This window comes from Lactuca serriola, chromosome 5, assembly GCF_051521515.1.
Source record: "Lactuca serriola cultivar US96UC23 chromosome 5, Lser_US96UC23_V15, whole genome shotgun sequence".
Lineage (NCBI taxonomy): Eukaryota > Viridiplantae > Streptophyta > Magnoliopsida > Asterales > Asteraceae > Lactuca > Lactuca serriola.
In genome coordinates, this window is record NC_136412.1 from 30,831,474 (window position 1) to 30,975,652 (window position 144,179).

At 38.5% G+C, this 144,179-nt stretch overlaps 1 protein-coding gene and 1 non-coding gene across 2 annotated transcripts; one reads left to right on the forward strand and one right to left on the reverse strand.

Moving 5' to 3' along the window:
- Nucleotides 1-121,698: 121,698 nt before the first annotated feature.
- LOC145049414 (uncharacterized) lies at nt 121,699-122,181 on the reverse strand. Its single transcript, XM_078997826.1, has one exon. The coding sequence runs from the start codon at nt 122,179-122,181 to the stop codon at nt 121,699-121,701; it is 483 nt and encodes a 160-aa protein (XP_078853952.1).
- Nucleotides 122,182-123,162: 981 nt separating this feature from the next.
- Nucleotides 123,163-123,269, forward strand: LOC145056121 (small nucleolar RNA R71). Its single transcript, XR_013685657.1, has one exon. It is a non-coding gene; the product is annotated as a small nucleolar RNA R71 (small nucleolar RNA).
- Nucleotides 123,270-144,179: the final 20,910 nt, after the last annotated feature.

Below are 144,179 nucleotides of genomic sequence, written 5' to 3' on the forward strand. Positions count from 1 at the left end.
CAATTGACGCCACCTAGGACGCCGCAGTTGAATGGTGTGGTAGAAAGGCATAATCGAACCTTGTGTGGACATGGTTCGTTCTATGATGAGTCGTGCTTCACTGCCTATCTCATTCTGGGGGTATGCCTTAGAGACTGCCGCCCATATCCTTAACCGAGTCCCTACAAAGAAGGTTGCCAAAACACCTCACGAGATGTGGACAGGAAAGCTCCCTCGTTGGCACATATCAATGTTTGGGGTTGCGAGGCTTTCGTAAGACAAGATACTCACGACAAGCTCGAACCTCGTAGTGAGCGATGTATTTTCATCGGCTACCCGCAGAAATCCTTTGCATATCTCTTCTATAGACTGAATGACAATGTTGTCTTCGTTGCGAGAAGAGGGGTTTTCTGAGAGCGAGAACTCATAAGCCAAGGAGACAGTGGGAGGCAGATCGAGCTTGAAGAGATTCCAGAATCGAGTGATGAAGGAACCTCCACTGCTGGTGCTCAACCCGAGGAGGAAACTCCGGTTGAACCGATTAACGAGTCCTTACCTCTTAGACGTTCCAAAAGAGTTAGAGTTCAACCCCAGTTTTATGATTTTCATATTACTACCGAAGGGGAAACGTACATTAGTGATGGTACACTAATAAATTTAGATGAACCTAATAGCTATAAGGAAGCCATGGCAGGCCCGGAGTCTGCAAAATGGAAAGAGGCAATGGACAACAAGATTCAATCCATGTATGACAACCAAGTTTGGAATTTGGTTGATAATGTGCCCGGACGTAAGACCGTTGGGTCCAAATGGATCTTCAAGAAGAAGACGGACGTGGATGGAAATGTACACACATATAAGGAGCGATTGGTTGCGAAGGGCTTTACTCAAACTCCTGGAGTTGACTATGATGAAACCTTCTCACCAGTTGCGAAAATAAATCCTATTAGGGTGATGTTAGCCATTGCTGCATTTCATAATTATGATATATGGCAGATGGATGTCAAGACCGCTTTCCTTAATGGGAAGTTGGCTGAGGATGTTTACATGGCTCAGCCAGACGGTTTTGTCGATATGTAGCATCCCAATAGTGTGCAAGCTTGAGAAGTCCATTTATGGGCTTAAGCAAGCATCTCACAGATGAAATCTCTGCTTCGATGAGAAAGTCAAAGAGTTTGGATTTGTACGAAGCGAAGATGAATCATGTGTATATGTCAAAGCCTGTGGGAGTATAGTTAGGTTCCTCGTTTTGTATGTCGATGACATACTACTCATAGGAAACGACGTCCCGACACTGTAGGAGGTTAAGTCCTGGCTCAGGAAGTGCTTCGCTATGAAGGACCTCGGAGAGGCTTCATATATTTTGGGAATAAGGATAGTGAGAGAACGAAGTAAGAGACTAATAGGACTTAGTCAGAATACTTACTTACATAAAGTACTGAAACGTTTTAGTATGGAGAATTCGAAGAAGGGAGAATTACCGATACAAAGTAATGCCAAATTGAGTAAGACTCAAAGTCTGAGTACCGAAGCCGAGATAGTAGAAATGAGCTGAGTACCGTACGCTTCCGCAGTTGGCTCAATCATGTATGCTATGACTTGTACTCGCCCCGATGTAGCCTTTGCTTTGAGCATGGTCAGTAGATATCAAGGGAACCCTAGCAGAGCCCATTGGATTGCGGTCAAGAATATACTTAAGTACCTTCGGAGGACTAAGGAATGGTTTTTAGTCTTCAGGGGGAGTGATGACTTAAAGGTGCGAGGGTATAGTGACGCAGCTTCCAGACCGACAGGGACAACTATCGTTCCCAGTCGGGCTGGGTCTTTACCCTTAATGGAGGAGCAGTAACTTGGAAAAGTTCCAAGCAGGAAACTGTAGCTAATTCAACGTGCGAATCAGAGTACATTGTAGCGAGCGAAGCATCGAAGGAGGAAATATGGTTGAAGAACTTCATCGGTGATCTTGGAGTTGTACCTGCCATAAAGGAGCCTATGGAAATTTTCTATGATGATGAAGGAGCGGTTGCCTTGACCAAGGAACCAAGGGATCATGGTAGATCTCGTCATATCGACATAAAATCTCACTTTATTAGACATCGAGTAGAAGAAGGACACCTCGTGGTTAAGAGGATATCATCAGAAGATAACCCAGCAGATCCGCTTACGAAGGGACTGAGTAGGGTTAAGCATTTGCAGCATGCTAGGAGTATTGGACTGAAGGATGATATTAGTTTAGATTAGATAGTTTTAGAAACTTTTAATAGATAAATGTAATTGACGATTGATGATTAAATAAAGGAGTATTACTTATGAGTAAAGTTACTGTTATATGTTAATTGTTTAACTATTGTTTCACTTTTCATGTTTTGACTTCCTGAATAATTGAGTTATGAAGAATAATCGAATTATTCGAATGGTCCACAATCGTTCATATGTTGGAAGTAGATATGAATGAAGATTAGCATGAATTGGTATGTAGATTTTCTAAATGGTCTTAGGCATAGCAAAGGTTTGCTGCAACGTTCATGAGTGCTTATGAACTAGTTTTGAGCATTGGAACAAACCCGCGCTTGTTGGAATCACCTTATGGAATGTGATAAAAAGGGTGATCTCAAGACGATAATATCATATGGTCTTAAAACCTAGATATATGGTTTGTTATTTGTTAATTGGTTGTACATTGATAATGCGAAACTGCATCAGTAAATTGATGTTATAAAACGCATTGATTGGTGAATAAGTAAATGCGTATAAGTCGAAGTTTATATGTTACTTTTATCCTAAGAGGGTAAAAGCGATATCTCGGCCGCTCGATGATTTGATTTGACTTATGTGCCGGGCCCGGTCAGAACTAAATTGATGTGTTCAATTAAGTTCTATGTCGAATAAATCTGAGATCGAGAAACCAACTGCTGGATAACTGGTTCCATAGAATTCTCCGCATAATATCTTAACAGAGGACTATACGATCCCTTATCTAAAGGACAGGACTGATAAGATAAGAGTTTGACAGCGTCTTTGAGAGCTACGATTGTGAATCGGATTGTGCTTGTATATATATTTACTAGACTTATCCAAGTGGGAGACTGTTGGAATAGTGTCTAAGGTTGTAACTATATTTGGCAAGTATTTGACCCGGTTGTGCATGGTCCTTTTAGGTTGCCTTCACCATAGCAACTTGACAGGATGATTTATAATGAGAGAAGAAATATTATTAGTATATTATGAGAATAATATAAGTAATAATAATATTGTTATTTGATTAATATAAGTCATAAATTAATTAGGAATTAATTTGGTGAGTTAAAGAGATTAATTGAATAAAGGGGCATAAACTGTGAAATGTGTGATAGTTATATTTTGGGCTATGAATCCTTAAGGATAAGAGGGGGGACGATTTTAGGGTTTGAAAGAACCTAGAAATCATCCAAGGCCTAGTCAATAGGGATCATTGGATTGCTTCGGGCCTAAGTTATCTAATTAGGGTTTTAAGGGTGAAACCCTAGGAGCTCACTAGTATAAATAGACCCATAGGGTTGAGGAAATCTACACCCTTGTTATTGGAGTAACCCTGGCCGATTTCTCACCCTCCTCTCTCTCTCTCTCTCTTATCATCCTCTTGCTAGTTGGTATTTGTAAGCCATTATAGGAGTGACAATTGTGACTCTAAGCTCTAAGGACAAGAAGATTCAAGCAAGCAACTCAAGGTATTCCTTTAGATCTGATTTCATATGTTATGATTTCAATGTTTACACTAGATCTATCAATCAAAGTGTTGGATACATTGCATGTTCAATTAGAGAAACCTAGATCCAAGCATTAGGGTTTGTATGTGTGACAACCCGAAATTTCCATTCTGAACAAACCATATCAAACCAATAGAAGTTAGAACAGTTACAGTGAAATTCCAGACTTTGGGCATAAGTTTGACAGCTTTTCTGGATTTACACTTAAGGAGATATCAGGAGAGTGGATGCACTAGGGTTTTGTGCAACACTGTTATTCCAATACTCTAGGATATTAGAGTTCATTCCGAGAATAAAAATATTTTCTGCCAAAAATCCTAGGACTATATATAGAAATCTGAACCATATTCATTCAGTAGTTACATTTCCAACTAGAGAAAAGTCAATTTCTCTCTCACGGATCTTCGGGTTTTTATCCCAAATTGTGAGTACTTATATCTAGTTGTATTGTATAGCTTAGATTGTGTTTTATAACATCAAAATCAGATCCAAACCCCATGATTCGGGAGTTTACCGCCCAAGAACACTTGGAGAGTAAACTCCTTTTTAAGGGCCAAAAGAGTGCACAATGTCCCTCAAAGCCTTGGAACTCAAACTAGAAGCCTCCATTACATGTTTTAGACCACAAAACAATTAAGAATCAAGGCCAGAAGTGAGTTCACGGCCAAGGAAGTTCTTGGGCTGTGAACTCCATTTTTAAGTGTCAAAATGCCTTAAAAACCTTCCTTAAGCCAAGAGACTAATTTAGACATGTACCCTAAAGTGTTTATAGCCTAGAAAACATAAGGAATCACAAGGATAAAGGAGTTTACGGCGAAGACAAGTTCTTGGGCCGTAAACCCCTATAAATGGGACCAATGACACCGTAACTCCTTCCTTATGACTAGAACCCAACATAGATCATATCCTTGATGTGTTAGGAACATCAAAACATCAAATGGTACTCCTTACCATGAGTTTACGGCCGTAAACTCATGGGGGAGTGGTCCCAGGGCCGTGAACTCCTCAAAGGAGTTAAAAAAAAGCCCAACCACTTGTTTAAGCCTTGAAGCACTTCACCACTTAAGTTGTAATAATGTTAAGCTTCATTTAGGGACCCCATAGAGAGTTTATGGCCAGGAGTTTACTCCCCTGGATCATAAACTCCAACACATATGGTCTTTTGACCATAAACTCCCATAAGAGGTCCTGCACTCCTTTGTTGCAACCCATTAGCCTCCTAGCACTTGACCAAAAGTGTTTTCCTCGCATTAGGATGTTTATACATGTTTAATTAGTGTTATAATCACTAATTGTTTATATACATATGTCTTCATATGTAATTAGGACCATTGTGTGTGCCTGAAGTCTTCACTTGACACCTAACAGTCCTACCTCTTCAGTTCATCCGTATCACCCACAACAGGTGAGTTCATACCGCTTAATCAATGTTTTAACTATTTTTAAATGTTTTATGGGGGGGATACAAGTAGAATTATGCTAATTATTATATCAATCACATGTGATTAATAAGCAGCATTCAAATGATTGGCTACTCATTAGCCGTTTTACCAAACAGTTTCCTTCAAATGTTTTTCATAAACACTTTATGTGTTTAAAACTCTTTGTTAAACTGTACATTTTACCCTGTATGATTCAATTCAAACTCATTTACATTTGTGTTTCAAACAAATGTTTCTTTATACTAAACTATTTTATCAAACCCATGCCTTCAAACCATTTTATAGATTGACATCAAGTCGATCTTTTCTTAGATGATAATTATGTTTAAAGGTTTTACAAAACTTATTTTATTACTTTTATATTATAAATTGCATGCCTCTATATGTATTGTTATATAAGAAATTTTTAAAAGACTTAGGAAGGCTATCCACCCTGTTTCCTTTTCCTCGATTTGGATGTGGTCTGGTGGGATATCGGGTACTCATCCGAAAGTCGTTTAAATATTTGTTATATATCATGTGTACATATATAGTCATAAAGGCCCTTCCAGTTCATCCAATGCCTTTGGGTAGCAAGGGTATACATCCAGGTTCATACGTACTAGTTAGATTACCAGTAAACTACAATATGGGTAGTTTAGGAAGATACTAGAACTATTACTAGAACACGATATCATACAATGAGTCAGTTCATTAATGAGTCAATACTTTGTAGAACATTACAATACATTACTATACATGCCAGATAGAGAGAGAACACACATTACAGCTAGCACACGTAGAACATTACAGTACATTACTATACAATTACATGATCACACTTACATGAGTACGCTTACACATACATAGGACAGACGTCACTAGGTGCTATAGAATGGAACAAGTTCAGGATCTAACTATACCGATGAATCACAACGCAATTGTGATAGTTATATTAGGTATACATGATCAAAGTAATGTGGATGCTCACGGCTTGCATACATGTAGGCTTCGTGGGTAGGTCCCAAAATCCCTTTGACAGGGGAGCGTATAGCCTAGGATCTAGACATCACATTATACCTTATCCCTCAAATAAGGCAGTTGAGTACCGATGTAGTTATTTATATCAAATACTACAGTACTTAGAAGAATTACCCCAGACTTAAGGTAATTGGTACGGTTGTAGTTCGACACTACACCATAGTACTATTTCATTTTCCCATTACATTCACTTCGTGAACATTCAAACGACACATGGTAATGTATAAACTATATTTTGGTTAATGATAGTTAGACATGGGAAAATACACACTCTTACAAGAGACACACACAGACACTAGATGCCTTGGTAGAAGGCTACATATAGATCAGTTATGTCTTGGTAGAAGACTCCCTGTTATAATAGGAATCATAGGGATTTCTAGGGTTTTTCTAACATTTATAGTTGTTTTACTAACATTTTCATACTTACAGTTCATATTCATTTTCATACTTACAGTTCATATACACTTTTAATACTTACAATTCATATACATAAAAATACTTACTTACAAATTAAGACACTAAAATACTTATGATCTCACTAGCTTTAAAGCTGATACTCTCTTTCAAAATAACTTGTATCCTCAGGTCAGCCATAGACAGGTACCGATGAAAGGTTCAGGGAAGATGGTGCTCGATCAAGACACATCTTTCGTTTTGATTTATATTTTAGTGTCTATTATAATTTGACAGAACACATGGATGATGTTGTTGCTTGTTTACTACGTTTCATTGTTGTGATACTGTACATGACGTCCTCCGCCCTAGAATGTTTCCTCCGTTCTTGGTTTTGGGGTGTGACAAATTGGTATCAGAGCATTGTTTATAGTGAATTAAGTATATCAACCCATAAAAGATATACTTACTATAAATACATAAGGGATTAAAAATACTCTGACCAAGAGTTTATACTATAAATAATAAAATATTTAATAAAGTATACGTGCCTGCATTCCTACTAAAATCAGTGTCACTAGGATAGTACAAAAGAATTACGATTGTTGGGCAACACAAATGGGCTTAGAGACATATGGTCAAAACTGGGAAGATATAGTCTGATCACCTATATTATCCGAGGGTTGACTAGCATGTGCCTAAGTTTAATTGTGTGGTTGCAACAAGTCTAAAATCTTACCAACCCTACCACAATGAGAACAGTAGAACATAACATTAAACTTAAAATACTATAGGAGTATTTGGTGTTACTATAAGTACGTTATACTTGAGAACTAAAACGGGATCTTCATTACCAAGTTGATAGTTGCTAAGTGGATACACTAAGGCTATATGTAATTATGATGTTATATACTTAGAATCTGTGAAAATTTTACTTTACCCCTATTCTGTGTGAATTTGGAGTTAAGGTCACTTATTCGAAGGCCTATCCTGTTTAGATTACATATAACTGGTATGCACTTCACGAATAGCGCTGTAACTAATGAAGATTTTCTAAATAATTATCTAGATAGTTCGTCTAATAATTATTTTTATTATTTTCTTACCCCAATTCTCGCGTAGATAACATGGCTGGACTCCATCCCCACGGCAACCCGTACCTCCCGAATGAGGTCATTGCCAGATGGTTTGAAGAAGAACCAGAGAATGATCATCCTATCCCTTTGAATGATCACCATGATGAAGAACTTTCGGATGATGCTAACTCCGAACCCGAGGTTGAGAACCTACCTCAAGCAGCTCCCTTTCCAATTCCTAACCCTCGTCCGATTTTTCATGGCCCGACGCCTGAGTGGGTGGAATGCTTGGAAACATGGAGCCATGGAAAAGACCAGCCCATGCCATTTAATGGTGACCGAAGCTTCTATGACCTGAGTAATGGGGGCTCAGAAGACAGAATCTTGCCAATCTTGGTCCGCAGAGTGGCCCGAAATTATATTCAAGGCAACACAACCCTACATCAGATTACCGAAGTTGTCGCCAATGCAAGAATGTATACCCTCCGCACCATTCTTCTAGAAGATGCTCGCGAGAGATCAGAGAGAAACCATGAAACCCTGCTTCAAGCACTAGCTGAATCATGAGCCGAAGTCATAGAGCTCCACGTACGCCAGATGGTGTACGAAAGACACCTACTTGATATGGAACGTCAACTGGATGAACTGGGAGTTTATCAGAGGGATGACCGATGCTAGTAGTAAATGTTTTTTTTATTGTCCTTGTTAGAAGGAATCGTTTTTCTGTCTTTGCACGATGTGGCATTTTCTATGAAATTATCTGGTACTATAAGTACTTTTGGTTAGGTCTTTATGCTGTCAAGAGCTATCTTCTCTAGATATGATGTAAGACCTTTTGCAAGGTCATTTTATTGAACTTTTAGGTCATGAATATCAAAGATATTGACAGTCGGCTAACTTCTGTGTCGTTACCTTTATTCAAGTACTCTCATCATACTTTCATTGGAGTCTATCTGAAACCTGCTTTAGTCAAGTCATTGGACTATTGTAATTTAACTCTAGAGACATTTCCAAGTCTCTTTTAGTGGTTGGATCCTGTTATTCACCAACCCACGATACCTCGGCTTGAACGACAAACGTCTTGAGACCATTCTACAAACTCACATCCATTCCATACTAGGACTGCATCATAGGGATGTATGTCAAACCTTCACGATCATACCTCCAATCCGTACTAGGACTGCATCGTAGGGATGTAGGTCAACCTTTCGAAATCATACTTCTATTCTTTACATAACAGTCGAACTATGTCTAGGTTCAAACATTCTCCCTCAAAAGTTCATTTTCTTTCCGTGGAATAGAATCATGTCGCCAAAGATAAACGATCAACCCATCGACCAAGCACCGAACCTTCAGATTGATGCGGCTACCTTTCAAGCTGTAGTCTCGGCTGCCGTGTCAAGTATTCTAACCCACCTTAATGCTAATAACGCAAATGTTAGCGGGATTGTTAACAACAATTCCAATCTGGGTAACAATCAGACACCTCAACGAGACGTAAACTACTATGACACCCCGAGTTCCAAAACGAAGAGTAACAAACGAAAGCTTTGGGCTAGAAAGAAGGAAAAATCCCTTCGAGGGATGAACAATAAACAACCACCGGTAATGACCTTCACAGCTACGACATCTGTACCTCCTACTACTATCCCTTCGGGTATACCAGTTGTCCCTAACCCAGCCAGACAATATGCTAGAAATCTCCCAAATTGCATCAAATGTAATTATCACCACCATGGACCTTGTCGGGAGATACAATGCTCAAACTGCAACAAAAAGGGTCACACCAAACGTTACTGCAAGAGCCTAACAAGACCGATCAACCAATTGCCCAACATCGGTGTGAACCAGACTTGCTACGGTTGTGGAAAGGTGGGTCACTACAAAAGGAACTACCCAGAGGCAGCAAATGATGGCACAGACGGAAGTAAGCTACCTACCACCGCAGCAGGAGAGAATACGCCAAACCCATGTTAATGTAATTTAGGTGTTTCGTTGTAACAGACTTATAAACTATCCAAAACTAGTGCAACTAGAGTCTCGTCTTTTGCGAGATCCCTTCCGTTTAGGGATGCTCGTGTTGCATATACTTGTGTTTTGTAGTATACCTCATTCGCATCAATAGTCTTGTAGTACGTCTAAAGTACTGTAACTCTTCTCATGGTTGCACGGTTGTGTTTTGTCAGTAAGCGTCTTATGTTCAAATCTAATGTCGTTAAGTTTCAGTATGATTCCGACATTATCATACGAATCGATTCAATTTGATCCACACCATACCAGCGTCTTCAGTACATCTCTTTACCAGTAAACGTCGTTTTAGCGAAGCCATCATACCAGAACACCGAAGTACTCTTGCATGGAGTACCTCATATTTCCTTTCTTTTCGAAGAAATCCCCGAAGTACCACTTGTGTAGTACGTCAAGTTCAGTCCTAGGATTCATACGGTTGATCTATCACTGAGGAATGTATACATAAGAGTGATATATAATCAAGGTTCTAGAGGTTTAGAATCGATGATTCCACTTTAACTTCTTTTTCCTCGATGGGATGTGAGCTTAAAGAAGAATCAGTTATTCGACTACCTTTTCAATCTTAATTATATACGACTCGTATACACGAGATTGTGAGCGTGAGACCATGTATGAATTATAATATGAACTTCAGGACGGAGAACTGCCCAAGCCTACGAGTAATCGCATCGTCATGTGAACAAACTTATAACCCAGTATGACTCCTGTAAACCGATCGCCCTACAGTCTAAACACCTTCGGAAATACAAGAACAGTACAGACAACTTAGAGAACTACACAGAAATAGAATTAGAAGACTAGGTTTCTCATCCTGGAGAACCCCGGTCATATTCTTCCAGAGAGCGGCGGATTGCATTGTTTGTACCTGGGCTATCGAGGACTCCGTCAAGATTTCCCAGTAGAAATCGTTATCTCTGCCACGCATAAATGATTTGGTTGAGCAAACGCAAGGAAAGAATTACTTTTAGAAATGGATCTGAGATCCGAATATCAACAGTTGAGTGTTAGGAAAGGATGTCTGAGAGACTACCTTTCGAACTCAATGGGACACTTCGAGTCCGTAGTGATACCCCTCAGATAGGACCAATACACCCGAAACATTCATGAGTTTAATGAATTGAGTCCATCTTTCTTAGTTGGATCAGTTCGTCATTCTCCATGTAACGACTTACTTATCTACCCTCGTGGTAAGAAGGAACCCTTGGAAACATTTCCTTCAGAGGAACTTTCGCGAAGTTCTCTAAGCCCAAGTTTTGAAATTGAATAGTCAGGTTCCTATGACACACTATTAGTGATGTGGGAATTTTTAAGTACTCTTTCAATTTGTCAAAACCGTTGAGAATTTGTCGACACCAGAGACACCGACAGACATTCGCCAAATTCTAGGTCCTACAGACCTACTGTCATAGTTCATCCAGAACCCCTCACAAATCACAGAAAGCCTTTCCGACTTTTACCCGGTAAGGGGTGGCCCTTCACTGGGAAGTTTAGCAAGAGAAGGAACCTTTGGAATTCCAAGTGAGAGACCAAATTCTTTAGGAAAAACTCACTCTGGGAATGGCTTAATACGCTTCGTATCGCGTGGAAAGCTAAATCCAATATAGTTAGGACCTCCGAGATTCTTACCAGAATCGGTCCTGTGCCTCGCACAAACTAGACCTACTCCGTGAACTCAGTAACGTACATTTACTGTTCGCGTCTCGATCGTTAAACCGTACCTTTCCGTTAGGACACTTGTATGTCCACTCGACGAGATCCTCGCCTTCATATTAGAACCGTAGTGGCCCTCGACCGAGAGGTCAAGTGAACGAAGAAACGCGTCGCCGATTATTGAAGGTTCGTTGGGATACCAACCGAGAACCCGTTTTCACTTAGGAGCGCTAGAACCAATCGATTAGGAAATTTCCTCCTCATGACTTGATCATTCATACCTACTTCCTTTCCTAAATTCTAATTTCGGGACGAAATTCCCTTCAACAGGGGGATGATGTGACAACCCGAAATTTCCATTCTGAACAAACCATATCAAACCAATAGAAGTTAGAACAGTTATAGTGAAATTCTAGACTTTGGGCATAAGTTTGACAGTTTTTCAGGATTTACACTTAAGGAGATATCAGGAGAGTGGATGCACTAGGGTTTTGTGCAACACCGTTATTCCAATACTCTAGGATATTAGAGTTCATTCTGGGAATAAAAATATTTTCTGCCAAAAATCTCAGGACTATATATAGAAATCTAAACCATATTCATTCATTAGTTACATTTCCAACTAGAGAAAAGTCAATTTCTCTCTCACGGATCTTCGGGTTTTTATCCCAAATCGTGAGTATTGTATAGCTTAGATTGTGTTTTATAACATCAAAATCGGATCAAAACCCCAAGATTCGGGATTTTACCGCCCATGAACACTTGGAGAGTAAACTCCTTTTTAAGGTCCAAAAGAGTGCCCAATGTCCCTCAAAGCCTTGGAACTCAAACTAGAAGCCTCCATTACAGGTATTAGACCACAAAAAAATTAATAATCAAGGCTAGAAGTGAGTTCACGGCCAAGGAAGTTCTTGGCCCGTGAACTGCATTTCTAAGTGTCAAAATGCCTTAAATACCTTCCTTAAGCCAAGAGACTAATTTAGACATGTACCCTAAAATGTTTATAGCCTAGAAAACATAAGGAATCACAAGGATAAAGGAGTTTACAGCCAAGACAAGTTCTTGGGCCGTAAACCCCTATAAATGAGACAAATGACACTCTAACTCTTTCCTTATGCCTATAACCCAACATAGATCATATCCTTGATGTGTTAGGAACCTCAAAACATAAAATGGTACTCCTTACCATGAGTATACACCTGTAAACTCATGGGGTAGTGGTCCCAGGGCCGTGAACTCCTCAAAGGAGTTAAAAGGAAGCCCAACCACTTGTTTAGGCCTTGAAGCACTTCACCACTTAAGTTGTAATAATGGTAAACTTCATTTAGGGACCCTATAAAGAGTTTACGGCCATGAGTTTATTCCCTGGGCCGTAAACTCCAACTCATATGGTCTTTTGATCATAAACTCCCAAAAGAGGTCTTGCACTCTTTTGTTGTAACCCATTAGCCTCCTAGCACTTGACCAAAAGTGTTTTGCTCGCATTAGGATGTTTATACATGTTTAATTAGTGTTATAATCACTAATTTTTTATATACATATGTCTTCATATGTAATTAGGACCATTGTGTGTGTCTAAAGTCTTCACTTGACACCTAACAGTCCTACCTCTTCAGTTCATCCGTATCACCCACAACATGTGAGTTTATACCCCTTAATCAATGTTTTAACTGTTTTTAAATGTTTTATGGGGGGATACAAGTAGAATTATGCTAATTATTATATCAATCACATGTGATTAATAAGCAGCATTCAAATGATTGGCTACTCTTTAGCCGTTTTACCAAACAGTTTCCTTCAAATGTTTTTCATAAACACTTTATGTGTTTAAAACTCTTTATTAAACTGTACATTTTACTCTGTATGTTTCTATTCAAACTCATTTACAATTGTGTTTCAAACAAATGTTTCTTTATACTAAACTATTTTATCAAACCCATGCCTTCAAACCGTTTTATAGATTGACATCAAGTCGATCTGTTCTTAGATGATAATTATGTCCAAAGGTTTTACAAAACTTATTTTATTGCTTTTATATTATAAATTGCATGCCTCTATATGTATTGTTATATAAGAAATGTTTAAAAGACTTAGGAAGGCTATCCACCCTGTTTCCTTTTCCTCAATTTGGATGTGGTCTGGTGGGATATCGGGTTCTCATCCGAAGGTCGTTTAAATATTTGTTATATATCATGTGTACATATATAGTCATAAAGGTCCTTCCAGTTCATCCAATGCCCTTGGGTAGCAAGGGTATACATCCAGGTCCATACGTACTAGTTAGATTATTAGTAAACTACAATATGGGTAGTTTAGGAAGATACTAGAACTATTACTAGAACACGATATCATACAATGAGTCAGTTCATTAATGAGTCAATACTTTCTAGAACATTACAGTACATTACTATACATGCTAGATAGAGAGATAACACACATTATGTCACACCCCGAAAACCAAAGGCGGAAACATTTCCGAGGTTGACTCCACGTTGAGTATCAAATCCAATGCACATAGTAATCAAAGTAAAAAACCATTACATTACATATATTTGAAAGTTTACATTTGTTTCAAAAGTAAATTGTACAAGTGTGATACATAATATAAATATGAACAAAATGAGACGAGTCTTCTGCGCACTCCGTCTTTACCAAAAGAGATCTTCGGGTACTTGTCTAATGCGGACCTGAGAATACAAGCGGTTTGAAAATCAGCATAAAGCTGGTGAGTTCATAAGATGTTTGTTTTCTGAAAATGTACCAGTTTCCTTTAGTTTTCCCAAAAGGTTTGTTATCCAAGAAAATCCCATATTTTCTTATGTAAAGCAGTTTAATTATCTTTCATTACCAGTTCAATTACGTGTTATATGTTACCCCAGGAAAATCCCATATTTTCCTAAATGCAAGACCGATTGAATATCACAGAGTATAGTTTAATACACAAAACTATATATTGAGAATCATGGGATTACCATCCCGAATTAGATATAAAATACTTTAATATACGTGAACTGTAGATGGAAAGTAGTTTGAAAACCTTGGGACTAACATCCCGTACTACATATAAGATAGCTTGATATACATGAAAATATAGATTGAAAACCATGGGACTACCATCCCGGACTAGACATAGATTCAAAACCATGGGATTATTATCCCGTACAAGATATAGTTTCAAAACCATGGGATTACTATCCCGAACTAGATATAAGATAGTTTGATAAAATCATGGGAGTACTAAACTATTCACAGGGTTCTCATACGATATCAAACATACAAAAGATTATGAAGCATAATACAGTGAATACAGATACATACAATGAAACTATCTGGCAATACATCCAAATGATACGGAGATAAACTGAATCAGACATAGTTTATCTAATAATTTTATATACATGTCAGTATGTGATTAAACAAGAACTAAAGAACCCCAAATTATTCCCATAATAATTTGATTTGTTTGGTTATTTCCTTAACTGAATTTCATATAGTTGTGGTTGATAAATCATCCCTTATGCTCAGCATAATACATAAAGGGTAAAGATATTTATAAGTTGCCAGATATTTATTGAAATTCATCAATGTTATGTTTTGAAAACATTTGTAATTTGCTTGTATTCCCCCCTGGAAACATTGAAAAACCATTTAAAAAGGGTAGGGGTATAAACTCACCAGACAAGGAACGTGTCTGCTTGAATCCTAAACGTCATTTCTGGGTTTGCAAACGCATGAGGTTCCTAAGTATAAAGAAAAGATACACATTTGTATCTAATTAGGACTTAGATTATTTATTTGATAGAGACAAACACTTCTAGTTGCGGAAACACTCCCTTACAACTGTTTGGAAGGACCCGGGTGGCGCTTGAAGTCACATAAGGATAGGATATGGAGTTTACTCTTCAAGAGTAAACTCTCACAAGAGATTTCAGCCCTAATTACCCCCTCCCCATGAGTTTACGGCTGTAAACTCAACTCTCACAAGAGATTTCAGCCCTAATGACCCCCTCCCCATGAGTTTACGGCCGTAAACTCATGGTGGGGTGTTTTATGATGCAAAATGGTCTTCTACTACTTGGGGAAATTTGCTAGGATCAATTCTAGGGCCTTGGAATGGATTAAACATAATTATGGACCATTTATTGGAGTTTACGGTAGTAAACATGGAGTTTACGGCCGTAAACTTCCCCTCACTCTAAGTCCTTGATGATTTGGGTCTTAATTCAGTCACATGTGATTCCAATTGATTTTTCCAAGCCTTGTATGGATTTTAGGGGACTTTTGGGCTTGATTTTTGGAGTTTACGGCCCATCAACCCCCTCATGGCCGTGAACTCCCTAAATGGGTGTTTTATTATGTTTTAAGGTCCAATACTTGTTTGTAAACACTTCTAGAATTTATCCCAAGGCTTTCGGTGTGTTAAAGTGGCATTTTAACACATTTAGAGGAGTTTACTCTCCAAGAACAATGAGTTTACGGCCCAAGAATGTTCTTGGGCAGTAAACTCAAGTTTACTCCTCTAGATTGATGTTCAAGGTGTTCCAAGGTCAAATCCATAATTCTACAAGTCGTATCTAAGCCTTATTGATGTTTTGGAAGGGTTTAAGGGCTTGAAAACCCACTTTCTATGTGTTTACGGCCCAAGCATGCTCCAGGGCCGTAAACACTTGAACAAGGCTCTAATTCATGTTTCAAGGCATTATAAGTCGATTCCATAAAGTCATCTAGCCATATCTAAGGTCAAATTGTGGTTTGGAAGGGTTTTGTTGCTCAAAAACCCCATTTATATGAGTTTACGGCCTAGGATTGTTCTAGGGCCGTAAACACATGATAATGGTCCTAATCCATAGTTTAAACTCGAATTTGAAGGCTAGAGAGGTTACATAACAAGCTAGGGAAGGTACCTTGGTGATTAGAAGCCTTAAACTTGAGATTTGGACTCTTAAACTTGGATTTAGGAGAGAGGTTAGAGAGAGAGTAGAGAGAGGAAGCAAAAGCTTCAAATGAATGTTTAAACACGTTTAAATAGGTCTCAAATATTGGACATGATGGAATTCTACCCGATACCGGCATTAAACGGGGCTTTTGGTCGCACCGATTAGTTTCCGTAACCCGGCAAGGATGTTTCTAAAATTTTTGAAATAAACATTTTGGGCTAATTTCATGAGTTCCTAAGGGGTTTGAACACTCATTAGATTATAATAAACATATAAGTTTAAATAATTTAACCCAAAAGGAAATCGGAACGAATTGATAAACGGCACATTTTTACGGGTTGAACGGGTTTTCGGCGATGGACAATTTCGGGTTGGTACACATTACAGCTAGCACACGTAGAACATTACAATACATTACTATACAATTACATGATCACACTTACATGATCACACTTACATGAGTACGCTTACATATACATAGGACAGACGTCACTAGGTGCTATAGAATGGAACAAGTTCAAGATCTAACTAAACTGATGAATCACAACGCAATTGTGATAGTTATATCAGGTATACATGATCAGAGTAATGTGGATGCTCATGGATTGCCTACATGCAGGCGTCGTGGGTAGGTCCCAAAATCCCTTTGACAGGGGAGCGTATAGCCTGGGATCTAGACATCACATTATACCTTATCCCTCAAATAAGCCAGTTGAGTACCGATGTAGTTATTTATATCAAATACTACAGTACTTAGAAGAATTACCCTAGACTTAAGGTAATTGGTATGGTTGTAGTTCGACACTACACCATAGTACTATTTCATTTTCCCATTACATTCACTTCGTGAACATTCAAACGATGCACGGTAATGTAGAAACTATATATTGGTTAATGATAGTCAGAATTGGGAAAATACACACTCTTACAAGAGACACACACAGACACTAGATGCCTTAGTAGAAGGCTACATATATATCAGTTATGTCTTGGTAGAAGACTCCCTGTTATAATAGGAATCATAGGGATTTCTTGGGTTTTTCTAACATTTATAGTTGTTTTACAAACATTTTCATACTTACAGTTCATATATATTTTCATACTTACAGTTCATATACACTTTTAATACTTACAATTCATATACATACAAATACTTACTTAGAAATTAAGACACTAAAATACTTATGATCTCACTAGCTTTAAAGCTGATACTCTCTTTCAAAATAACTTATATCCTCAGGTCAGCCATAGACAGGTACCGATGAAAGGTTCAGGGAAGATGGTGCTCGATCAAGACGCATCTTTCGTTTTGATTTATATTTTAGTGTCTATTATAATTTGACAGAACACACTTGTATTAAAATTATATTATTAATGCAATGGATGATGTTGTTGCTTGTTTACTACTTTTCATTGTTGTGATACTGTACATGACGTCCTCCGCCTCAGAACGTTTCCGCCGTTCTTGGTTTTGGGGTGTGATAGTATGTGCACATAGGAATGTTCTTATGGCTCAAACCCATCAAGTTTGAGTAAAGCCCTTCGCCACTAGTCGTGCCTTATATGTGTGCACATTCCCATCCACGTCGGTCTTCTTCTTGAAGATCCATTTGCACCCAACCGTCTTACATCCGGGCACATTGTCAACCAAATTCCAAACTTGGTTGTCATACATGGACTGAATCTCGATGCCCATCGCCTCTTTCCATTTTACGTACTCTGGGCCTGCCATGGCTTCCTTATAGCTATTAGGTTCATCTAGATTTATTAGTGTACCATCACTAATATACATATCCCCTTCGGTAGTAATATGAAAACCATAAAACTGGGGTTGAACTCTAACTCTTTTGGAACGTCTAAGAGGTAAGGACTCGTCAATCGGTTCAACCGGAGTTTCCTCCTTGGGTTGAGCGCCAGCGTTAGAGGTTCCTTCATCAATCGACTATCGAATCTCTTCAAGATCAATTTGCCTCCCACTGTCTCCTTGGCTTATGAGTTCTCACTCTCGGAAAACCCCTCTCCTTGCAACGAAGACAACATTGTCACTCGGTCTATAGAAGAGATAACCAAAGGATTTCTGCTGGTAGCCGATGAAAATACATCTCTCACTACCAGGTTCGAGCTTGTCGTGAGTCTCTTGTCTTACAAAAACTTCACTGCCCCAAACCTTGATATGTGCCAATGAGGGAGCTTTCCCTGTCCACATCTCGTGAGGTGTTTTGGCAACCTTCTTTGTAGGGACTCGGTTAAGGATATAGGCGGCAGTCTCTAAGGCATAACCCCAGAATGAGATAGGTAGTGAAGCACGAGTCATCATAGAACGAACCATGTCTAACATGGTTCGATTATGCCTTTCTGCCACACCATTCAAATGTGGTGTCCTAGGTGGCGTCAATTGCGAAACTATTCTGCATTCCTTGAGATAGTCGTGGAATTCAAGACTTAGGTACTCTCCTCCTCGATCGGATCGAAGCATCTTGATTTTCCTGCCCAATTGATTCTCCACTTCATGTTTGAATTCTTTGAATTTTTCAAACGTTTCTGACTTGTGCTTGATTAAGTAGATATACTCATATCTACTATAATCATCGGTGAAAGTCACGTAGAAGCGGTTCCCATCCTTTGTGGTGGATCTAATGGACCCACACACGTCAATGTGTATGAGATCCAATAAACCCTCACCCCTCTCACAAGTGCCAGTGAAGGGTGACTTGGTCATCTTTCCAAGTAAACAAGATCCGCACGTGTCATCTTCCCTACGGTCGAATGACTCCAACACTCCATCCTTTTGGAGTTGGGCTATGCGCTTCTTGTTCACATGTGCAAGATGACAATGCCACAAGGATGCTCTATCCATACTATTAGAAGAATCCGGACACAACACATCATTTCCAAGGTTATCTACAACCGTAACAGTTTCATAAATTCCATTAGAAGGCATTGCTTCAAAATATAAAACACCATTTAGATAAGCATAAATCGAACCATTCACATTATTAAACGAATATCTAAATCCTTGTTTAAACAAACCATGAAAAGAAACGACGTTTCTTGCCATATCTGGCGAGTAGCAACAATTATTTAAATCTAAATTCAATCCATTACTAAGCACTAAAGAATACACTCCAATCTTGGTAACATGCGATGATCTTCTGTTCCCCATGATTAGATTTATTCTTCTAAGCTCTACATCCCTATTTCTTCCTAGTCCCTGGAAATCAGAACAAATGTGGTAACCACACCCTGTATCAAGAACCCTAGATATAGCATGGGATGAATCATTAGATTTAATTGTGTATATACCTGCAAAAGATGGCTTGATATTTCCATCCTTGATGGCTTGCAGATATTCTGGTCAGCTTCTCTTCTAATGCTCTATTTTGTGGCAATGATGGCACTTTGCCTCTTTTGGGTTAGGGTTTGGCTTAGCGAGATCAACCTTGGTCCCACTAGAAGAGGAACCATCTTGGGACTTTCCCTTGCGGTGGTTCTTAGAAGAAGCCTTACTCTTCTTTCCCCTTCCCTGCCCAATAGTCAAAACAGGAGCAGCAGACGGATTGGGAGTTGGTGCAACAGACTTGTCCTTTAGGTTGCTCTCAGTAGTCCTTAGGAGACCTTGGTGTTTGCTTAGGGTGGCCTCTTCCTTGTTCATGTGGTAGGTCATCCTAAATTGATTGTAGCATGAGGGCAAGGAGTGAAGAACAATGTCGATAGCCAAATCTTCCCCAAAGTTGACATTCAACTTGCGAAGACGATCGACATACCTTTGCATCTTTTGCAAGTGCATGGTTAAAGATTCTCCACTTCCCATTTTAGCAGTGATCATAATCGTTATGATCTCATAGCGATCTTTCCTCGTGCTTTGGTGATATCTATCCATCAAGTCTAGATGCATCTCATAAGGATACATGTCCTCATAGGCCTTTTGGAATTGGAGTTCATTGTGGCTATCATGATGCAATGGACTTTCGTTGCATCACGCTCATGTGTCTCAAACACAGCCATTACATCGGGAGTAGTAGTTTCTGGATTGATCTTTTTGAGCTTCTCATCGAGAACATACTGCTTGTCCTCGTAACGAGCAATCGTGCAAATGTATCTTATCCATTCGCTAAAGTTCGATGCATCAAAAGTCACTTTTTGACAAAGGCTCATTAGCATGAATGAGCTAGCAATAGCGTTGTTTGTGTTAGACATCTACAAATAGAAAGGAATAAAGTTGATTAGAGTTAAGTCCCAAATTAACACCCAAAATGGACATTTAGGGATAGGACCCAACAACATTATTTACACATTAGAAAAGGGATACCGTGATCCAACTGATGGGTTTTGAGCATTTTAAAACTTCCTAAGTGTACATGCAACCCTAATAACCTTGGATCTATGTTTGTCTAATTATCATGCAAAGTTGAATTCCAAGGTTATATTCCTATCTATATACATGGGGAAAAATTTTAACTTGAATCATAGATAGAATAACTTACCTTGTTGTTGCTTGTGTTCCTTGAAACCTTGTGAGCCTAGCACCCCAAGTGTGATGCCTCAAATGCTTCACACAACACCAAATGCTCTTGGAAAGACTCTTGAGATAACACACACTTCTCAAAATCGGCCAAGCTCTCTAGTTTCTTAGTGTAACCGATTTTGGTGGAGAATATGCTTCTTATATAGTGTTGTCACATCTAGGGTTACACCATGTAAACCCTAATGTGTCATGACTCTTCATTTCCATGACCCATGGGTTTGTAACTCCCATGGAGCATCCTATGGGTAGAACCCAACTTGATAATCCATGGTGCCTCTTAGCCCACTATACAATATATGGATGATTTACATAATCAACCCATATATTTAATTAGTTATGCTTTGATCACTTAATTAATTCCAAATTAATTCTTTGATCAACTAATCAAATAATATTATTAATATATTAGAACTTATAATATATTAATAATCTCCAAGTGTTATTTCTCTCATTTAGTCTATCCAATTGCATGGTGCCATGCAACCCAAATAGACCATGCCGGGTCGGGTCAAGTACAAGCCCGAAATAGTTATGGACTTAGACACCTTATCCAACAGTCTCCCACTTGGATAAGTCTAATAACTATATCTCTAGTACTTCAGGAACCGACCGGCAATCGTAGCACTTTCAAGGTCTCTCGGAACTGAGAAGATGATGGTACGCCATTTAAGATAAGTGATCATATAATCCTCCGTTCTAGATATCAGCCGGACAAATACATGGAACATTGTCTTGCTTATTGTCCAGCATTTGTTTCCCGATTTCCGATTTGTTTGACATAGAACTTAATTGAACACATCAACTTAGTTCTGACCGGGCCCGGTACATGGGTCACAACAAAATCATCGAGGGGCCCAGATATAGGCTTCTAATCCAAGAAGGAACAGATAAACTTCGACTCATATGTTTGTTCTACCACTCATTGAATTACACACAAAAGTACGTTTTATAACATCGAGTTACCAATGCGGTTTCGTACAGTCAATACATAACCAACTTGTAAGTAACAAATCATATCTCTAGGTTTGAAGACTTATATGATATTACCGTCTCACGATCACTCAAGACAGAATTCCATGAAGTGATTCCAGTGAGCGTGGGTTGAGTCCAATGCTCAGAACTTATGAGCACTCATGATTGTTGTAGCCTTGTCCAAGACCTCTACAACCAATCATGACAGTCTTGATTCATATCTACTTCCAACATATGACCGACTGTGGAGGTTTGAATAATATGTTATACCAAACAAAATTATTCTAGAAGTCAAAACAAGCAAAAGAAATATAGTAAACGATCGACAAGAGATAGCAACACTTTACTCATAAATAAAACATCTTTTATTCATCATCTAATGTCAATTACACTTTACAAATTTCTAGGTTATCTAACTACTAAATCTAATGTCATCCTTCAGCCCTATGCTCCGAGCATGCTGAAGATGCTTAACCCGAGTCAGTCCCTTTGTGAGGGGATATGCCGGATTCTCATCTGATGATACCCTCTTTGCCACGAGGTGTCCTTCTTCGATCCGATGTCTAATGAAATGGTATTTTCTGTCGATGTGTCTGGATCTCCCGTGATCCCTTGGTTCCTTGGCTAAGGCAACAACACTTTCACTATCACAGAAAATTTCCATTGGCTCTTTAATAGCTGGTACAACTCCAAGGTCTCCAATGAAGTTCTTCAGCCATATCGCCTCTTTTGCTGCCTCGCTAGCTGCAATATACTCTGATTCACAAGTAGAATCTGCCACTGTCTCTTGCTTGGAACTCTTCCATGAAATTGCTCCTCCGTTTAGGGTAAAGACCCAGCCCGACTGAGAGCGGAAATTATCCCTATCAGTCTGGAAGCTAGCATCACTATACCCTACAACTCTCAAGTCATCACTCCCACCGAGGGAAAGAACCTAGTCCTTAGTCCTCCGTAGGTACTTGAGGATATTCTTTACCGCAGTCCAGTGTGCCTTGCCAGGGTTCGCCTGATACCTGCTAACCATGCTCAAGGCAAAAGCTACATCTGGTCGAGTACACGTCATAGCATACATGATCGATCCTACAGCCGAAGCATAAGGTGTTCGACTCATTTCTGCTATCTCAGCCTCAGTGATAGGGCTTTGTGTCTTACTCAATCTGGTGCTACTCTGGATGGGTAACTCTCCTTTCTTGGAATCCTGCATGCTGAATCTCTTCAGCACCTTATCCAAGTAGGTACTCTGACTAAGTCTAATTAGTCTTTTACTCCGATCTCTCAAGATCCTTATCCCTAAAATATAGGCAGCTTCACCAAGGTCCTTCATAGCGAAACACTTCCCAAGCCAGGACTTTACTTCCTGCAGGGTTGGAATGTCGTTTCCTATGAGTAGTATGTCATCCACATACAATACCAAAAAGCTAACTATACTCCCACTAGCCTTGACATACACACAAGATTCATCTTCACTTCTAGAAAAGCCAAATTCCTTGACCTTTTCATCAAAGCAAAGATTCCATCTACGAGGTGCTTGCTTCAATCCATAAATGGATTTCTCAAGCTTACACACTCTATTAGGGTACTCGTTGCTGACAAAACCCTCTGGCTGACTCATGTAAACATCTTCAGCCAACTTTCCATTAAGGAAAGCGGTTTTGACATCCATCTGCCATATTTCATAATGATGAAATGCAGCTATGGCTAACAGAACCCGAATAGACTTCATCTTGGCTACCGGAGAAAAGGTCTCATCATAATCCACTCCAGGAATTTGAGAGAAGCCCTTTGCAACCAGTCTAGCCTTATAAGTGTGTACTTTACCATCCATGTCGGTCTACTTCTTGAAGACCCATTTGCACCCTACTGTCTTACGACCTGGTACATTTTCAACCAAGTTCCAAACTTGATTGTCATACATGGATTGTATCTCGCTATCCATAGCCTCTTTCCATTTAGCAGACTCGGGGCCTGCCATGGCTTCCTCGTAGCTGTTAGGGTCATCTTGACTTACTAGTGTCCCATCACTAATAAGTGTCTCACCTTCTGCAGTAATATGGAATCCATAGTAATGCTCAGGTGCACTCCTAACTCTCGTGGAACGTCTCAGAGGTACAGATTTGTCAATTGGCTCAACAGGAGTTTCCTCCTCAAGTTGAGGGCTAGAGTTTGAAGTTCCTTCACCGCTTGATTCTTGAATTTCTTCAAGATCAATTTGCCTCCCACTGTCTCCTTGGCTTATAAACTCTCTTTCTCGAAAGACTCCTCTTCTTGCTACAAAGACCACATTGTCACTAGGTCTGTAGAAGAGGTAACCAAAGGATTGCTGTGGGTAACCGATGAAAATACACCTCTCGCTTCGAGGTTTGAGCTTATCATGAGTCTCGCGTCTCACGAAAGCCTCGCAACCCCAAATCTTGATGTGGTCTAGTTTAGGTACTTTACCAGTCCACATCTCGTGAGGAGTTTTGGCAACTTTCTTTGTAGGGACTAGATTAAGAATATGGGCGGCAGTCTCTAAGGCATACCCCCAGAATGAGATTGGTAGCGTAGCTCGACTCATCATGGAACAAACCATATCTAACAAGGTTCGATTATGCCTCTCAGCCACACCATTCAACTGTGGTGTCCTGGGAGGTGTCAATTGTGAGACTATCCCACATTCCCTTAGATAGTCGAGGAACTCTGAACTAAGATACTCACCACCACGATCGGATCGAAGCATCTTAATGTTCCTGCCCAATTGATTCTCGACTTCCTGTTTAAATTCCTTAAACCTCTCGAAAGTCTCTGACTTATGCTTGATCAAGTAGACATATCCATATCTACTATAATCATCAATAAAAGTCAAATAATAACGATTAGCATCCCTTGTGGCATGTTTGAATGGTCCACACACATCCATGTGTATAAGGTCCAACAAACCTTCACCCCTCTCACACGAACCTGTGAAGGGTGACTTTGTCATTTTTCCAAGTAAGCATGATTCGCAACTATCATCTGACTTTAGGTCAAACGACTCCAAGACTCCATCCTTTTGGAGTTGGCCTATGCGCTTCTTGCTTATATGTCCAAGACGACAATGCCATAATGATGCTTTATCCAAGTTATTATTAGTAGAATCAATACACAAAACATTATTTCCTAAGTTATCTACAACAGATACAACTTCATACACACCATCACAAGGTAATGCTTTAAAATAAAGAACATTATTAAAGAAAGCATCAATAGAACCAACTTCATTATTAAATGAAAAGGTAAACCCTTGTTTGTACAAAGCATGAAAGGAAATAATATTTCTTGCCATTCCTGGCGAGTAACAACATTTATTCAAATCTAAACTAAACCCACTACTTAGCGATAAAGTATAAACTCCAATCTTGGTAACAGGTATAGCTTTCCTATTCCCCATGATCAAGTTTATCCTTCCTTGCTCCACATCCCCACTTCTTCTTAGCCCCTGCAAGTCACAACAAATATGAATACCACACCCGGTATCAAGGACCCAAGAATTAGAATGGGGTGAGTTATTAGAAATGATAGTGTAAATACCTGCATGGTTGGGTTTAACTTTCCCATCCTTCACGTCTTGCTGGTATTTTGGGCAGTTCCGCTTCCAATGAGATTTTTCATGGCAATAGAAGCATTCAGCCTCTTTTGGGTCAGAAGAAGGAGTAATGAAACCTTTCTTGGTTCCACTTGAAGAAGAGCCATCAAGGGTCCGAGCCTTGGTACCCTTAGAAGAGCTCTTTCTCTTCCTCCCTCGACTTTTCCCGATTGCCAAAACCAGAGTAGAGTTTTGAGTAGGAGTGATAGTAACCGACTTCCCCTTAAGACCTGATTCTGCGGTCTTGAGAAGTCCCTGAAGTTTGCTGAGGGTGACTTCTTCCTTGTTCATGTGATATGTCATGCAGAATTGATCATAGCACGATGGTAAGGAATGCAAAATAATATCTATTGCAAGATCCTCCGGGAAGTTCACATTAAGCATCAGCAAACGATCCACATACCTTTGCATTTTCTGCATGTGGCTCGTGACGGATTCCCCGTCCTTCATCATGGTTGTTATCATGGAGCAGATGATTTCATACCTCTCTTGTCTTGCACTTTGATGGTATCTTTCCATCAAATCTTGGTGCATTTCATAAGGGTAGAAATCATCATAAGACTTTTGGAGTTCCGCTGTCATCGTGGCCATCATGATGCAAGCCACTTTCGTAGCATCCCTTTCATGTGCCTGAAATTCAGCGATCTCCTGAGGAGTTGCAGTGGACTCATCAATCTCCTTAAGCTCCTTGTCAGGGACATATTCTTTGTCCTCGTAGCGGGTAATCATCCTGATGTTTCTGATCCACTCATTGAAGTTGGATCCATCAAAGGTGACTTTCCGACACAAGTTCATAAGGGTAAAGGAGCCATTAGGATTAGAGCCAGAAGCATTGTTGAAAGACATCTGAAGAAAAGAGAACAAGATTAGTTTAGATATAAGAGAGTCCTTAATAAAACACCCAAATGTAATATTAAGGCTAGGATCCAATCACAATATAATATAACTTAGAAGAGGTATGCCGTAATCTAAGCTATATCATATTTGAAAGGTAGGTGAATGACGATTCACTAATTTCCACCACGAAAACCGCAATATTTTTAGTATTAGGTTTTTGAATGGTTCTTAGAAATTCCTAGATTCTTTGAGATTCAATGAACTTTTCAAAGGCATGTTTCAATCTCGAGTGTGCCCTCCAAGTTTTGTGACTGGGATACCGAGGATCACAAAACGAGGTGTAAAGTAACCATGCAAATCACTTGGTACCCTTAAAGTTTATCACTCAATCGATGTGCCGGTTAACCACACACGCTCCATCGATACTATAATAAACCCTAAGTCACCCTTTACCTACCTTGTTAAGTCCAAGTTAGCATGCCGGTTAACCACACACGCTCCACACACGCACCTTATTCACATTTTTCCTAAAGTAACTAAGATTGGGAATTTAATAAAACATTTAGTTACTTTATAATATTCATCATACTTTGAATGAGAATTAATAAGTCCTTGTCTTACCCGTTCGGCTAGCGACCCTCCACCGATCAAGCAAGCGGTGGGTGAGAGTGGACACCCATTAAGTCACCATTTTATAGGCAACAACATTATACCCACCTTATAGACCGGCTTCGTGAATGAGGCGTACTAGCGGTAAGACGACTTTGTTCTTATACATATATATATAATTATTAAATCATAATAATATAAGTATAAGGGTTGAATTTTAACTTTTAAAATTCTAGGGGTTGGAACTAAAGTTTTAACTTAACTTTACTTGTTCCAAAACTTGAGGGCAAGTTTTGTAAACTTTCAAAACTTTTCATTTCTTGTAACTTATGAGTTTAATAGAGTAATAAAATGAGGACTTTTCATTTTTCCTAACTCTTGTGTTCTTTTAATGGTTTTTAATCCAAGAGACTTTTGGTTTTCCATAACTTGAGGACAAGTTATGGACTCCATTAAAACACATTATGATCATGAATTAATCTACCACATAGGTTACAAATAATTCCTATGATCATCTAAACATCATAAGAACAAGAATATGAATATGAACACTTTCAAGAATCAAAATCACATTTAATCTTTGTAATTTTGATAACTAGTTGTTGTAAATGAGTTAGAAAAGACATTACACCTTCTAAAACAAGTTTTCAAGTACCAAAATATTTTAGGGTAATGATTCTAATCCATTTCCAGCAACTCAAGTCGAAATTCTGCACTCTGTCGACCCTACTCGCCGAGTGCATAAACCTACTCGCCGAGTAGGTTGAAGATACAAGTGAACTCGACGAGTCCTCCCCATGGACTCGCCGAGTCCATCAGTCTGACAACAAGATTTTCGACTTTCTTCAACTTTTAAGCACAAATAACAAACAAACAAGCCTAGGCTCTGATACCACTGATGGGTTTTGAGCATTCTAACACTTCCTAAGTGTACATGCAACCCTAATAACCTTGGATCTATGTTTGTCTAATTATCATGCAAAGTTGAATTCCAAGGTTATATTCCTATCTAGCATACATGGGGAACAATTTTAACTTGAATCATAGATAGAATAACTTACCTTGTTGCTGCTTGTGTTCCTTGAAACCTTGTGAGCCTAGCACCCCAAGTGTGATGCCTCAAATGCTTCACACAACACCAAATGCTCTTGGAAAGACTCTTGAGAAAACACACACTTCTCAAAATCGGCCAAGCCCTCTAGTTTCTTAGTGTAACCGATTTTGGTGGAGAATATGCTTCTTATATAGTGTTGTCACATCTAGGGTTACACCATGTAAACCCTAATGTGCATGACTCTTCATTTCCATGACCCATGGGTTTGTAACTCCCATGGAGCATCCATGGAGCATCCTATGGGTAGAACCCAACTTGATAATCCATGGAGCCTCTTAGCCCACTATACAAGATATGGATGATTTACATAATCAACCCATATATTTAATTAGTTATCCTTTGATCACTTAATTAATTCCAAATTAATTCTTTGATCAACTAATCAAATAATATTATTAATATATTAGAACTTATAATATATTAATAATCTCCAAGTGTTATTTCTCTCATTTAGTCTATCCAATTGCATGGTGCCATGCAACCCAAATGGACCATGTCGGGTCGGATCAAGTACAAGCCCGAAATAGTTATGGACTTAGACACCTTATCCAACACCAACATGCAAATAATTTGGAGGTAAGTGAATGACGATTCACTAATTCTTCACCACGAAAAACAAAAGCTTAAGTTTTAAATGTATTGAGAATTCCTAGATTCTTTGAGATTCATTGAAATTTTCAATGGCATGTTTAAATCTCGATATGCCCCTCTTGTTTGTGACTGGGATACCGAGGATCACAAAGCGGGTGTGAATAACCATGCAAATCTACATGGTACCTTCATTGTTACAATCACCTATTCGATGTGCCGGTAAACCACACACGCTCCATCGAACTATGACAAACAATGAATCACCCTTTGCCACCTTTGCTTAGAACCAATTAGTGTGCCGGTTAACCACACACGCTCCACTAACATCTAAACAAGGGTGCAAAGTGTAATTTCATGGGATTACATCAATTCACTTTTCCTAAAGTAACTAAGATTGGGAATTTTATAAAAATAGTTTAGTTACTTTAAATAGATTCATTATACTTATTAATGAGAAGAGGTTTGCCATATCCTACCCGTTCGGCTAACGACCCACCGCCAGTCAAGCAAGCGGTGGGTGTGAGTGTACACCCATTAAGCGCCATTTTATAGGCAGCAACCTTATACCCACCTTATAGACTGGCTTCGTGAATGAGGCCTACTAAAGGTAAGACTAGCATCTTTAATCATATATATATATATATATATATATATATATATATATATATATTAAGCTTGTAATAATATATAAGTATAGGGTTGAATTTTATACTTGTAAAATTCTAGGGTTTGAAATTAAAATTATTCAAATTAGACTTTTAATTACAAAACTTAAATTTCAAAACTTGAGGACAAGTTTTAAACTTTTCAGAAAATAAGGATCAAATAGCAAATAATATAAATCAACTAATTAGATTATCTCAATTTGATCTTATTTAATATTACTTGCAAGACAATCCACCAATTCAATTCAAATAATCAATTATTATCATATAAGGAAATTATTATTCAACTAATTGGTAATTATCTTTTGTTTGGTCAAGAATATACTCATATATATGTTCAAAATCAGATTTTAATGACCCAAAGCAGTTAAGGAAAGTTTCCTCAAGTAAAACAGCAAGAAATCCCGAAACTCCCTCTTTCTGACGCTCGAACTTGCCGAGTTCCAACTATGGACTTGCCGAGTTGGAGCTACTCGCCGAGTCCATAGTGGAACTCGCCGAGTTCATCAGGCAGAATCACGAAATCGAATTTTTCAAGCAACAAGCAATCAACCAATGCATCAATTCAATAGAAATCAATCAAAGCTCTAATACCACTGATGGGTTTGAGCCACAAGAACTTTCTTATATGCACATGCAAACCCTAATTGCTTGGATCTAGGTTTCGCTAATTGAACATGCATTGAATCCAAGACTTACAATACTAGATCTAATGTAAACAATTGATTCTAATCATATGAATTAGCATCTAGAACAATACCTTGGATTACTTGCTTGATACTTCTTCTTCTTGGAGCTTAGAGTCACAATTGTCACTCCTCTAATGGCTTACAAACATCAACTAGAAAGAAGATGATTTTAGAGAAGGAGAGAGGTGAGAAATCGGCTCCAGGGTTTCCACAAAGATTCAGTTGCCGATTTCTCCAACCCTAAGGGTCTATATATACTATGAGCTCCTAGGGTTTCACCTTAAACCCTAATTGGATAACTTAGCCTCATAGAAATCCAAAGATCCTCATATATAAGGCCTTGGACGATTTTAAGATATCCATATCCTTAAAATCGTCCCTTCACATATCCATAAGGATTCATAGCCCTAAACACAACTATCACACATTTGACAGTTTATACCCCTTTATTCAATTAATCTCTTTAAGTCATCAAATTAATTCTTAATTAATTTATGACTTATATCAATTAAATAATATTATTATTACTTTAACATATTATTCTTATAATACATAAATAATAATATATCCTCTCTATATAAATCACCTTGTCAAGTTGCTATGGTGCAGGAAACCCAAAAGGACCATGCACAACCGGGTCAAGTACTTACTAAATATAGTTACAACCTTAGACACTAATCCAACATACTTAAGTCCTTGCTTAGAGTTCCATCATACCTTGACTATGGGAATTTGAATTTGTTTGCATAATTTCGACTGGTTCCTCGATGAAGTTCAGTTAAAGGTTGATTTGAATTTCTTCAAGTGGAATGACAAGTTTATCGTTGGAGACACACATATTAAGATTAGACACATGAAAGAAGTCATGCATGACATTGAGCTCTTGGGGTAATCTATGTCGATAGGCCACTGGACCAATCTGGTCGAGGATTTCAAACGGTCCTATGTACCTTGGATTTAGTTTCCCCGCTTTCCGAACCTTATAACTCCTTTCCAAGGAGAGACCTTAAGCATCACCGTATCTCCAACTTGGAATTTAATGGCTTTGTGTTTGATATCAACATAACACTTTTGATGATCATGTGTTGCCTTCATGCATTCGTGGTGTTGGATCGAAAATATGGTTTATACTTTGCTTTTCAAAGTATTTATTATTTTTAGTCTTGGGCCAAAAATATTATTTGGTGTAATTGTAGCTTTAACCAATAACTCTTGTGTGTGTGTGTATATATATATATATATATATATATATATATATATATATATATATATAAGTAGGGGTGAGGAGTGGAGGAGGGAAGCCTTTGTTGAGTGGAGCATATTCTAGAGAGAGAAAGTGAGAGAACTTGTATATGTGTGTGAGAATCTTGTGTTGTAACATCATTCTAATCATATAAACATTGAAGGTTCATCAAGTTCATCATCTTCTTCTTCTTCTCCTTCTCATTCTTCTTCATTTTGATCTTGCATCATCCAATATTCCAATTGATTAGGATTCCGCACCATCAATTGGATCTGATTGATACGTCAAGCAAAATTTGGGATTTACAGTTGGTATCATAGCTTGGATTGTATCAATCATTTTGGCAAGATCTGGAGTGTTTTTTCACTTTTCCATGAAGGATTTTACGTTTTTGGATAGTTTTTGAAGAAATATTGGGGGTTTGTTCAACGATTTTTTTCATAAAAATGTGAAAACACGCTGTTTTTGTTCGTAATATGCAAGGGGTTTGCGGCCGAAAACGATTTGCAGTTCAACAGTTTACAACCGAAAATCGCGTTTGCGGTTAGGAGGAGCGTCCGAGTTTTTGGTCCGAAGTTCCTTTACTGCTGAAATCCGATTTCGGGTGCGAGGGTTTGCGGTGTGAGGTCTCGGACGTTCTTGGCCTCAGAAGTTGTCAGTTGCGCACGTGTTCGGTCGTAGCATGTGTTCGGTCTCGCATACATTCTTGGCCAGCAGGTCTTCGGCCCAGCTTGAGTTCGCATTCAGCCTTCGCATTCGCGGCCAACAATAACTTTATATAAATTCTGGGGTGGAGGAGGATCGATCCCGGGTCTCTCCCACACTCCCCCATCGTCTTAACAATTGGTCTAGGTTGCTACTTGTTATACGCCTTCCTCGTTTAATTCAAGAAGCTTCGTTATTTCGGTTCCTATTTTCGGATTTTTTACAATTTTGGCCTAAAAAATATTTTTTTGAAGTTTTAAAATTTCATTTTCAACCCAAAACTTGGACTTTTAATTTTTTACTTCCTAAATTGACTTTTGAACTTTAAAATTTGACTTTAACTTTCAAGTTTGACCTTTGAATTTAAACTTTGACTTTCTCATTTAACCTTCAAATTTTTACTTTTAGCTTTTTGGTTTGACTTTTTAAGCTTGGCTTTTATGGTTGAGTTTTGAGGTTTTAAGTCAAAGGGCAATTTAAAAAAAAAACACACACACAAACAAAACAATGAGTTCCTCAAACATCCCGGTCAATGAAGTTTCATGTTCTAAATCTTGTGAAGCTACAATTAAATTTCTTCGTGAACAAAATGATTTACTAAAACGGGAAAATGAGGACCTTAAATATGCAAGATATACTCTTAGGAAGGCCCAAAAACACTTAAAAACACAACTAGAGGCCAAACCTAAGGATTTTCGAAAACTCCAAGTGGAATATAGCAACAAATGTGAAAACTATGACCATCTTAAGAGACAACTTGACAAATTAACTGTCGAACTTGATGCATTGAAAGCTACATATAATGATGCTGAATTCACGTTTAAGAAATTTGATATATCAAGTGAGGTCGTTGCATCCATGATTGAAAAACAACTAAAGTTCAAAGATAATCGAAGTAAGGGTCTAGGGTATAATAACATTCCACCTCCCTTTAATGACAAATATAACCCACCCCTTGAGACCAATGAGGAAGAAATTCCTGCTCAGTTTGGCCCACTCCCTGAACAAGCTTCAGTTAATGATGAACAATCTAGGCCAACTGAGGATATTGAGGTGAACGTTTATGATGATTCTACTTCTTGTGTAGGTAAAGTAGCAGAAGATGATAACAAAGAGAACACTAGTGATCAAACCAATGACTCCTTGAACTTTCAATCTGTTGCTTCTAACTCAACTACTTGTAAACCTACTATTAGTAAATACCGGCCACTAAAACAAGCGAAACAAAGTGCCTGCTACAAGTGTGCTTGTGGGAACAATCAGAGAAAAGGCAAGGGCATGCCACCAGGGGCAGGAAGAAACAATTCCTACGTGAAGAAAAAGACATGTTTTCATTGTGTAACACCTGGACACATTGCTAGAAATTGTCCAAATTGCGCATACGTTCCCTACTATGCACAAGGATGGTGGAACGCGCCAAGAGGGAGATACCCCAAAAGAATCCCTTCGAGGCCACATTCAAACATTGGTGACTGGAACGCACAGATAGCCAATAATCAAAATCCTAAAGTCAAGAATGGAATGTCGGTCAAGAAGTCCAATCCAAGAGATGATCCAGTGAAACCAACATCAGTTAGATCAAAGTCATCTCGAAGATCGACTTCAAGTTCAAAATCAAGTGCCGAGGCACCCATCCGCTCGAACAAGAAATGGGCTAAACCCAACTACAGATGGGTACCAAAGGTTCAATCTCCAAAATCGTCTAATGATTCGAACATTTCTTCATCTTTTGTTTTTGATAAGCAGGATACTTCTTGGGAGAGAGTACCTTGTAAAGATGACAACTGTCAACCCAGTTTCAAAATGGACTGGGTTCCAAAGACTAAATGATCCCGCTCTGTGCTAGAGCAACTATAGAGGCATATCATTAGACTTCAGTTTGTTGGTAGTGGCTGTTTCAGGCACATGATAAGGGACATCTCTCAGTTGTACAACATTCGGAACTTTGTTTGAGAATATGTGTCCTTTACCGGAAGGGAAGAAAGCAAATGATCACACATGGGGTTTGTGCTTAACGCTGTGAAGAATTTTCGGATCTGTTCTGATATCGAAATATGTGTGCTATTCTCAGACCTTCTCGATGCAAATCCAATCGATGTCTTACAGTTTGGGTTTTCTTCTCAAATCTCCTGAGTTTATCTTACACTCATTCGTTTTGAAGACAAAATTTTATTTTCTTATAGTTTTTCGTTTGTTGGTATTGTTTGTTGGGAAGTGATATGAAGTGTAGTGCTAAAGGGCATTTTGGAAATCGTATAATGCACTAAAGTTGAATTGTTTAGACTCTATGTTCAATATGATGGTAGGCATGAAGGATTCAAAAGGACTAGACATAGATTGACAATGAAAGGACTTGACAATATGGACTTAGATATTTCTATTTGGACTGACAATACGACGCTCGAGTTGATTGAGCAGTGAGATAAACATAGGAACTTGCGAGATACATTGAAGTTAATTATTTAGAACTGTGTCTTAATATTTCCTCGATGTATGGACTCATGTCGTTAATTCCGGTATTGATAAGGCAACTGGGGGTTTTGACAAAGTAGGTCTATTGGAAATTATTTTCTTGCTTTTTATCTGTTAGTTATATGTTGCTTCCTTTGCGTGATTTGAATATATCCAACCTGGAATGCAACATATGCAACTCTATTTCTATGCATCTTCTTATCTATGCAATTATTTCTATCTGTTAGCCATATGTTGTCCCCTCTGCATGATCGGAAGATCTGACCTGGGACACATCATATGCACCCTTCTACTTCTCTATCCATCTATCTATGTTAGTAATATGTTGTTCCCTCTGTGTGATTAGAAGACATCCGACCTGGGATACAACATATGCGTTTCTATATATGACTTCTCTCTAAATAATTGAATACCCACCTAAAGTAAGGATTTCTTTGAAAGTTCTTGATTACCGGGGTATGTCGGGAAGTGGGAAACACGCTCTAGTACATCTAAAATTGAACTACTTAAAAGGTTGTCTGTAGATCTTGCTGCTGAATTTAAGTGGACAACAATATATGTGGTCGTCGTTAGCCAAATTGTCTATTTAGGAATAAGATCACAATGACTTGTCACTTATAATCTGTCCAATTTGTCAATATCCTTTGTGTTTATGTGGACCACAATAACGGTGATTGAATAGATCTAGACATGCAGGCGTGTGTTGATAAACGATATTAAATTGCTTCACAACTTTGATCCTAAAAGTTTAAAATTTTGTTATTATTTTTTTTTGGGTAAATTTGTTCATAGTTTTTCCTCTATGCACAAATTTAGGGGGAGAACTAAAATTTTTAAAAATCAAACAAAAATCAGAAAATTAAAAATAAAAAATATTGTTATTTCTGTTTTATTTCTTTTTCATAAATATATATACAAAAATCCAAAAAAAAAATTGTTTCTATTTTACCTTTTCAGAAAATATGAAAAATTCAAAAGTATTGTGTGCTAAGTTTAGTTTTATTTTTCCTTTATCTCTAATTTTCTTTGTCTTAAAAAGTGAATTCAGATGTAGATGAGACTCATGGAGACTGTATTGAAAATTTTTGAGCCAAAGCTTCATCCGTGATCATTGAAGAATTCTCATTCGAAGGAGCAAGAAATGAAAATTATTCTTTCAACATTCAATCTTTCAACCACAGAAGCAAGGTGAAGCTGACTTGAAGATTATGTGACAGATTGCATTGAAGCCTCCTTAATCAATATGCTACTATCTATGTACCTGCTGATGTGATCCAAAAGATTCGTTCTCTCTAATATTTTCTCTAAAGATTCTCAAGCTAAAAACGCCATTTTTCTAGAATCTCTACATGAAGCCTCCTCGACCAACATTCGTTCAAAGCCAAATTCTATAGAAATGCCCATCCATTCAAGATGAAGTCATTCAACTAGAAGATTCAGTTGTTCATCCTGAAGTTGTGATGAAATTGAAGATTAAAGCTGAAGCCAAGCTCCAAATGAAAGATTGACAAGAAACGCCAGCTACATTTTTAAGGGAAGTTTGTTGGGGCAAAGAAGAGAAAACTATAAACCAATGGGGAGATTGTTGGGTCAAAATATGTCTTATACTTTGATTTTCTAAGCGTTTATTATTTTCAGTCTTGGGCCGAAATTATTATTTGGTGTAATTGTAGCTTGAACCGAAAACTCACGGGTTTTCAGTTTGGGCCTTGGGTTTGCGGTCAACATATATATATATATATATATATATATATATATATATATATAAGTATGGGTGAGGAGTGGAGGAGGGAAGCCTTTGTTGAGTGGAGCATATTCTAGAGAGAGAAAGTGAGAGAACTTGTATATGTGTTTGTGAATCTTGTGTTAGAACATCATTCTAATCATATAAACATTGAAGATTCATCAATTTCATCTTCTGCTTCTTCTCCTTGTTCTTCATTTTGATCTTGCATCATCCAATTGATTGGGATTCCCCACAATCAATTGGATCTGATTGATATATCAAGCAAAATTTAGGACTTACACGCGGATTTGCATTATGCTCTCAGTTGTATCATGAATAATCTTCGGGCTTGTTCATAGGGTATTTCCCTTGAACTTCTTGGCTAGTTAGGTATCACCAACTTCCGCACAAAATATAGGAGATCGGCATTTATGACTGTATAAAGCTTCAAACGGTGCAACCTTAATGCTCGTGTGATAGAAATTGTTGCATGAGAACTCAATCAATGGAAGATGAGTGTCCCATGCATTTTCAAAATCTATCACAGATGCTTTGAACATGTCCTCAAGAGTTTGGATTGTCCTTTCGCTTTGATTGTCAGTCTGAGCATGATACATTGTACTCATATCCACGCGAGTACCTAGGGATTTTTGCAAAGTTTTCTAGAATCAGAAGGTAAATATGTTATCTCTATCGGAGATAATAGATAGTGGTACCCCATGTAACTTGACAATCTCTCTAAGGTACGCTCTGGTCAGCTTCTCCATATTATATGTCTGTTTTATTGGTAGGAAGTGGGAAAGCTTGGTTAATCTATCGACAACTACCCATATAGTGTCAGAATCACTAGTAGCCTTAGGCAATTTGGTCACACAATACATTGTGATTTTCTCCCACTTCTACTCGGGTATTTCCACTTGTTGTAATAATCCCGAAGGTCGTTGATGTTCTTCCTTGACCTTGGAACATGTTAGGCATTTACTTTCGTAGGTCACAATTTCAGACTTCATGTTCAGCCACCAATAAAGAGTTCTTAAATCTAGATACATATTGTCTGATCCGGGATAGATGGAGTACCTAGTTGTTGGGTTAAGGTGTCTAAGCTAATAACTAAATTAGTATACTCATGTAGTTAAAATGAAAGTCCTTTTTAGGTTTCCCTCATGACCAGAAATAGCTAGAAAAGATATTAGGAGATAGGAGTAAAATTTATTAGATTATTATATGATTAATAAAGTAATTGGAAATTATGGGAAAACGATTTGTTAATATATTATGTGATTAATATATTACTTGGAAATAGATAATTGATCTGTTAATTAATATGATTAATAAATTAATATGAAATCAATTAGAATTGATTAATTATCAATCATAATTAATCTAAAATTAATTGGAATTAATTAAGGGTGCAAGGGGTAAATTAATTGGTCAATAGTTAAACAAAAGAAACAGTTCTAGATTCTCTATGGAATGGACAGTTTTGGAAGATTTCCTAGGGTTTCTAGAAGCCTCCTGGTTGCGTAAAAGGAAATGATTTGAATTATGATTAAACTATAAGTCGGACCCCCTAGCTTGCAGTTTTCGTTAACCACATGTTGGGTCAAAATTATGGTTTATACTTTGCTTTTCTAGGCAATTGTATTTTTCTGTAATGTTTTATGAGTTTACGGGTGTGAACAGGTTTACGACCGTGAACCTATTCACGGCCTATGTCTCATATATATAGGATGAGGAGTGCATGTAGGTAAAAAGACAAGGAGCTTAAGTGTGTGTATTCTAAGGTGTTTTAGATAGAGAAACAAGAGATAAGAAGAGAGTGTGTGTGAATCTATTGTAAGGATCTTCATTCATATCTTCAATACAGCATAGATTCAAGTTATTCTTCTTCTCTTTCTCTTCTATTTTTGATCTGGCATCATCCGTTTGATTGGGACTCCGCACCATCAAACAGATCCGATTGATACACAAGAACATTGGGGACTAACAAGTTTTATCAAAATAACTTTGATCCCAGTGTTACAAAATTATTTTCAGTATCAGAATGGATGAAACAAGACTTATTTTTAATTCTCAACTTTTTATTTTTAATTACTGATAAAAAATTATTTTTTAGTTTTATTTAATTTACTTTATTTTTATTTTTATTTTATTTTTTTATCCTCAAAATGTTTTCTTTTAAATTTTTTTTTTGGGGTATTGGACTTCATTTTATACAGTGTGGATTGCAGCCCAACTTTTCAACCTGGTATATAAGGGAGTTTACGGCCAAAATCAACTTCACCCTCTCATTTTATGAGTTATCGGCCGTAAAGTCTCTGGATTCTCTCTCCCTAAAAAAAGTTGTGAAGTTTTGAGAAATTGATCCATTGAAACTGTAAGTATGCCAATTCCGATCATGGATATGTGATTATCACATCAAATCGACGTGTTTTGAAGCTATAATCAAAGAAAAACAAATTGTCGGTGTTTACGACCAAACAGTTTACGACCAGGCTGTTTACAGCCATGAAGTCCCTTTTGGTTAAATAAAATTATTTTTTGTGTTTCACTTAAAAGCCAATATAAATTGCAAACATGAGTAAAACATCAATTTTAAATATTTACATATATTGTTTTCTCATTTGCTTGTCCACTGCTCTTACCGTGAATCCGGTAGTCTATCAAGGAATCATCAAGGAGTTCTGCAAAATCTGCTAAGTTGAAGAGAGGAAATGATAAATCTATATCTGTTGAAGCTGATGTAAAAGGGTCCAAAGTTATCATAACAGAGCAATCAATCAGAGATGCCTTACAAATTGACGATCAATCTACCTTCTTTACTGAAATTGCAATTGATGAAGCTCAAGAAATTCTTGACAAGATCGGCTATGAAGACGAATTTCCTCTCACAATAAAGAAATTACAGCCATTGTACTCGAGATTCTTGGCTCACATCTTTGTGAATTGCATATCCGTCAGACGGACTGGTGCTGATGAGATCTCATTAAGAAACACAGGAGCCATTACCGCTCTTGCTGTAGGAATCAATTTCAACTTCTCAAGGTTTACCATGGATGGATATTTTGCGAACATCAATGCGAAGACTAGAGACATGTTCTTGATGTATCCCAGGTTTATTCAGGTGTTCATTGATATGCAATTTCCCGAAATAGTCAAAGATGGAGAAACCTTGGATATCAAGTCTCTTGGTCCACACACTTTTGGGTTGATCAAACAAAATCGAAAATGAAAAGTTGTTTTTCAAGGAAAGTTTCCCCGGGTGATGTTCGGCAAGTTTGCTGAGTTGAATGAGACATCTGAATCTCACGGGTCTTCTTACAGAGTGTCTTCGGAGTGTGTATCATCAGAACAGGTGTCTTCAGAAGACGATGTCATTACGGTTTCTGATCATGAAGATGATGAAGCTACACCTGCTACCATTGTAGCTGAAGAGCATGACCTTCACTCTGTACATGTTGAGAGTGATTTCAACGAAGAAATTGATTCCTTTTAAGATTTGGATCTTACGGGATTTGACGAGGATGATAATTCCTTGAACCTTGGAGGAAATGAAAATCTCTTGTGAAATAAGGATCTTGACACTTTCTTTGACACTATCCATGATGTTGCTCATCAAGCAATGGAGATAAGGGAGTCAGAAGACGGTCTTGAGACTACGCCTCCTTCTCCAAATCAAACAGCTGAAACTTCAACTCCAATGGAGACATCTTCAGAGATTCCTCCCTCTGAAAATGTTCCTCCTACTATTGAGCCATCAGTGAGGGAACCTCTGACAACTCATACCTCCTCGCCTTCATTGAAGAGAAGAAGACTTGATCCTCAACCTGGTGTATTTGTGCCTGATCTATCTCAAGGCTTGTCAACTCTACCAATTACTACGTTTGTTGCATCTTCACCTGTTCCATCCAACGAAGGACCGATCACATTTTATGAAGCTGGTGGTTCCTCAGTCCCTTAAGGATCATCTCCTCTTAGGCCCTATCATGATGTTGCCTCCGAGAGGCTTGCTCTACATTTGGCCCACGAACAAAGCTTAGTGCCTTCCTCCCGATCTAGGGGAATTTTTATTGAGGAAGGCCACTCAAAAGAGGATTATCCCACCATAACTGATCTTCAAAAAGAAATCAGTGTGCTTAATCAGAAGAATATCGTGCTTGATATCCGGGTGGCTGATCTTGAAGCTGAAAAGGTTCAACTTGAAATTCAGGTTGCAGATCTTAACGCGGATAAAACCCTAAAACTTCCGGAAATTTCGGATTTGCAAACCCATCTGGGATTCTTGACTGCATGTTACTTTGATCTTAAGAAGAAGCTGGCTGAAGAATTTGGCGATAAATTCAAGTCTTCAATTCACAATGTCAACGTTGGCCAATCTGCTGATCAAAAAGTTTGAGAACCCCCTGTTGACCCGCCCACTCAAAGAAGAACTACGATTGTAAATCGCTTCGACAAGGAACCTTCTCAAGCACCAAACGTTGTTGCACTCAAGCGTGCATAAGCTAGCAGCTTCTAACAATAAAAAACTACTTCTTTTCAAGAAATCCTCTGATCAGAATGCTCCTAGAAATCAACCCAAAATCACCGTCACTGACCTTGAAAGGAAGAAATTTGGACACAAGTATGGTGATAGGACATGAATTGTCTCATGGGGCTTTCTTGATGGGCTAAACATGTGGTTAGTGAGACGTAAAAGCAAAAATGTGGAGTACTACAAAGACTTCCATGATTTCAGTTCCTGGACTAGGGTTGATCTTTCAGAACTAGAAAGTGCTCCATTTGCAAATCCTTCTGGAGATCCAAAGGCAAATCATTTCAAGGGATTCTTGGAGGATCAAGTAAAGAAGGGATTCTCTGGTATGAAGACTGCTGAGTCATTTATTAAGAGCTTCCCTAAGGTACTAGATCCCAAGACAAATAAGCCTTTTCAAACTGTTATGTGGTCACCAACCAATCAAGTCAGGCAAATTCCGGTGCTGCAGAACTTCATTGATGGATCTCTCGTGAAAATGCATTACTGGGTCTATCATGAAACAACTGCGACTGCTATCATAAAATACCAGTATCATTGCTTTCGCCTATATGAAAAAAGAAACCTACTCCACTTTGGCAAGTGGGATATTCGTTAGTTGGCCCTACATCAGATCAAGGTAGCTGAAGATATTTTCGAGCCTGCTGCGAAAGAGTACACAACAATGGTTGCTGATATTATTGCGAAGGAGACGTGGCAAGGGGAAATGGGAGGGTTTGATGTGCTTATAATTGAAAAGGACTGAGTTACAGCTAGCCCCAAACCAAGGGGGGGATTGATGGGTCCATGTTATGCTTTGGGCTAGATGTATAGGTCATTTTTTGCTTTGAGTCTTGTAAAGTGCTTTTGGTGTGTTTACGGCCAAGAGTGTGTTTACGGTAAACCTGTTTTGGGCCAAGTCAGTTTACGATCATGTTTTCTTTTCTATATATAGGATCAGTATGTGTCTGTTGTTGGTTGTTGATGATCCATAAAGTTTACGGTCATTATTAGAGTTGCACTATACGTTTTCTTAATACAAACGTGTGCAAGCTTTGATTCATTCTTCCTGTACTCAATTCTCATCTTATTTGATTGTTAGATAGTTTGATCACTGGTTAAGATCCTGTTTCTAGGACCTTACAATAATGATTGGGACCTTATAACTAGTATCAGAGCTTGGATTGTATCAATGAATTTTGTCAGATCTGGAGCTTATTTGATCTTATATTTGAATTTTTTTTCATTTTTGGATAGATCTCTGAAAATTAAGGGGGGGGGGGGTTGTTCTTTGCGTTTTTCATAAAAACGAGTTCTGGATCGAGTTTTGGAGCAAAAATGGTGAAAAACGTTGTTTTTTTTTGCGATCTGAAGCAGTGTTTACGGCCTTTGAAGGGTTTACGACCGGTGAGTTTGTGGCCAGAGTTTACGGTGGAGGTTACGGCTCGGTAGACGGCTTGGTGGATTGCAGCTCAATGAACCACTAGGGAACTCGGGTCAACAACATCAAGCTCTTATCTACATTAGTGTCCAATAAAAAGGGAAACGAATTGGGGGTGTCGGAGATCGAACTCGGGTCCCTTGAGTTATCAGCACACATATCAAACCAGTTGAACTACCAAGACACTTGTTCCATTCTCTCCGGATTTAATTCAAAAACACTCCCATTCGCACCCAGTTTCACAGTTTTTGCACTTTTAGCCCAAAATTCAAATTTCTTTTAATTTTAAATTCTATTTTCTTCCAAAATTTTAACTTTTAATTTTGATTTTTTTTACTTAAAAGTTTGACGTCGAGTTTCAAGTTTGACCATTGACTTTAAACTTTGACTTTCTCGTTTAACCTTCAAATTTTCAAATTTAGCTTTTCGGTTTGACTTTTAAGTTTGACTCTTTAAATTTGACTTTTAAGGTTGACTTTTGAGTTTTTACTCAAAGAATTTAAAAAAATTACTTCCGAATCCATTCCAGTAAATGAAGTTTCATGTACTCCAGCTTGTGAAACTACAATTAAATTTCCTCAGGAACAAATTGATTTATTAAAAAGAAAAGTTGAGGACCTGAGATATGAAGGATATTAACTCAGGAATGGAAAGAAACCCCTGAAGGCTGAATTAGAAGCAAAAACCAAAGAATTTAGGAGGCTTCAGGAAGATTATAGTAATAAATGTGAAAAATATGACTATGTTAAGAGACAACTTGCTTTGTTAAATACTGAGCTTGACACATTAAAAAATAAATTTGAAACTGTAGATTTTGATTTCATAAAATTTGATGTGTTAAGCGACGTAGTTGCGAACATGGTAGATCGTTGTCTGCAATTTTAAGATAACCATCAAAAGGGTTTAGGATACGATAAAGTACCTTTTCCTTTCAATCACACATATCAGTATCACCATTTGACTAAAGAGGAGATTGCCAACGAACCATTCATGGTTTATGGCAAACCAGCTGGTTTTGTTTTAGGAGGCATTATTAATGTTGAAAATTCTAATGTTTCTACTTCCCATGAAGATCAATCCTTAAATGAATCAAAGCAAGAAGTTGAAGGATATGTTTCTGAAAATAAAAATGTTTATGAACCTGCTGTTTCTGTTTCAAATGATAATTCTTTTGTTTTCGATGTTAAAATCAATGATACCTCTTGTGATCTTCTGCTCCAGATCATGTTGAGTTGAATTTTTTTGACATATTTGATGATTTGTTTGAAAATACTAATGTTCATGTTTCTAGCACATTTACTTCATTTGCAGGTAAAGTAGCAGATGATGAGAACAAGGAGAACATCATTAAACAAACCAACATCTCCTTGAACTTTGAATCTGTTGCTTCAAACTCAACTGCTTCTGACCAACCTGCTATTGAGAAATACTGGCCACCAATTCTAGTGAAAACAGAGTGCCTGTTGTAATTGTGCTTGTGGGAACAATAAGAGAGAAGGCAAGGATACGCCACTAGGGAGAGGAAGAAACAACTTCACAATGAAGAAAAAGACATGTTTTGACCATGGAACACCTGGACACATTGCCAGAAATTGTCCTAATCGCGCATACGTTCCCTACTATGCACAAGGCTGACATAATGCGCTAAGAGGGAGATACTGCAAAAGAAACCCCTGAAGGTCACGTTCATACCATGGTGACTGGAACACGCAGAAGGCCAATAATACAACTCCCAAGAACTAGAAGGGAATGTCAGCCAAGAAGTCCAATCCAAGAGATGCTCCAGCAAAACCAAGACCGACTAGGTCAAAGTCACCTAGGAGATCAACTTCGAGTTCAAAATCAAGTGTCGAGGCACCCATCTGATCCAACAAGAAATGGGTTAAGCCCAACTACAAATGGGTTCCGAAAGCTCAATCTCCCAAATCAACTAATGACTCTATTATTTCTACATCTTTTGTTTGTGATAAACAGGACATGTCGTGCGAGAATGTATCTTGCGTAGATGAAAAAGGTAACCCAGTTTCAAAATGGATTGGGTTCCAAAGACTAACTGATCCCACTCTTTGTCGAGGCAGCCATTGAGGCATATCATCAGACTCCAGTTTGCTGGTAGTGGTTGTTCTAGGAACATGATAGGGACATATCTTAACTGTACAACATTCAGACCTTTGTTTGAGAGTATGTGTCCTATTGCAAGAAAGGAGGAAATGAAGAGATCACAAACGGCGTTAGTGCTTAATGACATGAAGAATTTTCGGATCTGTTTTGAGACTATGCGTGCTGTTCTAAGATCTTTTGGATGAAAATTTAATCGGTGAATTACGGTTTGCGCTTTGCTCTCTATACTCCTGAGTTTATCATAAACTGATTCTTTTCAAAGACAATTTTTCATATTATTATAGTTTTTTGTTAGTAGGCATTATTTGGGAAGTAATATAAATATGAAGTGATAACGGGCAGTCTAAAACATGGGTAAGGGACTGAATCTGAATTGTCTAGACTCTGTGTTCAATGTGCTGGTAGGTACGAAGGATTTGACAGTGTAGATTTAGATAGAATTGTTCGGACTGACCATACGACGCTCATGTAGATTGAGCAGTAAGATAAACATAGGAACCTACGGGGTACACTAAATTAATACGCATCTAGAACAGTAGTTCATGTTTTCCTTGATGTACGGACTTATGTCCTTTATTCTGGTTCTGATAGGGCGACTGGGGGTTCTGATAATGTAGGTCTACAGTAAATTATTTTCTTGCTTTCTATCTGTCAGTCATATGTTGCTTCCTCTGCGTGATTGGAAGAGATCCGACCTGGAATGCAGCATATGCAACTCTATTTCTACGCACCTCCCTATCTATGAAACTATTTCTATCTGTTAGCCATATGATGTCTCCTCTGTGTGATTGAAATATATCTGACCTAGAACACAACATATGCAACATTCTACCTATCAATCCTTCTATCTCTGTTAGTCATATGTTGTCCCCTCTGCGTGATTGAAAGATATCCGACCTGGGACACAACATATGCATCTATCTCTAAATCTGACTTCCATCTTAATAATTGTTTACTCACCTAAAGTAAGGAGTCCTTAGGAAGTTCTTGATAACCAGGGTATATCGGGAAGTGGGGAACACGTTGTAGTGCAACTAAAATTGAACCATTTAGAGATTGTTTGTAGATATCGTTGCTTAATTTAAGTGGACAACAATACCCGTGGTTGTCGTCAGCTAAATGGTTTATTTGGAAAAGTTTGTCGATATGCTTTGTGTTTAAGTGGAGCACAATACCAACAATTGACCGGATCTATTCATGAATGTGAAAGTACTGATAAACAAAGTTAAGACTGTCTCACAACTTTGATCCCAAATATTTTTGTTTTTGTTAAATTTGTTCATAGTTTTCCTCTACGCACAAATTTAAGGGGAAAATTAAAACAAAAATCAAAAATCAAACCAAAATCAGAAAATTAAAAATCCAAAAATAGTATTATTTCTTGTTCAGAAAAATCAGAAAATCCAAAAATATATTTTTTTTGTTTTATTTTTTCATAAAATATAAAAATCCAAAAAAAATATTGTGTGCGAAGTTTTCTTTTAGTTTTGTTTTGTCTTGAAAAGTGAATTCAGATGTAGATGAGACTCATGGAGACTGTATCGAGATTTTCTGAGCCAAGACTTCATCCGTGAGTGTCGAAGAATTCTCATTCGAAGGAGCAAGAAATGAATACTATTCTTCCAACATTCAATCTTTCAACCCCAGAAGCAAGGTCAAGTTGTACTTGAAGATTATGTGACAGATTGCATTGAAGCCTCCTCAATAATTCTGCCACTATCTATGAACCTGTTGAAGTGACACAGAAGATTTGTTCTCTCTGTTCTCTCTGAAGATTCTCAAGCTGAAAGCGCCATCCTTCAAGAATCTCTACAAGATGCCTCCTCACCCAATGTGCGTTCAATGTCAAAATTCTGCAAAAATCCCAACTGCTCAAGATGAACTCATTTATTGAAGATTCATATGTTCATTTTGATGCTATGAAAAAATTTGAAGATTAATGCTGAAGCCAAGCTCCCAATGAATATTAACAAGAAAAGCCAGCTACTTTTTAGGGGTATTTTGTTGGGTCAATTAGAAAACAAATCTATAAACCAAGGGGGAGATTGTTGGGTCAAAACAATGGTTTATACTTTGCTTTTCTAGGCAATTGTGTTTTTCTGTAATGTTTTATGAGTTTACGGCTGTGTTTACAGCCGTGAACAGGTTCACGGCCTATGTCTCATATATATTGGGTAAGGAGTGCATGTGGGTAAAAAGACAAGGAGCTTAACTGTGTGTATTCTAAGGTGTTTTATAGAGAGAAACAATAGAGAATAAGAGAGTGTGTGAATCTATTGTAAGGATCTTCATTCATATCTTCAATACATCATAGATTCAAGTTATTCTTCTTCTCTTTCTCTTCTATTTTTGATCTGGAATCATCCATTTGATTGGGATTCTGCACCATCAAATGGATCTGATTGATACACAAGAAGATTGGGGACTAACACCACATTACGTAAAAGCATAGGAACGAAATTTCCCTCGTATCTCCTCTCTCCTTCTCATTCTAGGGTTTTTTGTTTTGAGTGTGAGCCATTAGAGGCATCATATTTTTGGTGCCAACTTTTCAATACCAACAAACACAAGGGATCGAAGTGATTTGCTTACTACAACAAATCAAAGGTATGTAACCTTGGTCCTATGTATATTTCGGTTATAATAGGTTTCCTTAAGGGTTCTTGATGTTCATAGTTTATTGCTATCAATTAAAGAAAACATAGATCATTTATAGGTTGCATGTCAACTTAAGTATTAAGATTTTCTATTTTACATGTTTTTTGATAACAAACAAAACCCATCAATGGTATCAAATCCATTGTTTTCAATTAATTATGCATAATATGGATGGGTCAAAAATTAGGGTTTATCAAAAATAAACTCTATCCCTTTGAAAATTTCGACTTGGCTAGGGTTTCTTGAAACCCTAGCCTCCACCCCTTATTTTTGAAATTTCCTTAGGGTTTCCTAGGGTTTCTAGTTTCTTTAATTATTAATTTAAATACCTTAAAATTTGAATAATTTTATTTGGTAACATTATCCCCTTTTATTCAAAAGAAACCCTCTACCCATTATTTTTGAAATTGCCTTAGGGTTTCCTAGGGTTTCTAGTTTCTTTAATTATTATTTTAAATACCTTAAAATTTGAATAATTATATTTGGTAACACTATCCCAATTTTTCAAAAATTTGAAGGATATAGGATTAAAGTTGAATTATTTAATTAATAGTTAAAATTGAAAATAATTATTTAATCCTTAAATGATTTAAATTAATTTAATTAAAAGTTTAATTTTAGTATAAAGATTAAATCATAATTGGTTTAAATTTAATTAATTAAAAGTTTAATAATTAATTTTAAACCATATATTTTGAAATGTTCTAAAATACACCTTATATATATATATATATATATATATATATATATATATATATATATATATATATATAAAACGTTAATTAGTATTTGTATAAGAAAAAGTCAGTCGATCGCTAGTAAGCCTCTTTCACAAAGCCATACTATAAAGATGGTATAAGGAAACAACCTATAAAAATGACCGTTGAATAGGTGTCGTTTTCACCCACTACTATCCTGTGTAGTGCATGGTCGTGATAGCTTTATTTTATTACTTATTTTCCTAGTTTATTTTTAGTTCATTCCATCTCATTTTAGCAGGACCTTTGGAGGCTTGCGTTTTGCTTGTGGACTTGAAGTGATGCAATTAAGCTTGTTGTCAACATGATCAAGAGAGCAAGTTGGTCTTAATTTTTGGATAAAGAAGATGATGAGGTGAAGAGAATTTGAGCTATGGAAGATCAAGGAAGCAATGGTCCATCTTGAAAGAGTTTACACGGAATATTTGGGCTATCAAGAACCTTGTAATTGGGCTGGATCAAAATTTGATGCATTGGAGAAAGAGGACCATTTAAAGATGGACTAAATTGGCCCATTTAACACTTACACACGGTTTTGCTCTTTTGCCTCTATATTGGGATGGTTGGTGGTTCACTTTTAGGGGAACTTTAGATCCGATTTTTTTTTTCACTTTTCTCTGGAGTTTGGAGCTTGAAGAACAACAAGAACATTGTGAAGAACATCATCTTTTCACTCTTAAATCTTGTTACATGTTTGGTATAATATATTTTTATTTTAGTTTCTTGAGTTTAGCCAGGCTAGGCTAAACTTCTATTGGTTGACATGGATGCAATTTCTTGAATGATTTGGTTATTTTGAAGAACTCCATGAACTTGTGTTGAATATCTATGATTATAATTTCTATGAAAAATTCCTTCATGTTTATATATCTCTAGTTATAAATATTGATATATGAATGTTATTGTTATTTGTTAAATTTTTGGCTAAGTAATGGGTCTTCAATTTAACAAGCAATAATTAGTTTAATTGTTTGTTTTCATTTCATTTAGACTAAGAAAATATTTTTTCCATAGTGGTAATGAAAGCAATAGATTACTCTTTGGATTTGGTGACTCTTAAAACCTAATGCTAATTGATTTTCACAAAATTACATGCTTCATTAGTTTTGTGACTTTCATTTATGAAACGTGTTATGAGCTTCTCCAGTCGTTTTAATACAAAAAAAGAGTTGAGGCAAGTTATGTTTATAAATTGCTATAGCGAAGTTAGATTATAAACACGAGTATTGCACCTTGGTATTCTCATGATTATTTAACAAAATGTTTAAGTAATGAAAGTCCAAAGTCAACCATCTTTATCTTATTGATTTTACATCAAACTTTGCTTTTGTTAAATTGTATTTTTAAATCTTAGTGTAATTCTAGTTTTGTTTTAAGCATCTCAAAAGATCAAAATCCCTCATTTTTATTTTATTTTATTTTTACAAGTGTTTTTACAGCAAGATTTCCATAGAAATAACGAATTGAACCAATCTCCATGGATTCAGCCCCTTTACCACTATACGCTATTTTAATGTAACAATTTTAGGGTTATTTATTTTGTTGGCCTCGACAACTGTCACACCCCAAAACCAAGAACGGCGGAAACGTTCTGGGGGCGGAGGACGTCATGTACAGTATCACAACAATGAAAAGTAGTAAACAAGCAACAACATTGTCCATTGCATTAATAATATAATTTTAATACAAGTGTTCTGACAAATATAATAAACACTAAAGTATAATCAAAATGAAAGATGAGTCTTGAACGAGCTCCATCTTCTCTAAACCTTGCATCGGTACCTGTCTACTGTTGACCTGAGGATACAAGTTATTTTGAAAGAGAGTATCAACTTTAAAGCTGGTGAGATCATAAGTATTAATGTGTCTTAATTTGTATTTAAGTATTTGTTTGACATGTAATGAAAGACTTGAAAATGTTTTGAAAGAAAGTTCGTGTGAGTATGAAAATGTTTGTAAAACAACTGTAATGGTTTGAAAAACCCTAGAAATCCCTATGATTCCTACTATTATAAAAGGGAGTCTTCTACCAAGACCTAACTGTTTTGTATGTTCGTTTCTTGTAAAAGTATGTAATTTTCCCAAGTGTAACTATCATTAACAAAATATAGTTTGTACATTAATGTTTAAGTGAAATGATCACTAACTATATGTAAAGGGTAATTAATGTAGTACTGTAGTGTGGTATTCTAGGAACTACTGTTGTACTAACTACCTTAAACCGGATTTATATTAATGTATTATGTGTTAAATTGTACCATACTATCGATAGGTAACACGACAATGTAGGTCGTAAAAAGGTATGACGTTTGGCACCCGCAGACCTGCAGGTCCGGATGTAGCTAGCAGCAAGGTGTAGGATAGTCAATCCAGTATAGATATATACGCAAACTCATGCTCTCCCTCCAAGAGACTCTGGCTACAATTCGGGCCATGACATTGAAGGCATGCTCCGATACAGTGGATCACAATTATGTTAACATATTCATGTATATGAAATGTATTGTTACTCGTTCTAGTATCGTTGTATATGTTTTCTTTCTAGTATAGTTGCATATGGTCTCTTTCTACTATTTTTATAAATGTTCTCTTTCTAGTATAGTTGTATATGTTCTTCTTCTAGTCTAGTTGTATATGTACTCATAGTAATGTAATGTATATCTATGTAATATTATAGTAACGTACTGTATGTACTAGTTGTGACGTGTGTTCTCTCTCTATCTAGCAAGTATTGCTCATGAATGAACAGACTCATTGTATGATATCGTGTTCTAGTAATAGTTCTAGTAATAGTTCTAGTATCTTCCTAAACTACCCATATGGTAGCTTAGTAGTAATGTAACTGGCACGTATGAACATGGGAGTATACCCTTGCTACCTAAGGGTATTGAATGAACTGGGAAAACCTTTATGACTATATATGTACATCTAATATATAACTAATATTTAAACAACCTTCAGACGAATACCCGATGTCCCACCAGACCACATCTCAAGTGCGAAAAGGAAATAGGGTGGATAGCCTTCCTAAGTCTTTTAAACATTTCTTATATAACTATACATATATAGGCATGTAATTGATAATATAAAAGCATAAAATAAGTTTTGTAAAACCTTTGAACATAATTATTATCTAAGAAAAGATCGACTTGATGTCAATCTATAAAACGGTTTGAAGGCATGGGTTTGATAAAACAGTTTAAGTATAAAGAAACATTTGTTTGAAAAACAATTGTAAATAAGTTTGAAATGAAACATACAGAGTAAAAGGTACAGTTTAATAAGGAGTTTTAAACATATAAAGTGTTTATGAAAATCATTTAAAGGAAACTGTTTGGTAAAACGGCTAATGAATAGTAAATAATTTGAATGCTGCTTATTAATCACATGTGATTGATATAATAACTAGCATGATTCTACTTGTATCCTCCCCATAAAGCATTTAAAAACATTTAAAACATTGATTAAGGGGTATGAACTCACCTGTAGCAAGTGGATCGGAAGGAAGTGTCGGATAAGTGGTTGGTGTCAAGTGAAGACTTAGATACGCACAAAGATCCTAATAACATATAAGGATATATGTATATAAACAATTAGTCTTTAAACAACTAATAAACAAGTCAAGACACTATAGGTCATGACAAACACTTTGCATAAGTGTTATAAGTATTAAGGAGTGCATCTAAGTGTTGTAGGGAAAGGCTAGTATGATTGGGGTTCAAGGAACACTCTTAAAATGAGTTTACTCCCTAAGGACCAACACCCCTTGAGTTTATGGTCGTAAACTCCTAACCTTTTGACCATTTTTTGTTTTGAGGTCTTCTAAGCTATTCCAAGCATTCCTACTTCATGATTTAGCCTTAGGAAGTGTTGTGTGGCATCAAAACACTCCTAAATGGAGTTTACGGTCTAAGGACCTTTTCTCCATGATTTTACTAACTTAAACTGATGAGTTTACTACCTTAAACTCCTAAGTTTGGTATTTGGGGGTTTTCAAGTTCTTAGCTCAATCATGGCAATAGTCTAGGTTAGATTTAGACATAAGGAACAACCATGGGACTTTTATGGGACATTTAACCACTTTTAGGGGTGTTTACGGTTTTGGGAGATCCCCAAACCGTAAACACATATAAATGGTTGTTTTCTTGGCTTTTTAGGTGATATACACATCAAGGATGGATCTATACGAGTCCTTAAGGCATAATGAAGTATCTAGACACTCTAAAGCACCCTAAGGCACTAAATTTGGTGTTTACGGTTTTGGGAGCCTCCCAAAACCGTGAACACCTTGTTCTTGGTGTTCTTTGGACTTTTCCTTGGTATAAACATGTATAGCAAGCTATAAATGACTCTAGGATAGAAGTACTTACTTTGTGGAAGCTTGAAATGAACTTAAAGTCCAAGAACACTAGTGTGTATTCTTGGTGTTCTTGGTGTTTTGGAAAACTAGTCAAAACACAAAAATGGATGGATCAAAGGATGTACAATCACTAGATTAAGTGATATACTAACTTGAAAGGGCTAGAAACACTTACTAGATTGAAGATCTTGAATAAATTCTAGGATGATACTTGAGAGGATTTTTGGAGTTTACTCTTTTGGTAATTGGGGAGTAAACATAAAATGACTAGTTTGGGGAGTAAACTCATGCTTAACGCATGAGTTTACAGTTTTTGGTTGATTTTTCGATCCAAACATAAAAGTTTGGCCGTGAGCTTCTAAGACACGAGGTGTTTGCGGTTTTTAAATTTCAAAACTCGAGACGACACTTTCTTTCACCTGTTCGTTTAAAGAATAATATTAAAATAATCAAACAAACTTTAAATTTGCTAAAAATAAGTAATAATGTAATTGACCTATAAATTGAAGTGATTAACTTTTAGGGTTTGACCGAAGGAAAATTTCGAGTTGTCACATCATCCCCCTGTTAAATGGAATTTCGTCCCGAAATTAGAATTTAGGTAAGGAAGTAGGCATGAATGATCGAGTCATGAGGTGGAAACTTCCTAATCAATTGGTTCTCGTGCTCATTAGTGAATTCGGGTCCTCGGTTGGTATCCCAACGAACCTTCACTAACTGGCGACGATGTTGTTTCGTCCGCTTGACCTCTCGGTCGAGGGTCACTACGATTCTAATACGAGCGCGAGGATCTCGTTAATCTCGATCTCGTCGAGTGGGCTTACGAGAGTCCTAACGTAAAGGTACAGTTTCAAGATCGAGACGCGAAGATTAAAATGTATGTTACTGAGTTCGTGAAGTAGATCTAGTCAGCGAGATACAGGATAGATTCCGGTAAGAATCTTGGAGGTCCTGACTATCTTAGATTTAGCTTTCCATGCTTTATGAAGCATATTAAGCCATTCCCAGAGTGAGACCTCCTAAAGAATTTGGTCTCTCACATGGAATTCCAAAGGTTCTTTCTCTTGCTTAACTTCCCAATCAAGGACCACCCCCTGCTGGGTCAAAGTCGTAAGGGTTTCTGTAATTTGCGAGGAGCTCTGGATGGTCTATGATAGTAGGTCTGTAAGACCTAGAAGTTGGCGAATTCCTTTCGGCGTCTCTGGTGTCGACAAATCCTCAATGGTTTTGACAAATTGACAGAGTACTCAAGACTTTCCACATCACTAATAGTGTGTATTAGGAAATTTTGACTCTTCAATTCCAAAACTCGTGTCCAGAGAACTTTGCGAAAAGTATCTCCGAGGGTGATGTTTCCGCGGGTTCCTTCTTCCTACGAGGGTAGATAAGTAAGTCATTATCTGGAGAATGATGAACTGTTCCCAGTAAGAAAGACGGACTCTATTCATTAAACTCATGAATGCTTCGGGCGTATTGGTCCTATCCGAGGGGTATCACTACGGACTCGAAGTGTCCGCATCGAGTTCAGAAGGTAGTCTTCCGGACCTCCTTCACTAACACTCAAACTGGTGATATTCGGATCTTAGGCCCATTTCTGAAAGTAATTCTTTCCTTGCGTTTGCTCAACCAATACATCTATGCGAGGTAGAGACAACGATTTCTAATGGAAAATCTGGACAGAGTCCTCGATATCTGAGGTACATACGATGCAATCCGTCGACCTCTGGAAGAATAAGACCGGAGTTCTCTAGGGTGAGAATCCTAGTCTTCGAATTCTATTTCTGCGTAGTTCCCTATGTTGTCCGGGCTGTTCTTGTATCTCCATAGGTGTTTAGACTATAGGGCGATCTTTTTACAGGAGTCATATTGGGTTCTAAGTTTGTTCACATGCCGATGCGATTACTCATAGACTTGGGCAGTTCTACGTCCTAAAGTTCATGTTAGAATTCATACTTGGTTCAACGATCACAATGTCGTGTATACGAGTCATATATAATTAAGATTGAAAAGGTAGTCGAATAACTAATTCTTCTTTAATCTCATATCCCATCGAGGAAAAAGAAGTTAAAGTGGAATCATCAATTCTAAACCTGTAGAACCTTGATTATATATCACCCTTATGTATACATTCTTCAGCGACAGATCAACCGTATGGATCTTTGGATTTGAACTTGATGTACTGTACGAGTGGTACTTTGGGGATTTCTCCGGAAAGGAAAAGGACTATGAGATACTCCATGCCTGAGTACTTTGGTGTTCTGATATGACGGCTTCGCTGGAAAGGCGATTTCGAAGAAAGAGATGTACGTATGAAGCTGTTTTCGTGAGGATCAAATTGAATCGAGTCGTATGAAAGTGTCGGAATCATAATAAAACTTAAAGACATTAGATTTGAACATAAGACGTTTACAGACAAAATACAACCATGCAACCATCAACAGAGTTACAGTGCTTTAGAGTTACTACAAGACTATTCCTACGAATAAGGTATACTACAAAAGACAAGTATACGCAGCACGAGCATCCCTATACCGACAAGATCTCGCAAAAGGTAAGACTCTAGTTGCACTAGTTCTGGATAGTTTATAAATCTGTTACAACAAAACGCCTAAATTACATTAACGCAGTTCCGGAACAGGTTCTCCTGCATCTGTGATCCTGAGACTCTTCCCGTCTGCGCTAGAGTTCTTTGTTATAGGGCAATCCTTCTTGAAGTGCCCTATCTCACCGCATTAGTGGCATGACTGGCTAGTACTAGCATTGGTGGCGGGAGTGCGGTGTTTGGCCAGTGTTATGTGGACACGAGTGCCTTCCTCATTACTCCACCTTGGAAATTTCTTCCTAAAGTGTTCTGCAGGAGTTGCCACTTGTTGTTGTGGTATGGAAAGTCTTTAGGATCTCTTGCGTTCTTTTAGGGCTTGACAATATCGTCTCTTCCTTTCGGTCTTACGGCTTCGCAAGTCCATGACTGTTGCCATTTGTTGGTTTCCCAGTTTGGTACTACCATCGGAACTCTCGACTCCTTTGTCAGTCTTGTTTGTGTTGCCTGAGTTGATGTGTGTAAGGAAAGTTGTCACAGCAGCTGCTACTGCAGCTTGTAATGTAGCGGCGTCGATATGGAGGATAGGGGTTTCGTGGCTCGGCTGATTGTTTCCGGATGACGACATGATTCTATGAAACGGAAGATAAGGATTTTGTGAGCGATTCTGGTTGACCCTAGATGTACTTCGATTGATCAAGTAAAGAGTACGAGTATGTTCTAGAATGTTTGACCTACATCCCTATGATGTAGTCCCAGCACGGAATGGAAGTATGTTCGCGAAGGTTTGACCTACATCCTCATGATGCAGTCCTAGTAATGAGTGGAAGTAAGTTCGGAGAATGGTCTCAAGACGTTTGACGTTCAAGCCGAGGTATCGTTGGTTGGTGAATAACATGATCCAATAACTAAAAGAGACATGGAAATGTCTCCGGAGTTAAATCACCATAGTCCAATGACTTGACTAAAGCATGTTTTAGATAGACTCCAATGAAAGTATGATAAGAGTACTTGAATAAAGAATGACACAGAAGTTAGCCAAGTGTCAATATCTTTGATATTCATGACGTACACGTTCGGGGAAATGACCTTGTAAAAGGTCTTACATCGTATCCAGAGAAGATAGTTCTTGACAGCATAAAGACCTAACCAAAAGTACTTACAGTACAAGATAGTTTCGTAGAAAATGCCACATCGGGCATAGACAGGAAATGATTCCTTTTAACAAGGAAAATAAAGTAAATCATCTACTACTGGCGACGGTCATCCCTCTGGTGAACTCTCAGTTCAGCCAGTTGACGTTCCATATCAAGTAGGTGTCATTCGTACACCCTCTGGCATACTCGGAGCTCTAGGATTTCGGCTCGTGATTCGGCTAGTGCTTGCAGTAGGGTTTCATTGTTTCTCTCAGATCTCTCACGAGCATCTTCTAGACGAATGGTGAGGAGGGTATGCATTCTCGCATCGGCGACAACTTCGGTGATGTGATGTAGGGTTGTCCTGCCTTGAATCTCATTTCGGGCCACTCTGCGGACCAAGATTGGCAAGATTCTGTCTGCTGGGCCCCCATTGCTCAGGTCATAAAAGCTTCGGTCACCATTAAATGGCATGGGCTGATCTTGTCCTTGGCTCCTTGTTTCCAAGCATTCCACCCACTCAGGCGTCGGGCCATGAAAAGTCGGACGAGGGTTAGGAATTGGAACGGGAGCTGCCTGGGGTAGGTTCTCAACCTCAGGTTCGGAGTTAGCACCATCCGAAAGGTCTTAATCGTGGTGATCATTCAAAGGGATAGGATGATCATTCTCTGGTTCTTCTTCAAACCAACCAACAATGACTTCGTTCAGAAGATACTGGTTGCCGTGGGGGTAAAGTCCAGCCATGTTATCTACCCGAGAATTGGGGTAAGAAAATAATTATTAGACGAACTATCTAGATAATTATTTATAAAATCTTCATTAGTTACATCGCTATTTTTGAAGTGCATACCAGTTATATGTAATCGAAACAGGATAGGCCTTCGAATAAGTGACCTTAACTCAAAATTCACAGAAAATTGGAGTAATGTAAAATTTTCACAAATTCTAAGTATATAATATCCTAATTACATATAGTCTTACTGTATCCACTAAGCAACTATCAACTTAGTAATGAAGATCCCGTTTTAGTTCTTAAGTATAAAGTACTTATAGTAACACCAAATACTCCTATAGTATTTTAAGTTTAAAGTTATGTTCTTCTGGTCTCGTTGTGGTATTGTTGGTAAGATTTTAGACTTGTTGCAACCACACAACTACAATTAGGCACATGCTAGTCAACCCTCGGATAACATAGTTGATCAGGCTATATCTTCCCAGTTTTGACTACATGTCTCTAAGTCCACCTGTGTTGCCCAACAATCGTAATTCTTTTGTATTGTCCTAGTGACACTGATTTTAGTATGAATGCAGGCACGTATACTTAATTAAAGATTTTATTATTTAAAGCATAAACTCTTGGTCAGAGTATTTTTAATCCCTATGTATTTATAGTTAGTATATCTTTTATGGGTTGATATACTTAATTTACTATAAACAATGCTCTGATACCAATCTGTCACACCCAAAAACCAAGAACAACGGAAACGTTCTTGGGCGGAGGACGTCATGTACAGTATCACAACAATGAAAAGTAGTAAATGAGCAACAACATCGTCCATTGCATTAATAATATAATTTTAATACAAGTGTTCTAACAAATATGATAAACACTAAAGTATAGTCAAAAAGAAAGATGAGTATCAGCTTTAAAGCTGGTGAGATCATAAGTATTAATGTGTCTTAATTTGTATGTAAGCTTTTGTTTGACATGTAATGAATGACTTGAAAATGTTTTGAAAGAAAGTTCGTGTAAGTATGAAAATGTTTGTAAAACAACTGTAAACGTTTCAAAAACCCTATAAATCCCTATGATTCTTACTATTATAAAAGGGAGTCTTCTACCAAGACGTAACTGTTTTGTATGTTCGTTTCTTGTAAAAGTGTGTAATTTTACCAAGTGTAACTATCATTAACAAAATATAGTTTGTACATTAATGTTTAAGTGAAATGATCACTAACTATATGTAAAGGGTAAATTAATGTTGTACTGTAGTGTTGTATTATAGGAACTACTGCTGTACTAACTACCTTAAACCGGATTTATATTAAGGTATTATGTGATAAGTTGTACCATAATATCGACTAGGTAACATAACAATGTAGGTCGTAAAAAGGTACGACGTTTGGCACCCGCAGACCCGCAGGTCCGGCTGTAGCTACCAACAAGGTGTAGGATAGTCAATCTAGTATAGATCTATACGCAAACTGACGCTCTCCCTCCAAGAGACTCTGGCTACAACTCGGGCCATGACATTGAAGGTATGCTCCGATACAGTGGATCATAATTATGTTAACATAATCATGTATATGAAATGTATTGTTACTCGTTCTAGTATCGTTGTATATGTTCTCTTTCTAGCATAGTTGTATATGCTCTCTTTCTAGTATAGTTGTAAATGTTCTCTTTCTAGTATATTGTTGTATATGTTTTTCTTCTAGTATAGTTGTATATGTACTCATAGTAATGTAATGTATATCTATGTAATATTATAGTAATGTACTTTATGTACTAGTTGTGACGTGTGTTCTCTCTCTATCTAGCAAGTACTGACTCATGAATGAGCTAACTCATTGTATGATATCGCGTTCTAGTAATAGTTCTAGTATCTTCCTAAACTACCCATACGGTAGCTTACTAGTAATGTAATTGTCACGTATGAACATGGGAGTATACCCTTGCTACCCAAGGGTATTGAACGAACTGGGAAAACCTTTATGAATATATATGTACATATGATATATAACTAATATTTAAACAACCTTCGGACGGATACCCGATGTCCCACCAGACCACATCTCAAGCGCCAAAAGCAAATAGGGTGGATAGCCTTCTTAAGTTTTGCAATTGATAATATAAAAGCATAAAATAAGTTTTGTAAAACCTTTGAACATAATTATTATCTAAGTAAAGATCAACTTGATGTCAATCTATAAAACGGTTTGAAGGCATGGGTTTGATAAAACAGTTTAAGTATAAAGAAACATTTGTTTGAAACATAATTGTAAATGAGTTTGAAATGAAACATACAGAGTAAAATGTACAGTTTAATAAGGAGTTTTAAACATATAAAGTGTTTATGAAAATCATTTGAAGGAAACTGTTTGGTAAAACGGCTAATGAATAGTAAATAATTTGAATGTTGCTTATTAATCACATGTGATTGATATAATAAGTAGCATGATTCTACTTGTACCCCCGCATAAAGCATTTAAAAACATTTAAAACATTGATTAAGGGGTATGAACTCACCTGTAGCAAGTGGATCGGAAGGAAGTGTCGGATAAGTGGTTGGTGTCAAGTGAAGACTTAGATACGCACAAAGATCCTAATAACATATAAGGATATATGTATATAAACAATTAGTCTTTAAACAACTAATAAACAAGTCAAGACACTCTAGGTCATGACAAACACTTTGCATAAGTGTTATAAGTATTAAGGAGTGCATCTAAGTGTTGTAGGGAAAGGCTAGTATGATTGGGGTTCAAGGAACACTCTTAAAATGAGTTTACTCCCTAAGGACCAACACCCCTTGAGTTTACGGTCGTAAACTCCTAACCTTTTGACCATTTTTTGTTTTGTAGTCTTCTAAGCTATTCCAAGCATTCCTACTTCATGATTTAGCCTTAGGAAGTGTTGTGTGGCATCAAAACACTCCTAAATGGAGTTTACGGTCTAAGGGCCATTACTCCATGAGTTTACTACCTTAAACTCTTGAGTTTACTACCTTAAACTCGTGAGTTTACTACCTCAAACTCCTAAGTTTGGTATTTGGTGGTTTTCATGTTCTTAGCTCAATCATCGCAATAGTCTAGGTTAGATTTAGACATAAGGAACAACCATGGGACTTTTATGGGACATTTAACCACTTTTTGGGGTGTTTACGGTTTTGGGAGATCCCCAAATCGTAAACGCATATAAATGGTTGTTTTCTTGGTCTTTTAGGTGATATACACATCAAGGATGGATCTATACGAGTCCTTACGGCATAATGAAGTATATAGACACTCTAAAGCACCCTAAGGCACTAAATTTGGTGTTTACGTTTTTCGGAGCCTCCCAAAACCGTGAACACCTTGCTCTTGGTGTTCTTGGGACTTTTCCTTGGTATAAACATGTATAGCAAGCTTTAAATGACTCTTGGATAGAAGTACTTACTTCGTGGAAGCTTGAAATGAACTTAAAGTCCAAGAACACTAGTGTGTGTTCTTGGTGTTCTTGGTCTTTTGGAAAACTAGTCAAAATAGAAAAATGGATGGATCAAAGGATGTACAATCACTAGATTAAGTGATATACTAACTTGAAAGGGCTAGAAACACTTACTAGATTTAAGATCTTGAATAAATTCTAGGATGATACTTGAGAGGATTTTTATGATATTACTCTTTTGGTAATTGGGGAGTAAATATAAAATGACTAGTTTGGGGAGTAAATTCATGCTTAAGGCATGAGTTTACGGTTTTTTGTTTATTTTTCGTGTCACACCCCGAAAACCGAAGGCGGAAACATTTCCGGGGATGACTCCATGTTGAGTATCAAATCTAATGCACATAGTAAGCAAAATAAACAACCGTTACATTACATATATAAAAGTTTACATTTGTTTCAAAAGTAAATTGTACAAGTGTGATACATAGTATATATGAACAAAAGTAAGACGTGTCTTCTACGCACTCCATCTTCGCCAAAAGAGATCATCGGGTACCTGTCTAATGCGAACCTGAGAATACAAGAGGTTTGAAAATCAACATAAAGCTGGTAACTTCATAAGATGTTTGTTTTCGAAAAAATGTACCAGTTTCCTATAGTTTTCTGAAAAGGTTTGTTATCCAAAAAAATCCGATATTTTCTTATGTAAAACAGCTTAGTTATCATTTATTACTAATTCGATTACATGTTATATGTTACCCCAGGAAAATCCCATATTTTCCTAAATGCTAGACCGGTTGAATATCACAGAGTATAGTTTAATACATAAAACTATATACTGAAAATCATGGGATTACTATCCCGAACTAGATATAAGATAGTTTGATATACACGAATCTATAGATAGAAATAGTTTGAAAACCATGGGACTACCATCCCGTACTAGATACAAGATAATTTGATATACATGAAAATATAGATAAATATAGATTGAAAACCATGGGACTACCATCCCGGACTAGATATATATTGAAAAGCATGGGACTATCCTCCTGTACTAGATATAGATTCCAAACCATGGGACTACCATCCCATACAAGATATAGATTGAAATCATGGGAATATCATCCCGTACTAGATATAAATTGAAAACCATGGGATTACCATCTCGTACTAGATATAGACTCTAACCATGTGACTACCATCCCACACTAGAGATGTAATATATATATACTGAAAACCATAGGAATACCATCCCGCACTAGATACAAAATCAATAGGCTGAAAACCATGGGACTATCATCGCGTACTACATAGAAAATAGATATGAAATCGAATCAAAACCAAAACCAAACCGTGAATAAACTTATATTAATATGTATTGTGAGTCGGGTAACCATACTGATACGACAACGAGACCTGCTTGACGCTTGTCAAACGTCGGACGATATCCAGAATTTGTCACCCCGGGCGTGCCAGCCTAACTGTAGCTAGCAGTTAAGGTGTGGGATTCTCAGTCGCGAATAGATCTGTTCACAAATTCATTGCTCTCCCTCCAGGAGACTCTGGTTACACTTCCGGGGAGGATTTACAGATAACCCAAAGGGTAAGGACGAAACTCACAAGCTAGTACTAAATTATTCATGGAGTTCTCATACAATATCAAGCATACTAAACGTTATGAAACATGATACAGTGAATACAGATATATACAATAAAATTATCTAGCAATACATTCTAAATGAAACAGAGATAAACTAAATTAGACATAGTTTATCTAATAACTTTACATATATCAGTATGTGTTTAAACAAGAACTAAAGAACCCCAAATTATTCCCATAATAATTTGATTAGTTTGATTGTTTCCTTAACATAAATTCATATTGTTGTAATTGATAAATCATCCCTTATGCTTAGCATAATACATAAGGGGTAAAGATATTTATAAGTTTGCCAGATATTTATTGAAATACATCAATTTAAGGTTTTGAAAACATTTCTATTTTTGCTTGTATTCCCCCCTGAAAGCATTGAAAAACCATTGAAAAAGAGTAGGGGTATGAACTCACTGGACGCCGAATGGGTCGATTCGGATGCTAAACGTCTAATCGAGGCTTGAACGCGCGAGGTTCCTATGTAATATTATATAATACACAAATATATCTATTTAGATTTTAAAACACTAATTAGATATGATAATACACTCCAATGAGCGAAAACACTTCAAATCAAGTGTTTGGAGTGACCCGGGTGACATCTACAGACGTGTATGGATTTGATAACGAGTTTGGACTTCAAGAGTAAACTCCTTAGGGAGTTTACAGCCCTAAGACCATAACCATATGAGTTCACGGCCGTGAACTCATGAATGTGAGGTTTTATGGTGCCAAATGGTAAGATAACACTTGAGAAATGTTGGGATGAATTTATCTAAAGCTTAAGAATGAATTAAGTCACCAATAACACCATCATAGGGAGTTTAAGGCCCTAAACATGGAGTTTATGGCCGTAAGCTCCTATACCCCTCTTATATTGATGATTTGGTGGCTTTAGATCAATCACATGTGATTCAAACTAAATTTACAAGCCTTAGAATGAAGTTTAGGGCACCATTTGACATGTTTTTATGAGTTTACGGCCCTGGAACTATTTCTTGGTGAGTTATGGCTGTAAAATCTTAAATGAGAGGATTTCATCATGCTTAAGGTCTCCAAACGTATTTTGGTTGGTTCTAGGATTTATTCCAATGCTCATGGTGTGTTTACATGGCTTTTAAACACTTGTTTTTGAGTTTACTCTCCATGAATGAGGAGTTTACGGCCCAAGCATGTTCTTGGGCAGTAAACTCAAGTTTACTCCTCAAAATTCATGTTTAGGGTGTTCTAAGTCTAGAATGGTAAGCCATACAGTCGTATCTAAGTCCCAAGTTTGGTTTGGAGGGGTTTAAAGGCATAAAAACCCTCTTATTATGTGTTTACGTCCCAAGCATGCTCCTTGGCCGTAAACTCATGTTTGAGGTCCAAAATCAAAGTTTAAACACGAATTTGAAGGCCTAAGAGGTTGAACTACAAGTTAGGGGGAGTTACCTCAAAGATTTAGGGCCTTAAATCAATGATTTGGACCTTGAATCTTTGGTTGATGAGAGAGGTTAGAGAGATAGTAGGGAGAGAGAGCAAAAGCTTCAAATGGAAGCTTAAACCCATTTAAGTAGGTTCCAAGATTTGGACACGGTAGAATTCTACCCGATACCGACACTAAACGGGGCTGTTGGTCACACCCGATTAAGTTGTAGTAACCCGGCGGGGACGTTTCTAAAAATTTCTCAAATAAACATTTTGGGCCAATTTCATGAGTTCCTAAGGGGTTTGGACACTCATGAGATTAAAATAAACATATATCTTTAAATAACTTAGCCCAAAAACGAAATCGGAACGAATTGATAAGGGCGGATTTTTACGGCTAGAACGGGTTTCGGCGATGGACAACTTCGGGTTGTCACATTATCCCCCTGTTAGAGGGAATTTCGTCCCGAAATTCAAAGATTAAGATACAGATCATGAATTTGAATGAGATATGGATGGATTTGTTGCTTCGGATCTTCACGCTCCCAAGTGGAATCTGGTCTCCTCTTGACGTTGCAGCGAACACTCACTATCGGGACGCGTCTTTGTTTCATGCATTCACTCTCTCAATCCATGATCAAAATTTGTTCTCCCATGGAGGTTCAGACTTTCGTTGACTTTAGTCTCATCAAAGGAATTACTAGGGTTTCGTTGGGTAGGTGCTTCTAAGGATTCGAGACGTGGAAGACAAGATGGATGTTACTAAGTTCTAAAGGTAGCCAGAGTTCGAAGGTTACGGAATTGGTCCTAACGAGGATGGTGAAGGGTCTAGTGTGTCACGAGTGAAGTATTTCGCACTTCCCCAAAGCATATAATGCTTTTCTGGGATAAGGCCTTCAACAGGGCACACGCTCCAACAAGGACGCACATCTTCATGTACTAGAGTAGTTAAGGGTCTGATGGTTCTAGAAGAAATTTATGGGTAGGTCTGCGATAATAGTCGATGGGACCCAAGAATCAACAGGTTTCTATGGGTATCTCTGGTGCCGACTAATTCCCTATCGCCTTAGTTTTTTTAAAGGTTCACGGGTATGACTGCTTTGCTTAGCTACATGATCAGTGAAAATGGTTTGACCTAAGGGCACCACTACTACCTCGTAGTGATCATATCAAGCCCTGGTTGCTGTCTTGGACACATCATCCTTACTGAGGTTTGGTTACGAGATAGTTGCAGGGATTAGGCCGGTGTGAGACTAGACTAGACGTTCGGAAAGAATTATCGGGAATCCTTCAGGAAAGACATTAGGGAAAGAGCTGCAGACTTCCCATTTCTCGATGATCACATGGATGAGGAATACATGGGAAAACTTTTTAAGTTTTGATGCACGAAGATCATGAGAGTCGGGTCGAAAGAAGGTTAAGACGGATGGATTTCTCGAAACCAAGAATAACAGCATGAATGAGGCTCGGTCATTACATGCCAAAAATAGCGTCAAAGCATTTCATGAAAAGTTTGCCATTAAATTGAATGGAATAGAATAATCGTCCGGATTGAGGATACAATCTATAGGTACGAAATTAGCGTTCTCTATCTCACTGGTTAGCCATCTTGACGGTTCACATTTTCGATTACTAACGAAGGTTTGAGCTTAGAAAGAAGTTTGAATGGATAGATAACTGGTTTCTCTTTTAGTACTAGAATCGAAAAGAGTTGCAGGCGTAAGAGTTGTCAAAGAGGAGTATACCTGCGGCAACGGTGGGATCGGCTGTTGTCTCAAATTCTCCCATAGCTAGGACTCTCTCGACGTTGCCGGTTGTTGCTGCCTTGGGACAGTTCCTATTGAAGTATCCAACTTCACCACAATTATAACAGGCCTGACCGATTGACTTGGGACACTCTCTCGGCGTTGCCGGTTGACTTGGCTGGTTTTCTACAGGTTCGAGCAAGGTGGCCCTTCTTGCCACAGTTCTCGCAGATTCTTTCGCGACATGCACCAGGAGTACGGTGATGGTAGCTGCGCTTTGTGCATTAAGGAAGGGTACCAGTGTATCCACTGATAGGAGTTTGGGTTGTGGATCCGACAGCAGAAACAGCAACAGGGGCAGTAGCAGCATGGACTGCTATCGTTTTCTGTTTCTTAGAGGACACTTGCGTACTTTGGGCCTTCCGCTTGTTCCAGAATTTCTTTTTACTTCCACCTCCACTTGTGACTGGCTCATAAATGGTAGCCTCCTCATCGGGGCTGTCTTCATGGTCGATCAGGGTTTGCGCAAGACATTTAGCGTTGTCATATGTGTCCGGCTTCGCAGCTAAGACGTTTCCTTTTGTTGGTTGGGTCAGCCCCCAGATGAACCTCTCAATCTTTTTACTCTCCGAGGTAACCATTCCCGGACAGAGTAATGCCGGGTCATCAAATCTTGAAGTATAAGCGACTATGTCGGAACCCTTCATCTTCAGGTTCCAGAGTTCGTGTTATAGCTTCTGCATTTCGCCCCGAGGGCAATACTTCGCGAGCAGAAGCTCCTTCATAACTTCCCAACCCATAGCATTTACTACAGGTAGAGTTAAGGATTTGACTCGGCCGTTCCACCAAGTCAGGGCTTTGTCAAGGAAGGTGCAGGCGGCAAATTTTACCTTGTCAGATTCCGAACAGGCACATATTTCAAAGATTGATTCGATTTTCTCGAACCATTGGGTGAGGGAAATGACACCTCCAGTGCCATCAAAGGATGTGGGTTTCGCATTCATGAAGTCTTTATAGGAACCCTGTTTTCGGTGTCCCTGACTGCTTTCTTGGTTTTGGGTTTGAGTATTACCTCCCGAACCACCGGAACCACTGGTGTTCAATTGAGACATAGCAGCTGCCACCGCGGCGGTAACAGCTGCCTGAAATACCACGGGGTCAATTTCAGGAGGAGATGGTGGCGGAGGGTTGTTGGTCTTTTAGCTGGGTCTCTTTCTCGGAGGCATCTTGATCTAAAAAGATCAGGAAAGAGAGGACCATAAGTCCTCCGAATTGATTTAAGAGATATGGAACTGGGGATGTCTCATCAAGACAGATATAACATTATATTAAGTGATAAAGTAAGAGAGAGTTATCAAAGCAGATAATTTATCGCTTGAGGAATAATCAAGGAACAACGCTTGAATGAGGATTTCTATAAAGGATTGACTCGAGAAATACTCCCATAGTATTTCATGATTCGCTGCAACGATGACTCGTTGTTTGGGGTATTGGGTAAGTTTTAGGTATGCTGTGTACCACAGTCACTCCCAAGCACATGTTGGACGTGTCTCGAATGAATATAGTTGGCCAGGCTATATTGATCCTAGACACGACTACATAACTGCCCAGGTTTAACCGCAGCGTACAACACCCATTTACTTATGTTTTGTTCTACTTGTAGTCACGGATCTCGACGGTTCGGTATACTTGTATACTTTTGAAAATACTTATATTTTGAAGGATACTTTTAGTTCAGAGCACTTAGGCCCTTTAATGTTTATAGTCTTATACCATGTAAGGTTTGGTATACTCATTTCACTATAAACAAGGGCTCTGATACCAATCTGTCACACCCCGAAAACCGAAGGCGGAAACATATCCGGGGTCGACTCCACGTTGAGTATCAAATCCAATGCACATAGTAAGCAAAGTAAACAACCGTTACATTATAGATATAAAATTTTACATTTGTTTCAAAAGTAAATTGTACAAGTGTGATACATAGTATATATGAAAAAAAGTAAGACGTGTCTTCTACGCACTCCGTCTTCGCCAAAACAGATCATCGGGTACCTGTCTAATGCTGACCTGAGAATACAAGCGGTTTGAAAATCAGCATAAAGCTAATGAGTTCATAAGATGTTTGTTTTCAGAAAAATGTACTAGTTTCCTTTAGTTTTCTGAAAAGGTTTGTTATCTAAGAAAATCCCATATTTTCTTATGTAAAATATTTTAGTTATCATTTATTACCAATTCGATTACATGTTATATGTTACCCCAGGAAAATCCCATATTTTCCTAAATGCAAGACCGGTTGAAAATCACAGAGTATATTTTAATACATAAAACTATATATTTAAAATCATGGGATTACTATCCCGAACTAGATATAAGATAGTTTGATATACACGAATCTACAGATAGAAATTGTTTGAAAACCATGGGACTACCATCACGTACTAGATACAAGATAGTTTGATACACATGAAAATATGGATAAATATAGATTCAAAAAACCATGGGTCTACCATCCCGGACTAGATATATATTGAAAACCATGGGACTATCCTCCCGTACTAGATATACATTCAAAACCATGGGACTACCATCCTGTACAAGATATAGATTGAAATCATGGGAATATCATCCCATACTAGATATAAGTTGAAAAACATGGGATTACCATCTCGTACTAGATATACACTCTAACCATGGGACTAGCATCCCGCACTAGAAATGTAATATATATATATATATACATATATATATATATATATATATATATGTATATATATATATATATATATATATATATATATATATATATATATATATATATATACTGAAAACCATAGGAATAACATCCCGTACCAGATACAAAATCAATAGGCTGAAAACCATGGGACTATCATCCCGTACTAGATATAAAATCTTTAGATAGAAAATAGATATGAAATTGAATCAAAACCAAAACCAAACTGTGAATAAACTTATATTAATACGTATAGTGAGTCGGGTAACCATGCTGATACGACAACGAGACCTCCTTGACGCTTCTCAGATGTCGGACGATATCCAGTATTTGTCACCCCAAGCGTGCCCGCCTAACTGTAGCTAGCAGTTAAGGTGTGGGATTGTCAGTACCGAATAGATCTATTCACAAATTCCACGCTCTCCCTCCAGCAGACTCTGGTTACACTTCCGGGGAGGATTTACTGATAACCCGAAGGGTAATGACGAAACTCACAAGCTTGTACTAAATTATTCACGAAGTTCTCATACGATATCAAACATACTAAACGTTATGAAACAAGATACAGTGAATACAAATATATACAATGAAATTATCTAGCAATACATTCTAAATGAAATAGAGATAAACTGAATCAGACATAGTTTATCTAATAACTTTACATATATCAGTATGTGTTTAAACAAGAACTAAAGAACCCCAAATTATTCCCATAATAATTTGACTAGTTTGATTGTTTCCTTAACAGAAATTCATATTGTTGTAGTTGATAAATTATCCCTTATGCTCAACATAATACATAAGGGGTAAAGATATTTATAAGTTTGCCAGATATTTATTGAAATACATCAATTTAAGGTTTTGAAAAAATTTCTATTTTTGCTTGTATCCCCCCCCTGAAAACATTGAAAAACCATTGAAAAAGAGTAGGGGTATGAACTCACCGGATGCAGAATGTGTCGATTAGGATGCTAAACGTCGAATCGAGGCTTGAATACGTGTGAGGTTCCTATGTAATATTAAATAATACACAAATATATCTATTTAGATTTTAAAACACTAATTAGATATGATAATACACTCCAATGAGCGAAAACACTTCAAATCAAGTGTTTGGAGTGACCTGGGTGACATCTACGGACGTATATGGCTTGGATAACGAGTTTGGACTTTAATAGTAAACTCCTTAGGGAGTTTATGGCCCTAAGACCATAAAAATATGAGTTCACGGCCGTGAACTCATGAATGTGAGGTTTTATGGTGCCAAATGGTAAGATAACACTTAAGAAATGTTGGGATGAATTTATCTAAAGCTTAAGAATGAATTAAGTCACCAATAACACCATCAAAGGGAGTTTACGGCCCTAAACATGGAGTTTACAGCCGTAAGCTCCTATACCCCTTTTATATTGATGATTTGGTGGCTTTAGATCAATCACATGTGATTCAAACTAATTTTACAAGCCTTAGAATGACGTTTAGGGCACCATTTGACATGTTTTTATGAGTTTACGGCCCTGGAACTATTTCTTGGGGAGTTATGGCCGTGAACTCTTAAATGAGAGGATTTCATCATGTTTAAGGTCTCCAAACTAATTTTAGTTGGTTCTAGGATTTATTCCAATGCTAATGGTGTGTTTACATGGCTTTTAAACACTTGTTTTTGAGTTTACTCTCCATGAATGAGGAGTTTACGGCCCAAGCATGTTCTTGGGCAGTAAACTCAAGTTTACTCCTCAAAATTCATGTTTAGGGTGTTCTAAGTCCAAAATGGTAAGCCATATAGTCGTATCTAAGTCCCAAATTTGGTTTGGATGGGTTTAAAGGCATAAAAACCCTCTTATTATGTGTTTACGGCCCAAGCATGCTCCTTGGTCTTAAGTCGTTAAGACCTTAACTCATATCACAGATCTGGACTCCATAGAGACTCTTACTCCATAAAGTCTGTGACTTTAAGCGTTTGCATGGTTGATCAAGTCACAAAAACCCAAAACTCTCACTCTATTATCTCAAAAGGCTCATATCTCATGCATGGGTTGATTCAAACATCCAAGTCTTGATTTTTATGACTCTACACCACTTAAGATACTCAAAGGAGCTAATAATAAACTCTGGAGCTTAATATCTCATCAAGTCTTCAACTTCGGGAAAGCTGATAATAAACCGTAAAATGATGCACAAAACAAAAGAGTGAGAAAGCTTTGAGCTTTATACCTCAACATGAAGCTTCAAACTCAGATAAGCTCAAATCCAAAGCCTAGAATCCCACTCATTCTTCTTCAAGGCTCCTTCTTCACTCCAAAGAAACAAAATATCACTGAATAGCTCCTAAATGGACACAAAAGATCAATGGACGAGTATTTAGGGTTTGAGAAGGTGATTGTCTGAGTCAATCTTATTATTTATATATGGACACCCCCCATTTATGGTTTTCATTCAGTGCCTAGTACGCCCAGCGTATCCTCTGGTTGGAGGAGATTCGGGAGGCCTAGCAGGAGGGAATGAAAGAGGAAAATCGGAAGAGAGAGCGTATTGTGGGTCAGGTTTCCTCCTTCGACATTGATAGCTGGGGATTGTTGACTCTTAACCATAGGGTGTGGGTACCATATCATGGAGGTGTGCGTCAAGTATTGATGGAGGAGGCACACAAATCCAAGTTCTGTATCCATCACGGGCCGACGAAGACGTACATAGATCTTTGTCTTGATTATTAGTGGCCCTATATGAAGAGGGACATAGCTTGGTTTGTGAAGAGGTGCCTGACCTGAAGGAAGGTCAAGGATGAGTACCAGAGACCTCACGGCAAGGTCCAGCCGTTGGATATCCCGCTGTGGAAATGGGAGGATATTACTATGGATTTTATCACATAGCTTCCCAGGACTGCACGACGGGTAGATTCAGTCTGGGTCATCGTTGATCAATTGACCAAGAGCGCCCATTTTATTTCGATTAAGGAGAGGATTTCGGCCGAGAAGTTGGTCGAAATCTATATTAGGGAGGTAGTGGCGCGACACGGGGTGCTAGTTTCAGTGATTTATGACAGGGATGTGCGGTCCACTTCCAGATTTTGGAAGAAGTTTCAGAACGAGCAGACCATCCAGTCTCTAGAGGATATGCTGTGGGCGTGTGTTTTAGATTTTGGAGGTAGTTGGGATACTTACCTTCTGTTGGCGGAGTTCTCCTATAATAATAGCTATCATGCGAGTATCAACCATTCTCCCTTCAAAATGTTGTATGGGAGGAAGTGTAGTACCCCGATATGCTGGGGTGAGGTTGGTCAGAGGGTTATGCGGAGTACCGAGGTGGTACTCAAGACGACGGAGAGGATCCAACAGGTTCGGAGCAGGCCTCAGACTACTAAGATTCGGCAGAAAATTTATGCCGACAAGCGTCTATCGAACCTGGAGTTCCAGGTCGGGGATATGGTGCTACTGAAAGTGTCGCCTTGGAAGGGCAACATTTGATTCAGGAAGCGGGGCAAGCTGGGCCCCAGGTATATTGGACCCTTCAGTGTAGTAGCCTTGGTGGGCAACGTGGCATATAGGTTGGATCTGTCAGCCGAACTCAGACAGATACATAGCACTTTTGACGTCTCCCAGTTGCGGAAGTTTCTGGTGGACAATTTGGCAGTAGTGCCATTAGAGAATATTTAGGTGGATAACAAAATGAATTACATCGAGCGACCAGTGGCAATCCTTGACAGGAAATCGAAGGATCTGAGGAACAAGAGAGTGGAGATGGTTAAGGTGCAGTGGCGGCATGGCAAGGGCTCGGAATGGACTTGGCAACCGGAGGATGAGATGATGAAGCATTACCTCGAGCATTTTCAGGACCGAGCAACAGACTTTGAGGACGAAGTCTAAGATAAATGGGGGAGATTTGTAACAACTGATTCCTGGTATGCCTTCAATTCAAGTATTTATTATGTTTTCTCTGGGACTCGACGAGTTGTAGGCCCAACTCGTTGAGTGGAGTCGTGATCCGCAAGAAGTTTAACTAGTCTACTTGACGAGTCGAGGGACCGACTCGGCGAGTAGACACTTTTTGAGTAAAGCCCTAAATTGAGGGTTTTCACCCTATTTAAACACATTATAACCCCTCAACTCAGCCCCATCGTCCAGAGAAAACTCTAACTCAAAATCCTAGCCTTGTTTGAGTGTTCTAAGGTCATTTTGTGCATTTTGGTGGTTTGTGAAGCCTGAGTAGAGGAAAGGAGCTTGGGCGTTCAAGTGGGAGCTTGGAGATCCAGAAATTTTGTTCCATTTCCAGCTCATTTAAGGTAAAAAGCTCCTATCTTGATCTTCCATGTAAATAATCATCTTTAGGTCTTGGATCTTGGTATATTTAGGGCTTTCTAATCCATTTTCGAGTTATGAAGTGTAATATGAAGTTATGACTTCAGATCTGGGGCCATTAGGGGTCTTTATGGCATAAAGATGCCAACTTTGTTGCCATAAACACCCCATGCATCTTGTAGACCATCTTTTATGGCTTTTTGAGCTAAAGATCTCGTGCATGTGCACCAAGCTTGAGACTTTATGTGTAAAATGGACATTAGGAGGCTAGAACTATAGTTCTTAGGTGTTAAGACCCATTTAAACAGACTATATAGTAATGGTCAAGGATGGACTCGGCGAGTCATTCTTTGAACTTGGCAAGTCCGGTTGTAATGACCACCAAATCCCTTTTCTCGAAGGACCAGATGATAGTGTGGAAGGTTCCCAAGTTGTTTAAGCTCATAAGGGACCTGGGAATCATGGGACTCGACGAGTGTTAGAACACACTCGGCAAGTCCTAGGAAATCTCCCAATCTTTGAAGATGGACTCGACAAGTTGTTCTTAAAACTCGGCGAGTCATAGACTGGATGCATTCTTATGCTGAAGATGAACTCGACAAGTCAAGGAAGAACTCGCCGAGTCGATTGAAGATTGACTGAAGTATTGTTGAAGGTGAAATCATCGAGCTCTTTCTAGACTTGACGAGTGGGGACGAGTTTGTAGTATTTCTTGGAAGAAGGGACTCGACAAGTTGGCGAACCAACTCGGCAAATCTGGTTAACCAAAGAGTTAACTTGACCATGGTTTGACTTTGACTTTGATTTAGATTCAAGTTGATCCTTGTAGGGGTTGTGAGTACAAGTTGATAACTTCAAAGGGTTGTCGTGTAGAGACTGAGGAGTCGAGGAGAGCCGACTTTCACACCAAGGACAATGCAGACACTACACAACATCGAGGTGAGTTACCTTCCAATAGAAGTGGGCCTAAGGCACCAAGGCCGACCCACTACTAGTTGATTACAGTTGATATGATTGTCTTTATGATAGTTTTTTGGTTTTCTATTACTTGATATGTTCTATGTGCCTGTATGCTATGTTTTATGTGATAATGTAGTTGGAGGGTAATAGTCCCCCAATCGGTTGTTAGGACCGAAGGGTAGGTCGGACACCCCAGATATGTCTGACAGCACGTTTATGATATGTTGTTATGTCATAGTAGTAGGGGGTGAAAAAGTCCCCGTGACCGGGTGAGATAGACCGGAGGGTAGGCAGGCACCCCAGAATGGCCTGACATGGGTAGTTAGCACCCCATAATGGCTTGACATGGGTAGTCAGCACCCCGAAATGGCTTGACATGGGTAGGTCGGGCACCCCAGAATTGCCTGGAAGCATGTATGATTGTATGGTGTGTGGTATGATGGGGGAACTCACTAAGCTTTGTACTTACAGTTTCAGTTTTGGTTTTAGGTACCTCTTCATCCAAGGGGAAGGAGCCAGCAGCGTAACAGAGCATCACACACATACATGATTTCTGCATTGAGTTTCTAGGATTATACTCGGATGAGTTCAAAACTCTTAGATCGTTTAGATCTTTCACAAGTATGATAAAAGAATTCTAACAACTTAAGAATAAATTAAGAACGAACACAGAACATAATCAAATATGAGCTTATGATTCAAAACTGAGTCACGCCTCAGCAGAGCTCGATGAAGAACTTCCGTTATAGAGGCGAGCTAGGGTTTACAAAACATTGAATACGAAAACAATGAAAGCTCTACCTTCTAAGTCTGCATGCATGCAACGTATATACTAAACCCTAATGAAAAATAATGCACGGCTGGATAGGCCCAATACCGGCAACTAAACTAGGCAATGGACCGAGCCCATGACGCAATACACTAGACTCAACAATCTCCCCCTTTGCGTCAAATGAGGTGAGAAGTTATTTCTTCTGGGCAGGTCTCACAGTTTTTATAACTTTAAACAATTTAGGAATAATGGCGAGAAGAGTCTGTCGGAAAAGAATGTACCACCTCAGCATGTCGACGAACAAATTTTTATCAGCAGCAGTGTTCTGGTCGCACCTTTGTATGATTTCCAATATATGCTTGAGACAGGATGTCGAGAAAAGGTGTTTGTCAACAAGAGCGAACATGCACTTTTGACCTTCGCCCCTAAGAAACATTACTGTGTGATACTTGGAATCAATCTTCCCCTTGATCATGGAATTAACATTGCCAGCTCTGCCCATCGGTTTGATCGTTGGTCGCTTGTGTATGGCAGATGCAATTTCCTGGTCCATCTTCGCTACCTCATGTATGTAGCAAACAAGCATACTCTTGACATGATCAATAATTGGCTGAAACTCCTGAGGATTTAACAAAAGTATATTGTTGAGGAGTATCCAGTCATGGGGGTTGAGGTTCGGTAGATCAGCAAAGGAAAAATGGTGAACAGAGCCTTCGGTTCATCTAGTCACTCTGAACTTGACATTGATGAATTTCCATGCTGAAGAGGGCTTCATCACCTTGACGGTGGTTATCTTCTTCAAACTCCATGAATAGTATTGAGGTTGAGCAAACTCCAAGTAAAACTCTAACAGATCCCTATCTACCTTCGGGTCTGGAGATGGAATGGCAGCAGTGAAGTTGAAACAATGGAAGACAAATGCCTTTCTAGTGATTGACATATCGAACTGTGTATCCCTGGAGTTGTCAAGGCTGAATGGCATTATTGGTTCAGCCATAGAACAGCTGGCTCGTCAATTGCACACCTCTGAAATGATTCTTTAGTCCATTCAGGGAACATGGCCTTTTTCTTTTCAAGGAGCTCCGCCTCCTTTCGCTTCTGTTCTATCTCAGCTCGCTCCTTCATAGAAATTTCTTCAGTTTGTTTTTCTGAAGAATCAACCTTTGGGACAGGTTTCCTGGTACTTCAACGTAGACATCATCTTCGTTGTCTGTATCATCTTCACCGATTTTCTTCTTGTTCTTATCCTTATTACTGACCGAAGCTTCATTACCCTTCGGTTCAGCAGCTGGCTTGGAGGTAGACGGAGGAGGTTGATTTTGTTGGATAAGGTGTCTAAGTCCATAACTATTTCGGGCTTGCACTTGACCCGACCCGGCATGGTCCATTTGGGTTGCATGGCACCATGCAATTGGATAGACTAAATGAGAGAAATAACACATGGAGATTATTAATATATTATTAGTTCTAATATATTAATAATATTATTTGATTAGTTGATCAAAGAATTAATTTGGAATTAATAAAGTGATCAAAGGATAACTAATTAAATATATGGGTTGATTATGTAAATCATCCATATCTTGTATAGTGGGCTAAGAGGCTCCATGGATTATCAAGTTGGGTTCTACCCATAGGATGCTCCATGGATGCTCCATGGGAGTTACAAACCCATGGGTCATGGAAATGAAGAGTCATGACACATTAGGGTTTACATGGTGTAACCCTAGATGTGACAACACTATATAAGAAGCATATTCTCCACCAAAATCGGTTACACTAAGAAACTAGAGGGCTTGGCCGATTTTGAGAAGTGTGTGTTATCTCAAGAGTCTTTCCAAGAGCATTTGGTGTTGTGTGAAGCATTTGAGGCATCACACTTGGGGTGCTAGGCTCACAAGGTTTCAAGGAACACAAGCAACAACAAGGTAAGTTATTCTATCTATGATTCAAGTTAAAATTGTTCTCCATGTATGCTAGATAGGAATATAACCTTGGAATTCAACTTTGCATGATAATTAGACAAACATAGATCCAAGGTTATTAGGGTTGCATGTACACTTAGGAAGTGTTAGAATGCTCAAAACCCATCAGTGGTATCAGAGCCTAGGCTTGTTTGTTTGTTATTTGTGCTTAAAAGTTGAAGAAAGTCGAAAATCTTGCTGTCTGACTGATGGACTCGGCGAGTCCATGGGGAGGACTCGTCGAGTTCACTTGTATCTTCAACCTACTCGGCGAGTAGGTTTATGCACTCGGCGAGTAGGGTCGACAGAGTGCAGAATTTCGACTTGAGTTGCTGGAAATGGATTACAATCATTACCCTAAAATGTTTTGGTACTTGAAAACTTGTTTTAGAAGGTGTAATGTCTTTTCTAACTCATTTACAACAACTAGTTATCAAAATTACAAAGATTAAATGTGATTTTGATTCTTGAAAGTGTTCATATTCATATTCTTGTTCTTATGATGTTTAGATGATCATAGGAATTATTTGTAACCTATGTGGTAGATTAATTCATGATCATAATGTGTTTTAATGGAGTCCATAACTTGTCCTCAAGTTATGGAAAACCAAAAGTCTCTTGGATTAAAAACCATTAAAAGAACACAAGAGTTAGGAAAAATGAAAAGTCCTCATTTTATTACTCTATTAAACTCATAAGTTACAAGAAATGAAAAGTTTTGAAAGTTTACAAAACTTGCCCTCAAGTTTTGGAACAAGTAAAGTTAAGTTAAAACTTTAGTTCCAACCCCTAGAATTTTAAAAGTTAAAATTCAACCCTTATACTTATATTATTATGATTTAATAATTATATATATATATATATATGTATAAGAACAAAGTCTTCTTACCGCTAGTGCGCCTCATTCACGAAGCCGGTCTATAAGGTGGGTATAAGGTTGTTGCCTATAAAATGGTGACTTAATGGGTGTCCACTCTCACCCACCGCTTGCTTGATCGGTGGAGGGTCGTTAGCCGAACGGGTAAGACAAGGACTTATTAACTCTCATTCAAAGTATGATGAATATTATAAAGTAACTAAATGTTTTATTAAATTCCCAATCTTAGTTACTTTAGGAAAAATGTGAATAAGGTGCTATTCCATGAAATTACACTTTACACTTTGATTAAGTCGTTGGTGGAGCGTGTGTGGTTAACCGGCACACTAACTTGGACTTAACAAGGTAGGTAAAGGGTGACTTAGGGTTTATTATAGTATCGATGGAGCGTGTGTGGTTAACCGGCACATCGATTGAGTGATAAACTTTAAGGGTACCAAGTGATTTGCATGGTTACTTCACACCTCGTTTTGTGATCCTTGGTATCCCAGTCACAAAACTTGGAGGGCACACTCGAGATTGAAACATGCCTTTGAAAAGTTCATTGAATCTCAAAGAATCTAGGAATTTCTAAGAACCATTCAAAAACCTAATACTAAAAATATTGCGGTTTTCGTGGTGGAAATTGGTGAATCGTCATTCACCTACCTTTCAAATATGATATAGCTTAGATTACAGCATACCTCTTCTAATTTATATTATATTGGGATTGGATCCTAGCCTTAATATTACATTTGGGTGTTTTATTAAGGACTCTCTTATATCTAAACTAATCTTGTTCTCTTTTCTTCAGATGTCTTTCAACAATGCTTCTGGCTCTAATCCTAATGGCTCCTTTACCCTTATGAACTTGTGTGGGAAAGTCACCTTTGATGGATCCAACTTCAATGAGTGGATCAGAAACATCAGGATGATTACCCGCTACGAGGACAAAGAATATGTTCTTGACAAGGAGCTTAAGGAGATTGATGAGTCCACTGCAACTCCTCAGGAGATCGCTGAATTTCGGGCCCATGAAAGGGATGCTACGAAAGTGGCTTGCATCATGATGGCCACGATGACAGCGGAACTCCAAAAGTCTTATGAGGATTTCTACCCTTATGAAATGCACCAAGATTTGATGGAAAGATACCATCAAAGTGCAAGACAAGAGAGGTATGAAATCATCTGCTCCATGATAACAACCATGATGAAGGACGGGGAATCCGTCACGAGTCACATGCAGAAAATGCAAAGGTATGTGGATCGTTTGCTGAAGCTTAATGTGAACTTCCCGGAGGATCTTGCAATAGATATTATTTTGCATTCCTTACCATCGTGCTATGATCAATTCCGCATGACATATCACATGAACAAGGAAGAAGTCACCCTCAGCAAACTTCAGGGACTTCTCAAGACCGCAGAATCAGGTCTGAAGGGGAAGTCGGTTGCTATCACTCCTACTCAAAACTCTACTCCGGTTTTGGCAATCGGGAAAAGTCGAGGGAGGAAGAGAAAGAGCTCTTCTAAGGGTACCAAGGCTCGGACCCTTGATGGCTCTTCTTCAAGTGGAACCAAGAAAGGTTTCATTACTCCTTCTTCTTACCCAAAAGAGGCTGAATGCTTCTATTGCCATGTAAAATCTCATTGGAAGCGGAACTGCCCAAAATACCAGCAAGATGTGAAGGATGGGAAAGGTAAACCCAACCATGCAGGTATTTACACTATCATTTCTAATAACTCACCCCATTCTAATTCTTGGGTCCTTGATACCGGGTGTGGTATTCATATTTGTTGTGACTTGTAGGGACTAAGAAGAAGTGAGGATGTGGAGCAAGGAAGGATAAACTTGATCATGGGGAATAGGAAAGCTATACCTGTTACCAAGATTGGAGTTTATACTTTATCGCTAAGTAGTGGGTTTAGTTTAGATTTGAATAAATGTTGTTACTCGCCAGGAATGGCAAGAAATATTATTTCCTTTCATGCTTTGTACAAACAAGGGTTTACCTTTTCATTTAATAATGAAGTTGGTTCTATTGATGCTTTCTTTAATAATGTTCTTTATTTTAAAGCATTACCTTGTGATGGTGTGTATGAAGCTGTATCTGTTGTAGATAACTTAGGAAATAATGTTTTGTGTATTGATTCTACTAATAATAACTTGGATAAAGCATCATTATGGCATTGTCGTCTTGGACATATAAGCAAGAAGCGCATAGGCCAACTCCAAAACGATGGAGTCTTGGAGTCGTTTGACCTAAAGTCAGATGATAGTTGCGAATCATGCTTACTTGGAAAAATGACAAAGTCACCCTTCACAGGTTCGTGTGAGAGGGGTGAAGGTTTGTTGGACCTTATACACACGGATGTGTGTGGACCATTCAAACATGCCACAAGGGATGCTAATCGTTATTATTTGACTTTTACTGATGATTATAGTAGATATGGGTATGTCTACTTGATCAAGCATAAGTCAGAGACTTTCAAGAGGTTTAAGGAATTTAAACAGGAAGTCGAGAATCAATTGGGCAGGAACATTAAGATGCTTCGATCCGATCGTGGTGGTGAGTATCTTAGTTCATAGTTCCTCGACTATCTAAGGGAATGTGGGATAGTCTCACAATTGACACCTCCCAGGACACCACAGTTGAATGGTGTGGCTGAGAGGCGTAATCGAACCTTGTTAGATATGGTTCGTTCCATGATGAGTCGAGCTACGCTACCAATCTCATTCTGGGGGTATGCCTTAGAGATTGCCGCCCATATTCTTAATCTAGTCCCTACAAAGAAAGTTGCCAAAGCTCCTCACGAGATGTGGACTGGTAAAGTACCTAAACTAGACCACATCAAGATTTGGGGTTGTGAGGCTTTCGTGAGACGCGAGACTCATGATAAGCTCGAACCTCGAAGTGAGAGGTGTATTTTCATCGGTTACCCACAGCAATCCTTTGGTTACCTCTTCTACAGACCTAGTGACAATGTAGTCTTTGTAGCAAGAAGAGGAGTCTTTCGAGAAAGAGAGTTTATAAGCCAAGGAGACAGTGGGAGGCAAATTGATCTTGAAGAAATTCAAGAATCAAGCGGTGAAGGAACTTCAAACTCTAGCCCTCAACTTGAAGAGGAAACTCCTGTTGAGCCAATTGACAAATCTGTACCTCTGAGACGTTCCACGAGAGTTAGGAGTGCACCTGAGCATTACTATGGATTCCATATTACTGCAGAAGGTGAGACACTTATTAGTGATGGGACACTAGTAAGTCAAGATGACCCTAACAGCTACGAGGAAGCCATGGCAGGCCCCGAGTCTGCTAAATGGAAAGAGGCTATGGATAGCGAGATACAATCCATGTATGACAATCAAGTTTTGGAACTTGGTTGAAAATGTACCAGGTCGTAAGACAGTAGGGTGCAAATGGGTCTTCAAGAAGAAGACCGACATGGATGGTAAAGTACACACTTATAAGGCTAGACTGGTTGCAAAGGGCTTCTCTTAAATTCCTGGAGTGGATTATGACGAGACCTTTTCTCCGGTAGCCAAGATTAAGTCTATTCGGGTTCTGTTAGCCACAGCTGCATTTCATGATTATGAAATATGGCAGATGGATGTCAAAACCGCTTTCCTTAATGGAAAGTTGGCTGAAGATGTTTACATGAGTCAGCCAGAGGGTTTTGTCAGCAACGAGTACCCTAATAGAGTGTGTAAGCTTGAGAAATCCATTTATGGATTGAAGCAAGCACCTCGCAGATGGAATCTTTGCTTTGATGAAAAGGTCAAGGAATTTGGCTTTTCTAGAAGTGAAGATGAATCTTGTGTGTATGTCAAGGCTAGTGGGACTATAGTTAGCTTTTTGGTATTGTATGTGGATGACATACTACTCATAGGAAACGACATTCCAACCCTGCAGGAAGGAAAGTCCTGGCTTGGGAAGTGTTTCGCTATGAAGGACCTTGGTGAAGCTGCCTATATTTTAGGGATAAGGATCTTGAGAGATCGGAGTAAAAGACTAATTGGACTTAGTTAGAGTACCTACTTGGATAAGGTGCTGAAGAGATTCAGCATGCAGGATTCCAAGAAAGGAGAGTTACCCATCCAGAGTAACACCAGATTGAGTAAGACACGAAGCCCTAGCACTGAGGCTGAGATAGCAGAAATGAGTCGAACACCTTATGCTTCGGCTGTAGGATCGATCATGTATGCTATGACGTGTACTCGACTAGATGTAGCTTTTGCCTTGAGCATGGTTAGCAGGTATCAGGCGAACCCTGGCAAGGCACACTGGACTGCGGTAAAGAATATCCTCAAGTACCTACGGAGGACTAAGGACTGGGTTCTTACCCTCGGTGGGAGTGATGACTTGAGAGTTGTAGGGTATAGTGATGCTAGCTTCCAGACTGATAGGGATAATTTCCGCTCTTAGTCGGGCTGGGTCTTTACCCTAAACGGAGGAGCAATTTCTTGGAAGAGTTCCAAGCAAGAGACAGTGGCAGATTCTACTTGTGAATCAGAGTATATTGCAGCTAGCGAGGCAGCAAAAGAGGCGATATGGCTGAAGAACTTCATTGGAGACCTTGGAGTTGTACCAGCTATTAAAGAGCCAATGGAAATTTTCTGTGATAGTGAAAGTGCTGTTGCCTTAGCCAAGGAACCAAGGGATCACGGGAGATCCAGACACATCGACAGAAAATACCATTTCATTAGATATCAGATCGAAGAAGGACACCTCGTGGCAAAGAGGGTATCATCAGATGAGAATCCGGCAGATCCCCTCACAAAGGGACTGACTCGGGTTAAGCATCTTCAGCATGCTCGGAGCATAGGGCTGAAGGATGATATTAGATTTAGTAGTTAGACAACCCAGAAATTTGTAAAGTGTAATTGACATTAGATGATGAATAAAAGATGTTTTATTTATGAGTAAAGTGTTGCTATCTCTTGTTGATCGTTTACTATATTTCTTTTGCATGTTTTGACTTCCAGAATAATTTTGTTTGGTATAACATATTATTCAAACCTCCACAGTCGGTCATATGTTGGAAGTAGATATGAATCAAGACTGTCATGGTTGGTTGTAGAGGTCTTGGACAAGGCTACAACAATCATGAGTGCTCATAAGTTCTGAGCATTGGACTCAACCCACGCTCACTGGAATCACTTCATGGAATTCTGTCTCGAGTGATCGTGAGACGGTAATATCATATAAGTCTTCAAACCTAGAGATATGATTTGTTACTTACAAGTTGGTTATGCATTGACTATACGAAACCGCATTGGTAACTCGATGTTATAAAATGTACTTTTGTGTGTAATTCAATGAGTGGTAGAACAAACATATGAGTCGAAGTTTATCTGTTCCTTCTTGGATTAGAAGCTGATATCTGGGCCCCTCGATGATTTTGTTTTGACCCATGTACCGGGCCCGGTCAGAACTAAGTTGATGTGTTCAATTAAGTTCTATGTCAAACAAATCGGAAATCGGGAAACAAATGCTGGACAATAAGCAAGACAATGTTCCATGTATTTGTCCGGCTGATATCTAGAACGAAGGATTATATGGTCACTTATCTTAAATGGCGTACCATCATCTTCTCAGTTCCGAGAGACCTTGAAAGAGCTACGATTGCCGGTCGGTTCCTGAAGTACTAGAGATATAGTTATTAGACTTATCCAAGTGGGAGACTGTTGGATAAGGTGTCTAAGTCCATAACTATTTCGGGCTTGTACTTGACCCGACCCGGCATGGTCCATTTGGGTTGCATGGCACCATGCAATTGGATAGACTAAATGAGAGAAATAACACTTGGAGATTATTAATATATTATAAGTTCTAATATATTAATAATATTATTTGATTAGTTGATCAAAGAATTAATTTGGAATTAATTAAGTGATCAAAGGATAACTAATTAAATATATGGGTTGATTATGTAAATCATCCATATCTTGTATAGTGGGCTAAGAGGCTCCATGGATTATCAAGTTGGGTTCTACCCATAGGATGCTCCATGGATGCTCCATGGGAGTTACAAACCCATGGGTCATGGAAATGAAGAGTCATGACACATTAGGGTTTACATGGTGTAACCCTAGATGTGACAACACTATATAAGAAGCATATTCTCCACCAAAATCGGTTACACTAAGAAACTAGAGGGCTTGGCCGATTTTGAGAAGTGTGTGTTATCTCAAGAGTCTTTCCAAGAGCATTTGTTGTTGTGTGAAGCATTTGAGGCATCACACTTGGGGTGCTAGGCTCACAAGGTTTCAAGGAACACAAGCAACAACAAGGTAAGTTATTCTATCTATGATTCAAGTTAAAATTGTTCTCCATGTATGCTAGATAGGAATATAACCTTGGAATTCAACTTTGCATGATAATTAGACAAACATAGATCCAAGGTTATTAGGGTTGCATGTACACTTAGGAAGTGTTAGAATGCTCAAAACCCATCAGTGGTATCAGAGCCTAGGCTTGTTTGTTTGTTATTTGTGCTTAAAAGTTGAAGAAAGTCGAAAATCTTGCTGTCTGACTGATGGACTCGGCGAGTCCATGGGGAGGACTCGTGGGGACGAGTTTGTAGTATTTCTTGGAAGAAGGGACTCGACAAGTTGGCGAACCAACTCGGCAAATCTGGTTAACCAAAGAGTTAACTTGACCATGGTTTGACTTTGACTTTGATTTAGATTCAAGTTGACCCTTGTAGGGGTTGTGAGTACAAGTTGATAACTTCAAAGGGTTGTCGTGTAGAGACTGAGGAGTCGAGGAGAGCCGACTTTCACACCAAGGACAATGCAGACACTACACAACATCGAGGTGAGTTACCTTCCAATAGAAGTGGGCCTAAGGCACCAAGGCCGACCCACTACTAGTTGATTACAGTTGATATGATTGTCTTTATGATAGTTTTTTGGTTTTCTATTACTTGATATGTTCTATGTGCCTGTATGCTATGTTTTATGTGATAATGTAGTTGGAGGGTAATAGTCCCCCAATCGGTTGTTAGGACCGAAGGGTAGGTCGGACACCCCAGATATGTCTGACAGCACGTTTATGATATGTTGTTATGTCATAGTAGTAGGGGTGAAATAGTCCCCGTGACCGGGTGAGATAGACCGGAGGGTAGGCAGGCACCCCAGAATGGCCTGACATGGGTAGTTAGCACCCCATAATGGCTTGACATGGGTAGTCAGCACCCCGAAATGGCTTGACATGGGTAGGTCGGGCACCCCAGAATTGCCTGGAAGCATGTATGATTGTATGGTATGTGGTATGATGGGGGAACTCACTAAGCTTTGTACTTACAATTTCAGTTTTGGTTTCAGGTACCTCTTCATCCAAGGGCAAGGAGCCAGCAGCGTAACAGAGCATCACACACATACATGATTTCTGCATTGAGTTTCTAGGATTATACTCGGATGAGTTCAAAACTCTTAGATCGTTTAGATCTTTCACAAGTATGATAAAAGAATTCTAACAACTTAAGAATAAATTAAGAACGAACACAGAACATAATCAAATATGAGCTTATGATTCAAAACTGAGTCACGCCTCAGCAGAGCTCGATGAAGAACTTCCGCTATAGAGGCGAGCTAGGGTTTACAAAACATTGAATACGAAAACAATGAAAGCTCTACCTTCTAAGTCTGCATGCATGCAACGTATATACTAAACCCTAATGAAAAATAATGCACGGCTGGATAGGCCCAATACCGGCAACTAAACTAGGCAATGGACCGAGCCCATGACGCAATACACTAGACTCAACAATCTCCCCCTTTGCGTCAAATGAGGTGAGAGATTATTTCTTCTGGGCAGGTCTCACAGTTTTTATAACTTTAAACAATTTAGGAATAATGGCGAGAAGAGTCTGTCGGAAAAGAATGTACCACCTCAGCATGTCGACGAACAAATTTTTATCAGCAGCAGTGTTCTGGTCGCACCTTTGTATGATTTCCAATATATGCTTGAGACAGGATGTCGAGAAAAGGTGTTTGTCAACAAGAGCGAACATGCACTTTTGACCTTCGCCCCTGAGAAACATTACTGTGTGATACTTGGAATCAATCTTCCCCTTGATCATGGAATTAACATTGCCAGCTCTGCCCATCGGTTTGATCGTTGGTCGCTTGTGTATGGCAGATGCAATTTCCTGGTCCATCTTCGCTACCTCATGTATGTAGCAAACAAGCATACTCTTGACATGATCAATAATTGGCTGAAACTCCTGAGGATTTAACAAAAGTATATTGTTGAGGAGTATCCAGTCATGGGGGTTGAGGTTCGGTAGATCAGCAAAGGAAAAATGGTGAACAGAGCCTTCGGTTCATCTAGTCACTCTGAACTTGACATTGATGAATTTCCCTGCTGAATAGGGCTTCATCACCTTGACGGTGGTTATCTTCTTCAAACTCCATGAATAGTATTGAGGTTGAGCAAACTCCAAGTAAAACTCTAACAGATCCCTATCTACCTTCGGGTCTGGAGATGGAATGGCAGCAGTGAAGTTGAAACAATGGAAGACAAATGCCTTTCTAGTGATTGACATATCGAACTGTGTATCCCTGGAGTTGTCAAGGCTGAATGGCATTATTGGTTCAGCCATAGAACAGCTGGCTCGTCAATTGCACACCTCTGAAATGATTCTTTAGTCCATTCAGGGAACATGGCCTTTTTCTTTTCAAGGAGCTCCGCCTCCTTTCGCTTCTGTTCTATCTCAGCTCGCTCCTTCATAGAAATTTCTTCAGTTTGTTTTTCTGAAGAATCAACCTTTGGGACAGGTTTCCTGGTACTTCAACGTAGACATCATCTTCGTTGTCTGTATCATCTTCACCGATTTTCTTCTTGTTCTTATCCTTATTACTAACCGAAGCTTCATTACCCTTCGGTTCAGCAGCTGGCTTGGAGGTAGACGGAGGAGGTTGATTTTGTTGGATAAGGTGTCTAAGTCCATAACTATTTCGGGCTTGCACTTGACTCGACCCGGCATGGTCCATTTGGGTTGCATGGCACCATGCAATTGGATAGACTAAATGAGAGAAATAACACATGGAGATTATTAATATATTATTAGTTCTAATATATTAATAATATTATTTGATTAGTTGATCAAAGAATTAATTTGGAATTAATAAAGTGATCAAAGGATAACTAATTAAATATATGGGTTGATTATGTAAATCATCCATATCTTGTATAGTGGGCTAAGAGGCTCCATGGATTATCAAGTTGGGTTCTACCCATAGGATGCTCCATGGATGCTCCATGGGAGTTACAAACCCATGGGTCATGGAAATGAAGAGTCATGACACATTAGGGTTTACATGGTGTAACCCTAGATGTGACAACACTATATAAGAAGCATATTCTCCACCAAAATCGGTTACACTAAGAAACTAGAGGGCTTGGCCGATTTTGAGAAGTGTGTGTTATCTCAAGAGTCTTTCCAAGAGCATTTGGTGTTGTGTGAAGCATTTGAGGCATCACACTTGGGGTGCTAGGCTCACAAGGTTTCAAGGAACACAAGCAACAACAAGGTAAGTTATTCTATCTATGATTCAAGTTAAAATTGTTCCCCATGTATGCTAGATAGGAATATAACCTTGGAATTCAACTTTGCATGATAATTAGACAAACATAGATCCAAGGTTATTAGGGTTGCATGTACACTTAGGAAGTGTTAGAATGCTCAAAACCCATCAGATTTGTCTCTTGCTTTTCTTGCTTCAAGTCTTTCTCACCCCCTTGTTGCGGTCGGACACCAGTCACCGGAACACCCTTGATACGGATAAGGACGTCTAGTGTCGGTCGAAGCTTGTCTGCCAAAAGCCTTCGGATGGTGATAGTGACCAAGGGATCATGACCTTCAATAAGATGAAGAAGGATGGAGTGAACGTCTGCAGTAGAACTCCTTATAACCTCCCTTTCTGACTTGAGGTCATCAATCTCAGCATGAGCAGTTCGCAGCTTGTGAGTTTGCAATTTAAGCTGATTTGTGCATCTGGCAAGCTCATCCATAACACCATTTTCCATAGCTAAGTCCGCTTGTAGTTGAGATAAGCGTTCGTTGACATTAGCATGGAACGCTTCATTCGCCTGTTCAATAGCAAGGCGTGCTGCTTCAACCTTCGAGCACTCATAATGAAGAGTCTGTTGAAGAGATTCTACAGAAGAAGTAACTGTAGCAACATTCTTGGCAGCAGCAGCCTGCAAAGAGTGTTAGAATATGTGAGCCTGGGAAACTAGTTTTATCGACTTTTTCGGTCGCATCCTTGCACACTTTTGTAGAGGCATCAACAACACGAGAGGCCTGTTGACACTGAGAAGTGGAGGCTTCAATAGCCTTGGCTGCAGTATTTAAGGAGGCTGAATGTTCAACAACAACTGAGGAGAACAGGGCCTTCAATGCAGCATCTGAATAAGCCCCAGGGGAAGAGGAGGAAAGCAGTTGATCTAGCTTGTCGTTTACTGCTTTGAGATGACGTTTGGTGATATGCTCATCGTCATCATTCTCACTCTGGACTCGATAAGGACTGAAGTATGTGGAGTCGAACTCCAAGTCCTCACCGCCTAAAATCGGGGTTGTTTCTGTAGAAGGTGTGGGAGATAAGGGTTTGGAAGAAGTTGGAGGTTTGGTTGTTGGTGGAGGTTCGATTGTAAAGGTAGGTTCGGTTACAGGTGGTTTGGGAATAGTGAAGGTAGGTTTTGTAGTGATGGTAGAGGTTGTATATGTGAAAATGGGAGTGGGAATAGGTATTGAAGTGAAGGGTTGAGAGGTGGTTGTTTGAGAGATAGGAGGGATAGAAGCAGGAATTGTAACAGGTTGAGGTGAAGGAGGCAAAGAGCGAACCGGAATTTCTGGAGTAGGGGAGCGAGGTAGAGTGTCCCCTCGGCCCGAAGCCTTTTCATCAGAACTTTCGGTCTCAAAGTCTGAAGATGGAGCGTTCTTCTGCCTAGGAGGAACATATTCTGAATCCAAATCGCTTGAGGATTGAAGAATAAGTTTCCTAGCAGGCTTCTTCTGCTTTTTGGGTTGAGGTTAAGAAGGAGCAGCTTTATCAGATTTCCTCTTCTTGGGGGTCTGCCCCTTGGATGGTTTTGTTACAAGTCCTTCCTTCTGTGATTCAGGTTTCTTGCTCCTTTTGGCTGGTTTATCAGCTTCGTCAATGGAACGAAGCATTGTAGGAGTAAGCTCACGTGGACCAACGGACTTATGTTTTCTGTACTGCTGAAAAAGATTGCTTGAGGCTGAGATAGAACCAAGCATTGTTTTAGGAATATAGCCAATGTACGAGATTTTGGTAGGATCAGTGACAATGATCTTCGTCGTATGAAAGGTGGCGATGGAGGAAAGCAAGTAATCCGCCATAATAGGGAAACCGATTGCGATCCATTGCCCACTTGGTGATAATGGTCTAGAAACGCCCACATGAAATTTCTGAGTGCTTTGACGAAGAGAGTAGACTTTGAACCAGCTACTGCCAAATTATAGACCCATAGTCAAGGTTGAGCCCACTGTACAACCCATACAACACTATCGTAAAAGCCTTGCTAGCACCGTCAGAACCAGGACTTCGCTTAGATAAACCCTTGAATAAAATAGTGAATAGGCCATTCCATTGAGGAGGAAGGCAGGACTTCTTGAACTTCGTGATGGTAGTTAGGGTTTCAATTTACCCCATCTGATAAAACATGGTAAACAGTTGGCCAGTTGTAATAGAATCAGGGTTTACCAAAGACGGATCTTGTGAGAGACCGATTAGGGCACAAAATCCGCTCTTGGAGATGGAGACCTTCTCATCGTGAAGCTCGAAGTGGATACGTTCATTAGCCTTGTTGTAGAACGCCGTAGAGTAGACATGGGATAAGAATGACATAGGCACAATTTCAACCTTTGTCACTGCATCGACAAATGGAGAGTGTTTGAGACACTCAACCACACACAGCATGTACGACTCATAAACGAAGGGAGTGAGATCAATGATTAGGTTTTGTTGGGGTTTTATAGTGAGTAGGGGTTGACAAACTGAGGTATCATGAACAGATGAAGATTCTGCCATTGTAGGAGCTTGAGAATGACGATGAACAGTGCAGAAAATAGGCGGGTTTCTTTGAAGGCTTTTTGGAAGTGATAAAGGTTGAGAGAGTATTCTTTCAATTCCTTTTATACGTACAAGGAAGAGAGAGAAGAATCCGGCTGAAATCTTGGATTATCTCTAAAATCGCGCCTGAATTGATGTGGGAACAGTTGGCATGCCGAAGATGACACAGGAGAGAGAAAAACATTTCCCCTTTTTCACGCCTTTTCATAAAGTCACCTTTTTCAAATCGACAAACCGTTTGAATTTCTACTGAGTCAGCTACCTTTTCATCCCAATCGTTTCACCTGATGACGCTAGAGTGTTTGTGCCTTGATAATCTATGTAAAACTTAGAGTTTTGGAAAATTAAAAATTTCCGTGCAAAGGGTGTAAAAGATAAAGAAATAAAACAAGTTTTTTGGGATTATCTGTGATGTCGTATTTAGACATAAACCAATTGATTATGGGCAAAAATCACTTCCTTCAAAGTCAAGAGAGATATTGAAGTGCTTGCTTGGTTTCCCATGAAATAACGATCAGAAACTTGTTAAGAAGTTTTGAAAGGCATCTTTTAAAGGTTAAAGTGGGTGGCTTTCGCTTCAATTCATAATTTCGATACTTAACATAAGATCAAAAAGAGAATGAAGTACTTGTGAGATCATTGTGATCTGTTGAACAAGTAGGTGAGAAATAATTTATAGTGACGAGAGAATTTAAGAAATCTAAAAAAAACATAAACTGGATCTTTTAGGGTTAGAGAAACCTTGGTGAAAGGCAATCTCATAAAGATCACTCAAAAAGAAAAGGAGATTCCATTCGGTAACAAGTAAGATCTTGAATTTGTGAATTCACCGTCAATTCATTAGTGGTGTTGAATTTTGGGTTTCACTTAGTACATAGTAACATGAAACTAAGATCATGAACACATATTTTGTATAACCATAAACCTCAGTGATTAAAACTGAGAGTCTTAGGGGTTATAGTGATGAAACGAAATATAATGGAGAAAGATGATGGAGATGGTGTAAGAAGCTAATGTACCTCTGCTTTTTAAAGAAAAGATGGGCTAAGCAGACAAGTCTAAACTCAGTTTGAGTAGAGTAAGGTAACTCATGATTAGGGTGAACTTGATAGCCTGGATTGGGAAAACATGATTGGTGTAGATCATGTTATTAAGGCTTCACTCAGAATCAGTTGAGACTTGAGTCTACATACAGCAACATGCCTCTAGGGACACCTAACAAAAAAAAATTACGAACCGGAGATGCGTCATCTAGAATCATACTTAGAGAAACAGAAAAACGTTAGAAATATGGAAAATAGTAAAAAAACAGAAAATATTTTTGGGTTTTTGTGAAAATTGACCAATTGAACGAAAAAAATATTTTTGGGATTTTAGAAATGGAAAGGAAGTAATAATAAAAAAAATATACAAAAGAATACATTTAAAACGCCTTAAAAAAATAAGGAAGTTCAGAAGGACCGAACCCAAAATAGACCGAACGCTTGGTTCATTTTGGTTCATGGACCAACTTCACCCGAAATAGACTGAACCCGAAATGGGCCAAACCCGAAATAGACCGAACGCTCGGTTCATTTCGGTTCATATAGGTTCGCTCTATTTCGCTTGTTACCTTTATGGGAGCGAAGGCGATTTCGGTACTGACTCGGCTTACATCATTCCTAGGCCTTGTAAGATCTTATTGAAGCTTGCTTCAGGTAAAGCCTTTGTGAATATGTCTGCCAGTTGATCAGTCGTTCTTACGAAGTGAATTTCGACGCTGCCATCTTCGACGTGATCCTTGATGAAATGATACCTCAGTGCGATATGCTTAGTCTTTGAGTGTTGCACTGGGTTGTGGAAAATTTTGATTGCACTTTCAGAGTCACGGTATAAGAGGATTTTCTTCATGTTTAAGCCATAATCCCGGAGTTGACTCTGTATCCATACGACTTGAGATGTACAAGATGCTGCAACAATGTATTTTGCATCTGCAGTGGATAACGACATGCAAGTTTGTTTCTTGGATTGCCAACTGACTAATTTTCCATCCAGAAATTGACATCCTCCTGTGGTGCTTTTACAATCTAATCCACGGCCACCTAGATCAGCATCCAAAATGGCTTGTACGAAAAATATGGAATTGGCTGGATACCATAGACCGAGAGAGGAGGTTCGCTTCAGATAGCAAAAGTTGTTCTTCACTACTTGAAGATGAGGTTCTCGAGGATTCGCTTGAAATCGAGCACAATAACATACAGAGAACATGATATCAGGTCTACTGGCTGTAAGATACATCAAAACCCGATCATCTGTCGATAAAGCGTTGTATCAGCTGCTGGTTTCTCCAATAATGGTGTGAGTTTCGTTCCAAAAGCCATCGACACTTTTACTTTAGAGTCTCCCGTCATTCCAAAATTGGTGAGAAAAGTCTTGGTATATGCTTCCTGATTAATAAAAATGCCTTCGGGTCCCTGTCTAATGTTCAATCCAAGAAAGAAATTAATTGGACCCATTGAGCTCATCTCAAACTTAGTTTCCATCAACTTTCTCAATTCAGCTGTTAAGCTAGGATTCGTGGAGCCAAAGATGATGTCATCAACATAAATTTGGACTATCATAAGGTGGTTACCTTCTCGCTTACGAAAGAAGGTTGGGTCAACCGAACCTTGTTTGAATTTAGACAATTTTAAGAAACGAGTAAGAGTTTCATACCATGCTCTGGGAGCTTGTTTCAGACCATATACAGCTTTGTCGAGGATATAGCAATGATCAGGATACTTTTCGTTTACAAATCCCGGTGGTTGCTCAACATACACGGTTTCTTCAAGTTCACCGTTGAGGAAGACACATTTGACGTCCATTTGATAGACTTCAAAATTCTTGTGAGCAGCGTACGCTAGAAAGATCCGAACAAATTCCAATCTAGCCACTGGAGCGAAGGTTTCTTCATAATCTATTCCCTCTTCCTGACAATATCCTTTGACCACCAGCCATGCTTTATTACGAATGACATTTCCTTCTTCGTCCATCTTGTTTCTGAATACCCATTTGAGACCGACAACCGAAGCATCCTTTGATGTTGGAATAAGAAGCCATACCTAGTTTCTTTCAAACTCATTTAGCTCATCCTGCATGGCTTGAACCCAGTCTGAATGATCAAGAGAAGAATTAACTGTCTTTAGCTCGATTTTGGATACAAATGAATTGAACATACATAACTCGACTTTTGAAAATAGTGCAGCCTGTTTCGCTTTGATTTGAGATCATGTCAACACCTTTTCAGAGGATTCCCAATAATTTGAGTCTGGGGATGATCTTTGGTCCATTTCACAAGTGGAGGATATTTTGAATCATAGATGGGATCCAATTCAGCATTGATTTCTTCTTTGAGTTCAGACAAGATGTCATTTTCACTAACTGTTTTCTCCCCCTTGAAGAATGATTCCTGTTCAAGACCAGCATTTGTACCTCCTTCATTTGTTGGAGTTGCAGTGGAGGTGGATGTATTTGTTGATGAGTCCTCCCCTGGAAAGAAAAACCTTGATCACAATGAGGAGAAGAACTCTCTCCCTCGACAGTAGGATGATCATCAGAAGGTTGGCTTCCAGCTGTATCTTCGGTTCCTTTGGATTGTTCATCAGCCCTTTTCCTAGAAGCATCGTCTATAACTTGTTTCATATTGTCAATTTTGTTGTCATAAGCAGTTGACTCTGAGTCGATCATTTTCTGAGGCTCATCAAACAAGAGCATGAATTGGTAAAAAATATTTGAGATTGAGACAGTAACCTGACCGTTCTTTGGAAATATGTCTTGTGATGCATCTTCGGTTGCCCTTAACTTCTTAACATAACTATCATCAAAAGTGACATAGTATGTTTCTTCAATTTTCTTCGAGCGTTTATTGAGAACTCTATATGCCTTGGAGTTCAGGGAGTAGCCTATGAAAATTCCTTCATCCGCCTTAGCATCGAACTTGTTGCGATTCTCTTCGGAGTTGAAAATGAAGCACCTAGAACCGAACACATGAAAGAATTTCATGTTTGGTTTTCGATTGTTCAGAATCTCGTAAGGAGTAATGGAGAACCGTTTATTCAAGTAAGATCGATTCTGAGTATAGCATGGAGCCGCAATTGCATCAGCCTAGAAGTATAATGGCAAGGATACCAATCATAACATGGTGCGGGCAGCTTCACACAAGGATCGATTTCTCCTTTCAACAATGTCGTTTTGTTGTGGAGTATAGGGGGCTGAGAAATTGTGAGTTGTCCCCTTTTCAGCAAGAAAACTTTCAAAATATTTGTTTTTGAATTCAAGGCCATTATTGCTCCTTATATTACGAACAATCTTTCTGAGTTGCGTCTCTATCTGTTTAATGAAGAGCTTGAGCTTTGTTACAGCTTCAGACTTTTGCTTGAGAAAGAAGGTCCATGTGAACCTTGAGAAATCATCTACTATAACCAGAATATATTTGTTTCCTCCAATGCTTTCGATGGACGATGGACCACATAAATCAATATGCAATAACTCCAATGGTTCATTTACCTTAGTGTTGATTATTGAAGGATGGCTCTACCGACTCTGCTTTCCCATTTCACATGCTGCACAGAGATGTTCTTTATCAAATTTCAAAACTGGAAGTCCTCTAACATGATCACCTAAGACTAATTTGTTGATGTCCTTGATGTTCAGATGAGAGAGCCTCTTGTGCCATAACCAACTTTCATCAGAGTAAGCCTTTGTGAGTAAACAGATTGCTGGTTTACCTCTTATCGGATTAAGGTTCAGTGGATACATTTCTCCTTTTCGCTTGGATCTTAAAAGAACGTTTCTTGACTTCTTCTCGGCAATTTCTGAGCCTTCGTCGTCGAAAGATACTTTCAACCCGGTACCAACCACCAGCTGTGATACACTTATGAGATTGTGTTGGAGCCCTACAACGTATGCTACCTTCCTTATGGAGAATTCGCCATTAGTGATCATTCCATATCCTTTAATAGTTCCAAACGAGTTGTTGCTATACTTTACAATGCCACCATCTTTTAGAGAGTGAAACTCCGTTAGTTCCTCCTTCCTTCCTGCCATGTGACGCGAGCAGCCACTGTCAATGTACCATTCTTCGTCAAACTGCTTGTCACGTATAACCTGCAAAAAATTAAGCTGATTTAGGAACCCAAAGTTTCTTGGGTCCTTGTGAGCCTTTTACAGGACAATATATAGTAAGAGAAATATCAACCATATATGTGCGTTTAATTAAAGTGGTTTCATCCTTTCTTTTAATGGTGAAAAATTTAATTTTTGTTGATTTAGGAGAACTAGGGCTTTTGACAGAAGGACTAGAATTTAGAGATTTGGAATTAGGAGATACGTTAGGTTCTTGATTTTTGAGATCAGACTTGTAGGCTTGAGGACCGAAACTTTTCTTTCGGTTAGAGTTGGATGAGGGACCGAAACTTCCCTTTCGGCTGTTTAGGGATGAGGGACCAAAATTTCCCTTTCGGTTGTTTAAGGATGAGGGACCGAAACTTCCCTTTCGGTTGTTTAAGGATGAGGGACCGAAACTCTCCTTTCGGTTGTAGTTGGAAAATGAACCGAAACCACCCTTTTGGTTGTTGATGGGTGATGGACCGAAACCGCTCTTTCAGTTGTATTCACTTGAGAAACCGAAACTACCCTTTCGGTTCCAATCTTTTGAATGACTGAAACCACTCTTTTGGTTCCTATCGTAACTGTGCTTCTGGTTCCTTGAGTTTTCCTCCAATTTAGACTTTCTTTCAATCCATACAAAATCAGGATTTTGAGAGTTCCAAAATCGTTTTCTTTCGGAGAGATTCTTCTTGTATCGTACGTTCCGTTGATGCTTTCGATCGGTGACTTGTTTGGGATTTCTATGAATGTTGGCCTTTCTTTTAGAATCATGAGCACAACATTCACTCTTTTTTAAAGAAGTTTCACTCGTAGTTTGCATCGGTTCATCCACATATGGTTTAGTTCCACTTGTGCTCGGCACATCGTACTTTGTAGGCTCATTTAGTGGTTCAGGTATGTATCTACCTTTCACTCTCCATGAGGTTTTCTGAGAGAGACCCTTCGTTTCATATACGTTGTCGATTGGGGCTGACCAAAAGTACTCATCACATCCACCAGCATTGTCTTCTTCTACCATCGCTGTTAACTCTGCAGTTTGTTGTAGAGTGACCCCCGACACAGTGTAAACTTGATTTGGGGTAGTTTGAACCTTTTGCTACACAACAACTTTAGCTTTGAGAGTTTTGGACTTGTCAGTAGTGGAGCGAGCAAACTCAACAGATTTTTCAGAAATGAGGTTCTTATTGGACTTTGGTTCATTCTTGGCTAATTCGGAACAGTCTACCAAATCTTCTACAAAAATTTCACTGATATCATTATCCTCATTAAGTTCAGATGTATTTTCAACATCAATTTTGTTACCTGAACTTAAGTTGACATTCAATGAGTCAAATTTTTGTATAGTTTCGGTTCTCAGTTTCAACCTATCATTTTCATCTAGTAGATTTTTTAGCATGTCCTTGTGGTCCTTGGACTTTATGTAGGATTCAATTTTGTCCAGACCTATCTTATATGCTCGGGACACTTCATTAGAGGACACGACACTTTCACAGTTGTATGCTTCTGCATCGATTTCATCCTCCTTTAATTCAAGGAAAGGTAAAATCATACGATGACTTTTCTTCCCTATTTCACAATCAAGATGCAACCGAGTAATGTTAAAATAAAGCCTCTTAGCAATTAAACAAAAAACGTTTCTCTGTTTGAGAAGTTTAAGATTATCTCTTTGCAAATAAATAGAATCATCTTTTGATATAATTAATTCTTTTTCCTTTTGCTCGATCCACATTCTTCGTTCCTCACTCTTTGATGAAATCGTACTGATTTGATCAGTTAGGTTAGAATTCGTGACACGATTTTGGGTGAGACTGCTACTTATGCTAGAGAATTTTGACTTCAAATTATTTAATTCTTTTTCATAATTATTAGCTGGTATTTTTAGAGAGGCAAGAATATCTTGTACCTTTTTGATCAACTCATCGCATTCATTGATCTGAGCACTGACAGGCTTGCTAGCGAAACATCTGTCCTCTCGCTCTCTTTCTTCTTCAACTCCCCATCAGTTGTGTATCCTCTCATTTGGGACACACCCTCGGTCACTACAAAGAATCTTCCCATTGACTGCTCTGCTTTTGCCATCATAGCCTTTCCGTAAGTAGGCTTCCTAACTTCATCATCCTCCGAATCTGTGGACCAAACTTCCATACTTCCAAACTCATCACTGTTGGTTGAACCCTGCACAATTAAAGCATTCATAGTAGAGTTATTAATCGCATGCTTTCTTTTCTTTATCTCCTCCAATCTTCTCAGGAGGCTCGCTTCCTCGTCATCTTCGCCTGTGTTCTCTTCTTTCTTTTCTCAACATGCAGTCTTTGGCAAAATGATTTTTGCCTCCACAGTAATGACAGTCAAATCCTGAGTCGCCTCCAATTTTAGTCTCCTTCTTTGACTCTTCGGATTTTGATCCCATCTTCGGTTCCTCCTTGACTCGTTCGGCGCTATAACTACCCTGCCAATTTCGGTTCTTGTTGGCTAGGAATTTCTTCTTGATGAATTTTCTTGGGTTCGACACCATCACTGCATATTCTTCGCCGGTTAGATCAAATTCAGCAAGATCTAATTCCTCTTCTTCTTCGATCGAACTCTTTCCTTTAGAGACAAGAGCTAGAGAACCAAGACCCGAAACAACATTCGTTTCCTTCAATAAGGCATTCTCATGGGATTTTAAAATACCCACAAGTTTTGCCAAAGAGTATGACTTGAACTGTTCATGAGCTTTGACAGTTGACACAACGGCCATCCATTTAGAGTTGAGACCATTCATGAAAGTGTCCTTTTGTTCAATCACCTTACTTTCAATCCCATGCTTTATCATCTTGCTCAAAAGATGATTGAAACGATCAAAAGTTTGGACAAGCTTTTCTTCAGGCTTTTGCTTAAAATCACCAAACTCTGATAACAGGAGCGTTTGAATAGAATGTTCCAGATCTTCATATGTGGAATATAATTCCTTCAATCTATCCCAGATCTCCTTAGCTGTAGCACAAGAACTTACCAGACGAAACGTATCCGATTGCAGCGCAAACCTTATCATCCTTAGAGCTTTGATGTTGCACTGGAACTTCTCTTTTTCATCCTGAGGAATGTCTTTGACGTCATTAACAAGCTGATTGTATTCCTTCTGCGTTTTAACAATCTTTGACGTGCTTGAATGCGCGAATGGGCCTGAGGTGATTGCTTCCCAAATTAAATACCCATTGTCCTCCGATCCAATCACGTAGTCTTCAAAGTGATGCGTCCAGACTTCATAGTCTTGCGTATACAAGATCAGTATTCTTGTTGTAGACCCTATGCTGTTGGAGATATTGATCGGATCGGTTTGAGAATCGTCCATAGACATCGTGAATACTTTTGATCGAAAACCTGTAAAAGATCAGACTTGTAATTTTTCGATTAGGGTTGGATTAACAATTAATGAGATACGTCAATAAAGAGTGACGAATCAATAAATATCAATCAATGCAGAATTAAAAACCCTACGAACTTCTTCGACAGAAGAGGTGTGTATAGATTACACAGTCTCCTGCTCTGATACCAATTGATGAGTTCAAAACTCTTAGATCGTTTAGATCTTTCACAAGTATGATAAAAGAATTCTAACAGTTTAAGAATAAATTAAGAACGAACACAGAACAGAATCAAATATGAGCTTATGATTCAAAAATGAATCAAGCCTCAGCAGATCTCGATGAAGAATTTCCACTGTAGAGGCGATCTAGGGTTTACAAAACAGTGAATACGAAAACAATGAAAGCTCTACCTTTTAAGTCTGCATGCATGCAGCTTATATACTATACCCTAATGCAAAATAATGCACGGCTGGACAGGCCCAATACCGGCAACTAAACTAAGCAATGGACCGAGCCCATGACGCAATCGACTAGACTCAACATACTCAAATTCTTATTACTATTGATATCATGGCTTTGAGACACATTGTTACAATTTTATAAATTGATATGACATTGGCAATGCTTTTGGTGAACTATATTATAAGTTACTTATTTAAAAATGAAATTTTTGGCCGTGAAAATTGGGATGTTACACATAAGCCCCAGTTCCTCTCAAATGTTCCTTCCGACACTGAACACCAGGTCAAATCCCGAACCAACAGTTGGACCTCCAAGGGCTACTCATTGCCCATCCAACAGTCAACTATATAATTCCTTCTCGCAATAGCTATCTTAGCCCATCATGTGACCCACGAAGTCACGAAGTTCGCCTTACCTCAAGCAAACTCTACAATCCCCTTCAGAAGTTGCCTCACCTCTGACTCCTGTCGTCTACTACTCGCTAGTTCCAAGCATCTCATGGTCCTTCCGAAACCAACGAACTGACCCACTCAATTCTAAAACACCAGACAGAAACACATCCCTCTCAGAATGAGATCAAACCAAGATCTCAACCCGCTCGTCCTCCACATAGATAGAGCCAAACTCACCCATCAGAGTCTGGTCCGATACATAATTGGACCCCTCGTTCCAATCTAGCGCTCAACTCATGACCCATGTTCCACGATTATACGTATGCATTACACCTGGATCCGTCCAATGCACGACAGTCTCTCTCTAACTCAAAACACAATGGGTTACGACCACTTCCGAGAACCCAGTCTCGCCCTTGGTCCGGCTCCCAGGGCCTCACATACTCCTCTATTAAGGCTCCCACAGCTATACAACACTCTCTCACAGACTAACAATTGTTACGGCTCCCCATAGTCCTTTGACACTCTCTCATTGCCTCGTGAATGCTATGGCTCCCTATAGTCTTACGATACTCTATCTCTAACTCATGTAGTTTATGGGTTCCCATAATCATACGATACTCTCTCTCTCTGACTCATGTGTGTTACGGCTCCCCGTAATCATCCGATACTCTCTCTCTGACTCATGTATGGTACGGCTCCCCGTAATCATATGATACTCTCTCTGACTCATGTATATTATGGGTCACCGTAATCATATGATACTCTCTTTTACTCTTCATTAGCTCTCTCCACGGTCTTCCATGTCAGTCCTAAGTGATTACCCCCACTCGGATTTGTTCACTCTCTTATCACCCTACATTGTCATCCTCAAGTCGTCACCCCACTAAGTCCACTAGCTCATGCTCTGTGGTCCAACCATAGATAGGTAAACACACCCACCCAGATTAAGCATCTCTTCTTTTGACGACAATTGCCGCAAAAAGACACTTTCTCCTGCTACAATTCACATTTGGATAGTCCCGTTCTATGACAATTAGGTGAAGGGTTCCAACTAGAACAATAGTCACTCGGTACACCACTTGTCACCTCACACCTCAAGTCTCAAAATAATCCCAAAAGCTTAGGGTGTCATACTCAGATACCCATGTAAACCATCATAGAACCTCACGATGTCTACTCTCATCCAGGGATCTTCCACTCATGACATCATACTCGGTTAATGCAATACAACCTCTCAGAATCTCACCAAGTCTTGCCTCGACCACTGATCTTCAACTTGAAATATGGAGGAATCATCAATGGCCAAGAACACATTGACGACAATCCGAAATCCCTTATCCTAATACTTAAAATCCATGTGAGAATACTCATACTGACTCTGAAGTTGATTGCCAAACAACTATTGACCTTCCTAGAGTGCATATAATAACCCATACATCGAACTAGAAATTCCCAGCAATCGAAACAGGACCTCAACGAGCCAACCGCCTTGAATCTCAACAACTGCAACTTGAAGAGTACTTAACCACAATAAGGTCCTTAGTCAACAGCTACTTACTGTGGTTGCACTATCTCACTCTACACCTTTTCTCATCCAGCAATGACCCAAGTCTCATATTTCCGTACTACAGATCTCCATAATCAGTTCTCTAACTGCACCTGAACAAATCTCTAATCCTCTTAATAAAATACTTAGTTCTCTCCCACTCAACATTCGAACCATCACCAATTGGCATACTAATAGTCTACTCCACAGACTGTTTCACTAGGTACATCACACTTGACTCTTGGAACGTACCACGTAATCACTCAATGATCTTCCCGATGGAAACCAAGCAACTCCAAATATCACATAACTCAGAAAAAAATCTCAGAATCCTCCCAATGTGACTGACTCTAGTCATCTCGAAGCCTCAGAACGACACCACGCCAGATACCCCAATTGTTCCAAATTATTCCTGTCTCACAATCTGGAAATAATGCACTATCACGCACCCCGTCCCTGATTCCTCGACCTGCCTCTTATCGTGGGAATCATCATAAAAGCAAGAGACCTCACTCTCACAATCGATACTCCATGCAAGCAACGAGGGCCACTGCCCCGGTATACTCCTCTTAATAAAATGGAACAGCTTCTAAAAGGCATGCCTTACTCATTAAGGCACCTTCCTTGGTCTCTTCCATCTCAATCCCCACTAATGACTCCTTCATGGTATAAGAAATACCTCACATCAGACGTACTGCCCAAATACTCTAGTGAAAATGTAAGCGCCATATGCTACCCCACAGGTTTTACCTCCAACTCTTAACCAGAAGCTCGCTATCTCTTTTGCTTCTCCCACGAAACGTGGACATCACAACTCTTGTCACAGAAGGTGACGTCTCATCTATCGGGTAGTTGCTTAACTCAGACCGCAAACCTTCATAAGCATCATCTCTACTCATCCCTGAGTCTTGCGAGTCTAACTGACATCTCACCCATAAAGACTCTGGAAAAGTAACTCGATTTCCCTCTCAAGGTATGCTCTATCGAAACTCGTTCAACATGGACCTCTGGCCCCACACTCCATCACATTTGTTCTCAGTCTAATCAACCACAACGGGATAACTGGTAAAATCAGAAGCACTAACCACCACGAATGATGGTACTCGAACCATGTTATTACCTCTCAATCTTCAACGAATCATGGTACTCGAACCATGTTATCACCTCTCAATCTGCTACTTAGAACCTTTGGAATTCTCCCTGTTTTGAGTATGGGTCCTTTGCTTTCAGTAGTACGGGCCCATACTACCTGCCACATCTACCCATACTTTCCACACGGATCATCCCAGATTTCCTAAGTAGCTACTGAACCTTCTTGATCACCAATCCTGATAAACCTGGTCGTTACCGAACAAATACTCTCCTCTATCAGCGTACTCTTCTAACAAAAGTCACTCCCTAGGCTATTCCTAGGTTCTCACACTTCTCTGCCATCATCTGCTGAAGAACACCTTACGATGCCAACCATCTACCTCCTCAATATCATCATATTCACTTAGTAGTTGACTCCCATCATAAAGAGTTCCACAAATCAAAAAGCAAGCAACATTCGGGCATCGAATAATCCCCACTTTCTCTACTCACACTCAAAACGTATCACCGAACTCAAGCAACCCTAACTCTTGCGGGTATCTAACTACTCCCTTAGTAGGCTCCTCTAATGCTCATCTAGTTATCTCTCCTAGATTACTCCTCTACTCAACGTTCTCTTTAAAAGATTCTTGCTGGATACTCTTACTCCATACATACTCAAAGCACATCACAAATAGCAACAAATCCTAGGCTAAGGCATCACAAATCAGACAAATCTAGCCCTAAAATATGAAATACCTAGCCTATCTTCTAGCATGCATCACTAATATCTCAATAATAACTCATAATACAAATAAGTAAGGTTATTTTAGGAAATCACCGTTCGGGCTCTGGCTGATTGTAGACAATGCTCCTTCTTGTTTCTCTCTTAGAAACTCTTGCTTGTTTTAGAAAAATCATTTCTTTAGAAATTTCTTCTCAAATCCTCAGTTTGAGTCCAGACATACCAAAAGGTGCATCCGAATTCCTCAAACCAAGGCTCTGATACCAACTTGTAACACCGTAGATTTTCAAACAAATTTTTCATTTTAAAATCACATAATTCTCATAACATATTTCACAAAAATCACAATTATTTAATTTACAAAATGCAACTCCATAATTGTTTAATTAATAATCCAGGATCCTCAAAACATAACGCTTTCTCTTGTGTGTACAATCAAGACGGCGCATTCCCGTGATCCTGAGAAGAACCTGAAACACATATCACATAACACGGTAAGCAATAAGCTTAGTGAGTTTTCCAAAATACCACACATTTCTCATTAGGCTCTCATGGCTATACTCATATAAGACCCTCCGGTCAATGTGTCTCAGTGGGACCCTCCGGTGCCACAACTCTGGTGGACCCTCTGGTCCTAACTCAGTAAGCTCAGAATAATATACAACATAAATCACAAAGACATAATGCAGGATATCAAAATACTCAATATAAGCGCATAAGACACCTCAGTCACATGAAGATACCACTCATGGTAAGTATAGTGAGAAGACTCTCCTCGTATGATGAACATCTCCTATAGATTCTGCTGTCGCACACCGACCTCTAACACTGGACCAAAATCCATAATTACCCAATTAAGATCTAAGTCCAAACCCTCACTCTTTGGGTCTAAAGGTAGTCCACTAACTAGCCCATCAATAATCGAAAACACATTGAGCCCACCAAATCCCAATAATGAATGGGCTCTCCTGAGGCCCAACTCTCAAGTCTAAAAGGCAAGTCCATCACAAGGGCACAAGACACACACACACACACACACACACACATATATATATATATATATATATATATATATATATATATATATATATATATGATATTTCCCTAGTCAAAATCTCTAGTACACAAGCCCAAACATCCAGGCCCAACCCTTAAGGCCCAGTAAAAGATTTAGCCCAAAAAGCCCACAACGAGGTTACGCGGGGCGTGCGTCCCTTCGGACGCTCAGTGTACACAAGCATGCACAAATCCTGATTGGGGAGACCTATTGGATTAGGTGTCTAAGTTCATAACTATTTCTGGAATGTACTTGACCCGGTTAGCACGGTCCATTTCTGGTTGCATGGCATTGCAAAACTTGGATAGACTAAATGAGAGAAAGGACACTTATGGTTTATTAGTATATTATAAGTTCTAATATATTAATAATATTATTTAATTAGCTTTGACCAAGAATTAATTTAGAATAAATTTGGTGATCAAAAGGAGACTAATTAAATATCTGGGGTTGATTGTGCAAATCATCTATTCTTTTATAGTGGGCTAATGATCCATGGTTTAGTGAATTGGGCTAAAACCCATAAGATGCTCCATTGATAGTCCATGGAGGTTATAAACCCATGTATCATGGAATATGGAAAGCCATGTCTATTAGGGTTTATATGTTGTAACCGTACTTGTGACACAACAATAAAAGGACCCCATGGCTACATAAATTGGCACACTTTGTGTAGAACAAGAGAGCTAGCCGATTTTTGAGTGATAGCGTACTTCTCTTAAAGTTATTCCAAGAGTTGTGGTGTTGTGTCAAACATTTGAGGCATCACACTTGAGGTGCTAGGCTCACAAGGTTCTCAAGGAATCCAAGCAACAACAAGGGTATGTTCTTCTACTAGCTTTTATGTTTCAAAGTTCCCCATGTCATGCTAGTTAGGTTAAGAGCCTTGGAAATCAAATTTGCATGTATCTTAGTAAAACATAGATCCAAGGTTCCTAGGGTTGCATGTACACCTTAGGAGTGTTAGAATGCTCCAAACGCTTCAGTGGTATCAGAGTCTAGGCTTGCTTTCTTGATACTTGATGTAAATTGTTGAAAAAAACTCATGATTTCCGCATTCTACTAAGTGAAATCGCCGAGTACATGGGGGGGGGGGGAATCGATGAGTCCATGTATTATTTCATCCTACTCATCGAATAGGTTCTTGCACTGGATGAGTAGGAGGCTCTGAATGCAGATTTTCGAGTTTTGCTGCAGCAAATGGACTAGAAACATTACCCTAAATTGTTTTGGTCTTATAAAACTTTTTTTAGATGGTGTAATGCTTATGCTAATCCATTTACAATGGCTATTATCAAAATTTCAATTTTTGTATGTGTTATTTATGATTCTTGAAGTTGTTGATATGAATGTTCATGAACTTATGAGTTTAGAAGATCATAGGAATCACTTGCAAATAGTTTGTTAGTTTAATTCTTGATGTTGATGTGTTTTTATGGAATCCATAATTTGTCCTCAAGTTATGGATTACCAAAAGTCTTTATTTTAATGCCCATTATAGAACACATAAGTTACATGAAAATGAAGAGCCTTCATTTTAGTAAACCCATTAACTCATAAGTTATGAAGTTGAAAAGCTCTAAAAGTTACAAACTTGCCCTCAAGTTTTGGAACATGTAAAGTCATTTTAAAAAACTTTAGTTATAACCCCTTGAATTTTAAATGTTAAAATTCAACCATTATAGTTTATAATATTCTAATATATATATATATATATATATATATATATATATATATATATATATATATGTATGTATGTATAAGAACAAGTCGTTTTACTGTTAGTAGTCCTCATTCATGAAGCCAGTCTAAAAGGGGGTATAAGGTTGTTTCCTATAAAATGGCAGCTTAATGGGTGTCCACTCTCACCCACCGCTTCCTTGACTGGTGGAGGGTCGTTAGCCGAACGGGTAGGACAATGAATTTAATCCTCATTAAAAGTATAATGGTTATAAAGGAACTAAATGTTTTTATAAATTCCCAATCTTAGTTACTTTAGGAAAATGTGAATATGTTGCTAACCCATGAAATTACACTTTGCACTTTGCTTAAGTCGTTAGTGGAGCGTGTGTGGTCAACCGACACACTAACTTGGACTTAACAAGGTAGGAAAAGGGTGGCTTAAGGTTTATTATAGATCGGTGGAGCGCGTGTGGCTAACCGATACAGAAGTTAGGGGATAAACATTAAGAGTACCAAGTAATTTGCATGGTTAATTCACACCTTGTTATGTGATCCTCGACATCTCAATCACAAAAATTGAAGGGCACATTCGAGATTGAAACATGCCATTGAAAATTTTAATGAATCTCAAAAGAATATAGGAGTTTCAAAACCAATTAAAACCTAATAATTTATTTTGTTTTTCAAGGTGGAAATTGGTGAATCGTCATTCACCTACTTCAAATATTTTATAGCTTGGATTACGGCATCCCTCGTCTAAGTTGTAAAATATTGTGTTGGGTCCTAGCCTTAATATTACATTTGGGTGTCTTATTAAGGACTATCTTTATATCTAATCTAAACTTGTCCTTATTTCTTTTTAGGTGTCTTCCAACAATGTTGCTTCTGGCTCAAACCTTACCGGCTCCTTGTCTCTCATGAACCTTTGTGATAAAGTCATCTTCGATGGTTCCAACTTTATGGATCTGATCTAGAAAATCAGGATGGTCACTTGTTACCAAGAAAAGGTGTATGTCCTCGACATGGAGCTTAAGGAACTTGATGATTCGTATGCCACTCCTGAGGAGATCGCTGAATTCCGGACTTATGAGAGAGATGCCACGAAAGTGGCATTTATCATGTTGGCCACGATGACAGCCGAGCTCCAAAAGTCCTATGAGGACTATTACCCTTTTGAGATGCACCAGGACTTGATGGACCGCTACCATTAGAGAGCTCGTCTAGAGCGGTATGAAATCATCTCCTCCATTATAACAACCCGAATGAAGGATGGTGAACCCATCACGAGCCACATGCAAAAAATGCAAAGGTATGTGGACCGTTTGCTGAAATTGAACGTGAACTTCCCCGAGGAGTTGGCAATTGACATCATTTTGCATTCCTTAGCTTCGTGTTATGATCAATTCTGAATGACATACCACATGATCAAGAAGGAAGTTACACTCAACAAACTTCAAGGACTTTTGAAGACGGCCGAAAGTGGTCTTAAAGGTAAATCGGTTGTTACCACTCCTACTCCTATAGCGGCCCATGTCTTGGCAATCGGGCAAGCTACAGGTAAGAAGAGCAAGAGCCCTTCGAAGGGTACCAAAGGAAAGTCCCTTGATGGCTCCTGTTCAAGTGGAACCAAAAGAGGTTCTGTCACTCCTTCTGCCAACCCTAAAGAGGTTGACTGCTTCTATTGCCATGAAAAGTCGCACTGGAAGCGAAACTGCCCAAAGTACGTGCAGGATGTTATGGATGGGAAAGTGAAACCCAACTGATTTGTGTAAAACTAACTCATTTTATTCCTACTCTAAAAATATAATTTAAACACACAAAGGCAGTGAACCTGTCTTTTAGTGGTATAGTTGAATAAGTAGGGCGTCGAACTCGAGGAACGAAAATTAACCTAATAACTAATTTTAACCAACAAGTAGTATAATTAAAATGGTTTTCTCTAGTTTTACAAGAGTAGAAACTTGGACACACTAACTAACACGCAATTAACTAATCAACTAAAACCAAGTAAAAGTTTACCAAATTTAATAAAAGGTTTCTGCTTAGGTTCAACTCATTCACTCCTATGGTTAATTTTATGGCAAAGCAATAGATTAATTGTTATTGGTTACCGACTAAAGTGATTAGATTCGCATTCGCTATTACCAATCCTTAGAAAATCAATTAATTTAAGCAATGATCAAGTGTTTCAGCTAATTAATTCCCTAGTTCAATTATTCGGATTAAATAAGACTTGTAATTGGTTAATCAAATTACTAATTCAATTAGCCTCTTGTTGTTGGTTTATCAACAAGAAGAGATGTTCACAAATTTACCCATTCTCTAATTAATCCTAGTTTCATATTCACTAATCCTAGGCACATAACAAAGTGTTCACATAAATCATATGAGCTAAACAATTAAGAGATGTTCATGCAGCCAAATTGCCTTCCTATTAACAGAGAATAGTTGTGGTTAATGCATAAGGATCTTTACCAAGCTTAATTTAACAAAATCACCAATAATCATTTAATAAAACCATAAAATTAATCCATAGGAGTAAAATTGTCTTCCCTAAACATAAACTAGTAAATTTAGCTCATGATTACAGTAGTCAAAAAGCTAAAAATGAAAGTAATCAACTCAAACATTGTTCAATTCAAAGATAAAGTGGAAAATTAAACCTAAGTTGCCTTGAATCTTCTAAGAATGAGAGATTAGGGTTCTTCTCACATTCTTTAGGTCTCCAAGGGTCACCTTAGTCGCAAAGTATCCTCCAGAAAAGCCAGAAAAGATAGTGGATTCGGAATTTGACTTCTATTTATAAGATCCTCAAAACAGGGACAACTCGTCGAGTTTCTTTGTAAAATCCGTGTACGGCAAGGACTGTTCGTATTGCTTCGCGAACATTTGTGGAAACTCGTCGAGTAGATGCTTGGACTCGCCGAGTATCTTCAGGTTTGTACTTCTTTCTTCATTCTCCAGCTTCTAATTGCTTCTCCTTCCTCCTTTTTGCTCCCAAGCAAGACTTCTGGACTGAAAATACAATCTAAACATTATTAAGTACCTTTTGTCCATAATATGCAAATAATTAGCTAATAATTGATAAAAATCTATATTAAATATTGATGGTTTTTGAGCATTCTAACACTTCCTAAGTGTACATGCAACCCTAATAACCTTGGATCTATGTTTGTCTAATTATCATGCAAAGTTGAATTCCAAGGTTATATTCCTATCTAGCATACATGGGGAACAATTTTAACTTGAATCATAGATAGAATAACTTACCTTGTTGTTGCTTGTGTTCCTTGAAACCTTGTGAGCCTAGCACCCCAAGTGTGATGCCTCAAATGCTTCACACAACACCAAATGCTCTTGGAAAGACTCTTGAGATAACACACACTTCTCAAAATCGGCCAAGCCCTCTAGTTTCTTAGTGTTCAACTTGTGTAGCCAATTTTGTGGAGAATGGGACTCTTATATAGTGTTGGCACATCTAGGGTTACACCATGTAAACCCTAATGTGTCATGACTCTTCATTTCCATGACCCATGGGTTTGTAACTCCCATGGAGCATCCATTGAGCATCCTATGGGTAGAACCCAACTTGATATTCCATGGAGCCTCTTAGCCCACTATACAAGATATGGATGATTTACATAATCAACCCATATATTTAATTAGTTATCCTTTGATCACTTAATTAATTCCAAATTAATTCTTTGATCAACTAATTAAATAATATTATTAATATATTAGAACTTATAATATATTAATAATCTCCAAGTGTTATTTCTCTCATTTAGTCTATCCAATTGCATGGTGCCATGCAACCCAAATGGACCATGCCGGGTCGGGTCAAGTACAAGCCCGAAATAGTTATGGACTTAGACACCTTATCCAACAGTCTCCCACTTGGATAAGTCTAATAACTATATCTCTAGTACTTCAGGAACCGACCGGCAATCGTAGCTCTTTCAAGGTCTCTCGGAACTGAGAAGATGATGATACGCCATTTAAGATAAGTGATCATATAATCCTCTGTTCTAGATATCAGCCGGACAAATATATGGAACATTGTCTTGCTTATTGTCCAGCATTTGTTTCCCGATTTCCGATTTGTTTGACATAGAACTTGATTAAACACATCAACTTAGTTCTGACCGGGCCCGGTACATGGGTCAAAACAAAATCATCGAGGGGCCCAGATATCAGCTTCTAATCCAAGAAGGAACAGATAAACTTCGACTCATATATTTGTTCTACCACTCATTGAATTACACATAAAAGTACATTTTATAACATCGAGTTACCAATGCGGTTTCGTACAGTCAATGCATAACCAACTTGTAAGTAACAAATCATATCTCTAGGGTTGAAGACTTATATGATATTACCGTCTCACGATCACTCGAGATAGAATTCCATGAAGTGATTCCAGTGAGCGTGGGTTGAGTCCAATGCTCAGAACTTATGAGCACCCATGATTGTTGTAGCCTTGTCCAAGACCTCTACAACCAAACATGACAGTCTTGATTCATATCTACTTCCAACATATGACCGACTGTGGAGGTTTGAATAATATGTTATACTAAACAAAATTATTCTGGAAGTCAAAACATGCAAAAGAAATATAGTAAACGATCGACAAGAGATAGCAACACTTTACTCATAAATAAAACATCTTTTATTCATCATCTAATGTCAATTACACTTTACAAATTTCTGGGTTATCTAACTACTAAATCTAATATCATCCTTCAGCCCTATGCTCCGAGCATGCTGAAGATGCTTAACCCGAGTCAGTCCCTTTGTGAGGGGATCTGCCGGATTCTCATCTGATGATACCCTCTTTGCCACGAGGTGTCCTTCTTCGATCCGATGTCTAATGAAATGGTATTTTCTGTCGATGTGTCTGGATCTCCCATGATCCCTTGGTTCCTTGGCTAAGGCAACAACACTTTCACTATCACAGAAAATTTCCATTAGCTCTTTAATAGCTGGTACAACTCCAAGGTCTCCAATGAAGTTCTTCAGCCATATCGCCTCCTTTCCTGCCTCCCTAGCTGCAATATACTCTGATTCACAAGTAGAATCTGCCACTGTCTCTTGCTTGGAACTCTTCCAAGAAATTGCTCCTCCGTTTAGGGTAAAGACCCAGCCCGACTGAGAGCGGAAATTATCCCTATCAGTCTGGAAGCTAGCATCACTATACCCTACAACTCTCAAGTCATCACTCCCACCGAGGGTAAGAACCCAGTCCTTAGTCCTCCGTAGGTACTTGAGGATATTCTTTACCGCAGTCCAGTGTGCCTTGCCAGGGTTCGCCTGATACCTGCTAACCATGCTCAAGGCAAAAGCTACATCGGGTCGAGTACACGTCATAGCATACATGATCGATCCTACGGCCGAAGCATAAGGTGTTCGACTCATTTCTGCTATCTCAGCCTCAGTGCTAGGGCTTTGTGTCTTACTCAATCTGGTGTTACTCTGGATGGGTAACTCTCCTTTCTTGGAATCCTGCATGCTGAATCTCTTCAGCACCTTATCCAAGTAGGTACTCTGACTAAGTCCAATTAGTCTTTTACTCCGATCTCTCAAGATTCTTATCCCTAGAATATAGGCAGCTTCACCAAGGTCCTTCATAGCGAAACACTTCCCAAGCCAGGACTTAACTTCCTGCAGGGTTGGAATGTCGTTTCCTATGAGTAGTATGTCATCCACATACAATACCAAAAAGCTAACTATACTCCCACTAGCCTTGACATACACACAAGATTCATCTTCACTCCTAGAAAAGCCAAATTCCTTGACCTTTTCATCAAAGCAAAGATTCCATCTGCGAGGTGCTTGCTTCAATCCATAAATGGATTTCTCAAGCTTACACACTCTATTAGGGTACTCGTTGCTGACAAAACCCTCTGGCTGACTCATGTAAACATCTTCAGCCAACTTTCCATTAAGGAAAGCGGTTTTGACATCCATCTGCCATATTTCATAGTCATGAAATGCAGCTATGGCTAACAGAACCCGAATAGACTTAATCTTGGCTACCGGAGAAAAGGTCTCATCATAATCCACTCCAGGAATTTGAGAGAAGCCCTTTGCAACCAGTCTAGCCTTATAAGTGTGTACTTTACCATCCATGTCGGTCTTCTTCTTGAAGACCCATTTGCACCCCACTGTCTTACGACCTGGTACATTTTCAACCAAGTTCCAAACTTGATTGTCATACATGGATTGTATCTCGCTATCCATAGCCTCTTTCCATTTAGCAGACTCGGGGCCTGCCATGGCTTCCTCGTAGCTGTTAGGGTCATCTTGACTTACTAGTGTCCCATCACTAATAAGTGTATCACCTTCTGCGGTAATATGGAATCCATAGTAATGCTCAGGTGCACTCCTAACTCTCGTGGAACGTCTCAGAGGTACAGATTTGTCAATTGGCTCAACAGGAGTTTCCTCCTCAAGTTGAGGGCTAGAGTTTGAAGTTCCTTCACCGCTTGATTCTTGAATTTCTTCAAGATCAATTTGCCTCCCACTGTCTCCTTGGCTTATAAACTCTCTTTCTCGAAAGACTCCTCTTCTTGCTACAAAGACCACATTGTCACTAGGTCTGTAGAAGAGGTAACCAAAGGATCGTTGTGGGTAACCGATGAAAATACACCTCTCGCTTCGAGGTTCGAGCTTATCATGTGTCTCGCGTCTCACGAAAGCCTCGCAACCCCAAATCTTGATGTGGTCTAGTTTAGGTACTTTACCAGTCCACATCTCATGAGGAGTTTTGGCAACTTTCTTTGTAGGGACTAGATTAAGAATATGGGCGACAGTCTCTAAGGCATACCCCCAGAATGAGATTGGTAGCGTAGCTTGACTCATCATGGAACGAACCATATCTAACAAGGTTCGATTACGCCTCTCAACCACACCATTCAACTGTGGTGTCCTGGGAGGTGTCAATTGTGAGACAATCCTACATTCCCTAAGATAGTCGAGGAACTCTGAACTAAGATACTCACCTCCTGGATCGGATCGAAGCATCTTAATGTTCCTGCCCAATTGATTCTCGACTTCCTGTTTAAATTCCTTAAACCTCTCGAAAGTCTCTGACTTATGCTTGATCATGTAGACATATCCATATCTACTATAATCATCAGTAAAAGTCAAATAATAACGATTAGCATCCTTTGTGGCATGTTTGAATGCTCCACACACATCCGTGTGTATAAGGTCCAACAAACCTTCACCCCTCTCACATGAACCTGTGAAGGGTGACTTTGTCATTTTTCCAAGTAAGCATGATTCGCAACTATCATCTGACTTTAGGTCAAACGACTCCAAGACTCCATCCTTTTGGAGTTGGCCTATGCGTTTCTTGCTTATATGTCCAAGACGACAATGCCATAAAGATGCTTTATCCAAGTTATTATTAGTAGAATCAATACACAAAACATTATTTCTTAAGTTATCTACAACAGATACAGCTTCATACACACCATCACAAGGTAATGCTTTAAAATAAAGAACATTATTAAAGAAAGCATCAATAGAACCAACTTCATTATTAAATGAAAAGGTAAACCCTTGTTTGTACAAAGCATGAAAGGAAATAATATTTCTTGCCATTCCTGGCGAATAACAACACTTATTCAAATCTAAACTAAACCCACTACTTAGCGATAAAGTATAAACTCCAATCTTGGTAACAGGTAAAGCTTTCCTATTCCCCATGATCAAGTTTATCCTTCCTTGCTCCACATTCTCACTTCTTCTTAGTCCCTGCAAGTCACAACAAATATGAATACCACACCCGGTATCAAGGACCCAAGAATTAGAATGGGGTGAGTTATTAGAAATGATAGTGTAAATACCTGCATGGTTGGGTTTAACTTTCCCATCCTTCACATCTTGCTGGTATTTTGGGCAGTTCCGCTTCCAATGAGATTTTTCATGGCAATAGAAGCATTCAGCCTCTTTTGGGTCAGAAGAAGGAGTAATGAAACCTTTCTTGGTTCCACTTGAAGAAGAGCCATCAAGGGTCCGAGCCTTGGTACCCTTAGAAGAGCTCTTTCTCTTCCTCCCTCGACTTTTCCCGATTGCCAAAACCGGAGTAGAGTTTTGAGTAGGAGTGATAGCAACCGACTTCCCCTTAAGACCTGATTCTGCGGTCTTGAGAAGTCCCTGAAGTTTGCTGAGGGTGACTTCTTCTTTGTTCATGTGATATGTCATGCGGAATTGATCATAGCACGATGGTAAGGAATGCAAAATAATATCTATTGCAAGATCCTCCGGGAAGTTCACATTAAGCTTCAGCAAACGATCCACATACCTTTGCATTTTCTGCATGTGGCTCGTGACGGATTCCCCGTCCTTCATCATGGTTGTTATCATGGAGCAGATGATTTCATACCTCTCTTGTCTTGCACTTTGATGGTATCTTTCCATCAAATCTTGGTGCATGTCATAAGGGTAGAAATCCTCATAAGACTTTTGGAGTTCCGCTGTCATCGTGGCCATCATGATGCAAGCCACTTTCGTAGCATCCCTTTCATGTGCCCGAAATTCAGCGATCTTCTGAGGAGTTGCAGTGGACTCATCAATCTCCTTAAGCTCCTTGTCAAGGAAATATTCTTTGTCCTCGTAGCGGGTAATCATCCTGATGTTTCTGATCCACTCATTGAAGTTGGATCCATCAAAGGTGACTTTCCCACACAAGTTCATAAGGGTAAAGGAGCCATTAGGATTAGAGCCAGAAGCATTGTTGAAAGACATCTGAAGGAAAGTGGACAAGATTAGTTTAGATATAAGAGAGTCCTTAATAAAACACCCAAATGTAATATTAAGGCTAGGATCCAATCACAATATAATATAACTTAGAAGAGGTATGCCGTAATCTAAGCTATATCATATTTGAAAGGTAGGTGAATGACGATTCACCAATTTCCACCACGAAAACCGCAATATTTTAGTATTAGGTTTTTGAATGGTTCTTAGAAATTCCTAGATTCTTTGAGATTCAATGAACTTTTCAAAGGCATGTTTCAATCTCGAGTGTGCCCTCCAAGTTTTGTGACTGGGATACCGAGGATCACAAAACGAGGTGTGAAGTAACCATGCAAATCACTTGGTACCCTTAAAGTTTATCACTCAATCGATGTGCCGGTTAACCACACACGCTCCATCGATACTATAATAAACCCTAAGTCATCCTTTACCTACCTTGTTAAGTCCAAGTTAGTGTGCCGGTTAACCACACACGCTCCACCAACGACTTAATCAAAGTGTAAAGTGTAATTTCATGGAATAGCACCTTATTCACATTTTTCCTAAAGTAACTAAGATTGGGAATTTAATAAAACATTTAGTTACTTTATAATATTCATCATACTTTGAATGAGAATTAATAAGTCCTTGTCTTACCCGTTCGGCTAACGACCCTCCACCGATCAAGCAAGCGGTGGGTGAGAGTGGACACCCATTAAGTCACCATTTTATAGGCAACAACCTTATACCCACCTTATAGACCGGCTTCGTGAATGAGGCGTACTAGCGGTAAGACGACTTTGTTCTTATACATATATATATAATTATTAAATCATAATAATATAAGTATAAGGGTTGAATTTTAACTTTTAAAATTCTAGGGGTTGGAACTAAAGTTTTAACTTAACTTTACTTGTTCCAAAACTTGAGGGCAAGTTTTGTAAACTTTCAAAACTTTTCATTTCTTGTAACTTATGAGTTTAATAGAGTAATAAAATGAGGACTTTTCATTTTTCCTAACTCTTGTGTTCTTTTAATGGTTTTTTAATCCAAGAGACTTTTGGTTTTCCATAACTTGAGGACAAGATATGGACTCCATTAAAACACATTATGATCATGAATTAATCTACCACATAGGTTACAAATAATTCCTATGATCATCTAAACATCATAAGAACAAGAATATGAATATGAACATTTTCAAGAATCAAAATCACATTTAATCTTTGTAATTTTTGATAACTAGTTGTTGTAAATGAGTTAGAAAAGACATTACACCTTCTAAAACAAGTTTTCAAGTACCAAAACATTTTAGGGTAATGATTCTAATCCATTTCCAGCAACTCAAGTCGAAATTCTGCACTCTGTCGACCCTACTCGCCGAGTGCATAAACCTACTCGCCGAGTAGGTTGAAGATACACATGAACTCGATGAGTCCTCCCCATGGACTCGCCGAGTCCATCAGTCAGACAACAGAATTTTCGACTTTCTTCAACTTTTAAGCACAAATAACAAACAAACAAGCCTAGGCTCTGATACAACTGATGGGTTTTGAGCATTCTAACACTTCCTAAGTGTACATGCAACCCTAATAACCTTGGATCTATGTTTGTCTAATTATCATGCAAAGTTGAATTCCAAGGTTATATTCCTATCTAGCATACATGGGGAACAATTTTAACTTGAATCATAGATAGAATAACTTACCTTGTTGTTGCTTGTGTTCCTTGAAACCTTGTGAGCCTAGCACCCCAAGTGTGATGCCTCAAATGCTTCACACAACACCAAATGCTCTTGGAAAGACTCTTGAGATAACACACACTTCTCAAAATCGGCCAAGCCCTCTAGTTTCTTAGTGTTCAACTTGTGTAGCCAATTTTGTGGAGAATGGGACTCTTATATAGTGTTGGCACATCTAGGGTTACACCATGTAAACCCTAATGTGTCATGACTCTTCATTTCCATGACCCATGGGTTTGTAACTCGCATGGAGCATCCATGGAGCATCCTATGGGTAGAACCCAACTTGATATTCCATGGAGCCTCTTAGCCCACTATACAAGATATGGATGATTTACATAATCAACCCATATATTTAATTAGTTATCCTTTGATCACTTAATTAATTCCAAATTAATTCTTTGATCAACTAATTAAATAATATTATTAATATATTAGAACTTATAATATATTAATAATCTCCAAGTGTTATTTCTCTCATTTAGTCTATCTAATTGCATGGTGCCATGCAACCCAAATGGACCATGCCGGGTCGGGTCAAGTACAAGCCCGAAATAGTTATGGACTTAGACACCTTATCCAACAAATATAAGGCTAAATATACACATATCAAAATACCCCACACTTGACTTTTGCTTGCCCCCAAGCAAAAACTGAATTTTAGCACACTAGAATCACATGTGACAATCCCAATCAAACCCAGCCATTATGCCAAGACCACAACGCATGCATTTGTGTCTAAATTTTTCCTAAATGACCCCCCCTCATCTTAAATACTCACAATCCTCATAAATACTTGTCCACTTCTTTCGAACAATACTCATTTTATGCATCCCTCCAAATCCATCCTCAGAAAACTCCCTTAACCTCAAGGTATATTTGGTTGAGCAACCAAAGCATACATAATCTAGACAATTACAATTTTCGATACCACTATGGAACTTTTTGGAATTCCTCACTTTCTTGATAACTTGAACTTTGATTTCTTTGAATTCTTCAAATTTGCCAACTTTTTGATTTTCTTTGATTTTGGGTATCTTCAACTTTTTGAATTTTTGGAATTTTGATCTTTTGATCTTCACTTTAAAAGCTCCAATTTTTTTCAACTTTTCTTGTAATTTTTTCTCTTTTTTAATACATGTACCTAACTTTTTATCACTCAAAATCTACATGCTTAAGGAGGGGCGCTCAACTTCAACCTTTATTGGTTAAAGATAAAACAAAAATTTCCTTGATACATTTCTGGTACACGATGCTAAACTTATTGTGATCCTCAAACTAAGCGAGGTCGTGTTTTTGTCCCATGTTTTCACTAGAATAGGGAGGCCACAAATGCACTAGAACTTATATAGGCTCAACTAAACATTTAGTTCTTCATGTAATCATCAAACATAACACTAACATGGAATCCTGATTGCTTTTACCAAAATTTTCTAAATTAAGATCCTAGCAATATTACTGCAATTTTTTTTTTAAAATTAAGCCTAATTTAGGATTCTAAATTTACTAATATAACCAACCCCCTACCCACACTTAATTCATGCGATGTCCCCATTGCATGTTATGCATTAAAAGAAACATGCAAAAATAAACAGGGAATTGGAACAAACTCCCCTGGGATAGCAGTGGCGAGGCTGATCATATTCAATGTAGGTCTATCTTCAAATAACTTTAGACATAGGAACACTTATCCATGCCTTTGGTGTCATGTCTCGTGTGGTAAAACATCTAAATAACTCCAATTACTAAGGAAAAAGCTCTTAGAAATCTCCTTGAATGAATCTTCATGATAATATGAGTAAAACCTGAATCTTGAGTGACTCGTCAAGTAGAACGGAAACTCGGAGAGTAATTTGATTCTAATCAGAAAATCGTGATATTGCAAATGGAATCGTCGAGTCCAATACGTGCACTCGGCGAGTAGAGCGCTGGGTGGAAAAAATAATGTTATGCTTCTGATCCATTGCTAATCTGTTGGAATATGTCAATTATGTGACACTTCTTTGATTTCTTCAATAAATAACACATTTTGTCACCATTATTCCTAACGGACTCGATCTTAAACTTGAAATTGCATACTCTTATCTAGACCTGACCCTCACTCTAACCTTGATGAATGAGACTCTTATATTGCATCCTAATCTTCAAACCTGAAAAGAAACAAGCCAACCACAAGTAAAAGAAAACAAGCACACTCCTAATTAAATCTTAGTACATAAAAGTTCAAAACACCAAAACAACAAAGTAAAAATAACATTCAAATTAAAAACATAAACTTTCAATCTTCTTCAATATCATCTCCTCTAGCTCCACTCCCACTTGCTTGATTGTTCCTCTTCAGCAGACGCTCCTCCCAACTCATCACATATGGGAATCCGGGCCCGGGCCTCGGTGCAACATTCATTTGTTCAAATAGATAAACAAATGATTCATTACTGTAGTTAATGCCCCGGCTAATGTCATCCAAATGCCTCCTTAATTCCACATTATCCCATTATGTGTTTTCCTCTTCCACCGGAATGACCTGTGGGTCTTCTTGGTGTCGATCCCTCCTTTGGGATCCCAAATGTATCCTCAACAAACTTCTCAATAATCCTCGCCCTCCTAAATAATGTAATGCTAAACGGAGGGGGAGAAATCATTGTTAATGCCCTTGCTTCTTGCCTATCCAAAATCCTAGAAGACCTTGTCCATCTCGTAATAAACATACCCCCAGTAATTTTCGAGGTAATTTTTTCCATGACTACTCCTTCCGCAAGGTACTTTGCTATATAATAAGGCAAGTTGCAAAAAACGTCCGGTGTGATAATACTCCACAAATAGAAAATGTCGAGAGTGGGAACTTTGTCATCATCCTTCCTCATGTTGATGGTGCTAGCAACGAGACGATGGATAAGACGATGGATGGGTGAACGGATAAAGCCTTCTTGGACGGAAGATGGAATATAGACCCGGTTGGCGATCATATTCCACCAAGTACAGGGAAAAACTCCTTCAGGTAAATCCTTATGGCATTGCTCCAAAAATGCCTCGAAATCCTCTGACATGATCACGTTTTGATCATAAATCCCAATCCTCCACGCCAGCTCCGCTATGCTGCATTGATGCAGCTCTCCTCCAAGGCAATAACTTATAATATTCGGGCTATAGTAATCACTACCACCCCAGAATGAGATGGTAGCAAAGAACTCCCAGCATAGCTCTTCGAACATGGGTTCTTGCATCTTGAATAGCCGAATCCACCCATCACAAATGATTGTTATTCTCCTATTTACATAGGAATTTACCAAGTAAAGGGTTAGTTCCTCCTCCAGCTCCGTCTGACTCATCCATTCCATATTAATTGCATTGCGAACGTATATCTCCTTCTGTTTCAGTGTTTCAAGATTGCGTTTTGCATGGACTTGTGAAGATTTTGAGGTAATTTACTTGAAGTTAAGCCATGGAATGTGTCCATATCCACCTCCTCTAGAGCTCTGGCCACGTCTAGACATAATTCCTTCAAAACAAAATCAAGAAAACAAGAAACCAAACCCATAACATATTAAACATAAGCAAAACAGGTCCACTGTGAGATGTACTCGCCGAGTTCATGAACTACTCCGCGAGTAGTATGAACTGCGAGTTCATTTTCCAGTCGGTCCAGATTAATCCATCCAATAACAGTAATTTGTATAGGGGTTTTCTATTCTAAGGCTATTAAGCATAAATTCACAGGAAATTTTGTCCAAAACCTCCTAATTTGTCCTAAAATCAAAATCCTAGATTTGGAGTAAACCCCCAAATCCAATTTTTTGCAAAATACCTACTACAAGCTATCCAAGTTATGACCTTTATTAAGAATAAAGTAGAAAAATGTTACCTTTTTGCTTGTAAGAGGAAGAACTAGCGAAAATTGAAGAAGTTGCTTGAGAGAACTTTACTCGGTAAGTGTGGGTTGGGAGGCGGCTGAATGAAAGTGATTAGGGTGAAACAGAACCCTATTAACAGTTTGTAAAAAAAAAAATTCAGTTAAATTTCTGGACTCGCCGAGTAGGAGTGACTACTCGCCGAGTAGAAGCGCGAATCTGCAACTTTGCGTGAATTTCAGAAAGGACTCGCCGAGCAGGAGTGAAAGACTCGACGAGTTGCTTAATCAGTTTAACTAAAATTCGATTTTTAAGCACGACCCCACACTTGAGCATTTCTTGCCCTCAAGCAATCATTTTAAGCATAATTTCAGAAGAAGATTGATAAAAATAGATCCTAAAAGTAAAAAAAAAAATAAATAAAAATAAAAAGCAAAGGAAAAGAATGCAAACTCTAAACTTAGGTTGCCTACCGGAAGCGCTTCTTTTTAAGGAGTCATTAGATGGACTCCTTCCCGCTTACGTTTCTGTAATCTCTTCCAGCAGTAGCCCTTCTTCAAGTTCTTCATTTCTCGAAATTCCTTCTTCATATCTTTTCACCCTATGACCATTGACCTTGAAGGAATTCCATCTATTGATATTAGCTCAATAGCTCCATGTGGAAAAAAATTCTTCAATATAAATGGACCATCCCATCGTGTCTTTAGCTTGCCCGGAAAAAGTTTGAGCGTTGAATTAAAAAGTAACACTTTTTTCCTTCATGAAAGTGCTTATTACCCTTGAGTCTTTTTTCATGCCAGTTCTTAGTCTTTTCTTTGTAGATCTAGGAACTAGTGTATGCCTCATTCCTTAGTTCTTCAAGGGCATTCATTTGCATCAATTGGTTGTGTCTATGTTCAGCCAAATCAAAATTACACATTCTTAAAGCCCAAAATGCTTTATGCTCAATCTCAACTGGCAAGTGGCAAATCTTCCCATATACCAACCTATATGGTGTAGTACCAATAGGTGTTTTGAAAGTTGTTCTAAACGCCCAAAGTTCATCATCAAGCTTATCCGACCACTCCTTTCTATTACTTCCAACCGATCTTTCTAATATTCTCTTCGGCGCCCTATTTGTAACTTCAGTTTGCCCACTCGTTTGAGGATGATAGGATGTTGAAAATATGTGGTGGACACCATATTTTAGCAACACCTTAGCTGATTGATCATTGGCGAAGTGGGTGCGTCGATCACTAATTAAAGCCTTTGGAACTCCAAACTTTGAAAATAATTTCTTGAAAAAACGTACCGCTACTCATGCATCATTCGTGGGTAATGCTTGTGCCCCCGCACATTTGGATACATAATCGACTGCTACCAAAATGTATTTATTTCCCTTTGACATTGGGAAAGGTCCCATGAAGTCAATTCCCCAAACATCAAATATTTCGCAAACTTGAATGCTATTTTGGGGCATCTCGTTTCGTGATGAAGTGTTTCCCGATCTTTGGCATGAATCACATTATTTGACAAATTTGTAGCAACTTTAAAGATAGTAGGCCAATAAAAACCCGAATCAAAAACTTTCTTGGTTGTATATTGCGCTCCATGATGTCCTCCGGTGGGCCCGCTATGACAATGCTTCAAGATTTCATGACTTTCTTTCCTGGATACACATCTTCTTATCATACCATCAGCACAGCTACGAAAGAGGTATGGCTCATCCCAGAAGTAATACTTAATTTCTGAAAAGAACTTCTTCTTTTGTTGGCGGGTCAAGTCTTGTGCGATGTATTCACTAGCTAAGTAGTTAGCTATATCCGCAAACCATGGAATCTCTCCTACTATAACTAATAAATATTCTTTAGGAAATTCATCTCCAATCTTGTTTTCTTCTAACTCTTCCAAGTGTGGGTTTTCCAATCTCGATAGATGATAGGTAGCCATGTTTTCCATCCCCTTCTTATCTCGTATTTCAATGTCAAATTCTTGTAGCAGCAGCACCCAACAAATCAACCTTAGCTTAACATCTTGTTTAGCAAAAAGATACTAAAGGGTAGAATGGTCGGTAAAAACTATGGTTTTTGACAAAACCAAATATGAGTGAAATTTATCAAATGCAAAAACCACTACTAGTAGCTCCTTTTATATAGTAGTGTAGTTCTCTTGTGTTGGGTTCAGGGTATTACTTGCATAGTAGATCGGCTGAAAATGCTTGTCAATTCTTTGTCTTCAAACAGCTCCCACCGCATAGTCACTGGCATCACACATAAGCTCAAAAGGAAGACTCCAATTTGGAGCTACCATAATAGGTGTAGTAGTCAACTTTTCCTTCGACAAATGAAATGCATCAATACATTCTTTAGAAAAGTTGAATGGGGCGTCCTTCAAAAGAAGTTGAGTCAAGGGCCTTGTGATCTTCGAAAAGTCTTTAATAAAGCACCTATAAAACCCTTAATGGCCTAAAAATCTCCTTACCCCCTTGACATTTGTTGGATGTGGTAATTTGGCAATAGTGTCCACCTTTGCTCTATCCACCTATATCCCCATCCTCGAGACCTTGTGTCCAAGCATAATTCCTTCTTTCACCATAAATGACACTTCTCCCAATTAAGGACAAGGTTGCTCTTCTCACATCTTGCTAACATTAGATCCAATTTGGACAAACAATCTTCAAAAGAGGACCCGAAAACCGAAAATTCATCCATGAAAACCTCTATAAGCTTCTTGATCATATCATGGAAAATGGCCATCATACACCTTTGGAAAGTAGTCGGTGCATTGCATAACCCAAAAGGAATGGGTCGATTGGAATTTGAAAATACCCCGAAAAACCATCGAGAAAGCAGTAATATAGATGCTTGGACAGCCTCTCGAGCATTTGATCAATAAATGGCAATGGAAAATGATCCTTAGATGTGGAATCATTTACTTTCCTATAGTCGATGCAAACACGCCACCCGGTAGCCGTTCTTATTGGAATTAATTCGTTATTTTCATTTGCTACCACCGTTATTCCTCTTTTCTTCGGTACCACCTGCACCGGACTCACCCACGGGCTATCGGAAATTGATTAAATAATCTCGGCATCTAATAGTTTCACTACCTCCTTTTTCACAACTTCTTGCATGTACGGGTTTAGTCTTCTTTGGCGTTGAACAACATGTTTAGCCCCATCTTCTAAGTTAATTTTATGAGAGCAATAAGTTGGACTAATTCCCTTGATGTCGGTTATCTTCAATGCTATAGCACCTTGCCTCTTCTTTAGTACCCCCACAAGACTTTTTTTCTCATGTTTGGCCAAATCAACAGTTATAATTACAGTTTTTTCTTGACCGTCTTCAAGAAATGCATACTCCAAGTGATCTGGTAGTGCTTTTAGCTTAGTTTTCGTGTTCTGGATGTTGCACACGTCGAGTCCAATGAGGGGACTCGTCAAGTCCTGGGCAAATTTCACGACTGATTGGGATTCCTTGGATGGACTCGTCGAGTTGGTCGAGTTTAATCGACGAGTACACTGTTCAATACTTCTGGTCAGCTCATTATAATCAGCTTCCTCAAGCAGTCTCTCTATTTCCAGTTGGTCTCTTTCAACATCGAATTCTTCATAAAAGGTGATGGTGGACTTGTTTGGTTCTTCATTATTCCATTCCTCCATTAATTCTTCCAACATATCGATCGAAAAATGTTGTGTCACCACAATTCCTTGCGTGCTTCATGGCTTGATAGACCCCAAAACTGACTGATTCATACGCTACCCGTAGAGTAAGTTTGGAACTCTCATGTCAACTATAGCGCTTACGACGTTAAGGAAAGGTCTTCCAAGAATGATTGCGACTTGAGGATCCGCTTCCATGTGTAAAACTATAAAGTCCGCGGGAAATACGAACTTATCAACCTTCACCAGTAGATCTTCGCATATTCCCCTTGGGAATGTAACCGTTTTATTTTCTAGGTGAATTGCCATTCGAATTGGCCTTGGCTCCGGGAGGTCTAATTTCTTGAAAAATGAGTATGTCATGAGATTTACACTCGCCCCTGAATCAGCGAATGCATAGATGGTAGCTACATTTCCGATTTGACAAGGTAAGGTTAAGCTTCCCAGATCACGCTTCTTCTTTGGTAGTTTGTTCAACATGGCAGCTGAACAACTTTCATTTAGAACCACTTTCTTCACTTCTTTGATCATCTTTCTATTAGTTAGAAGCTCCTTGAGAAATTTGGCGTATTTTGGCATTTATGCAACCGCTTCTATGAATGGTATATTGATTTGAAGAGCCTTTATGTGTTATAGAAACTTCCGGTATTCTTCTTCATTCTTTTGTTGTCTAGCTCAGGCTGGATATGGTAGTGGAGGTTGATATGACTTAACAGGAGACTTAATTTTCTGATCAGGTGTCGGACTCGTCGAGTCCATATCCTGGACTCGGCGAGTAGTGTCAGAGGAGTAATTATCTTCCCACTCCTAATTGTTACAATATTTATATGTGCGCCTCATGGATTGTTTTTTGTATTACTAGGAAGTTCTCCCGATGCTCTTTGATTTATTTGTTGGGCAAGTTGGCCCAGCTGCTTCTTAATGTTGTGAATAGATGCTTTCTAATTCCTTAACATTGTTCTTGTATCTTGTATTGCAGCATCGTGGTCATTGTGTCTTTTCTCGGATGCAACTACAAATTTAGTGAGCATTTCTTCTAAATTTGGTTTCTTTTCTTGTACCGGCTCCTCCTTTTGGTAAAAACCCCTTGCCTTTTGTCTATACTTCTCCTCCTTCGCCTTCTTGTACTCATCATAAGGAAGCCATTCTTTCTTAGGTTTTCGCCAATCTTCATGAAATCTATCACCACTAGAATAACATACTTGCGCTTTCTTTTTCCGGTTATCGTCCAAATCACAATCTCTAGTAAGATAAGGCCCATTGCAATTCTCACATCCTACCCAAATAGCATGGATTGTTTGATCCATTTTATCCATCCTCCTATCCATGCTTTTCAACATTGCCATAACTTCCGAAAAATCTTCTGAAGCTGCATAAGTTGATCCCTTTGTCACATCATTTCTTGGGTTGTGGTATTCTCTAGAATGCTTAGAGAATTCCTCAATTAGTTGTTTTATCACCGGGGGTGCCTTCTTTGTGAGCGCTCCTTGCGAGTCAAGTAATTACCTTGTCGTCACGTTTACTCCATCATAAAAAATGGAGACTTCTTGCTGACTATTAAGATCATGTTGTGGGCAATTCCTTAGTAAGCCTTTGTACCTCTCCCACACCTCATAAAGTGATTCTCCGGCTTGTTGCTCAAAATTAGCTATAGCTTTCTTCAACTTGTATATCTTTGATGGCGGGCAAAATTGATCAGCAAACTCTTCTTTCATTTTAGCCCATGTGGTGATGGATCCTGGAGGGAGTGATTTTAGCCAGTCTTTTGCAACGCCTTTAAACGTGACCGGTAACATATGAAGCAAAACGGTGTCACGGGCCACATTAGGAAATTTAACATAATCAGCTATGTCATTGACCTCTTCTAGGTGCTTGTACGCGTCTTCGTGATCTTTTCCATACAACAGAATTTCTTTAAGTTGGGCGAGTATGTGGCCTTTAAGTTCGAAAGTGGTTGTCGTGAGAATCACGGGTTGCATTAGTCTTGGGCCGGTATTGTTACGTATCCTCTTCTTCCATTCTCCCATGGGGACTTCATCGATGTTAGCCATGGGCTTAGCTAATTCTCCTTCCAATTCGCTTTCTTCCTTTGTTTCAGATTCTCCCCTTTCGGTTTCGTACTCGGTGTCCTCCTTTTTCGGGTCTTCGTCCTCCACTGAAGAGAAGTTGGATTCTCCTACTTTGTTCCCCTTTTTCTTACTAAAGACAACTTTTAGATTCTTCAAAGGTGAGTTCTTTGAAGATGCAGATTCTCCAACGGTTTTGCCTTTGTTCTTCCTTAAAGTAGCTTCCCCGTCTTCAAGTGGTGGATTTAAAGGTGTATTGCCTCCTCTGGTCATAAACACTTTGCAATCAAAGCAAGAAAAACACGTAAAAAGAACAAAAAGCGAAACTGGAAATCAACACTGAAGTCGCCGAGTAGGTTTGACTACACTCGGCGAGTACACTGCCTAAAAGCCTAAAAACAAATTAAAAAACAAATAAGAACAAATAAATACTAAAACTTAACCTGATTACTAAATTACTGAAAAATAACTTTGTGCAAGATAAACTCAAACAAAGGATCGATAAAACTATAAATTAGAATTAATTTTTGAATCGTTCGCCGACAACGACGCCAAAAACATGATGTGTGTAAAACCAACTTGTTTTATTCCTACTCTAAAAATATAATTTAAACACACAAAGGTAGTGAACCTATCTTTTAGTGGTATAGTTGAATAAGTAGGATGTCGAACTTGAGGAACGGAACCTAATAACTTATTTTAACCAACATGTAGTAAAATTAAAAGGGTTTTCTCTAGTTTTACAAGACTAGAAACTTGGACACACTAACTAACACGCAATTAACAAATCAACTAAAACCAAGTAAAATTCATCAAATTTAATAAAAGGTTTTTGCTTAGGTTCAACTCATTCACTCCTATGCTTAATTTTATGGCGAAGCAATAGATTAATTGTTATTGGTTACCGACTAAAGTGATTAGATTCGCATTCGCTATTACCAATCCTTAGAAAACCAATTAATTTAAGCAATGATCAAGTGTTTAAGTTAATTAATTCCCTAGTTCAATTATTCGGATTAAATAAGACTTGTAATTGGTTAATCAAATTACTAATTCAATTAGCCTCTTGTTGTTGGTTTATCAACAAGAAGAGATGTTCACTAATTTACCCATTCTCTAATTAATCCTAGTTTCATATTCACTAATCCTAGGCACATAACAAAGTGTTCACATAAATCATATGAGCTAAACAATTAAGAGATGTTCATGCAGCCAAATTGCCTTCCTATTAACAGAGAATAGTTGTGGTTAATGCATAAGGATCTTTACCAAGCTTAATTTAACAAAATCACCAATAATCATTTAATAAAACCATAAAATTAATCCATAGGAGTAAAATTGTCTTCCCTAAACATAAACTAGTAAATTTAGCTCATGATTACAGTAGTCAAAAAGCTAAAAATGAAAGTAATCAACTCAAACATTGTTCAATTCAAAGATAAAGTGGAAAATTAAACCTAAGTTGCCTTGAATCTTCTAAGAATGAGAGATTAGGGTTCTTCTCACATTCTTTAGGTCTCCAAGGGTCACCTTAGTCGCAAAGTATCCTCCAGAAAAGCCAGAAAAGATAGTGGATTCGGAATTTGACTTCTATTTATAAGATCCTCAAAACTGGGACAACTCGTCGAGTTTCTTTGTAAAATCCGTGTACGGCAAGGACTGTTCGTATTGCTTCGCGAACATTTGTGGAAACTCGTCGAGTAGATGCTTGGACTCTCCGAGTATCTTCAGGTTTGTACTTCTTTCTTCATTCTCCAGCTTCTAATTGTTTCTCCTTCCTCATTTTTGCTCCCGAGCAAGACTTCGGGACTGAAAATACAATCTAAACATTATTAAGTACCTTTTGTCCATAATATGCAAATAATTAGCTAATAATTGACAAAAATCTATACTAAATATAAGGCTAAATATGCACATATCACCAACCATGCAGGTATTTACACTATATTGTCTAATAACACACCCCATTCTAATTATTTGGGTCCTTGATACAATTTGTGGTATTCACATATGTAATGATTTGCAGGGACTAAGAAGAAGTGAGAATGTGGAGCATGGGAAGATAAACTTGATCATGGGGAATATGATAGCGTCACCTGTCACCAAGATTGGAGTTTATTCTTTGTTGCCAAAGAGTGGGTTAATATTAGATTTGAACAAAGGTTGTTACTCGTCTGAAATGGCGAGAAATGTTATTTCCTTTCATGTTTTAATGAACAAGGGTTTAGCTTTTCATTTGATTATGAGTGTGGTGGTATTAATGCTTTCTTTAACAATGTTCTTTATTTTAAAGCATTACCTTGTGATGGTGTGTATGAAACTATGTCGGTTCTTGATAACCTAGGAAATAATGTGTTGTGTATCGATTCTTCCACTAACTTGGATAAAGCATCATTATGGCATTGTCGTCTTGGACATGTAAGCAAGAAACGCATAGGCCAACTCCAAAGGGTTTAAAGTCGGATGATAGTTGTGAATCTTGTTTACTTGGGAAAATGACAAAGTCACCTTCACTAGTTCTTGTGCTAGGGGTGAGGGTTTGTTGGATCTCATGCATACTGATGTATGTGGACCCTTCAGAACCTCCACAAGGGATGCTAACCGCTTCTATGTGACTTTTACTGATGATTATAGTAGTTATGGATATGTCTACTTAATGAAGCATAAGTCAGAAACCTTTGAAAAATTCAAGGAGTGTAAACAGGAAGTGCAGAATCAGTTAGGCAGGAAGATTAAGATGCTTCGATTCGATCGAGGTGCTGAGTATCTTAGTACAGAGATCCTTCACTATCTTAAGGAATGTGGGATTGTCTCACAATTGACACCTCCCAAGACACCACAGCTTAATGGTGTGGCTGAGAGGCATAATTGAACCTTGTTGGATATGGTTCGTTCCATGATGAGTTGAGCTTCGCTACCAATCTCATTCTGGGGGTATACCTTATAGACTACCGCCCATATTCTTAATCTAGTCCCTACCAAAAAGGTTGCCAGAACACCTCACGAGACGTGGACTGGAAAAGTTCCCAATCTAGACCACATCAATATTTGGGGTTGCGAGGCTTTTGTGAGGCGCAAGACACATGATAAGCTCGAACCTCGAATTGAGAGGTGTATTTTCATCGGCTACCAACAGAAATACTTTGGTTATCTCTTCTACAGGCCCAGTGATAATGTGGTCTTTGTAGCAAGGAGAGGAGTCTTTCACGAGAGAGAGTTCATAAGCCAAGGTAATAGTGGGAGGCAAATTAACCTTGAAGAAATTCAAGAGTCAACTGGTGAAGGAACCTCAAACCCTAGCAATCAACCTGAAGAGGAAACTCCTGTTGATCTGACAGACGAGTCTGTACCTCTGAGGCGTTCCACGAGAGTTAGGAATGCACCTAAGCATTACTATGGTTTCCATATTAGTGCAGAAGGTGATACACTTATCAGTGATAGCACACTGGTAAGTCTGGATGAACCTAACAGCTACTCGGAAGCTATGGCAGGCCATGAGTCGGCTAAATGGAAAGAGGCTATGGACAACGAGATACAGTCCATGTATGATAATAAAGTTTGGAACTTGGTTGACAATGTACCAGCTCGTAAGACAGTCAGGTGCAAATGGATCCTCAAGAAGAAGACCGACATAGATGGTAATGTACACACTTATAAGGCACGACCGGTTGCAAAGGGCTTTCCTCAAACTCCGGGAATTGACTATTATGAGATCTTTTCACCAGTAGTGAAGATTAAGTCAATTAGGGTTATGCTAGCCATTGCTGCATTTCATGACTATGAAATATGGAAAATGGATGTCAAAAACCGCTTTCATTAATGAAAAGTTGGCTGAGGATGTTTACATGTGTCAACCAGAGGATTTTGTCAGCGCAGAGTACCCTAATAGATTGTGTAAGCTTGAGAATTCCATCTATGGATTGAAACAAGCACTTCGCAGATGGAATCTTTTTTTCGATGAGAAAGTCAAAGAGTTTGGCTTTTCGAGGAGCAAAGATGAATCTTGTGTATATGTCAAGGCTGGTGGGAGTATAGTTAGCTGCCTATATCTTAGGGTTAAGGATTTTAAGAGACATGAGTAAAAGATTAATTGGGCTTAGTCAAAGTACCTACTTTGATAAGGTGTTGAATAGGTTCGACATGCAGAATTCCAAGAAAGGAGACTTACTGATCCTGAGTAACGCCAGTTTGAGTAAGACTCAGATCTCGAGTACAGAGGCTGATATAGCGGTGATGAGTCGAGTACCATATCCTTCCACTGTAGGCTCGATCATGTATGCTATATATCAGGGGAATCCTGGCAAGGCTCACTAGACTACGGTAAAGAACATTCTCAAGTACCTGCAGAGGACTAAGGATTGGCTCCTTACCCTCGGTGGGAGTGAGGCAGCAAAGGAGGCTATATGGCTAAAGAACCTCATTGGAGACCTTAGAGTTGTACTGGATATAAAGGAGCCTATGGAGATTTTCTATGATAGTGAAAGTGCAGTTTCCTTAGCCAAGGAACCAAGGGATCACGGAAGATCCAAACACATTGATAGAAAATACCATTTCATCAGACATCGAATAGAAGAAGGACTCCTCGTGGCAAAGAGGGTTTCATCAGATGAGAACCCAACAAATCCCCTCACGAAGGGACTGGGTAGGGTTAGGCCTCTTCATCATGTGAGGCGCATAGGGCTAAAGGATGATATTAGTTTTAGAAATTAGATAGCTTTGAAATTTGTAAACTGTAATTGACATTTGATGATAGTTTTAGAAATTAGATAGTTTAAGTAAAGTGTTGCTATCTTATGTCAATCATTTACTATCATTTCATTTTGCATGTTTTGACTTCCAGAATAATTATGTTATGGTATATCATATTATTCAAATTCTCCATAGTCAGTCATATGTTTGAAGTAGATATGAATCCAGACTGTCATGAAGTTGGTTGTAGATGTCTAAGGTGTTGGACATAGCAAGAGTTGCTACAACACTCATGTGTGCTCAGAAGTTTTGAGTATTGGATTCAACCAATGCTCACTTGTATCACTTCATGGAATTTATCTCGAGTGATAATGAGACGATAATATCATATAAGTCTTCAAACCTAGAGATATGAGTTATTGATTATGAGTTGGTTATACATTGATTGTAAGAAAACGTATTGGTAACTCGATGTTATAAAACGTGCCTTTGTGTATGATTCAACAAATATTAGAACAAGCATATGAGTTGAAGTTTATTTGTTCCTTCTTGGATTAGAAGAGAAATCTGGGCCCCTCGATGATTTTGTGTTGACCTATGTACCGGGCCCGGTCAGAACTAAATTGATGTGTTCGATTCAGCTCTATGTCAAACAAATCGGAAATCGGGAAACAAACTATTGGACAATAAGTAAGACATTGTTCCACGTATTTCTCCTACTCATATCTAGAATATAGGATTATATGATCACATATCTTAAATGGCGTATCATCATCATCTCAGTTCCGCGAGACCTTGAAAGAGCTACGATCGGTTCCTGAAGTCATTCTTGCAATCATAGTTATTAGACTTATCCAAGTGGGAGACTATTGGATTAGGTGTTTAAGTTCATAACTATTTTTGGAATGTACTTGACCTGGTTAGAATGGTCCATTTTGGGTTGCATTGCATTGTAACACTTGGATAGACTAAACGAGAGAAAGGACACTTATGGTTTATTAATATATTATAAGTTCTAATATATTAATAATTTCATTTAATTAGTTTTGATCAATAATTAATTTAGAATTAATTTTAGTGATCAAAAAGAGACTAATTAAATATATGGGTTGATTGTGCAAAGCATCCATTCTTTTATAGCGGGATAATGATCCATGGTTTATTTAATTAGGCTAAAACCCATAAGGTGCTCCATGGATAGTCCATGGAGGTTATAAACCCATGGATCATGGAATATGGAAAGCCATGCCAATTAGGGTTTACATGTTGTAACCCTACTTCTGACACAACTATAAAAGGACCCCAATGCTGGCCAAATCGACACACTATGTGTAGAACAAGAGGGCTAGGCAATTTTTGAGTGATAGTGTACTTCTCTCAAAGTTATTCCAAGAGTTGTGGTGTTCTATGAAACATTTGAGGCATCAAACCTGAGGTGCTAGGCTCAGAAGGTTCTCAAGGAATCCAAGCAACAAGAAAGGTATGTTCTTCTACTAGCTTTTATGTTTCAAAGTTCCCCTTGCCATGCTAGTTAGGTTAAGAACCTTCAAAATAAAATTTGCTTGTATCTTCGTTAAACATAGATCCAATGTTTCTAGGGTTGCATGTACACCTTCGGAGTGTTAGAATGCTCAAAACCCTTCAAGACCAACCCAATACGCAGGGCATACTAGGATTACGCTCAGCGTACATCCAGTATGGCTTTTCTCACTCTCTTGGTCTTAACCCGTTAAGACCTTAGCTCATATCACATATCTGGAATCCGTAGAGGCTCTTACTCCATAAAGTCTGTGACTTTAAGCCTTTGCATGACTGATAAAGTCACAAACACCCAAAACTCTCACTCTCTTGTCTCAACATGCTCATATCTCATGCATGGTTTGATTCAAACGTCCAAGTCTTGATTTTTATGAATCTACATGACTGAAGATACTCAAAGGAGCTGATAATAAACTCTGGAGCTCTATGACAACCCGAAATTTCCATTCTGTAAAAACCATTTGATGCCAATAGAAGTAGAACAGTTACAGTGAAACTCCAGACTTCGAGAATAAGTTTGGCAGTTTTCAGGATTTACACTTAAGGAGATATTAAGAGAGTGGATGCACTAGGGTTTTGTAAAACACTGTTATTCCAATACTCTAGGATATTAGAGTTTATTCCGGGAATAAAAATATTTTCTGCCAAAAATCCCAGGACTATATATAGAAAACTGAACCAAATAGTTCATTAGTTACATTTCCAATTAGAGAAAAGCCAAAATTCTCTCTCACGGATCTTCGGGTTTTTATCCCAAATTGTGAGTAACTCTTTCTAGTAGTGTTAGAAAGCTTTTTAAATGTGTTCATAACATAGATTACATAGCTAAATCATTCGATTTAGGAGTTTACTCCCCAAGGCGTTCTTAGGCGGTAAACTCCCGAAACCAAGCCTAGATTGTCCCCCGTGATATACTACTACCTTGGACCTATATAGGAGTGTATTATGGACACGAAATCAAGCAAGGATCACCCAAGTTTGGGAGTTCACACCCCAAGAGTATCTTAGGCCGTAAACTCCAAAGTTCATGCTCAAAATGGTGCTTTTAAGGCACCTAAGGCCTTAGACTTTTACCTAGACTTGTTTCCATTAAATTAAGGGCCTTAAAGACAACAAAATCACCTTAAAAAGTGAGTTTACGGCCATGAAATGGTTCATGGGCCGTAAACTCATTAAAGGGGCACAAAAGTGTGTCAAGAGTCTTCATATGTTTGGAATAAAAGCCTAGAACTTATACCACTTGTGCATGAGGCTTGAAAACACCATAAACCTTCCCCCAAAGGAGTTTACGGCCATAATCTCCATGGGATATGGTCCCAGGGCCGTAAACCCCTATAAAAGGGGAAAATGTCACCCAAACACTTGATTTAGCCTTAAAACAATTCACCAAACTAGTTGTATAAATGATAGCTTTCGATTAGAGACCTTGTTGAGAGTTTACGGCCAGGAGTTTACTCCCCTGGGCCGTAAACTCCAAAGAATATGGTCATTTGACCATAAACTCCCATTAGATGTTGTGCACTCCTTTGTTGCAACCCATTTGCCTCCTAGAACTTGACCAAAAGTGTTTTCCTCGCGTTAAAATGTTTACACTTGTATAATTAGTGTTTTAATCACTAATTATTTATATACATATGCCTTCATATGTAATTAGGATCATTGTGTGTGTCTAAAGTCTTCACTTGACACCAAGCACTTGTCCGATCCTTCCTTACGATAACAGTCCGTTCAATTCCAGTCACTTACTGCAGGTGATTTCATACCCTTTAATCAATGTTTTAAACTGTTTTTAAATGTTTTATGGGGGGATACAAGTAGAATTACGCTAAATATTATATCCATCACATGTGATTAATAAGCAACATTCAAATGATTGGCTACTCATTAGCCGTTTTACCAAACAGTTTCCTTCAAATGTTTTCCATAAACATTTTATATGTTTTAAAACTCCTTATTACATTGTACATTTTACTCTGTATATTACATTACAAACTTATTTACAATTGTGCTTCAAACAAATGTTCTTTATACTAAAATGCTTTATCAAACCCATGCCTTCAAACCGTTTTATAGATTGACATCAAGTCCATCTTTTCTTAGAAAATATTTATGTTCAAAGGTTTTACAAATCTTATTTTATGCTTTTATATTATAAATTGAATGTTTAAAAGACTTAGGAAGGCTATCCACCCTATTTCCTTTTCGCGCTTGAGATGTGGTCTGGTGGGATATCGGGTACTCGTCCGAAGGTCGTTTAAATATTAGTTATATATCATGTGTACATATATAGTCATTAAAGGTCCTTCCAGTTCATCCCATGCCCTTAGGTAGCAAGGGTATACATCCATGTTCATACGTACCAGTTAGATTACTAGTAAACTACCATATGGGTAGTTTAGAAAGATACTAGAACTATTACTAGAACGCGATATCATATTATAAGTCAGTTCATTCATGAGTCAATACTTACTACTAGAAGAACATATACAGCTATACTACTAGAAGAACATATACAACTATACTACTAGAAGAACATATACAACTATATTACTAGAAGAACATATACAACTATACTAGAGAAGAACATATACAACTATACTAGAAAGAGAACATATACAACGATACTAGAACGAGTAAATTACTATACTTGCTAGGTAGACAGCACATACATTACAGCTAGAATAGTTCATTGCATTACATATATATGAATACGTTAATTATTGTGATATGTATCGGAGCGTGCCTTAAATGTCATGGCCCGAGTTGTAGTCAGAGTCTCTTGAAGGAAGAGCGTGAGTTTGCGTATAGATCTATACTGGATTGACTATCCTAGACCTTGCTGCTAGCTACAACGGGACCTGCAGGTCTGCGGGTGCCAAACGTCATACCTTTTTTTATGACCATTCTTATGTCGTTGTTACCAGTCAATAGTATGGTGCAATTAATCACATGATGCCTTAATATAAATCCGGTTTAAGGTAGTTAGTACAACAGTAGTTCCTATAATACAACACTACAATACTACATTAATTTCCCCTTTTCACATTTTAGTGATCATTTCACTTAAACATTAAATGTACAAACTATATTTTGTAAATGATAGTTACACTTGGGAAAATTACACACTTTTACAAGAAATGAACATTTAGAACATTTAAGTCTTGGTAGAAGACTACATTGAGAACAGTTAGGTCTTGGTAGAAGACACGCTTTATATAATAGTAGGAATCATAGGGATTTCTAGGGCTTTTCAAACGTTTATAGTTGTTTTACAAACATTTTTACATTTACAGTTCATATACATTTTCAATACTTACAATTCATATACATTTTCCATACTTACAGTTCTTAAAATTACAAATTTTTACATACAAATTAAGACACTAAAATACTTATGATCTCACCAGCTTCAAAGCTGATACTCGCTTTCAAAATTACTTGTCTCCTCAGGTCATCATATACAGGTACCGATGCAAGGAATAGGGAAGATGGAGCCCGTTGAAGACTCATCTTTCATTTTGATTTATGCTTTAGCGTTTATCAAAATTTGACAGAACACACTTGTATAATAATTATATTATTAATGCAATGGATGATGTTGTTGCTTGTTTACTACTTTACATAGTTGTGATACTGTACATGACGTCCTCCGCCCCAGAACGTTTCCGTCGTTCTTGGTTCTGGGGTGTGACAGATTGGTATCAGAGCATTGTTTATAGTGAATTAAGTATATCAACCCATAAAAGATATACTAACTATAAATACATAAGGGATTAAAAATACTCTGACCAAGAGTTTATACTTTAAATAGTAATATATTTAAGTAAGTATACGTGCTGCATTCATACTAAAATCAGTGTCACTAGGACAGTACAAAAGAATTACGATTGTTGGGCAACACAAGTGGGCTTAGAGACATATGGTCAAAACTGGGAAGATATAGCCTGATCACCTATATTATCCGAGAGTTGACTAGCATGTGCCTAAGTTTAATTGTGTGGTTGCAACAATGCTAAAATCTTACCAACCCTACCACAATCAGAACAATAGAACATAACATTAAAATTTAAAATACTATATGAGTATTTGGTGTTACTATAAGTACTTTATACTTGAGAACTAAAAGGGGATCTTCATTACTAAGTTGATAGTTGCTATGTGGATACACTAAGGATATATGTAATTAGGATGTTATAGACTGAGAATCTGTGAAATTTTACTTTACCCCGATTCTGTGTGAATTTGGAGTTAAGGTCACATATTCGAAGGCCTATCCTGTTTCGATTACATATAACTGGTATGCACTTCACAAATAGCGATGTAACTGATGAAGATTTTCTAAATAATTATCTAGATAGTTCGTCTAATAATTATTTTCTTACCCCAATTCTCGCGTAGATAACATAGTTGGACTCCATCCCCACTGCAACCAGTTGCTTCCGAACGAGGTCATTGCTGGTTGGTTTGGTGAAGAACCAGATAATGATCATCCTATCCTTCTGATGATCACCATGATTAAGACCCTTCAGACGATGCTAAATCCGAACCCGAGGTTGAGAACCTACCCCAAGCAGCTCCATTTCCAATTCCTAACCCTCGTCCGGCTTTTCATAGCCCGACGCTTGAGTGGGTGGAATGCTTGGAAACATGGAGCCAAGGACAAGATCAGCCCATGCCATTTAATGGTGACCGAAGCTTTTACGACCTGAGCGATGGGGGCTCAGCAGATAGAGTCTTGCCAATCTTTGTCCGTAGAGTGGCCCGAAATGAGATTCAAGGCAGGAAAGCCCTACATCAGATTACCGAAGATGTCGTTGATACGAGAATGCATACCATCCGCACCATTTGTCTAGAAGAGGCTCGCGAGAAATCTGAGAGAAACCATGAAACTCTGCTGCAAGCACTGACTGAATCACGAGCCGAAGTCATAGAGCTCCGAGTATGCCAGAGGGTGTACGAAAGACACCTACTTGATCTGGAATGTCAACTGGCTGAACTGAGAGTTCACCAGAGGGATGACCGTCGCGAGTAGTAGACGCCTTACTTTATTTTCCTTATTAAAAGGAATCGTTTTTTTTGTCTTTGGCCGATGTGGCATTTTCTATGAAATTACCTTATACTATAAGTACTTTGGGTTAGGTCCTTATGCTGTCAAGAACTATCTTCTCTGGATATGATGTAAGACCTTTACAAGGTCATTTTCCTGAATCTTTACGTCGTGAATATCAAAGATATTGATAGCCGACTAACTTCCGTGTCATTCTTTATTCAAGTACTCTTATCATACATTTATTGGAGTCTAGCTGAAACCTGCTTTAGTCAAGGCATTGGACTATAGTAATTTAGCTCCGGAGACATTTCCAAGTGTCTTTCAGTGGTTGGATCTTGTTATTCACCAACCCACGATACCTCGGCTTGAACGACAAACGTCTTGAGACCATTCTACGAACTTACTTCTACTCATTACTAGGACTGCATCATAGTGATGTAGGTGAAACCTTCGTGATCATACCTCCAATCCGTACTAGGACTGCATCATAGGGATGTAGGTCAACCTTTCGAGAACATACTCTTACTCTTTTCTTGAGCAATGGAAGTACATCTAGGGTCAACCAAAATCGCTCACAAAATCTTTATCTTTCGTGTTACAGAATCATGTCGTCATCAGGAAATAAACAGCCGAGCAACAAAAACCCTATCCTCCATATCGACACCGCTACATTACAAGCTGCAGTAGCAGCTGCTGTGACAACTTTCCTTACACACATCAACTCAGGCAACACAAATAAGACTAAAAAAGGAGTTGGGAGTTCCGATGGTAGTACCAAATTGGGAAACCAACAAATGGCAACAGTCATGGACTTGCGAAGCCTAAAGACCGAAAGGAAAAGACGATATCGTAAATCCTTAAGGGAGCGCAAGAGAGCCCAAAGTCTTGCCATGCCACAGCCACCAGTGGCAACTCCGACCGAACGCTTTAGGAAGCAATTTTCAAAGTGGAGTAACGAGGAAGGCACTCGTGTCCACATAACACTGGCTAAACACCGCAATCCCATCACCAATGCAAGTACTAGCCAGTCATGCCACCAATGCGGTGAGATAGAGCACGTCAAGAAGGATTGCCCAATAGCAAAGAACTCTAGCGTAGATGGGAGGATTCTCAGGATGACAGCTGTAGGAGAGCCTACTCCGGAACCCTCGTTAATGTAACTTAGGCGTGTTGTTGTAACAAACTTATAAACTATCCAGAACTAGTGCAACTAGAGTCTTACCTTTTGCGAGATCTTGTCTGTATAGGGATTCTCGTGCTGCGTATACTTGTCTTTTGTAGTATATCTTATTCGCGGCAATAGTCTAGTGGTAAATCTGAAGTATTGTAACTCTGTTCATGGTTGCACGGTTGTGTTTTGTCTGTAAACGTCTTATGTTCAAATCTAATGTCCTTAAGTTTCAGTATGATTCCGACATTATCATACGACTCGATTCAATTTGTTCTTCACGAAAACAGCTTCATACATACATCTCTTTCTTCTAGATCACTTTTCCAGCGAAGCCGTCATATCAGAACACCGAAGTACTCATGCCAAGAGTACCTCTTAGTTATTTTCTTTCCGAAGAAATCCTCGAAGTCCCCCTCGTGCAGTACGTCAAGTTCAATCCAAGGATTCATGCGATTGATCTATCACTGAGGAATGTATACATAAGAGAGATATATAATCAAGGTTCTACAGGTTTAGAATTCATGATTCCACTTTAACTTCTTTTTCCCCGATGGGATGTGAGATTAAAGAAGAATCAGTTGTTCGACTACCTTTTCAATCTTAATTATATACGACTCGTATACACGAAATTGTTATTGTGAACCATGTATGAATTCTAATATGAACTTCAGGACGGAGAACTGCTTAAGCCTACGAGTAATCACATCGTCATGTGAACAAACATAGGACCCAATACGACTCTTGTAAACAGATCACCCTATAGTCTAAACACCTACGAAGATACCAAAACAGCCCAGACAACTTAGCGAACTACATAGAAATAGAATTTCATGACTATGCTTCTCACCCTGGAGAACCCCAGCCTTATTCTCCTAGAGATTGACGGATTGCATAATATGTACCTCGGATATCGAGGACTCCGTCAATATTTTTCATTAGAAATCGTTATCTCTGCCTCGCATAGATGAAATGGTTGAGCAAACGCAAGGAAAGAATTACTTTCAGAAATGGATCTGAGATCTGAATATCACCAGTTCGAGTGTTAGTGAAGGATGTCCGTAAGACTATCTTCCGAACTCGATACGGACACTTCGAGTTCGTAGTGATACCCTTCGGATAGGACCAATACGCCCATAGTTTTCATGAACTATATGACTAGGGTACGTCTTTCTTACTTGGATCGGTTCGTCAATTCTCCATGTAATGACTTACTTATCTACCCTCGTAGTAAGAAGAAAACCCATGGAAACATTACCTTTAGAGGAACTTTTCGCGAAGTTCTCTAGGCACGAGTTTTGAAATTGAAGAGTCGAATTTCTATGACACACTGTTAGTAACGTGGGAAACTTTGAGTACTTTTTCAATTTGTCAAAACCGGTGAGCATTTGTCGACACCGGAGACGCCAACAGTCATTCGCCAAATTCTAGGTCTTACAGACCTACTGTCATAGTTCATCCAGAAACCCTCACAAATCACAGTAAACCGTACGACTTTGACCCAACAAGGGGTGGCCTTTGTCTGGGAAGTTAAACAAGAAAAAGAAACCATTGGAATTCAAAGTGAGTGACCAAGTTCCTTAGGAAGTCTAAATCCAAGATAGACAGGACCTCTGAGATTCTTACCAGAATCAGTCATGTATCTCGCAAAATAGACCTACTCCATGAACTCAGTAACGTACATTCTACTCTTCGCGTCTCGATCGTGAAACCATACCTTTCCGTTAGGACTCTAGTAAGTCCACTCGTCGAGATCCTCGCCTTCGTATTAGAATCGTAGTGACCCTCGGCCGAGAGGTCAAGCGGACGAAACAACGCCATCGCCCGTTAGTGAAGGTTCGTTGGGATGCCAACCGAGAACCCGATTTCACTTAGGTGAGCTAGAACCAATCGATTAAGAAGTTTCCTCCTCACGACTCGATCATTCGTACTTACTTCCTTATCTAAGTTCTAATTTCGGGACGAAATTCCCTTTAACAGGGGGATGATGTGACAACCCGAAATTTCCATTCTGTACAAACCATTTGAAGCCAATAGAAGCAGAACAGTTACAGTGAAAATCCAGACTTCGAGTATAAGTTTGGCAGTTTTCAGGATTTACACTTAAGGTTTAACGCCCGCAGATCCGGGCTAGTCAAATTAGAGGCAATAAGTGTCGAAAATGACTTTTCGAAAGAAGCTTATAAATAATTTGAACCAAGTTGTAGTATATGTCACTAGGTTTCCGTACATATAAATAACGCCGAAATCCAAGTTATAACGAAGAAGTTATGACCCGTCAAAGTTTCGCGACGGAACCGGCTCGATACCCGGAGGCGAAAATAGTGAATTTACGATAGAGCGTGATTTAGCCTTGGCGCTCTAAACGAAAGTCGTAGAATATGTTAAACTAAGAACTTCGATAAAAGTAACGCCCAAATCTGACTTCGTATGAAAAAGTTATGATTTTTCGAAGTTTCGGATTAGCAGTGCACAGCCCAAAATTCGAGTATTAGATCGAGCGGTTTTTAGCCGACACGACCTAAACGAGAATCGAAGATCTCGTTATTAGTAGCATAACGATAAAAAGACAGACAAAAATGGACATCGGATGAAGAAGTTATGAGATTTTAACGGACCAATCCTGTCCCGGCCTGTTAAAAATATAACTTTAAAAATAAATTCAAAATTAGCCGACGGGTTCTAAACAAAAGTTGTAGGGTACGTTCCCGCCTACGCGTGGATATAAAGAACGTCAAAAACGGAGTTCGTATGAAATAGTTATAAAATATAATAGCATATTTACGTATTAAAATAAAGTATAAATCATATATACGTACAAATATATATACATATGTATATATCATTAGAAAGGTATCGACGATGTGGTCATTATAAGAATAATGTTGAGTTCTTTCGACATTAGTTTAGTGCAAAATTGTTAAATCTATTTAAAATAGTATTATAAAGGGGTGTTTAGTTGTTTATATAACTATAAGGTCATTAAGTAATTATGGAGGGTAGTTTTTGTAAATTCAATTACTAGAAATAAGAGGCTTGGGCTCTCATATTTCTTGCACCATTCTCTTGATTCAAGAGTCTTTCTCTCCTTATCCCCCGAGCATTTTGGTCCCTCGTGATTCGACTTCTCTTTCTATAGTTTTAGTATAGTAAGGTGAGCGCTGAAGCGCTGCACGAATCTTTCTTAGAAAGATTCAGAGACGAAGTTCTGCCCCTACAAAGCCCGACTCCTAGCTAAAGTCCCCTTGTAAGTAAGTTATGCTTACCCTATTTTAAATATAGTTTATATTTAAAATTAGTATTGTTATTATAAATTTATAATAAATATTGGAGCTATTATTATGACTTATATAAGTGTCGTTATAATATCTTTTTAACTACTAGTGGTACGGGGAATCTGGTTTAAAGGGCCGCATAGGGTTGTTGGATTTCAGAAGTGCTATATGCCAAAATGGTCCTGCCCTCTGGTGTTTTATATCTGGCCCCTGTCTGTACATAGTGGTTGGAAAGTATTGTTTAAACGCTTATATAATAATAATAATAATAATAATAATAATAATAATAAGACTAATAATTAGTCATGGTAAATATTAGACTAAAATCTAGTGGTAATAATACTAGGTTTCGTCGAAGAAAATTATTTTAAAGTAAACGAAGCGTTGTCCGAGTACCGAGTCACCACCTTCTCAGGTGAGTGCATAGTCCCTTTCATCTTACACATAGACATGAAGTATTTTAATATAAATTACATGTTGTGTGTGCATATTGTCTGAGTACTTGCTGTCTATGCTGGGTGAAAGATTTTTATACATGTTTTAAATGACTTAAACTATATATGTATTTTATATCTACAAAATGTGTTGGGTAAAACATGGGTAGATGAAATAGTTTTTTTGTGATAACACGATGGGAGACATCAATGTTGTTAGTGATCCAGTCATCTAGTGGAGTATAGATGATGACCATGGGCGATACTAGACGGTCCAGTGGAACGCTAGTAAGCTCGTAACCTGTAGGTGGTTTTGAACTAGGTGCTCATTAGGTATTTTGAACTGAGTGTGTTCACTATGTATCTTTGAACTGAGTGTGTTCACTAGGTATTTTTAACTAAGTGTGTTCACTAGTTACTTTTGAACTAAGTGTTTACCAGATGTTTTGGACTACGTGTTCACCAGTTGTAATCTATAAGCTTTGGTAACGATGGACTTCATGCCGATTCCTTAGGATAATCCTTAGTAATGAATGAACGAGAAATAACTGATTCTTAGGGTAGATCCTTGAGAGCAAATAAGATAATGGGGATGGGTAATTGGGTTTAATTGCTTGATTGTTTAAACATAATAATTATATTATTGTGGGTTGAAAACCCTATGTACTCACCAGGTTTCCCAACATGACCCACTCAGTTTATATATATCAAAGGTGTTGATATGAAGTCACATTACACTGAGAGATTAAAGAGATGTAGATCACGAGTGTAAATAAATGTAAGTTATGTTTATGCTTATGTTTTTGTATTGACGATGACATCCCAAATGTTTTAAAATAAATAAAATATGTTTCTTCGAAAATGTTTTGATAACATATTTATCATGTTTTTCTGGGAACAAATTCTGCAACATTTTTATGAAAAGAAGTACTCTGATTTTTTTAAAGCATAAACAAAATCTGTCTTTTCTGGCCGTGAAAATGGGGATGTCACATAAGGAGATATTAAGAGAGTGGATGCACTAGGGTTTTGTGCAACACTGTTATTCCAATACTCTAGGATATTAGAGTTCATTCCGTGAATAAAAATATTTTCTGCCGAAAATCCCAAGACTATCTATAGCAAACTGAACCAAATAGTTCATTAGTTACATTTCCAATTAGAGAAAAGCCAAAATTCTCTCTCACGGATCTTCGGGTTTTTATCCCAAATTGTGAGTAACTCTTTATAGTAGTGTTAGAAAGATTTAAATGTGTTCATAACATAGATTACATAGCTAAATCATTCGATTTAGGAGTTTACTCCCCAAGGTGTTCTTGGGCGGTAAACTCCCGAAACCAAGCCTAGATTGTCCCCCATGATATACTACTGCCTTGGACTTGTATAGGAGTGTATTAGGGACATGAAATCAAGCAAGGATCACCCAAGTTTGGGAGTTCACGACCCAGGAGCATCTTAGGCCGTAAACTCCAAAGTTCATGCTCAAAATGGTGCTTTTAAGGCACCTAAGGCCTTAGACTTTTATCTAGACTTGTTCCCATTAAATCAAGGGCCTTAAACACAATAAAATCACCTTACAAAGTGAGTTTACGGCCATGACATGGTTCATGGGCCATAAACTCATTAAAGGGGCACCAAAGTGTGTCAAGAGTCTTCATATGTTTGGAATAAAAGCCTAGAACTTATACCACTTGTGCATGAGGCTTGAAAACACCATAAACCTTACCCCAAAGGAGTTTACGGCCGTAATCTCCATGGGATATGGTCCCAGGGCCGTAAACCCCTATAAAGGGGCAAATGTCACCCAAACACTTGATTTAGCCTTGAAACAATTCACCAAACTAGTTGTATAAATGATAGTTTTCGATTAGAAACCTTGTTGAGAGTTTACGGTCAGGAGTTTACTCCCCTGCGCCGTAAACTCCAAAGCATTTGGTCATTTGACCATAAACTCCCATTAGATGTTTTGCACTCCTTTGTTGCAACCCATTTGCCTCCTAGCACTTGACCAAAAGTGTTTTCCTCGCGTTAAAATGTTTATACTTGTATGATTAGTGTTTTAATCACTAATTATTTATATACATATATCTTCATATGTAATTAGGATCATTGTGTGTGTCTAAAGTCTTCACTTGACACCAAGCACTTGTCCGATCCTTCCTTACGATAACAGTCCGTTCAATTCCAGTCACTTACTGCAGGTAAGTTCATACCCCTTAATTAATGTTTTAAACTGTTTTTAAATGTTTTATGGGGGGATACAAGTAGAACTATGCTAATTATTATATCAATCACATGTGATTAATAAACAGCATTCAAATGATTGGCTACTCATTAGCCATAAACATTTTATATGTTTTAAAACTCCTTATTACACTATACATTTTACTTTGTATATTACATTTCAAACTTATTTACAATTGTGTTTCAAACAAATGTTCTTTATACTAAAATGCTTTATCAAACCCATGCCTTCAACCCGTTTTATAGATTGACATCAAGTCGATCTTTTCTTAGAAAATATTTATGTTCAAAGGTTTTACAAATCTTATTTTATGCTTTTATATTATAAATTGCATTCCTCTGTATCTATAGTCGTATAAGAAATGTTTAAAAGACTTAGGAAGGCTATCCACACTATTTCGCGCTTGAGATGTGGTCTGGTGGGATATCGGGTACTCGTCCGAAGGTCGTTTAAATATTAGTTATATATCATGTGTACATATATAGTCATAAAAGGTCCTTCCAGTTCATCCCATGCCCTTGGGTAGCAAGGGTATACATCCATATTCATACGTACCAGTTAGATTACTAGTAAACTACCATATGGGTAGTTTAGGAAGACACTAGAACTATTACTAGAATGCGATATCATACTATGAGTCAGTTCATTCATGAGTCAATACTTACTACTAGAAGAACATATACAACTATACTACTAGAAGAACATATACAACTATAAAACTAGAAGAACATATACAAATATACTAGAGAAGAACATATACAACTATACTAGAGAAGAACATATACAAATATACTAGAAGGAGAACATATACAACGATACTAGAACGAGTACATTACTATACTTGCTAAGTAGAGAGCACATACATTACAGCTAGAACAGTTCATTACATTACATATATACATATGAATACGTTAATTATTTTGATATGTATCGGAGCATGCCTTAAATGTCATGGCCCGAGTTGTAGCCAGAGTCTCTTGAAGGATGAGCGTGAGTTTGCGTATAGATCTATACTTGATTGACTATCGTACACCTTGCTGCTAGCTACAGCGGGACCTGCAGGTCTGCGGGTGCCAAACGTCATACCTTTTTTTTACGACCATTCTTCTGTCGTTGTTACTAGTCAATAGTATGGTGCAATTAATCACATGATGCCTTAATATAAATCCGATTTAAGGTAGTTAGTACAGCAGTAGTTCCTATAATACAACACTACAGTACTACATTAATTTCCCCTTTTCACATTTTAGTGATCATTTCACTTAAACATTAGATGTACAAACTATATTTTGTAAATGATAGTTACACTTGGGAAAATTACACACTTTTACAAGAAATGAACATTTAGAACAGTTAAGTCTTGGTATAAGACTACATTGAGAACAGTTAGGTCTTGGTAGAAGACACGCTTTATATAATAGTAGGAATCATAGGGATTTCTAGGGTTTTTCAAACGTTTACAGTTGTTTTACAAAACATTTTTACATTACAGTTCATATACATTTTCAATACTTACAATTCATATACATTTTCCATACTTACAGTTCATAAAATTACAAATTCTTACATACAAATTAAGACACTAAAATACTTATGCTTTAGTGTTTATAAAAATTTGACAGAACACACTTGTATAATAATTATATTATTAATGCAATGGATGATGTTGTTGCTGGTTTACTACTTTACATTGTTGTGATACTGTACATGACGTCCTCCGCCCCAGAACGTTTCCGTCGTTCTTGGTTTTGGGGTGTGAGAAGCTCAATATCTCATAAAGTCACCAACTGTGGGACTAAAACCCTAAAATACACTAAAATGATGCACAAAACAAAAGAGTAACAAAGCTTTGAGCTTTATACCTCAACATGAAGCTTCAAACTCAGATAAGCTCAGATCCAAAGCCTAGAATCCCACTCCTTCTTCAAGGCTCCTTCTTTACTCCAAAGAAACACAAGATCACTCAATATCTCCCAAATGGATATACAAGCTCAATGGATGAGTATTTAGGGTTTGAGAAGGCTGATTGTCTAAGGATGGTGGCCAGGAATGAGGCCATCTTATTCTTTATATAAGGACACCCCCTCATATAGATTTTTCACTTTGTGCCT

Bases quoted from the DNA above. Each gene is read 5' to 3' on its own strand.
- LOC145049414 (XM_078997826.1), bottom strand. From the start codon at position 122,181: ATGCCAAAATACGCCAAATTTCTCAAGGAGCTTCTAACTAATAGAAAG.